This window comes from Pagrus major, chromosome 10, assembly GCF_040436345.1.
Source record: "Pagrus major chromosome 10, Pma_NU_1.0".
Classification (NCBI taxonomy): Eukaryota; Metazoa; Chordata; class Actinopteri; order Spariformes; family Sparidae; genus Pagrus; species Pagrus major.
In genome coordinates this window covers 6,113,879-6,225,125 of record NC_133224.1, presented here as the reverse complement: position 1 = coordinate 6,225,125, position 111,247 = coordinate 6,113,879, and the positions used below count along the sequence as shown (strand labels likewise).

At 38.8% G+C, this 111,247-nt stretch overlaps 6 protein-coding genes and 1 long non-coding RNA gene across 8 annotated transcripts; 3 read left to right on the top strand and 4 right to left on the bottom strand.

The window, feature by feature from the left end:
• Positions 1–23,598: 23,598 nt before the first annotated feature.
• Positions 23,599–26,806, bottom strand: mrpl48 (mitochondrial ribosomal protein L48). The gene is made up of 8 exons (XM_073475583.1): positions 26,652–26,806; positions 25,620–25,672; positions 25,042–25,073; positions 24,839–24,918; positions 24,546–24,715; positions 24,121–24,223; positions 23,945–24,034; positions 23,599–23,848 (listed from the first exon to the last, which is right to left on the bottom strand). Exons 1-8 carry the CDS (start codon positions 26,670–26,672, stop codon positions 23,774–23,776), a joined length of 624 nt encoding a protein of 207 aa, XP_073331684.1. The 5' UTR covers positions 26,673–26,806; the 3' UTR covers positions 23,599–23,773.
• Positions 26,807–27,221: 415 nt separating this feature from the next.
• LOC141003898 (E3 ubiquitin/ISG15 ligase TRIM25) lies at positions 27,222–34,430 on the bottom strand. 2 transcript variants are annotated; one of them, XM_073475377.1, is made up of 8 exons: positions 34,143–34,430; positions 32,157–32,958; positions 31,865–31,973; positions 30,516–30,611; positions 30,112–30,345; positions 29,867–29,889; positions 29,514–29,662; positions 27,222–28,854 (listed from the first exon to the last, which is right to left on the bottom strand). In XM_073475377.1, exons 2-8 carry the CDS (start codon positions 32,798–32,800, stop codon positions 28,562–28,564), a joined length of 1,548 nt encoding a protein of 515 aa, XP_073331478.1. In that variant the 5' UTR covers positions 32,801–32,958; positions 34,143–34,430; the 3' UTR covers positions 27,222–28,561. The 2 variants fall into 2 exon arrangements, with proteins under 2 accessions (XP_073331478.1, XP_073331479.1); XM_073475378.1 differs by lacking the exon at positions 34,143–34,430 and having other exon boundaries at positions 28,463–28,842; positions 32,157–32,900.
• A 16,439-nt stretch (positions 34,431–50,869) lies between these two features.
• On the bottom strand, positions 50,870–67,394 carry LOC141004085 (uncharacterized). The gene is made up of 18 exons (XM_073475582.1): positions 67,355–67,394; positions 65,854–66,231; positions 65,273–65,611; positions 64,728–64,781; positions 61,004–61,042; positions 59,902–60,184; positions 59,583–59,734; positions 58,578–58,860; positions 57,258–57,409; positions 56,433–56,700; positions 56,180–56,325; positions 55,006–55,231; positions 54,247–54,422; positions 53,528–53,911; positions 52,828–53,163; positions 52,033–52,115; positions 51,807–51,890; positions 50,870–51,080 (listed from the first exon to the last, which is right to left on the bottom strand). Exons 1-18 carry the CDS (start codon positions 67,392–67,394, stop codon positions 51,075–51,077), a joined length of 3,429 nt encoding a protein of 1,142 aa, XP_073331683.1. The 3' UTR covers positions 50,870–51,074.
• A 1,247-nt stretch (positions 67,395–68,641) lies between these two features.
• On the top strand, positions 68,642–88,877 carry LOC141004084 (uncharacterized). Its single transcript, XM_073475581.1, has 8 exons — positions 68,642–68,778; positions 69,091–69,685; positions 75,728–75,764; positions 78,394–79,581; positions 83,194–83,448; positions 83,740–83,967; positions 86,589–86,694; positions 87,007–88,877. Exons 1-8 carry the CDS (start codon positions 68,736–68,738, stop codon positions 88,326–88,328), a joined length of 3,774 nt encoding a protein of 1,257 aa, XP_073331682.1. The 5' UTR covers positions 68,642–68,735; the 3' UTR covers positions 88,329–88,877.
• Positions 88,878–89,141: 264 nt separating this feature from the next.
• LOC141003222 (uncharacterized) lies at positions 89,142–89,691 on the bottom strand. Its single transcript, XR_012179697.1, has 3 exons — positions 89,463–89,691; positions 89,311–89,347; positions 89,142–89,181 (listed from the first exon to the last, which is right to left on the bottom strand). It is a non-coding gene; the product is annotated as an uncharacterized lncRNA (long non-coding RNA).
• Positions 89,692–95,238: 5,547 nt separating this feature from the next.
• On the top strand, positions 95,239–98,086 carry LOC141003156 (uncharacterized). The gene is made up of 2 exons (XM_073474436.1): positions 95,239–95,361; positions 95,674–98,086. Exons 1-2 carry the CDS (start codon positions 95,319–95,321, stop codon positions 97,458–97,460), a joined length of 1,830 nt encoding a protein of 609 aa, XP_073330537.1. The 5' UTR covers positions 95,239–95,318; the 3' UTR covers positions 97,461–98,086.
• A 2,480-nt stretch (positions 98,087–100,566) lies between these two features.
• On the top strand, positions 100,567–104,584 carry LOC141004083 (GTPase IMAP family member 4-like). The gene is made up of 3 exons (XM_073475580.1): positions 100,567–100,598; positions 101,234–102,069; positions 104,567–104,584. Exons 1-3 carry the CDS (start codon positions 100,583–100,585, stop codon positions 104,582–104,584), a joined length of 870 nt encoding a protein of 289 aa, XP_073331681.1. The 5' UTR covers positions 100,567–100,582.
• Positions 104,585–111,247: the final 6,663 nt, after the last annotated feature.

The following is a 111,247-nucleotide window of genomic DNA, read 5'->3' as shown; positions in this document are numbered from 1 at the left end:
GTGGGTTTTACCTTCAGCGTCCAGACTAGCCCTCGCTAGGCCTGACCCCAAGTGAAGCGGTAGCTGCCCTCCTTTAGCTTGAGCCTGGTGAACACAAAGTGGGACCACTGTATTTGTCACAGAGCTGAATCGAGAGCATTTCTTTAAGGCAAATGGAGGTAGTTGTACTTACTGCTATGACCTGTGGGAAACGGTCTTTCCTAGTGTTAAACTGGATGTGATTATTGGCTGTAAATGTTTGATTGCCACTCAGCATTTTCAGTGAAGAGCTCTGGTGATTTTTCAAACCAAAAGGCCGTTTTTTTCTTTCCAGATCTAAGCATGTGTTTCCATTATTGTACAAAATATCAGCAAGGGAGGTTTCGGGCCATTGTGTTTTAATTTTTATTTTTCCTTCTCGTTTTATTTGAAGTGCTTTTGGAATAGCAACTTGTGAATTTAGATGTATGTGACCAAGTGACTTTTCTTTTTTTTTTCTTGCTCTCAGAATTTCAGTAGGCAATGGATTTATGTTAGCAAACGTGTGGTAGTTTGTCAGTAGTTTGTCCATGCAATATCCGTAAACATCAAAAAAGAAAAAAATCCAATTATGTGATGCTATAGATGCTCCCGCAGCAGTTCCTGTTAGAAGTTCAGTCACTGGAGTGTTAAAATCTCTGTCAGTGTCGAAATGTGGCTGTGCCGCAACATTCCCAATTTTTTTTTTTTTCTTTATGTTTTCACACCCACTTCCTGTTCCTACTCATCAAGAGTCAAACACCATTCATGTCATCATGGTTAGCGTGGCACAGCCTTCCTGAGTTCATCACCAGGCAGATTATGTTTGGCATTGCTTAGCTTTCTCCATCGGTAGCCAATCGGCACATAATATATCAACATATCAGTCACAAATGATGTCAGATTTGGTTTTTCCATGTACCAAGTACATATCAACTTAAAGTAAATGCTGCAAAAGTATAAACCTACTAAAGTATATTTGTATGTATAACCAATACATGAGTATAAATGAAGTAGGGAAAAAAAGAGGCTGATATTGTGAGAAGGTATTCAGCATGTATTGCTAACAGTCAATTAAAAATCAAACAAGAGTATCACTTTCCCTTAAGGATAAGACGGTATTTTGGTTTTTTTTGTTGTTGTTTTTTTCATTTTATTAGGTTGTAAATATGTATTTTGAAAATGTATCACTGTGTTTGTTTTGAAATTGATTAATTTATTTAATGCCTATATATTGTTGTTTTTATGTATCCGGGTTTTGTTTTACTAACTGGAAACAAATCAAGGGGATGAAAACGTGTTGCGTATCTAATGTTAAGCAGACCATGCATCAAAACTTTTTCTAATTCATGTTATTCTCTTCATTTATGTTTTGCTGTTTCAGCTTTGGGTGATGATTTTATGGGGGAAAAAAAGTGATATTCATTTCATTGTATTTACTGATATGTAACATATTATGTTTTACTGTGTTGTATTTGATCAGATGTGTCGTGGTCACTGCTTGTAAAATGATTTTCATTCAGAGAGTTTCCAAATCATGACAAAAGACAAAAGCAGTCACAAAGTCATAATCTGCCATTTTGTTCGTATGAGACATGTTGTCACTTGCGCATTGCACCAAGAGCGGGAAATTTAAAAAAGTATGGCATCTTAAAATGTTGGGCTAGGTGCATGTAGAAAGTTAAAGAAACGTTGACGACTGATTTGTAGATTGTAGTTTCACAACAATAATTGAAGAAAAAAAAAAGGTTTAGTTTCATTTCATTTCAGTTTTTTTGTAGTTCCACCGGTGTTTTCATAGAAATTATTTTCTCATTTTATTCATGAAAGAAGAAAAAAGATAATCCATTTAGTCGCTAATAAAACAGGCATTTGACGACCCTCATCTGAACAATGAGCAGTCACTCTAGTTTTGTATGGTTTTGTAATGGTGTTCAATATTAAATAAATAAGTAATTATGAATTAGCTACATTAATAAATTGTGTAAAATATTCCATTGAACAACTACCTAACTGGCTAAATGTGGTAGCAGTTGTTGAGCTTGCTATCTTAAGAAATATAAATGAGCTCATTGTTGATATCAAGATTGATGAAGTTACATGCAATAATCATGAAGTTGTGTAAAAAAATCAATAGAAAAATTGTTGTTAAGCAAATAAGCTCAACAACTGCTACCAGATTTAGTTAGCCCAGTACAAAAACACTGTAAATAACTTTTATTTAGCTTAACAAGGCTGCGAATGCTTCTGCCAGCTAACTAGCTAGAAGAGTGGGTACTCACTCTGTTTATTTACAGCAACGGTTCTTCTAGTTAGTTGAATCAGAATTACCGCTGCAATGCTTTTGTTCACGCTAACACAAGCTAACTGGCTAAATGTGGTAGCAGCTGTTGAGCTTGCTCGATTAACAGATAGACATAAACTTGTTAATGTGACAAAAAGATTGATGAAATAAGATTTAATCATGAAGTTGTGTAAAATAATTAGTTGCTTCACAACAATTGAACATTTGTTGTTAAGCAAATAAGCTTGCGCTAGAAGAGTGGTCAGTCTAGCCAGCAGGTGCTAGCTATTACTGCTAAACGACTCAGCATAGTTAGTTAGCCAACTAGCTTAGTAGACTGTGTGGCCTTGTTAAGCTAACCAAACAGAGAGTTAGTTACTGTTTACTTTGTTTATTTACAGCTACAGCTTTTAGTAAGTTGCTGTATTTCTTTTTGTTCTAGCTAACACAAGCTAACTGGCTAAATGTGGTAGCAGTTGTCAAGCTTGCTATCTTAGGAGGCATGTGATCATGAAAGAGAAATGGACTAATAGAAGAAAGAAGCTAATATTTATATAATAATCATGAAGTTAAGTTAAATTCCTCATGATTTATTGGTTCATTTTATATATTTTATACAATGTAGGCCTGTTCTTTAACAGGATTTATTTAATAATGTAGGCCTACTGTTTATCTATTTAATACTGAACACTTCAGGCTCCATAGTTTTATTTGCTAGTTTCATTTTTAAAGTAAGGTATTGGCGAATGGTTAAAGGGCCCATGGATGAAGTGATATCAGTGCTGGGTAGACTAGTGTAAGTAGTAAGGAATAGTTTTGGGGGTTGTAGCTGTTAAAGATAAGACGTAGAGGTGTGAGCAGAGAGAAATAAGTTGGAAAACATCTCTGACGAGTCCTGAAAAGATGTCGCACCTCTGCATCAAGATCGTGTCCTTTTGAATGTGGCAGGTATTGCACAAGAATGCTGTACAATGGTGTGATGTAATTAATGGTGATTAAGGTGTGTTTATGTGAGGAATGCTGAGTGTCTGGTCGGTGACGGTGGATGAAGTTGTTTTATTGTTTCCTTTGCACCTTTCAGCTGTCACAAGAGGAGTGTGTCACATTAAGTTCCTGAATAAATGTGCGCAAGCTTTTTAACCACACCTACTTACAAACATACAAAAGTTTTTTATTTTTTTATTTTGATGAATTAAGTTTACATTTGATGCACACAACAAAAGCAAGCTTTCACATTGTAGGTAAAAAGTGCCAACTTGATTCGGTTGCAAGCTGCTGGGGTGGATGGACTTGAAATCGTGCTTGACATTTACGATGTTTCTTGATGTTAGTGAACAATCTTTAATTTTTAAATGGTCACATTAATGTTTGTGGCTTGATCAGAGATTTTCTGAAGTGTGTGCATTGTGCAGTAGAGGACAATAGAGGATATTTTGAGGCGTTGTGTTTTCAATACTAATCCGATCATTATAACTGGAGGTTTAACTATAGGCTGAAAACATTCCTGAGGTGTGGTTTAGGTTTTATAGGCAATTATCTAACAATGTGACTCATCATGAAGGAGTTGTAGGTTAGAGGAGGTTAGCAAGGACTTGAAAAGTCTTCATTTTCAGCTGCAAACCTGACATTGACAGTTCCATTAGTGCAGATGTGCAGCATTCAGAACAAGCTTGCAGAACATCCGCAAACGTCAACATTTAACTACGAGCTTCAACATTTTTATTTAAGCGACATTGACGAGTTTTATTCGTAAGCACTGAGAGTTACCTTGTGTGTTACTGCCTTGAGAGTGAGACGGTGGGATGTGATTTTGTAATGTGCTTTATTATGGTGTCGCAAGTGACAGGTGTGTTTGTTTTCACAGAGTCAATCCAGTCTCTCATATTACTCAAGACTTATTGCTCTTAAAAATGTGATTATTAGTTAATGTGCACACAGTTGAATTTGGTTTGAGATAAAGAAATAATCCAGCTCTCTCACAGTGACAATAAAACTGACATGGTTTTGGAGGGTGTGACACTGTGCTTAACAATGAAGAGAAGAGTGTCATCAATCCATCTTTACATTATCGCGTACAGCTCTTAACACAACCCTGTTGGATCCAATGGGCTCAATGCTGTTAGAAACTTTTGCTAAGGTTTTCCTCTCATGGGGCAAGAAGTACTTCAGGATTTATTTTGCAATGACTGCAACAAAATATGATATGAGGTATTATTCAAACAAATATGAAGGTGTGGCTTTTTGTCATGATTTAAATGAGACTGAACTGAAATTATGCCATTTTGTCATTGTGCTAAAATGAATATAAATATTATATATTAAAATATATTTGCTAACCTAGACTGTGTTTCCTGGTGTTGCTTTCTTCCGGAGATGCAAACGTACCTAAGTGCCTTTACTCGAGTACTGTATTGACAAATTTTAGATACATGTACTTCACCTGAGAATTTTCTTTTGCAGAGGGAAATATTTTACTTAATATTACACTGCAATTTCTTATTACATTATTACGACGTTTACTCGACAGACTCTATGGTCCAATAAGTGCCTGAACATTTTCCGAATTAACGGGAGATCCTGAGATAGCAGATTTTTAATGACAGCTCATTTGAGCAGATATGACCTCCGTGCCCACCCTAGAGCCTACAACAACCAATGACTGAGTAACACTAAGTGTTAATTGTTCATTTTCAGTGATATTGTTATTTCATTTGAACTTGGACCATGTAATAATAAATAACATGGACCCATTATGTTTTGCAGCTAACAGGGGCAGTTACAGGTCATTTGCGGGCTTATTTTTGCAGTAAAAAATTTAGGAAAATCAGCTCAATCTTCTTCAAAATTTGCTTCAGGTGGTGTGCAGACATCCATTGAGAGATTTTAGCCAGACTCTCCCTCTCTGTCAGACAGGCAGAATAAGTTGTGTGTCATCTGCATACATGTGGTAGGAAAAAGCTATATGAGCGCATAACAGAGCCAAGTGATTTTGTGTAAAGAGAAAAGAGGATGGGACCCAGAACAGAACCCTGAGGGACCCCTCAGGACACAGATTCTCTCTAATGTCCTTATGAGTGCGGTGTTTTGGGAAGATATAATAGAAGCTAGAAGGGTCTTTAATTCTTTGCATCAACGGGGTTGAATGTCGAGTTGGGTAAAGGACAGGTGGTGTCAGCAGGTGGGTAGGGACATGAGGTGAGCGTGTCATCTATCGTTTTCACAGCAGTGGTTAAAGTCGTGTGGTAGAAGGGAGGAAGGGAGGTGGCGGTGGGGCATCAAGGAAGGTAGAGAAAGTAGAAAAGAAGGTAAGAGGTCTAAGGGTCTTTTTTACTGCACATTTCCTCCATTACAGTTAGATACATTTATTAAGAGATGTTTTCAATGCAAGACTTTTACTTGAAATGGAGTGTTTTCACAATGAAGATCTAAATATTTCCTCTGTCAAACTGTTGACACAATAACTCACATGTCCGTTTATCCAACTGTCACTCAAGCATCTACACAAAGTCATGCATCAACAACAGAGATTTAATCAAACTCTGGTGAAACCTGACAAACAGGTTTTAGGTAACCACACATCAGTCAAGGCTGACGTGATCATTTAGATTTATGGCTGAGATAATGAACTGATGTGGTTTTGGAGGGTGTAACACTGTTCTGAACAATGCAGCAGGGAGGAATGAGGAGGAAATGTCTCGTTCGGTTTCGTCGTTCGGATAAAACGAAACCTAAAATGAGCTCACCCACTTTGTTTTGTTGGAAATCATTGCATTTCCAGTAAAACAAAACTACTGCAAGTGAAAAAAGGCCGATACTTTCCCTCCATTTTATCACTCTAAAGGCCAAATCAATCAATTTTCAACTACTCTGATTTTGATGATCCTGTAGTACAAGTATTGACATATGCATTCCCCCTTCCCCCAAAAGTACTATTACTTTTCAAAAACAACAACTCAAGTTAAAGTAAAAATAGTGACCATCACTAAAACAAATGTTTTGACATTGAATAAACAATAATCAAGTGCAAATAATAATTTTATTTAAATTTAATGACAACTTGCTAATGTTGAACCATCGTTTTTAAGTATCAAATTCTGTTTCCACTGTATCCAGAAGTCGTTCTATAGTATATAATTATCTTTTTATCATTCCTCTTATCGTACATACAGTATATAAACCATCTTGTTATTGAATGTATCAAGACACGATCGTGGTGTTCTGTAGATACAACTATTATATTCTTTGTTTTCTCCGTATCTATTTCTATAGTAACACACTCCATTATATTGTCTATTGTTATTGACATTTTTCCTACAATTTTACATTTAAGTTCATTATTCACAGATACGGCACCACCTCCATTTTTGTTTTAAAAAATAAGAATAAAAAAAATATCAGTATAAAAAAGAAGAAGCAGTTAAATGTAATAAAAAGAGATGTGTCTTAGTTTTCGCATTTATTAACACAGTTCAGCATTGGTTTGGAGTCACTGGTTCACATGACGTGGAAGCTATAAATAACACATTAGCAATCAAAATAAGTGTGCTACATGAAATCAGTTTAATTATATTTTTTATCATAATTTTCACTGATATCATCTAGTCAGCATGAAAAAACATTGTTTTTGTGTAAATCAATCAAACAATAGGGTAATTTTTTGAGGTCCCTAAGTCAGCCTCCAGAGCAGCGCGAGGTCCTGGGAGGCGAGGTAACCATCCTCCTGCAGCCAGACTGAGTGAGTTGTTGTTATAGGGAGTGTAACTCCAGCACAGATTCTTGTTTTAACATGTTTCACGTCATCCATTAGCTCCACGTACCGGTTTTGTTTGTTTGGCGAGTTTGTTGTTAAGCAAATAAGCTCAACAGCTGCTACCAGATTTAGTTAGCCCAGTACAAAAACACTGTAAATAACTTTTATTTAGCTTAATAAGGCTGCGAATGCTTCTGCCAGCTAACTAGCTAGAAGAGTGGGTACTCACTCTGTTTATTTACAGCAACGGTTCTTCTAGTTAGTTGAATCAGAATTACCGCTGCAATGCTTTTGTTCACGCTAACACAAGCTAACTGGCTAAATGTGGTAGCAGCTGTTGAGCTTGCTCGATTAACAGATAGACATAAACTTGTTAATGTGACAAAAAGATTGATGAAATAAGATTTAATTATGAAGTTGTGTAAAATAATTAGTTGCTTCACAACAATTGAACATTTGTTGTTAAGCAAACAAGCTTGCGCTAGAAGAGTGGTCAGTCTAGCCAGCAGGTGCTAGCTATTACTGCTAAACGACTCAGCATAGTTAGTTAGCCAACTAGCTTAGTAGACTGTGTGGCCTTGTTAAGCTAACCAAACAGAGAGTTAGTTACTGTTTACTTTGTTTATTTACAGCTACAGCTTTTAGTAAGTTGCTATCTTAGGAGGCATGTGATCATGAAAGAGAAATGGACTAATAGAAGAAAGAAGCTAATATTTATATAATAATCATGAAGTTAAGTTAAATTCCTCGTGATTTATTGGTTCATTTTATATATTTTATACAATGTAGGCCTGTTCTTTAACAGGATTTATTTAATAATGTAGGCCTACTGTTTATCTATTTAATACTGAACACTTCAGGCTCCATAGTTTTATTTGCTAGTTTCATTTTTAAAGTAAGGTATTGGCGAATGGTTAAAGGGCCCATGGATGAAGTGATATCAGTGCTGGGTAGACTAGTGTAAGTAGTAAGGAATAGTTTTGGGGGTTGTAGCTGTTAAAGATAAGACGTTGAGGTGTGAGCAGAGAGAAATAAGTTGGAAAACATCTCTGACGAGTCCTGAAAAGATGTCGCACCTCTGTATCAAGATCGTGTCCTTTTGAATGTGGCAGGTATTGCACAAGAATGCTGTACAATGGTGTGATGTAATTAATGGTGATTAAGGTGTGTTTATGTGAGGAATATGTGAGTGTCTGGACAGTGACGGTGGATGAAGTTGTTTTATTGTTTCCTTTGCACCTTTCAGCTGTCACAAGAGGAGTGTGTCACATTAAGTTCCTGAATAAATGTGCGCAAGCTTTTTAACCACACCTACTTACAAACATACAAAAGTTTTTTATTTTTTTATTTTGATGAATTAAGTTTACATTTGATGCACACAACAAAAGCAAGCTTTCACATTGTAGGTAAAAAGTGCCAACTTGATTCGGTTGCAAGCTGCTGGGGTGGATGGACTTGAAATCGTGCTTGACATTTATGATGTTTCTTGATGTTAGTGAACAATCTTTAATTTTTAAATGGTCACATTAATGTTTGTGGCTTGATCAGAGATTTTCTGAAGTGTGTGCATTGTGCAGCAGAGGACAATAGAGGATATTTTGAGGCGTTGTGTTTTCAATACTAATCCGATCATTATAACTGGAGGTTTAACTATAGGCTGAAAACATTCCTGAGGTGTGGTTTAGGTTTTATAGGCAATTATCTAACAATGTGACTCATCATGAAGGAGTTGTAGGTTAGAGGAGGTTAGCAAGGACTTGAAAAGTCTTCATTTTCAGCTGCAAACCTGACATTGACAGTTCCATTAGTGCAGATGTGCAGCATTCAGAACAAGCTTGCAGAACATCCGCAAACGTCAACATTTAACTACGAGTTTCAACATTTTTATTTAAGCGACATTGCCGAGTTTTATTCGTAAGCACTGAGAGTTACCTTGTGTGTCACTGCCTTGAGAGTGAGACGGTGGGATGTGATTTTGTAATGTGCTTTATTATGGTGTCGCAAGTGACAGGTGTGTTTGTTTTCACAGAGTCAATCCAGTCTCTCATATTACTCAAGACTTATTGCTCTTAAAAATGTGATTATTAGTTAATGTGCACACAGTTGAATTTGGTTTGAGATAAAGAAATAATCCAGCTCTCTCACAGTGACAATAAAACTGACATGGTTTTGGAGGGTGTGACACTGTGCTTAACAATGAAGAGAAGAGTGTCATCAATCCATCTTTACATTATCGCGTACAGCTCTTAACACAACCCTGTTGGATCCAATGGGCTCAATGCTGTTAGAAACTTTTGCTAAGGTTTTCCTCTCATGGGGCAAGAAGTACTTCAGGATTTATTTTGCAATGACTGCAACAAAATATGATATGAGGTATTATTCAAACAAATATGAAGGTGTGGCTTTTTGTCATGATTTAAATGAGACTGAACTGAAATTATGCCATTTTGTCATTGTGCTAAAATGAATATAAATATTATATATTAAAATATATTTGCTAACCTAGACTGTGTTTCCTGGTGTTGCTTTCTTCCGGATGCAAACGTACATAACGTAAGTGCCTTTACTCGAGTACTGTATTGACAAATTTTAGATACTTGTACTTCACCTGAGAATTTTCTTTTGCAGAGGGAAATATTTTACTTAATATTACACTGCAATTTCTTATTACATTATTACAACGTTTACTCGACAGACTCTATGGTCCAATAAGTGCCTGAACATTTTCCGAATTAACGGGAGATCCTGAGATAGCAGATTTTTAATGACAGCTCATTTGAGCAGATAGGACCTCCGTGCCCACCCTAGAGCCTACAACAACCAATGAGTGAGTAACACTAAGTGTTAATGGTTCATTTTCAGTGATATTGTTATTTCATTTGAACTTGGACCATGTAATAATAAATAACGTGGACCCATTATGTTTTGCAGCTAACAGGGGCAGTTACAGGTCATTTGCGGGCTTATTTTTGCAGTAAAAAATTTAGGAAGATCAGCTCAATCTTCTTCAAAATTTGCTTCAGGTGGTGTGCAGACATCCATTGAGAGATGTTAGCCAGACTCTCCCTCTCTGTCACACAGGCAGAATAAGTTGTGTGTCATCTGCATACATGTGGTAAGAAAAAGCTATATGAGCGCATAACAGAGCCAAGTGACTTTGTGTAAAGAGAAAAGAGGATGGGACCCAGAACAGAACCCTGAGGGACCCCTCAGGACACAGATTCTCTCTAATGTCCTTATGAGTGCGGTGTTTTGGGAAGATATAATAGAAGCTAGAAGGGTCTTTAATTCTTTGCATCAGTGGAGTTGAATGTCAAGTTGGGTAAAGGACAGGTGGTGTCAGCAGGTGGGTAGGGACATGAGGTGAGCATGTCATCTATTGTTTTCACAGCACTGGTTAAAGTCATGTGGTAGAAGGGAGGAAGGGAGGTGGCGGTGGGGCATCAAGGAAGGTAGACAAAGTAGAAAAGAGGGTAAGAGGTCTCAGGGGTCATTTTACTGCACATTTCCTCCATTACACTTAGATACATTTATTAAGAGATGTTTTCAATGCAAGACTTTTACTTGAAATGGAGTATTTTCACAATGAGGATCTAAATATTTCCTTTGTCAAACTGTTGACACAATAACTCATGTCCATTTATCCAACTGTCACTCAAGTATCTACACAAAGTCATGCATCAACAACAGAGATTTAATCCAACTCTGGTGAAACCTGACGAACAGGTTTTTAAGTAACCACATGAATCAACTCATAGCCCTTTATGTTGGAAAGGATTAAGGAAGAACAATTAGTTCATGGTTTGTTGTGGAAATGTTTGTTTCTTGTCATATCAAGAGGCATGTATGGTGTTTCACCCCATCATTTAATGGATGTCTTTGAAAGTATTTGCAGTAAAATGGTACTGTTGCGAGAAAATAACACAACAATACTAAATGCCCATTTTACCATTCTCAAGTCTGCAACATTTTTCTCATTTCTTCAGTCAATCTAGTGCATCACATCAGTCAAGGCTGACGTGATCATTGAGATTTAAGGCTGAGATAATGAAGTGATGTGGTTTTGGAGGGTGTGACACTGTTCTGAACAATGCAGCAGGGAGAGGAATGAGGAGGAAATGTCGTGTTAGGTTTCGTTGTGAGGATAAAACGAAACCTAAAATGTGCTCACCCCTTTGTTTTATTGGAAATCGTTGCGTTTACAGTAAAACAAAACTACTGCAAGTGAATAAAAGGCCGATACTTTCCCCCCATTTTATCACTGTTAAGGTCAAATCAATCAAATTTCAACTACTCAGATTTTGATGATCCTGTAGTATAAGTATTAACATATGCATTCCCCCTTCCCCCAAAAGTACTATTACTTTTCAAAAACAACAACTCAAGTTAAAGTAAAAATAGTGATCAAAATAAATATTTGAGTTAGAATACAAAAGTACGTACTGAAAAAGTTACTTGAGTAGTGACTAAGAAATAAGAATAAAAAAGTTAAGTAACCACACAAATCAACTCATAGCCCTTTATGTTTACTTGGAAAGGATTAAGGAAGAACAATTAGTTTATGGTTTGTTGTGGAAACGGGTTTGTTTGTTGTCATATCATGAGGAGTATTTGGTGGTTCACCCCATCATTTAATGGATGTCTTTGAAAGTATATGCAGTAAATGCTACTGTTGCAAGAAAATAACACAGCAATACTAAATGCCCATTTTACTATTCTCAAGTCTGCAACATTTTTCCAAAAAATCCAATTTATTCTCATATACTTTTTCTATTTCAAAATTATTTATCACTAAAACAAATGTTTTGACATTGAATAAACAATAATCAAGTGCAAATAATAATTTTATTTAAATTTAATGACAACTTGATAGTGTTGAACCATCGTTTTAAAGTATCTAATTCTGTTTCCACTGTATCAAGAAGTCGTTCTATAGTATATAATCATCTTTTTATCATTCCTCTTATCGCACATATATAAACCATCTTGTTATTGAATGTATCAAGACAAGATCGTGGTGTTCTGTAGATGCAACTTACTATTATATTCTTTGTTTTCTCCTTTTCTATTTCTATAGTAACACACTCCGTTATATTGTCTATTGTTATTGACATTTTTCCTACAATTTTACATTTAAGTTCATTATTCACAAATACGGCAACACGACCTCCGTTTTTGTTTTAAAAAATAAGAATAAAAAAAATATCAGTATAAAATAGAAGAAGCAGTAAAATGTTATAAAAAGAGATGTGTATTAGTTTTCGCATTTAGTAACACAGTTCAGCATTGGTTTGGAGTCACTGGTTCACATGACATGGAAGCTATAAATAACACATTAGCAATCAAAATAAGTGTGCTACATGAAATCAGTTTAATTATATTTTTATCATAATTTTTCCTGATATCATCTAGTCAGCATGAAGAAACATTGTTTTTGTGTAAATCAATCAAACAATAGGGTAATTTTTTGAGGTCCCTAAGTCAGCCTCCAGAGCAGCGCGAGGTCCTGGGAGGCGAGGTAACCATCCTCCTGCAGCCAGACTGAGTGAGTTGTTGTTATAGGGAGTGTAACTCCAGCACAGATTCTTGTTTTAACATGTTTCACGTCATCCATTAGCTCCACGTACCGGTTTTGTTTGTTTGGCAAGTTTGCTTATCTCCGCCGTCATAAAGCTCAGCGATTTTCTGATTCCCTCCCATTACACCTTCCATCGCGGTGCCGGTTTGTTTCCTTGGTGGCATTTTTCCCTTGTTACAGCATTTGATTTATTTTTATTTCGTAAGGTTTTTAAAAAAATCTTTTTTCTCCAGAGCAGATACTGACAGCTTTTCACAGCAGTCACGTCTCACATGAACTTCAGTGAGCAGACTATACTTACTAGTCATAATTATTTAATACCACATGTTCACAAAACTTCAGGGACCTCTGCATCCTATGGAAAAAGGTAAGACAAATTCCAAAATATTGTAAAGAAGTTTTACTGAAGTGTGTTGAAAATATACACAGACACACATAGACTGTACAAGATGAGACATTTAGTTTTGATGGTTAAGAGCAGGGGTTACAAGTGAAGCAATGCATTATGTCACTGAGTGTGCTCACAGCAGCAGCATTAGTCAGCAGAGTGGTCCCTTTCAGTTTTATATTACTGAATTGTTTTAACTGACTTATTAAAATCTAAGCAGCATTTACCTTAGGTTTTATAGCTGAGGTGAAGCTACTTTTACTGTTAGATCTTTCTTTTCCTTTCTTTTTATGCTCTTTTATTATATGTAAGCTACTGGATGTATACATTTCCCTCGGATCAATATTCCATCTATCTATCTAAACTAGTTGGAAACAGATTTGTTTCTAAGTTAAATCCAGCCTGTTCTCACTGCCAACATGTCAAATAAAGCAGCCCTGGTCCCAAGCCCTGTGCATCTAAGTTTGAGACTGTAGTTAACCCTCCAGTGTCACTTCTTGAAGCAGCGGTATAATATAAAACAATATCAAGATTGCCAGACGGCCTTGGGTGTACCCACAATACCTGATGAGCATCCGGAGAGCACAGAGTGCTATTGTGCACAAACAGCTACTCACAAATCAGCTGCTCAAAAGTAATTTAACCGGTTCACACTCAGGCTGGGTCATGTTCACACTGCTATAAGGTGAAATAAAACTGTATAAGGTAATGCAAGGTTACAACAATATGTGTGGTTAAATGCAAATGATTAATTTTGCTGCTACATCTAACCCTACCACAACCATTGAACAACATTTAACAGTCCAAAAGTCATATGTCATAAAATGTGATCTGTTTGTCAGCAAGCTTTTTTCTGCTCCTGATTTTCCTCACAATATTAGTGTAAATGTGACTAATGTTACGGCCAGTCAAGTGCAACAGCTTGATCTGAGATGCTGTGGTGTAGACAGGTCTCTGGCGTTCATGCTAGGCGAGCAATACTCATTGGATTGAATGGGCACCATCTTTGCATTCTGAACTGAGTTCTATGGGTAACTATGACGGACTTCACTGCTAGAAAGATGGCTCTTGCATACAACAGCTGTACAGCATGCATATAACCAGTGCTTAAGTTGTAAATCAGGAGGTCCTGGAATACAGACAGGGTGCTGTTCTGGTGGCTCAAGAGGCGCTAAAAGTCACAGAACATAACAAAAATCCCAAGGCGTTGGCGTGTCTGCATAACTGGTGGTGGTGAGTGGATTTTCAGCTGTACTTTCCCCTTTAAACACACCGACTCCTTCAGCTCAAGGCTGTGTCTCTGGGCTAAACAAAGCTGACAGGTGACCTACCAAAAGTCAGGTCTGCAGGGAGGGCCACCGCTCCATACAAAGCCAGCTTGAACGACTTGATTTCAGCAAGCCAGCATTTGCCCTTTAGACATCCAGACTGTCCGCTCTCTCTCACTCAGAGACTTCCCAGCAGCAATTAGCGGCTCCCGACCCAAAAAGACCAGCAGCCGGCTGTTCAGGAGGACTGCAACACCCAAAGTGTGCAGTGTGTCTATTGGGGAAACTGTTATTAGCACTGCTGTTAAGCACCGGGGAAGAAGCTTCCAAGTGGACCGCAGTCACATTTCTGGGGAGGTGCACGTTAGGCTATAGCGTCAATTCAATGCAGAACCATAAATCAAGCTTAAGAAAGCAAACTCAAAACTGTGTCTTCATCTGATCGATTACCTCCATTCCTATGAACCTCAGCACCTCAGTGGTGCATGAAGACAAAATATCTTGACTTTGCAGGTATAAAATTACGCAGATTTTTCATGTTGTGGGGCCATCCAGCATGAGCACTAGAGACTCTTGCCAACCAAGCTAGCTAACCTCAGGTTTAGCCCCCAAAAAACTTGAATAGAGATAAAATGATTTCATGGTGCAACCCTTCTAGACTTTCCAGATGTTATTGGACAAAATGGCTCAAAGTCTGATTGCAAAATTAGTCATTTCATGGGGGTTTGCGACATGTTTTACAGACGCTTCTTTCACAATATAAACTTCTGGGCCTATGTGCATCAAGTGATGATGTAATTACACGGTTCAGTCACTATGTCAAATTGGCTTCAAAGCCAGCTTGTCCTACAACCACACAATGACATGTTTTGGTGGATATTTGCTGGCAAAAAAATGTGGGTCTCTGGGTGCAGGCTCAATGGAGAGAAGTTTAACATTGGTAATTGTAATGTAATGTAATTGTAATGATACAAAGCTGCATGAAAATTGGCCAAAGTTCCTGTTTAAGGCCACTGACCGAGCTGCCATACTTGACAAGTTGGAAGTGAGAGCGTGTTGGTTAGATCATTATCTACAAAAATGTGGATAAAATCTGTGTTTACCATTGCCATTAGTTCAGTCCGAGCTAAAAAACTTTCAATTTTATTTTTCATTAAGGTACAGGAAACTGAAAGTGTGAGATGGCAAGTGGACCGGCCCTGTCCACAGCTAAAGGGGGGGAAATTTATGTGGGAAGTGAAATCAGAGATTCCCTCACTCTGTTGGATGTTCTCTATGCAAATCAGTTCGAAGGAAAATCTTTTGATCCAAGTCTTCTTGAGCAGACGGAAGAAAACTTCTACAGAGGGGCCCCACCCGAATGGTTAAACTTTTACATAAGTGAACAGTTAGAGTCAGACGGCACAGGAACTCCTTTTATCAAACGGGATGGATACAGTACACTTGTGGAACAAATTCAGGAGAAAAGGAGGAAACGCCCAGGAATATCCACGGTTAAACTGTACCACCAGACAGGATGTGGGGGAACCACACTGGCTATGCAGGTGTTGTGGGACTTGCGGAAAACCTTCAGGTGTGCTGTTTTAACAGGGTCATCCTCAGACATCACAAATGTCGCAAAGGAGGTAGTGCACCTTTTCACAGCTGCTGGTCGAGGCCACCAGAACACTGTGCTGCTGTTACTGAATGATGAACAGATTTTGGGAAACCTGCAAGACAACATTATGATGGAGATTGCTCAACAGAAGATAGTCACCTGTATGCCTGTGGTGATGTTGTTCAGCTGTGTTAGAAAGGATGCAGTTCTACAGAATGACCATGTCGTCCTAGAAGCAGCACTTTCTGACCCAGAGAAGCAAAAATTTGATGAGAAGAAGCAGGAGCTCAGCAGAAGGTTTGGCAGCAAATGCGGACAATTCCATGGCTTCAACATATTGCAAACTAATTTCTCTCAAGATTATGTCAAACAAGCATGCAAAGTATTCTGTACTGTCCCAATAGCAAATAGACCAATGAGGATCCAGCTTGCTGGCATCCTATCCCTGCTGAATGCCTATGTACCAGGCTCATATCTCCTGGAGAATCAGTGCCTGGACTTATTCAAACATAAAGACTACACATTTGGAGACATTTCACTGGAGGACAGAATGAAGCCCTTTAGTCATCTCATCATCACCTTCCAACAAGATACAAGATCCGAGAGAAGAGTCCGCATGGCTCACCCAATGATAGCACAGTGTTGTACTGAACTGATGGCTGAGGCAGGTGTGACCAGAAGTGACACAGCAAGAAACTTCTTGAACCATTTGTGCAGAGATGAGGTTCCTCCATTTTTGCTTGGTTTTATCAAAGACATGCTGACCAAAAGAGAAGTCAAAACGAAAGAGAACCCAATCAACAGTCCAGAGATCACAGAAGAACCAGAAAGATTTTCTAGACTGATTCTAGATATTCAAGAGATGCAGAAGAATGAGGAGAGTGCATCAGTATTAAAGCTGGCGTCAAAGAAATTTCATCAAAATCCCTTTTTTCCACAAGCACTTGCACGATTTTACTACATAGAACTTACAGACTACTTTCAGGCAGAATTGTGGGCAAAGATAGCGAAGCAAAGAGATCCCCAAAATTCATTCATTGCTGATACACTGGGCCAAGTCCATAAGAACCACTTGATGAACACAGAGTCTCATGTCAAACCGAGAGAAATTTTGCGACTAGCCACAAAGGCAATCAACGCTTTCAAAGATGAAGAACGACTTGCTGAAAACGAACGACAGACAGACATGAAAGAAGATGGCAAGACTAAAGTCTCTCGTATGTTTAACACCAGAGGGCAGTTTGGTTACCTGCAGGTTTGCAACCTCGTGTATGACCTACTTGTTAGTCAGAACAGAACCTGGAGAGGAGTTCTCACAAAGGCCGTGCCCATGGGCTCTGTCCTGGAAATACTCGGAGACAACAAACTCTTCAGATTTAATGATCTGATAAACAGCCTCAGAGATGAGGTTGAGAAAAAATGTGCTTTCTTCGATAAATATTTGACTTACTCAAAGCCAGACATGAAGAAAGCTGATGCCACATACATACCTGGAGACACCTCAGACTGTTACAGGAAGTATGTTGGAGACTCACCACCAAAACATATCAAAGAAAAAGGGGCTGAATTCATCCAGAAACTCAAACAAAACCTGGCTGGCACCTCTGCTGGAGTACTCTCATGTCTTGACAGAGAATACACCGAATCAGAGCTTAAAGAAATAACCACATGGTGGGAAGAAATCTCTGTATGCCAAGATTCGGTAACAGCTCTGGTCAACTACATCTTCTCTCATATCATCTTAATAAATATGGGAACAATGTTTCCCCAAAGTTTCCCCAAGTTTCTACGTGCATTTAGACAGAAAATGCCCCTGAGCCCCAACGAGGGGCCTGAGCTCCACATGTTAGCCCTCCTCTTGTACTGGCCTACTGACAGTGAAGGCAAATGTGACTTTGACGTTAGTGAATTAATTCGTCGTATGCACTGCTCTTATGAAAATGCATATAAGACATACTTTAGATCAAGGCACCTTCGTCCTCTGTTTTTCATTGGAAAAGGTGAAGACCTGAACAGAATTGTTCACAGAAAGGTTCTCGAGGGATTGTTTGAGAAAAATAAGGAACCAATGCAAAACTGGAGCAACGACTGGAGTAATGAGAAGATTTTCGAAGATCCCAGTGTCCAAGATCGCCTTCTCAAAATTGACGGGGTGGTACGAAACTACAGAGTCTACGCGACTTTTGGTGGCACAGCAATTCAGGTGGATGCGAATGTGCAAAACAGGCTGTGGAAACGACGGCAAGTTTCCTTTTACCTTGGATTTACCATCAGAGGTCCTGTGGCTTTTGGCATCCAGACAAAAACTGCAGAAAAAGGTAACATACTATAATCTAAGCATTGTTAAATACCTACCTGGCAGTAATGTCAAAAATGGATCCTAACATGTCTAATGAGCTTGATTCAGTAACGCTATTCTTTGTCTGATATTGTTCTGTTCTGTTCTGTTTTGTTCTGTTCGGCCCTGTTCTGGATCAAAACACAAAAGCAAAAATCTCAGAGACCTATACCTCTAAACCTGGGCAAATTAAACCAGAACTGTCTCCATGCACAGACTCACCTAGGGGTAAGTACAGTAAGAATGAAATGTTTTACATAATGTGGGTGTACCAGCCCTTTAAACTTACCAATGTGCTTTATCAAGGGCCCTCTGGTAGGTTGAAGCTTGGAGCATGTTATCTGGAAATGGTAAGTATTTGTTTGTTGGCTTGTTTTGTTATGTTTTGGGGTTTTGTTTCTGTTGTTTGCTTGTATTTTATATGGATTTTAAAAAATAGCTGATTCAATAATCACAACTGCTTGTTGATGAATGTTGTCTTCTGTGTCAGGAGTCCAGTGATTGGACCAAACTTGAACCTAAAGTCAACACAGTGGATGAGGTTCATAGCTACAGGTAAAGGTTACATCTTAAGTAAATAGAATGGCACTCAGTAGAGCGCATACCTCAGCCAAGGCCCAACAGTCCCCTTTTGTGCTCAGTCAGAGATACCAGCCACCCAAATATATAAAATATATAAATATATAATTAATATAAAAATATATAATAACTAAAGCGTTAACACATTAACTCGCAGTTCTAACGAAAGTGAAAAAAATGTCAGGATTCATCCAGTTATTTGGATCCACATCAAAAGTTAATTTATTCTGGGCCGAGACCCTCTATCCTCCAGCCAAGTTTTGTTTAAGACCATTCTGTAGGTTTTTGTATGATCCTGCTGACAAACCAACCAACAAACAGACAGACAGGGGTAAAAACATAACCTCCTTGGCGCAGGTAATTTACTTAATTGCACAGACATCAAATGGACTGAAACCTTTAATTTCTCTGCATTCACCTCAGTCTTTTACACTAGTCATGGTGCAGCTTGTGCCAATTAAAAACAAGACTTTTTGTGTTAGTTCAGAATTTACTCTTGAATGTTTCTTAATGCAGTCATTTGTTTCCACTGTCACAAAATAAGCTTCCAGTCTGAAGCAGGTCACTTTGAGTGCAGCGTCTCTTCCCTGCGCTGGGTTTGTAAGAAGAAGGTCAGCTTCAAATACCAGTTCAGCTCATGGGATGAACACAGGGAGAAGCCTTCATGCGTGAATTACATGCCAGCAGGACCACTACTGGACATCACAGTCACAAGTGGAAAGATGGAGGAAGTGCATCTGCCACACTGGATAGGTAAGTTCACATACAAGTATGATGAATATTGTAATTGATAAATTATAAATTCAATCCTTTCTTCTCACTAAATACTGTAAGATTCATTTGTTTTTGTTCGGTCTTTTTCTTCAGATCACGACTCTACAATGTCAGACATGTTTGCAGTCCTACATGTGGATACCTCTGGAGATTTTGTGGAACAAGCGTCTCAAGTGACATCATCCCACGTCAAGTTATGCCAGCCAACTTTCTCTCCAAGGGGGGTCATGTTCCGGGTGAAACTGGGCTTCCAAGTCAAGGTTTACTATGAGGTGTTAATATACAAGACGAAAAAGGAATTCCTCACATTGCATGTTTACCTGGTGCCACCCGATCCTGTTGTACAAGAGGTGTGTATTTAATGTCTTCACAATAATAAACAAAAAATGAATAAATTGATTAAAAAATTGTAAAAACACACACATCAAAACCATTATGGCTGCTATTGTGAGTTAACATTTTTTTTTCACAGAAAGTGGAGAAAAAGGAGACATCTTATGGATCAATAATAATCCCCAAATCACACCCAAAAAAGTCTCTTCAAATGCAGGATCATTTCTTCCTCACAGCAGACATGGACACTGCTGAAGTTACTCCAGAAGTAAGTATTTAATTTTTTAAAATAATATAATAATTAATAGTTTTAATTATAGGGCTCAGTGTTAAAAAGACCTTGGTATGTTTGACCATTTATATTCTAACTTTGAGAATGTAGAGGCATGGATTATTACAACTGTAAAGCCCTGCGCTTTAACACAATATATTCTCCACAGACATTGAAGCTCACATATGAGAGGAGGACACCAAATTACTTTGAGGTGTTTCTCAGAAATGCAGATGGCGACTTCATACTGAGACTTGAAAGTGAGCAAAAGAAAAATAGCGGAAGGGACACAGTCTGGAACTGCTCTATAAGAAAAGGTGAGTGTTTTCACACCAGTTTTCAATTATTAATGTGCACCCACCTTTTGTTGTTTTGTAAAAACTAGTTTCTTCATATTCTTTTGCTAAATTTAGTTTATTTTTATAATAAAAATAAAGATTATAAAATAATAAATAATATTAAAAAATCTTCCAAATTGCACATTTAAGCTAAATGTGTACTCTTTAGCAAGGCAGATGCCTTCTGCATAGAGAATTTAATGCCAAATATCCATAAGCTGTATCCATTAACTAATCAGCACTGTGACCTGTGTTTTACTTCAGGGGACTACAAAAATCAACACTCTGATCATGAACAAGGTAAGAAAAGAGATTCATTATGCAAAAATAAATAATAGGATGCTACTTTAACATACAACATGACAACTTCCTACAGTTTACTGTGTGTTTGCTCTGTTTTCATCTGTCACAACAGCCTCAGGTCAGCATTTCGTGGTTCGCCATCGGACAGCTCTGATCAACAGAGTGAGTGACACAGGAGCCATCCTGGATAAACTCTTGGACAGAGGGCTGATCTCAGATGAGATGTATGATAAAGTAACAGCTTTAACGACCACACAGGACCAGATGAGGGAAATTCTCAAGGTATTGACAAAGGTTGGCACACGAGGCAAAGACGCTCTCTATGAAATCCTTAAAAGCATGAGGAGTATGAGGCCTCTCCTCTCTGAGCTTGAGGGATCTGGATAACGGAGCAAACCATAAAAGTGAACAACTGTTGCTTTGAACACTACATGAACATTTGACACTGAGATGAGAGGACAGCAGGAAGCCCACTGTGTATATAACATGTTATTTTAACTGTAACTCTAAAAAGGCTCCGCTGAATATAAACAAATGTAGTCAAGTCACCACAGAAAGATGAGAACTGTAAGCAGCACACTGAGGAGAATCCAAGCTGACAACAACTGACTTTGACCTGAGTAAAAAGGTTTGGATTTGCACAAGAGATGCATGAATGTACTTTTTCTTCAGGATTTTTAGTTTGACTTTTTTAAAATATATTTTTTATTACTTTTATACTTTATTTTTTTATTATCTCGTCATTAAGAGTTGCAGCAGAAGATGCTGGACCCAGTAAATGTTAAGAATCCTTAATGTACTGCTCCAACAGCGAAGCACTTTTAGTGATGAACTTACTTCTATCAGCTGATCCGACATCAGCCGCCTCAAATGAAAAGAGTGACTTCTTGAAGGAAATGATTGATTGCAACATTTATAATTCAGGATTTTGTTTATGGATTTCTGAAGCGTCTGACAGTTCTTATTGTTTTCTTCCATGTATATATTCAGTTTTATATTGAGAGAGACGTGTCAATGAAATCATAAAGGACACACTTGAATACATTTGAAATTTTTTGTTTGAATGTTGTTTACATTGTATTGTGATTTATCTTCCTCATCTTGTCAGAACTGTCAGAGCTCCATTTAAGGTATGAAAGAATATCATAATATATAAGGAAGAACACATGACCTCGGATGTTTTACTGTCATATACTCCACTAAAAGCTTTGATATGTATGTTAGGGAGGTTACTTTTGAACTAGTTGCCCTGATAAAAATAATATGCAATATGTATGTAACTTTTACATTTGATTACTTTTTGAACTAATGTTTTAAACTGGGGCAACAAAGATTGTGTTTGCATATTATTACTATTTTTACTATTCTAAGTTTTTCTTTTTTTAGCACTCAATAAATGGCCACAGATTTGTATGATGAACATGGTTTTGAAATAAAATGGGTACATTTTGATCCTGTCTCAATAGTTTACATGAGCAATATTTCTTAAATCTGTTCGACATCATTCCGATTGAAGATTTGCATGAGATGAGATTATTCGGGTCTGGTGTTGATATGCAACAATGAATTTAACCAGAACATCGTGCTCTCCTCTTCCTCGTTGGATATTATATCTCTTTTGGCGTGTGTTTGTTCAGCTCCCTCTCCTGGAGATGGTTGTCTATCGTTATCTGTGTTTGTGTTATAAACAAACTCTCCGCAGTAGATGAGTTCGCCTGTGAAGCCGCCATCTTTGGTAGGTGGAGAAACACGGTGGTTTATTTTCATCAGTTTATGGAAAGTTTTAAACTCTACCCCTCTGCAGTGATTGATCCTTCAGTTAGTTTGGGCCTTTTTATTTTGCTTGAGGTGTTTGTATGGAGCATTTTTATTCTGACTAGGCTTTTAATCCGACTTTAATCTGAAAATTAGGCTCCTTATGAACACAGCTACTATTTTTCTTCCTTGTGACTCATTTTAAACTCATTTTTACAGCCATTACAGCCACTGTAAAAAATCATTTAAAAAAAATTTGTTCTGACTTTTTTCACACAATTCTTTTTCTCAGAATTTGATCATTTTTTTGCTCAGAATTCAGACTTTTTCCCCAGAGTTCTGGCTTCAATCTCAGAATTCAAACTTTTTCTCAAAATTCAAACTTATTTCTCAAAATTCAAACTTATTTCTCAAAATTCAAACCTTTGCCCCATAGTTTGATTTTTTTTTCTCAGAATTTGAATTTTCTCAAACTTTTTTCTCAGAATTTGATTTTTTTTTCTCAGAATTGATTTTTTTTTTTCAAAAATTCAAACTTTTCTCAAAATTTGACTTATTTTCTCAGAATTTGAATTTTCTCAAACTTTTTTTCTCAGAATTAGATTTTTTTTTCTCAGAATTTGAATTTTCTCAAACTTTTTTCTCAGAATTTGATTATTTTTTCTCAAAAATTCAAACTTATTTTCTCAGAATTTGAATTTTCTCGAACTTTTTTCTCAGAATTTTCCCCCCAGAATTCTGGCTTTAATCTCAGATTTCAAACTTTTTCTTAAAATTCAAACTTATTTATCAGAATTTCAATTTTTTTCCTCAGAATTCAAACTTTTTCTCAAAATTCAAACTTCATCAGAATTCTGACTTTATTCTCAAAGTTTGACATATATTCCTCAGAATTCAGAATTCAAACTCTTTCCCCAAAAATCAAACTTTTTCTCAGATTTCTGACTTAAATCTGAGAATTTGAATTCTAATGTACACATGATTTCTGTGCACAACATTTCCTTCAAAAAGGAACAGAACTGAAGCATTAAACATGACAGAACAGTTGGGAAAGAAAGGGGTTTTATTTGAGGTCACAAAAGAAAGTCAAGTATGAACATGTGCAGTTATTTCAATGCAAATGATCACCTTTTACAGCATTCAGTTAAGGAATGCCAGGGAATAAATATACACAATCAAAGAGATATTTCTTGCTGAGCTTCTTTCATTCACAGGTCCTATTATTTCATCTGAGCGAGGAGCCCCTCCATCTCTGGTCGGGCCTTGAAACGGGCATGGAAATCAGCCTCGGTGTGCTGAGGGGAAAACAAGGACAGGAGAGATTATTACTTTTAAAATAATCACAAGACTTGACCGTCTGCTGTTGTGAAGCTGTCGTTACGCTAACTCACCTCCGTCACACACAGTTGAACTCCCTCTGGTTGATTCTTAAGAAGAACTTCCATGAAAACGGGACACATCGCGGCGTTCAGAGCGCTCAACTAGACACACGGATAAATAACACGGATCAATAGTCAGGTCTGACAACTGCAATGAGTGACAGGGTTAAAAGCAGATTTATTTTTACCTGGACGACTCGCTCATGAGTCTTTAAGATGGCGTCGACGTACATCTTGGTGCCTTGCTCTTGCATCAACATGACCTCCATGCTCTTGGTTGGTAAAGCGTAGCTGCGTGTGAAAGAAGTGATAAAAAAGAATATACAGTATAAGTACAGATATTTTCTCATCTAAGAATCTCTTCTACTGTACTGAAGGCGTCACTCTGGGCTCTGGGAAACTGTGATGAGCATTTTATAGATTTTATTTGGTCTATTTTATAGACCAAATGACTAATCGTGAAATCAATCAGCAGTTCCAGCCCAACATCATATCCTGATAAGACTTTTTGGAGTGTAAGAACTTTGGAGTTTTTTTATCTTCTGACATCAACAACAACAACAACAACAACAACAACAACAACAACAACAACCACTGCACTGAACATCCTCACCATTCTGACACTTTGACGCCGAGCCGGTTGCAGAAGTTGTGGATGTACTGGGAGTAGTGCTCCACCACTGTCATGTCATAACCCGACACTTTCAGGTTCAGAGTCCCGTATGCTGTGTCCGTCGGTGCCATGATCTTTTTCATCTGCTGTTTGTCTTTCTTTTTCTTTGGCTAAAATAAATAAATTAAATTAAATTAAAAAATTATTAAAACCAGTCGACACACACCACATGATATCATTCCTTTTCCTCACGTATGACTTTTGGGCACTTTATACTGGTTTTAGAGTCTTACCGCTTCTCTCGGTAAAAGATGTCTCCACCTCCCGATCCCGTGTGTCGGCATGCATCTGTATTGTCTTTCATTTACAGACGCTGTGACAAGAGAAAAACATAAATTCTGTATCCGCCTGCCAAACAAAAATGATCTGACAGCAGTGATTCACAAATACAGCATTTTACACGCAATTTTATTCATAGTAGCGTTTAAATACTTACCACAAACAGGATGCTGGATGGTTGGTGTGGCCCTTTAAACACGACAGTAGAAGAAGAAAATAGAAACAGTATTATTAAAGACAGAATTCTCTTCAAAGACACTTAAAGAAAAAAAGATCATTTTGCATTCTTATGACCCAGAATTCACACATTTTTCCCAGAATTGTCTTTTTCCTCAGCATTCTAACTTTTTTCAAAAATTTCTGAATTTTTAGTAAAAAATTCAGATTTTTTTTCTAAAAATCCGATTTTTTTCCCAAAAATTCAGATTTTTTTCCTAAAAAATATGACTTTTTTAAAATCCAAATAAATTTTTTTTGGTCAAAATTCAGTTTTTTGGGTCAAAATTACGTTTTTTTCAGAATTGACTTTTTCTTGGAAAACTGTTTTTTTTTGTTTGTTTGTTTTTTTACAGTGGCCCTAATCCTTTTCGATACAAATTAGACCACAGACTCCCATTTTCTAAGATTTTATCCCAGGGAGCTCATCTGATAAGAATTTTTCCATCAGAAGTTTTATTACAGAAATTGTATGAAACATTTGACCAACACAACTCTTTAAGCAATGCAAAGTCTTACCGGCATAATGTGAGTGCTTGATTTAATGCCTGTTGTGTGACAGACACCTGCAACTGGACAAAATACAAAAACATCAGCTTCTATATTTACAGCACAAGTTATTCAATATTCTTATAACATACTACTAGTTTTGAATACAGCTAATCTAATCTGTAAATTATAATTTTTGCAGCCTTACAGAGTGAAATGGTGAGAAGTTTTACCCTGAACTACTTCCTGTCCAAGTGCACCTGCCAGTTGTCTACATCCAGGCGCTTCTTAGTCGGTTTAATTAATTTGGGGCTGCAAAATTAATCGAAATATCCCAATAACAGAAGCTGCATTTTTTTGATAAAGCTCAAATGTGTGGGGAAAAAAACAGCATTATAATTTTACAGCATTATCAATTGCACTGACAGGTCTCACTCTTGGTGAGAGGCAACTAAGAATAAATGGGTTTTGGGGTGTATTGTCCCTTTAGAGAGTATGATTCTGGAGCAGCTTCTTCTTCATGTGTCAGCTTTAAAAAACATATTGGAAGCTTTTAAGTTCCTCCTTATAAGCTCTTATGCAGTGTATACCTTTGTATTTCTGGGACTCTTATTTTGAAAACGGAAGTGACCTTTCCGCAAAGCGCTCCCACCAAAGTAGCCGACGCTAATGAAGGGAACCTTATATTTTACAGATTATATAATGTTTAATAAAACAACACGAAGGTGTCGTTGTCTGAACAAGTGCGACCAACTCTTTATTCCGCTCAAGTGTCGACTACAGCGCACAGAGGGGTCACTTCCGTTTTCAAAATAAGAGTCCCGGCTATACCAGTAAACACAGCACAAGAGCTTATATGAGGAACTTAAACGTACCCAGACCATTTCAGTAACGACTCACACAATAAATTAGCTGACAGTAACATCCGATAAACGCTCAAATAGCTCGGACTGATAGTATTGTAGCGGTAGCGGCGCAAACACCATCAGTGAAGCAGACATCGCTGCTGTTTGACCTCTGAGAAGAAACTAAACATTCAGCGGTCAGAAAAACAAAACTTACCTTCCTGAAGACGGGATTCATAGCTGTGTTTAACGGGAAACACACACTGGGTGTCTGCGGTGTGACTCGGCAAGTTAACTACATGTAACTAGAATAAAACACCATCAAACACGCATGAACTGACTGATGCTGCTAGTTCCGGAAGTGCTCGCCGGAAGCTGATCCGTTCACTTTTGTGTCCGTGGTTTGAGCGCGCAGAACAAAGGTTCCGCGACACATCATATATATATTTTGATGCAATGACAAATCTTTCTTAGATATTTAAAGCCATTACATTCGTGTACTGTCTTTTTTCTTCTTACCCTTATGTAACTGCAGTGTTTTCTTTAGTTTTTACATGTTTTTGATCATTAGGAATGTTTTATAATTATTATTGATTTATATTTCACTGGGACTTTCCTCACCTGGTTCCTGACATCTTCCTGAATCACTATTCAGCAATTCAGTCCGATTATAAGATCAAGTCTTTTCTAAACAAACCCTTCTCTTCGCCCTGCTCTAGACCCAATCTGACTGAAGATTAACCATGTACACATTTTCATATTTGCAAAGAAAAACAACACAACTGCACACATTTTAACAGGTATTATTATTATTATTATCATGGAATAAGTATTTCAGTTGACCCCTCATAAAATCACTTGTATCAAAAGAATATTCAACTTGTAACATTCACATATCTCAGGCCTAACGTAGCTTTTTTTTTTTAGTAAAGTGCAAAATTTATTATCACCTGAAACTGTTATTTTGAGAATAATGTATGAACTGTGCATTTAACATTTTTTAAACAATGCATTTCTACTTTTAAAATACAATTATGAAAAGCAAAGTCATCCTGTAGCTACAGTATGTAAACTGCTATTAACACATTGCATTTTTATTTTTTTTCTAACGTCATGCCAAGCAAACAAAACTTTCTTTGAAGTGTCAAATCAAAGCAAACGCGCATCCTCACTCTTTGGCTTGCAATGTTTTAACTCTAGCATGAATGAAACAATCACAGCAGTCCGTACACACAGGACCCATTGCAGTAGATTATTATCAGCCTTGTGTGTGTTCACTCCCCTTCAGGTCAAATATGTTGGCAAAATCTTGGCCTGTTTGCAAGGATACTGATCAAAAGGCTTTTTATGGTGAGGGAAAACTGGCAAACTCAAGGAATTCAAACTTATTTCTTAATATTCTTTGAACATTTAAGGAAAATTACCTCAGAAGCTCTCTCAGCTTTAGCACCTGTTGTATCAAAAGTTCAGGTGAACAGGTGAAAATTCTCCAAACAAATTAGATCAAATTGCTAAAATGTTTAGCATAGTGGTAGAAAATCTGGCATTACAGACATGCAGAGGTTTTGCCATATACATTTTGAAGTGTTTGAGTCCTTCCAGACACATTCTGTCACTAGACATTCACATTCCCGTGTGTACGTATACAGCAAACGTCTTCTCGTATAAAGCACCTTCTTTAAGTTTAGCAGTATGCAACACAGCAGGTTAAGCAGAAGATTCACATTGGCAGATTCTCAGTGCAGTAAGCTTTAAATCCAGCTGGATCAAAGCTCCGTTACGTCCCAGTGCGTCATCTGTCGGAGGGTTTGAGGCAAAATGCGGTAGCTGCTTGAGTCCTGAAAGGAAAAGTTCACCCAAAAATGAAAATTCAGTCATTATCTATTCACCTTCCTGTGGATGGAAAGTTGGATGCTTCACAGCAATTTCTATCAGCATGAGGGAGAGTAGATAATGACTGAATTTTCATTTTTGGGTGAACTGTTCCTTTATCTGTACATGGGACATTCAAAGAGAAGATGGGTGCAACACTAAAACAGACCTCAACATCTGTTTCATTCACCCGCAGATAAAGATCAAATCCAAAGTGCTTCAATAGGTATAAAAATAAACAAATCAAGTCCTCAGTTAAACTCCTCTCTCCTCCTCGTCCTCTTCTTCTCCATCCTCGTCCTCGTCGTCCTCTTCGTCTTCGCCCTCTTCCTCCTCCTCCTCCTCCTCCGGGCTGTAAAGATCGTCGGCCAGCTCGCTCTGGTCGTGCCCTTCGTCGTCGTCGTCCTCTTCGTCTTCCTCCTCCCCCTCGCTCCTCATTTCCTCCACGCTGCTGTCGTCCAGGTCGTCCTCGTCGTCGTCCTCCTCCTCCTCCACCGTCTCTTCCTCATTCTCCTCCTGCTCCTCTTCCTCGAGATCTGAAAGATGACCTGACGAAAGGACAGAATTAAAATCTCTTTTATATCAAACTGTTACTTTTCAACTAGCATGTGAACACAGTGGGGTTGGAAAACTGAACTTTTATTGATCAGATGGACAGAAACATGACCCAGAATTACTGCTAATGTTGCTCTGTGTCTGTTGGATGTGTAAATACATTTGCTAGGTGGCAACACATCAGTGTTGTTTTCAGTCGTTCTGCTGCCCCCAAGTGGCAAAAAATCTACTAATGCTGCTCCAAATACGACACTTCAACATTCAAGTTGGATCCGATGAGCTCAGTGATGAATATCAAGCAAAAAGTTCAAGCTCAGCAAAGTAAATACACTCACTGGCTAATTTATTAGCTAATACTAATGCAGTCTACAGTCCTGTATTCAAATAATCCCTTCATTAAGGTTATAATTAGGGATTCTTAGGCATTTTTCAGATTATCTGTATCAGTGGTTTTTTGTGCCTGATTGCCAATAACATTAATAAAAATGTGTCACTTTGGCTCTGACGGAGCGTCGTACATGTCACAAGTGATAGCATATCAACACTAAGGGGTTGCAGATAAGAGATGTCTCCCCCTTGAATATATTTAATATACATCGTGTAGCTGACAGTGTGACATCTGAAGTTGCTGTAATGGATGACAACTCCTTACACAGGGTACTGATGGCAGCCAGGATGTGACACGGCAGTTCCTCGTCAAGGAATTTTCTCATGTCTTCTTCCATCAACGCTCCAAGAACCTCCGTCTCCATGTCGACGTATTCGGGGTAGAAGAGGTTTTTTCTAAGCTGCCTACGGCACCTGGAAGAAAAACACAAACACCATGAATTTTCTGATCGGATCCAAAATTTAAAGAGGCCTTTTTCTTTTTTTTAACATAGAAATTATATAGAAAAAAATGGGGCAAAGACGATATGACAGTGAACTGAATATGTATGAGTTTTAGATGATGTGTTGATTAAAACCAGCAGTTGCAGGTTGAATAAATTTAAGAGCAGTACTTACTGTTTTCCTGTTGTCTTGTATGCCTGAAAAAGGTACAGAAACAGATGTTTGAATACAAAAAGAAGATTTACATGTAATTAATTTACTTGTGTATGACAAAAATATAGCCGCCATTGTTTTGTCGTTGTTCTAAAGCTGAAGACAAAAGCAAGTCGTGATGTCACTGATGGTTTTCTAAGGCACTGGTTCCCAACCTAGGGGTCCCGGCCCCCACTAGGGGTCACCAAAGATTCACGGGAGGTCACCTCGATGAAGCGGAAAGGGTCGTTCTCCTGCATGAGGCTTTCGATGCCGCAGCGGACCTCCTGGAGACGAGCCTGGTCCTGGCAGATCCTGGTGATGTTCTTCTGGATTGCCGGCCCGTTGTTGTCGCAGTGAGTGCGCGTGAATTCCCGCAATCTGGCGACGAAGCGAAGTACCCTGGCCTTCATCTCCTCGCCCAGCCTGGTCAGGCCCTGCTCGGAGTCGTCCATGAACTTCTAGATGAGGGGGAAAGAGATGGAGAACAGAATGTCATCAGGATAACACACTTGTTGTAGGAGATGTGCAGTATTTGTATCTTCTCTTACTCAGTAGGAACATCTCTAGTTAATGGTTTATGTTTATGAATCTGTTCGCCCTGTTGAACCTGAGCTGAGTGCCATGTTACCTTATTCTGCCTCTCCTTCTCCTTCTGCTCCTGGAGTTTCCTCTCTGCCATGCTGTACTTCCTTTCAACCCTGTACAGCTGCTTATCCAGCGTTCCCTGGTGAACATGAGGAGCACAATCATACTGGTGTCAAAAACAGTCCTGTGTCGTTTTTCATTGTATTTTATGACTTTTCCGGAGCAGCTAATCGTAGAGATGGAGCCAATACTGCTCCGTCTGATCAGGTTCCTGTTATTGAGTCACTTTAAAGAGTTGTGGTCACGACAAGGCACCACACAGTGTGAGACCTCCTCCAGATTGTTACATGGTCATATAAAGACAAGGGTGGGGGTAGAAAAGGTTCACCCAAAAAATAAGATGTAGTCATTATCTTCTCAGCCTCATGCTGATGGAAAGTCAGGTGAAGTTTTGTCCACAAAACATTTTTCGGAGCTTCACAGGAAAACATTGTTGCAGCATTCTTCTAAAGGATGGAACTAGACGGGTTTAACAACTTAAAACATACACTGACTCCATACAGCTCGGCCGAAATAATCCAAGTCAGATGAATTTGGGATCTCGCGGCGTCCGTAGTCTTGGATTCTCCGGACGAGCTTTATAGAGTCATTTATGTTTTTTGTTTATTTGTTTTAAGTCTCCATCTACTTTAGTTGTTTAGAAAACATTGTTGTGCTGTGAAGCTCCAGAAATGTTTTGTGGACTAAAAAACTTTCCATCAGCTTGAAGGTCAGTAAATATTGACAAAATTTTAATTTTGGGTGAACTTCTATCCTTTCACTTGTTGCTCCCTTTTCATCCTCAGTTGCTAAAATCTCAGTGTAATTAAAACAAATACTTATTGGTCAATTCTGTCCGAGACCACAGATACAACAGGTTGAATTCAACAGGTTTCTGGACTGAATAACCAGAGAAATGAACTGGAAAGCACAGGAAGTGGATCCAACTCTCCCATAGAAAGACCACACAGTCATGTGACTCACAGCCACACACACACACACACACACACACACACACACACACACACACACACTACAGCGACTGACAATGTTCATTCATAAGGATTCCAGACTCATCACAAGACTTTGTGTGAGCCAAACAATCAAAAGGTGGGTGAACAAAACTCCTGAATACAACGTTCTCACTGAAAGTGTCGTTAATTTAAACACAGGGACTTTCTTAGATCATTGATTAATGACATGTGGGATGTAGCTTTATAATCAGTAAGACAGGAAAATCATTAATTATCCTTTCTGAGCAAAACAGATAACGATGTGAGATTTCTTAATTATTTCTACAACTACTACTACTAATAACAATAATAACAATAATAATAATAATAATAATAATACCTTGAGGTCTTTCATTGTGTTTCTGAGGGTCTTGATCGTGTGTCCCAGGTGTCCTCCTTCTATGGTGCAGGCGTTGCAAACACACACCTTGTCATCCATGCAGTAATATCTGGAAAACAAATGAATGTTTATGTGAAAATAATAATCTGATTAATCGATAATGAAAATAACCGCCGCAGCCCCACAGAGAACAGATTTTAAATTTGTTTTTGAGGAATCTGAATCAATATGGAGAGAGAAAAAAAAATCATCATCAGCTGACCATCACGATATCAAAGCTACATTTGAGTACCTGTATATCTCATCGTGGTCCGGGCACTTCCTCTTCCAGAAGTCGTTCATCGGCTCCGTCAGCGGATGCTCGCGGAAAGCCGGCAGTTCCAGATGTGGCTTCACGTGCTCCTGGCACATCGACACCTCGCACTTCAGGCACGTCTTGACCGCGAACGACGACGACGCAGCAGCGGCAGAAGCGACATCCTGCTGGTCGCCGTCTTCCTGAGAAACAGAAGCAGCGGAGGACCCGTCCACGGCCGCACTGACGCCTGAAGCCTCGGCGGCGACTGACGGGCAGTAGTCACACGGAACGGCGAACACGCTCCTGGCTTGCTGCGATGTCAGAGACGACGACAGCAGTTCTCTGGATTTTAAAGCCGTGGCAGCTGCGGTGGTGGCTCTGCGCCGCTGACGGTAGTCATCAGAAATATTGGCTAGTTTGAAGTTTTTCTGAAAGCTGGTGCCACACCTGTGGCTGTCGCGGCACTCTGGGCAGCGGAAGCGGCCTCGATCCGCTTGCCGCTTGAGGCGGTCCAGGCAGGTCTTGCAGAAGTTGTGGCCGCAGGGGAGCAAGTAGGGGTCGCGGTACAAGTCCAGGCACACTGGGCAGGTGAGCTCCTCCTGCAGGACGCTGGACTGTTCGGACTGGGCCGAGGCCATGTCAGTATGTCAGCGGTGTGATGTGGAGGGAGATGAAAAAGTAGGAATAGGGAGTGAGGCAAGAAAGAGATGGAGGAATAAAAGAGACAGAGAGAGGAAGAAAGGGGTGGAGGGGGAGAAGCTGGTGTAGATCTTCACCCTTTATGGATGTCAGGCCGCTGAAACATAATCATTAGATAATAATCAGCATTTTCCTGTTATCGGTATCCGTGTTTTTGTGTACAGCTTCAGATAAAACAAATTAATTTAATCAGTATCCCGCTCACAACAATATCGGAGTAGTTACACGTTATGAGTAATACTCAATCAACATTTAATAATGAATATGCAAAGTAACTAAAGTTATTGAATAAATGTAGTTGTAGTTGAATTTGTCAAATGTTTGATAGCCGAATTTGAGGGATCATCGCAAAAAATGTGTTTTTATATGATGATATATTGATATTCCCTCACAACAGTATTGGTATTGACCCCAAAAATTGAGTATTGTTCAGTCTCACCCTTTAAATTTAATTTTCATACAGTCCAAAACACAAAGCTATTCAAATATGTTGTATTATGTGTTATGAAACAGAGAAAATCAGCAAATCTTCACCTTTGAGAAGCCGGAAACCTTATAAATAAATAACTGAAAGGACTGATTTAGGAATCTATCGTCTGTCAGTCGACTACTGGATTACTACTGGATTTTGAGAGATTATGAGTGACATTAATCACTGTTTTGGGGTTAGGGGTACACTGTTTGAAGCTAGAAAGGTGGCAGGGTCCGCCACATACAAACAAACCAGTATGAAACTGTGTTGTCCTTTAAGATCAGCTTGTTTATTCAGTTTATTCAGTCATGAAACCAAAGAGAGTTTGTTTATTTAGGCATAAAACAATCAGTCAATGAGGATCATACTCTTTTGATGAACATTTCTTCCCACAAATCTACATAATCCACCTTAAATAGGCAGAATAATTTATAGATTAAACAGGAAAAACACCTGCAAATTAGTCTGTTTTAAAGGCCACGACCTCAAGACAACCTGGAGACCTGCCAACCTGCTGCTGTTTACATGAGACAAAAAGGTGGTGTACCAGCTCGTCAGGCATTATATAACAACTAGGCTCGTAAATGCTGCCCTGAAAACCTTCATTCACACTCTCAGCCGTCTATTTATCGTGATTTTTTTCTTATAAACACGCTGACAGACGCTTAAAAAAAAAGGGGGTCAAGCAACAATTAGCAAACTTGCCTCCATGGTAACGTCAGCTAGCTTAATCTGTCCCCGAGTTTCTGGGAGTGATGAGCTAAAGCAGGACACGACAGACACACACACAGGCTGTGGACGCTCCTTACCTGTTAAATGTAGGTGTTTATAAGCTCGTAAAGAGATGAAACAGCGATGTCGAGAGCTTTTTTTTTTTAAAAAAGCACGATGAAGGCTCAGACTCCGCAGCCGCCGCAGTGCACCTGTCGTGCTAACATGTTAGCTCTGGTTGTGCTGCTCACACGGCGGCCACCGTCTCTGTCGTGAGTCCGGGGAAATATTCCAGTCATCCGGCGTTTAGTTTGTCATCTGGAGGCTTCGGTGCTTGACACAAAAGGACGAAATCGACCCCACAACACACGCACACACACCTGTGTGACAGACAAGCGGACGGTGCAAACTGACACCGAGCAGGTTGATGCAGAGGAAAATGACGCGTTCACGGTAACTCGGAAATCAAGAAGGTGTGGTGCGTTCAACCAGTGTCAGGATAATCGGAAATAAAGACTCAAATTACTATAGTCATTTTTTAAGGTATTTTTATGAGTATTTTTCAAGTCTATAATTTTACTTGTAGGCCTACTGAAAGTGATGGTTTCAGGTCTTCGGATGTGGGGTTGTATGAGGTACCGTGCAGCGCCGTCAGCAAGCTGGACATTGTTCTGTTGAAACCGTACCAGCAGCAAGACATTTTTCAGCCACCTAAAATAAGTCCTACTTAATATATATGCACTACAGTCCCTCAACTGTACAACATATGTATTTCTACACACAAGTGGACAGTAGTGCCAAAGGAAAAGGCTGTTTGACAGCAATGAAAAGCACCAAAAATGTTGAAAACATAGCGTATGCTTAAATGTATTATGTATTATTTTAGGTGGGTAAAATACATCATCTGACGGTCATCTACTGCAGGTAATACACTGACTAGGGATAAGTACAGAGATTATTAATATTGTTGTGCACCAATTAAACAAATCTTGCACCAATTAAACAAATCATGTCAAGTTCACATTATTTAAAGGTCAATAAATGGCTTTGAAAGGTTTCTCTCTTTTGATTACATGCTGTGTTTTGGATGATTTGTGTAAAACAGCAACTCGACAAATAAACATTCAAAAGACACAGGCGTAGCTCATCCTTCAATACACCATACTTTGAAACTCAAGAAAAACAGACTTTGCCTAACTTCGAATGTTATATTTCCAACAGGACATGAAGGCAACAGAAAAACTCCCAAAGAAAGTCAATAATCCCATTGCAAGTTTAATTTTATTTCCAAATCAACGCATTATTTGCAAACATTATTTTCAATGACATTTTCACAACATATTTCTCTGGAAAATAAAAACTCAAAAAGGTCATAAATCATACAATGTTACGAGTTATAATGTGCAGATTTCCATACATATAACATTTTTGAGACTAAAGCCACCATAAGATACTGTTAAATCAAAGCATCTTGGAAAAAAGAAAAGTTTTATCCAACTCTCCACCGTCTAAAAAATATGATAATGTAGAATAGTTAAATGGACAAAAGTTCGGAGGACATGTCACATCTGAATTGCAATAATTTTGGGGGTAATTAAATCTATGAAGTCTGGTGAAGTTTGCGCCACAAGCGGCCTCTCTATTTTGGATTTGGACAGCATTCAGCATTCACAGACTTCTCAGGAACTCGAGCGTCCGGACATTTGGATTCAGCCTTGTTCTGTTGGTCACTCAACCTCTTTGGTCCAGACAGAAATATCTCACCTCAACCTTGCAGACTTTGGTGATTCTCTGAGTTTTATATCTAGTATTTGAGTTTTACGTCTTTAATGTTTTCAAGCTAATGGCTGTTGCGTCTTCATCACAGTTCTGAAGGGTTCCTGGTTAATCACTGTTCAGAGGTAATCCCACTTTGAAGACGACAGGACCCTGAATGGTGAAGCCGAGATAGAAAAGCACTGGGCTCAGAACTGGAGCTTCTGGTTCACGCACAACTTTTGCCATTATTTTCTTCTCTCCAGCACAAACAAGCATGTTCTGCTCTTCATGCTCCTGTGGCATTGTGGGAGAGTGGCCTGGCTCTACCTGGACTGGGAGAAGGATATCTTGGATTTCTGGGACTCGCCACACTTCCCCAGTGATCCACATTTCATTGATCCATTTCTCCTTCATGCTTTCATCATCTTCATCAGCTAGCTCAGCATCCACCTTTCTCTCCACAATTGCATCCAACCTTGACTTGTGAATCCATTTGCTCAGTCCAGAGCCCTTTCCCAGAAAAAACAGAGGCAAAAGGTACCGGCCTCGAAGATACTTGGCATACTTAGCTCTCTCGTACGCTTTCTCCATGTATGTGACCTGCTGTTGCAAGTCAGGATCAAACATGAGCTCAAGAGACGGCTGTGCAGGCTCTTCTTCCTCATCCGTGTCCTTATCCTCCCAGGTTTTGTCCTCCGACCCGTCCTCCTCCGTGGCCAGTTGTTCCACCTCCTTATCATCCTCCTCCGGCTGTTCCTCAGGCCAAAACAACATCAGAGCCAAGAGGTAAAACTCGGGGCTTCTTCGCCCCACTTCTGTGCCCAAGAATCGGCGTATTATCTCTTGGAGTTCTTTCGCTGGGGTAAGCTGAGGAGAGTGAGGCATCTTGTTGCTCAAGATGATGTTGGAGAGGATGTACCTCTCACATGCTTGGACTTCACCAACATTTGCCTCGTAGGTGGTTTTCAAATCATCTCGGATGGCCTCTAAATCAGACACCGTTTTCTCGGCCTCCTCAAACTGGGCACGTCTTCCCTTTGACGTGAAAAAGCCGTGATTCAGACAATCTAGAAGGCCTGGGAAGCTGGTGGATTCAGCTGCTGTTTTTGTTGTGTAGTGTTCATAACAACGCACAACGTCCTTCCAGAAGAAATTTGGCTCTAAGTCTGTCATGCTGGGCTGGGAGTAGGTTAGGTACCATTCAAAAAAGTCAAACTTGACTCCAACTTCCATTTTTAAACGTTGGATGAATCTCCGTGACGGATAGGAGCTGGCCCTAATGAGTTTCTCAAAGGCTATCTTTGCCACTTGAATGAAGCCAAAGAGGCCTCTGTTGTTGAAGCTATCTGAAATGCTTACTGTTCCTGCAGTGTCCTCCATCTCTGGGCCCTCTTCTTTATCAGCTTTCTTCTCCACGTCTTTAAATGCTTCGAAGGCATCTTTTGCCCTGGCTAAAATCTCCTCCTGTTGCCATGCTTCCCTCAACAAACGGTTCTTATAAACCTGCCCAAGAGTGTCAGCCACATAAGAGTTTTTTGGAGCTCGTTTAATTGCTATCTTTGCCCATTCTTCAGCTTTTCTATAGTCAACAAAGCCTTTTACGATGTAATGGAGACGTGAAATGGTTTGGGGGAAAGTGGGGTTTTGTCTGAATTTATTTGATGCAGTTTTCAAGACAGAGACAGCGTGGTAGAACTTCTCTTGCAACAGTATATCTTCAATCAACCGAGAGAACTTCTCTTTACCCTCTTCTCCCTTTTCTCTCTTTGTCAGCAAATCTTTGATGAACTGGATTGTTTCTGGTTGCAGGTCATCGCCACAAAGCGAGAACATGAAGTTCTTCACTGTAACACTCCTGGAAATCCCCAAGTCAGCTAAGAGATCCACATCCATCTGTGCAAACACTTGGTGAATCATACATCCATGTTCAGGGCTTAGACTGGATGTGTTGATGAAGACCGTAAATGGCTCCATTCTCTCTTCAAAGGGGGGTCCTCCATGGATGGGATCAGGTGGTCCAAGGATCTTTTGACACTCAGACATCAGGAGGTAGGAATCAGGAACGTAGGTGTTCAGCAGCGCCAAAAAAGCAAACAGTTGCGTGTTGGTGGATGTTGGGTTTTGTTGCATGTACTGTGAAGCTCTTTTAACACGGCGGTGGTACATTTGAAGAAATGTCTCCTCTGTGAACTCCTGACCACCGAACACAATGGTTCGGTCTCTGCGGTCGGGGACGACAGGTACCATGATGGTAAGTTTGGACTTGATGGAAATGAAAGTTTTTTTCTCTTCGGTTCTGCTTCAAAAAGGTAGTCCAACAGTATTAAAATGCCTGAAGTGGGGATAACAAAAGAGCCCATGTGAATAATTTAGTTTTAAACATACAACACTTTATATTATTATTATTATTATTATTATTATTATTATTATTATTATTCTATATCATTGGGTACCAGTTTCTAATAGGGCACTCTCGGCTCTATGGATGGTAGTGACGTAGGGTTGGTTAGTCCAACATATCGGTCCAGACTGGATATCTCAACGACCATTAGATGGAATTTTTTTTTTTACAGATGTTGTCTGTAGTGCCACCATAAAGTTGACATGGCTGCATGGGTTACCACAAGACACTCATGGTGCCCAGAGGATGAATCCTAATGACTTTAAGTGTTTCACTGAGCGCCATCTTCAGTTTAAAATGTCAATCTTCCCAGTATTTTCGTTCATGACTGAAAAAATTCCCACCATCCTCAGCTGTGCTTTGTGTTTAGCGCTAATTGGAACATGCTAACATGCTAAACTAAGATGAAGAATGTGGTGAACATTTTACCTGCCAAACATCAGGATGCTAGCAATGTCACTGTGAGCGTGCTAGCATGACAAGAGCATTTAGCTCAAAGCACCATAGAGTGGCGTAGTAACGAGCCCTAAAACCCCTAAATCAGTAATCAATTTTGCACTTCCGGTTCCCTCGTCTCAAAGTTTATGAGTTTTTTGAATTGGTTTTCGGTTAAATTAACTTAATTAATAACTGATTTCTGGGTTTTAGGACTCATTTTCTACAGCGCTCTATTAGCAAAGTGGACTAGTTTATCTCTCTTTGCTAAGTCGTCTCTGGCAGTGAAAAACAATCCTATTGCATGATAACCTTATGGGATTGTAATGATTGTTCCAGCTACTGATCAAAACCTTGGACGTTGCAAGGGAAACTGAGTTATTGCTTGTGAGAAATTAAGATTTTCATCGCAAAATGCATGAAAATATAAATGAATGGTAGGCCTATTCATTTTCATTCTTTGGTAAGTGATTGTGGTACAAGCAGTTGTTCATAATCAGCTAACACCTTGTTGGTCATTATCCCTTTGGTATTATTGCAAACTTGCTGACTTATTAAAAAGTGATATGTACATTTAATAATTATTCGACTATTAGTGTCTACCCAAAAGGTGTTCTCATTAATGGCCTATAACTGATACAGATAAACAAAAAGCATTTCTAAACTATTTAATTAACATTTTTAAAGCTAGTAACAACTTAGAAACTGTTTTCTAACTGATGACTCATCAGTAAACACTTGTAATTTTTTAAAATCATAATTCAGTTATGTCAAAATGTTATTTTTAAAAGTTTCAGGAGCAGCTTGATCACAATGAATGCTCAAATCATGTTTGTACTGATCAGCATAAATAAAATAAAACTGGGTTTCCTTTGAGATAAAAAGTAATGAAAAAATTAATTATTCTTACCTGTTAGAGTTCCTGCAGGTGTGTGGGTGACTAAAGAGCCTGAGGATGTTATTTATAAGCTGTTTTAGGCCGCGCCTTCTGCATTCTGCACATACTTGTAACTTGGATTTGGCGTGTAACTCATTGTGTTGAGTGTCATTATGTCATGGTGATTCAGTGTGTTAATGCCAACAAATGTGCTGTCGTTTATGTGGGTAACAATAGATTACATAGCTCAGACTTGAAAGACAAGATGCCAATCAACTTGGCGTAACGTTTACACAGAAATGAAAATGAATTCCTTCAGCTCAGTCATTTCTTCTGCTTTCCTGTAAACGTCTTTCCTGTAAACGTCTTTCCTGTAAACGTCTTTCCTGTAAACGGCTTCGTACTTTGTCAGCCTGCACAGCCCAGTCACCAGAATATAATGTTGGCATTGTACATGTCTGCAAGTCACAGATACGTTAAATTTGTTCATTTCATACATATCAAATCAAAATTTCCCCAATAAATCACCAAATTATAATAAATAATAAATAATAGGCCTACCACCCAAGAGACCACTGCCCACTTCCAATCTTGACCAGTAAGTTAAGCCAGGTATTTCAAGGTATTTCAAGCCCGCAAAATCTTTTCCTAACCCTTACACCTAAAGAAAAGTAAAGTTGAAATATACAGTTTATATCTGTGGTTTGCAGAAACATACAACTCCAACATTTATTTTGGTGACGGCCTGCACTGCTTTTTGTTTGAACTCTCAATCAAAACCAAACAGCTTCGCCATCACCTGCAGTCACTCCGGATTCTGCTCTGATCCAGAGCTGTTGACCGACGGGAGGAGAGCTCAGATAAAGTGGATTTATCTTCACTCCTGTTTATCAACCTGACTGCAGCAGTAATCTGTGGTGGTGGAGGTGATGTTTTAAAATTCGATTCACCCTTTGTCATTAGCTGAGTTCACTTTCCCGGAAGTAGCGGCGGCTACCTAATGAGACACACCTTTAGCTTGAGAAAACTTCTGGATTTGTCTGGTTTGAAACATTTGGGATTATGTACGTACGCAACTCAACAAATTACATAACAAATGTGGTTGTTTGCAGACATTTTAATGCAGACTTAATACATATTATATCTTTATGATGTCAAGTTTATTATGTAATTATTTAAATCCAACACACAACATTTATCACCTAGTAGAATATAGCAATCAATGAAAATTACAAAGCCTTTTTTGATTATTAAGGCCTTCCATCAATCGTCGATACAGTGACGACTAGACAAACTATCAGCTGAGGAACGACGTAAGATGTGGTTGAAAGCCAAAAAAAGAAGCTAGTAAGTTGACCTTGAGTTAAGAGTCTAGAGTAGACTTGAATTTAATCAGAACAACGTGACTGTATTTGTCTTCAGTGAGAAGCTCCACAACATCCAAATCTTTGACGGCTTCTGCCTTCGACAACCTGCATTATACAAAGAATGATTCGATTCATGAGAAAGAGGGACATGAAAGGCATGAAGAAAAACTGGTTTCATGGATGTGTCGATGAAGTTCTCTGATAAACTTATGCACCTGTTTATTCGGTTCCATCGTCCTTTTCCTGTCTGAAGATTTGATTGTTTTTGTCAACACGCCAGCGGACTGTAACTTCCGTCCATCCCTGTTCCTCCAGCCTCGCCTGAATCTGAACAAGCAAGAGTTTCAAACTATTAATCCATTTTCCTTCACGCTGACACTGACTCTGTGAGTTTGTCTCTCTTCTTCTCTCACCTGCTTCAGCAGTGATTCCCTCTCATTTTCCACATTTACCCCAGAGCTGATTCTCACTCTCACCACAGTTGCCTTAGCTTTCTTTTCTAAAAACAAAGAGACTTATGTCACCTAAAGGAACAGTTCCACATTTTGGGAAATATAAGCTTATTTTGCTTCTTGATATTGAGCAACTCACGGCCTTGACAGAAAAAAGGATAGCTGACATCACAAGCGCTGTCATCCCACTGATGCTGGAGGGACTTTAGGATCACAACACAGTTCTGAGCACCTCCGTCATTATCAGGACTGGTTTCGTTCCAGTTCCTGAAAGAGGTTAGACTTCCGTCGGACCACGTCCAGTCCTCTCTGGTCAGCCCGATCCAGATGGTGTTGCCCATGGCCTTGTCAAAAATCTCTACATTCTGCTCCCTAGTCTTCACACTGACCAGGTCAGTGTGATGCTGTCTGCAGTAGCGCTGAGCGTCTCGCCAAGACATAGGTTGCTTATTTAGGAAGTAACTTTCTAGCCCATTGCTGTCACCTGGAAACAAACAATGGATTATTACAGATGAAATCCATCCAGCTGAGGATTGCTGAGGTCATAACTTTTATATTTTTTCTGGGAATTTGGGGGTTTTAGCATCAGAGCTGAGTTCACCATTTTTCTACCCATGGCAGCTAATTCCAGTACTTTCAGACTGAACATATTCAAATCCGATCACTTTTAGACCAACAAATCAATGAATATATCAGGACTCCATATTTTCAGCAGTGTGGAGAATGCTTTGAAAAGAGCTTTGGATGTCACATTTTACAGAAAATATGATTAAATAATTAGCTGAATTAAAAAAGATGGAAAAATCCAAGTTATTAAAACATTTTAGAGACTTCATTTTGGGGGAAAATTCTGGATACAGCCCTCGTAGCAGGACAAAAATATTGTAATGTTTTCAGTTAATCAGTTGCTCAGTCCATCTATCCAAAATCTATCCAAAATATCTCAATAACTCAACTACAACTTCTGCTCAGATTGGCCAGAAATTCGTTGTTGCGATTAATGCTCCCCTGAGGATGAACCCGGATCCCTTTTGGACACTTTTCTCACTCCTTTCTGCATGAAAGATGCTATGTTTAATTATCTAAGCAGATTTTAAGATAGCTATAGTAGGGGAAAATATTATTATGTCGAGATTATGTCAATAATCAGAAATTAAAAACCCAATTCTTGACAATGTGATCACCTGGCAATTTTGTATGACCGGGCTGTACCTTCATTATGGCTGAACCATTTGGATGGTGAATCATAATCTCTTTAAAGGGTAGCCCAGTTAAACAAGGTGTGTCATGCACAGGTTTGCGGCACTTGGAAATGCATTCAACCAAAAGTATGGATCAGAATTGAAATCAAATGAAAGTAAAATTGAAATGTAATAATCATGGATTTAATGAATTGTGTCACCAGATCATCCATCAAAGCATGTATGCTCATTTTTGTAACTTACATTCAAAGCACAGAAAAGCCTCCAGGTCGCTGCACTGGTTGGCGTACCATTTCCCGTCTGGTTTCATCAGCACACAGTCGCCATATTGTTTGCTTATTACCCAGCGGAAAACATCGACTTCCCCAATGCCCTCGGACCACACCCACCGCTCAGTCTCTGATCTCTCCAGGCCGATCCAGGTGCCGCTCACATTGGCATCGCCCATACTCTGAACCATCTGCATGTGCTCCCCCATGCTGTTTAGGGTCACCAGGCCGGCGTAGTTCTTTCTGCAGAAGTTCTGAGCGTCAGTCCACGTCTTGGGGGTGTTTATGAAGTGGAACAGGCGAGTTTCTGCAGAGGAAGTTGATGATCAGTGATGACTGCAGCATGTTTCAAGTTTTTCTGTTTTTGGTTGTAGAAACGTAGACAATCCACGTGAAAAAAAAGGCTTAATATATGTGGTTTCAGCTCAGAAATTGCTTTGATTACCACAAAGTGGTGCCATATCGACTCCTAGGATCTTGACAGCATCTGATATTTCATCACGTTCTCACTCCCAACTCGTCAAATACGGCAGCTTGGTCAGTGACCTGAAGCTTCAGACTATGACGCTCAACCTACACCTCTAACGTCAGATTTGCAAGTGAAGGGACTTTCAAAATAAAGCTTGCTGACAAACAATTCACATATTATGACATATAATGATTTTTGGAGTGTTACTTATGCTGTCAAGCGATCGTGGTTCGGTTAGTTTTAGGCACCAACTACTTGATAAGGATTAAGGGGAAAAAAATAATATTTTGGGTTAAAATAAATATATTCAGTCACTTATGTAAGGAAAGTTACATCATTTACGTACACTGACTTACTTAATTTTTTTTTTACTCTTAATTTTTACTTTTTTTTTTAGAATTATGACTTTTTTTATAAAAATTCTGACTTTTTTCTCAAAAATTTGACTTTTTTTCTCACAAATTAAAAAAAAAATCAGAATCCTGGGATTAATTCTGAGATTCTCTCCACATCAAAGACAAGCCCCCTCGTTCACTCACTTGAAAGAAGAAGTGTAGTGACTCTATAACAAAAACATGATAAAACAGACTATGATTGAACAGAGTGTTGTAGTGCATGCATACCCATACCTGTGATATTTGACTCTCCAGGAACAGCCATTAAAAGCATCAGGAAAACACCTGCAGTTTAAGGATTCATATTATATTAAATCCATTCAACACCAAATGCAGGTTTCATGATCTGGTAGATGTTTTAACTACGTCTACTCCATATGTAATGCATAACTTTTATGTATAATAATGAATTTAAGCAGACTGAGCTATTCAACTTATTCACATCAACTCAACTCTAGAAATAGTTTGTATTAAATGACTCTAATTAAACTTTACGTAGAGAGAAAGTATTTCATCTGTTTTTTTTTTTAAAAAATGAATAAAATAAAGACATTTTATGTGGAAAAAACAGAAAATTTAGTTTCACCTGTGAAAAAGACGGTTTTAGGTTCCATGGCTGCAGAAGTAGATGAAAGAGTTAAGGTACAGGAAAGTTTATCAGTTTGAACTATTTAGATTAATAAAGGATAAGCTTATTTTGTTAAAAGTTATAAAGTTACCTCATCTGATGTGTTGCCTGTGTCGTGCCTCGCTGCTCCAGTCCTCTACTTTATGTGGATGTGAGGCTTTAATAATTTATACTGTATGCAAACCCACCAGGGCATGTGAAGGTGCAATCAACATGTATTTGACTACAAGTGTAGCCTCTGGCGGGATTAAGGGGGATTTAGGTGGCATGGTCAGGTTAAGCTCTCGTATCTGTAGTCTAATGATTGAATATGAAAATGATTTAAGATTAAGTGTAACTTCTTCTTGTTGTTTTAACAACATCCAAATTTCTCCTCTGGGGGATCAATGAAGGATTATCTCGTCTCTTATCTAAACTTTCAACGAACAATTTAGGGTCAAAATACTAAGCAACCATATAAATACGTTAATATCATATCAAATCAGAGATTATCACAACAATGGATTCAGTAAAGGTCTCGTTTTTATCGTTTGCGTACTTTACATGAATATCAGAAATGTGGCATAGATATTTCTGCTTTAGTTTGCCTCTTTATTTATTTATCTTTGTATAAATTTAACTATTTATTTACTTTCCCACTTAATTTTCCTTTTTATTAATAATTTGCGTATTTATTTCTTTAATTATTTCTAATTTTGGCAGTTTCAGGCCTCCACACACTTCTGTAGATATTACAAAAACAAACAATTAAAAAATGCAGTGACTCTGGCACAAATGTTCACAGACACGGTCATGATTTAAAGTTTTATTCTGTTCAAACATTGTTGGAAAACATTTGGGATAATGTAAGTACACAACTCAACAAAGTATACAGAGGTCTAATTGTTTTTTGACATTTTAACGCAGAAATGTTACATACTATGTCTTTAATAGGTTAGTAAGTCAGTACAGTGAGTAAAATGTATTTATATAGCAGCTGGTATAAAGTACAGCGTGGATACAGATACAGAGAAATAAACTGCATGCATATAGAGAAATATACATTAAAAATAAATGTCACACAGAGAACAACTCAGTCAGAGTTAGGTACACAAAAACACACAGAAGTTATTATACAGTATTAAAGTGATCAATGTGGGCACCTCTGCTTCATAATTAGCATCCTGCAATGAGAAAAAAAAAAAGTTTTTAGATAATAACTCAGTAAAAAAAACTCTTATAAATTCATTAAATTAACCAAAATGCCAGAGAGAATATTTATAATACGGAAACCAAATATGAAAGTGAAAGTTCACTTGTTGTACATGTTTTATTTTACAACGATAGATTAGACAGAGACTATTTTTTTGGCTCTCAGCAGTATAGTCCAGGAAGTTGTTGCTCTATGACTCTTTGTTGTTTGCATGGATTAATCAAATGAGATTTAACATGTTAATCAGTGAGCTGCTGTGGTGGAAGAAGATCCTTAAGTTAAGTAAAAGTAGCAACACAACAGTGTAGAAATACTCCATCACATACAGAATTTTACTCAAGTAACAGTACGACAATATTATCATTTAATGTAAAGTCAAATAGTATAGTTAAAAGATGTATTTTAAGATTAGGAGGCTACACTCACCCGTCTTCTCAGCGACCTCCAACTGCTCACGACGTTGGAAGATGACTCCGTTTTTGTCGCTTCGCCAGCGGACATTGAAATCAGTCACAAACTGATCCTTCAGGCGCGTCTCCAACTGAGAAAACACAACCGTTTTTATTTTACTGTCACACTCACCAGTTATACCTGCAGCCAAAACCCTGTTAATGTATCTCTAAGTTATTATAAAGCTGAGTAGTTAAATCATCTTTTTTATGATCTTAAATAAACAAGAAGTGTCTGTTTTACTGTTAATTTAAAAGTTGTTACTAATGGTTAAGGTCAAATGCAGAGATTTATACATGAGCGTTACTAAATCGGTTATAAATTTTAATTTTTTTTACCTTTTTCAGGACTGCTTCACTGACAGCAGAGTCAGTGAGATCTGCATCCGAGCGCACCTTTATCCTTATTACCATCTTCTTCACTCTGAGACCTGCAGCATCCCAACAGAGTCATTCTGTTAATGATCCGCAACTTTTTTAAGCAAGGACTGAAAGTAAACATGATGTTAAACCTGTAATTGTCTAGTTTGTTTGGCCACATGGGGGCAGCAGAAACAAGCTGTAAACCATATATCAACAGGGACGTGTCTCCACTTTCTCCCAAATGAAGCCAAAACATTCTGTATCTGGCCAAATCTTACACATTGCTCCTTTTAATAACCATATAATCCGTGGTAATAATAAAAATATTGATAATACAGGACCGTCGTTGGGTTAGTGCACCAATATTGCTATATTACAAATGTATGAAGTTGGCATTTCAGTCACTCACCTCCCTGGCAGACAAATGGAGACTTGTTGTTGCAGTTAATATCAACCCAGCGTCCCTGCTGTGACACCGCAACAGAAGCACAGCTTCCACTATTCGGCTTGCCGCTGTGCCAGTACCTGAAGGAGTTTTGTGTCCCATCTGACCACACCCAGGCATCGCTGAACAGACCAAACCATGCTTTGTTGTTGAACCCGATAATGCCCGTCCATGATTTGACTAAATCTGCAATTTCTGAATTTTCCGTTGAGGTGCTCACATAGGCCAGGTCAGTGTGCTGACTTCTGCACAGCTCTTGACTGGCCACCCAGCTTTTTCCTTCTTTGTAATGCACATACTTGGGATTGCCATTCGACTGGCCTAAAGAGACAAACAGTGAGATGAAAACACGTGAATTTTAGGTGTTTCTTCTGCAAAGCAAGCAAGAGATTACAAGTAAGAAAAAAAAGGTTCCTTTAGATGGCTTTGAATTTAAATGCTGTCAAAGTAGAGGGACATGCAAAGAGGCTGTTCTCTTACATCATAGAGTAGCTTGCAGGAAGGTAAACTGTATGGAAATTTAAGGGAAATGTCCACTTTTGCATGATAACAAGTTGAAAGTCAATTTATTTTTAATTCCTTTTGAAGTTGATGATGTTGGTGTAATAAGGCTGATTTACGGTTACACGTGGGCTTTATGCAGAGTCAATGCCGTAACCTACGCAAGTGACCTACGTCGTAGAGAGCATTTAAACACACCGACTCTTTTCGGCTCACAGCTGTGTCTCTGGGCTATGAGTGGACAGGCTGCCTCTCCATACACATAAAACTTGAACGACTTTGGTAAGCCAGCATTTGCCACCGGGCTGCTTGTAGTGGAGCAGTCAGCCCTCAGCAGCAGCTGGACGGTCAGGAGGGACTGCAACAGCTAAGAGGTCGGTGTGTTTTCTTGGGGAAACTACAGGTCACAAAACATTGTATTTGCACCGCCGCAAAGCACCGCAGGAGAAACCAGACAATGTGATTCTGCTAAGTGGACCAATGGCAGCCACGATGCATGTCTCTGCAATGTGCAGTCAGATTTCTGGGGAGTTGCACATCAGGCAACGGCGTAGGGCATGAAGCTACGCAGAAGCTACGCCGCAGGTATGGCGTAGATTCAACGCAGAAGCATAAATCAAGCTTTAGTGAGCGATAATTCCCAATTCTCTTAAATGAATCGATATTCACTGGGGAGGAGCAAGTACACTTGTTATCTGTATCTTTTCAAGCAACTAGGTTATCTGTCTCTGTACTCGGAGCGGGTGGTGCTTAATCCTTAGGGCTGACCAGAAGCTGTTAATTTTAAAGACCGTAGCAGTTACATTTTGAGTTTAAGTGCAATGTTTTTAAAGCACATTTTCTTTCACTTTACATCTGCCACAAAAATCACAGAACATTGTCTTCTTTACTCACGTTCATAACACACAAAATCGTTTTCCTCTCCACACGGCAAGTCATTCCACCCCGTTGTCTGAGAGATCTCTCCACAACGTTCTCTGTTTGCGTCATTACTGGGTTGACCGTCATCCCACTTTGTGAAGTGCGCTGTGCCCCTGCCGTCAGACCACATCCACCTATGTGTCCCTCCTCTCAAAAGCCCGATCCAGCTGTACGTCGTACGACCACCCAGCGTTTTGTCCAGCTCATTCTTGCTATTCATGTCGTTCACGGTGGCCAGGTCGCTGTACTTTACTCTGCAGAAGCTCTGAGCCTCGTACCAGGTCAGGGAGTCAGTGATGAGGTGGTAACGCTGTGATGCTTGGGGCAGAAATTTGGAAGAAAAAAAAAATAGCAGAAACATTATAAATCACAAACATACATGCAACTTTAACAAAGAGAAGCAGGGGGGTCTTGAATAGTTGCATAACTGAAACACCTCTGTGATACAGTCTCATAGAAACTGCACACTGTGAGCTTTTTAAAAAAAAAAAATAAATAACGTTTAGAAACAAAAAAATCAATCAGTGATGGCATAAGTTGCTAATTCAACATTGGCAATATCAAAATAAATAATATTTTATTTCAATGGTAACTAAAACAGAGGGGTTAGGGGTGTTATTAATAAACTCTCTCAGGATCAAAAGTTATGAATATTACTATACGTTACTCAAACAGACATGTTTTTACAAAGCCTTCACATCTCTGTGTGTTTTGGAAAGCAGTAACCACACATTACTTACAAATCTGAGCAGTCTTCTGAAACAAAAGGAGTATCCCTGTGAAAAAATAGTACTGTGTTATTTTCATCCTTCAACAACCATCAATAGTATAAAAAACTATTGGTCCAGTAAGTAATTAATTGTCCTTACCAATGAAGGGGATGGTGCTTTGTAGCCACGCCATTTATCTGAGACCCAGAAGAATAAAAATGACATTTTATAAACAAAAACTCTCAGATGATTAAATAATCTTAGATTAATCACATCAATTACAACATAATTTGTGTTGCTCTGTACTCTACATTACGGGATAATTCAAATGACTGTACATTCTTAACGTAGACTTACCTCTCTTGATGTTGACACCTTGCAAAACCACCTCAGTTAAGGAGCTCAGGTTGTGCGTTGAGAACGTTCATGGAAATTTTTTGTCACTTTGTCATGTCATTTCATGCAAAAACCCGACCGGTAGCGAGGAAGAAACACGAGCAGATTTGGTTACCAGTGGTCCTTTGACATCAGAGGCTCGTTTGGTTGCCCACCTTTTTGTGTGTTTGCGTCGTTTGTCAGCAGATTTGCTTTGCATGCTCACCAAGCTTGTTCCTGAATTCTTAAATATCCCACTTACTGAAATAATTGATTATGCTACAAAAGATTCAAAAATCAGGGATTGTGTCTTGCTTTGGTGCTGTTAAGTGGAAGCACCTGACATTTCCGAGCACTTACAAAATCAGTGTTTCCAGTATGTGGCCTTGAACATAGAGAATATAGACTTTCTGCTGGTATATTTTGTTATTAAAGCAACATTACGTCATTTTTTTTACCTTAAAATAACAGCTTTGATGGTACAGTGTCTTGTAATAGGGTGAATGGTGTCTGTCTCAGCCACTCCGCCCCCTATCACTTGTTTCTGCACTGTGTAACTTCAGTCAGAGGGTAGGATCACAGCGTTACATACATGTTTGTGATTTATATTTCTGACAGTGGTGTTTCACTCAGAAACTGTCACACAAAATATACATTTTTACATATTGTTGCTTTGCATTTTACTAAAAATTGCTCGCGAGAGACCAATTTTAATCCACCAGTTGTACTGCAGTGCCAGCAGTGCTTTGTATGGATTGAACTTCCGACACACGAAAGACATCTCGAGACAAAAACTAAAACACAACATAGTGCACAGGATGACTAACTAGTGAGGTTTGAAATGTTTTCTTTTTATTCACAATCTGTTTTATGAATGTTTTCATGAACAAACGGATACAAATGTCAGACTTTGGATTGCATCTTTTCAGAAATATCGACACAGTTCGACTGAGCCAGGCAAGTAAGTAATCTTTTTATGTGCACATAATGCTGCTTCAATAACATCTGACCTAAAAGCTTAAAACACATTTAAAATCAGTTTTGATGTAGTGTATTTTTTCAGAAAGATTCATTAAAATGGCTTTGATAAGAAGTGAAATATAATATGCAGATGGCCAAACAACTAAAAGAAAGATCAAAGGCTCTCTTGTGGCAAAAAGGTTAAAAAGCCTTTATTCTGATGGCTAATTCATGCTGAAATTCACATGTTAAAATTAAGCCTTTAGCAACCCAGGCACAGCGGCACAATCTGTACATGACCACCAGATCCGTCCGTTCCACGCCACTGTCTACTCAAGCAGCCTGGTAGCAGAGGGTTGCGTTTCAAGAGACGGGGCCTCGTGTTGCCTGCTTCTCATTTGAAAAATCAGAAAACACTTAAAAAACTGAACATTGTCGATTTAAAATGAAGATTTCGCTGATATATTTTTGTAATATAGGAGCACTGCCATGTTGGGTTGTTTGAAATTCCTGGAGCAGACAGACCATCAGGGTGTAACACGCTCAGCACACAGTGTAGCCTGTAGTGTGAAGGCAGAAGATAACTGCAAACACCTGAGCAGTGAGCTAATGAACTCACAGGTGACAAGTACAAAGTCTGACCACTAGATGGCTGTGCAACATGTACAGAAAGAACAAAGAAGTTCAATAGAAACTTTGCATCCAGTTACATTGAGCAAATTGGAAATAAGAGGTAAAAATACTGAATTTGTGTGCAAAACTTTTTTCATTTTACTCTGTTTTCCCTGTTCGGTCCATCGAAAGACTCGTCCACATTTTTCAGCTTCAGTCCAGTCAGAGTAGCAGGAGTCATGTTTCACCTCACACCTGTTGGAGATAAGACAGCACACACACTCTGTAGTCTGACTCCCTCCACAGGTAAACATGTAGAACAGCGAGAAAGTAGAGTGGAGAAAACACATTGTTGGTCCAAGACTACTGATACTGTTGGTGGTTTGACAATGAAAGATGGTTGTATGATTATCAAATTAAAGGGGAACTATAATGGAATAATATTAAATATACATTGAGCATTTGTTTTCTACTTCCTACTTTCTTCTAACTGCCCTGATTACAGCCTTGTTGACCTTTACAAGTGGAGATGGTCTATTGAAAAAGTAGTTTAAGAAAGTAGAGCAACAGAAGTGAATATGAAAAGAGTTAAAATGTAGTTTTTACCATGTGCCCAAATGATGAACGACTGAAATTCAAATACATTTTACTAAGACATCAAATACATAAACTGGTATCAACTGTACATCAGCTTTGTTTTGACTTGTGTTTTTACTTCTAAAACTGTAAAATGTACTTGCCAAAAAGAAAAAAAGAAAAGTTTTTAATGTTGCTAGCTAATGCTCTGATGTTTTTTTTTCCAATAATGGGTAAAAAAAAGAAAAAAAAGAAGGGAAATTACACACAATAGCTGATGTATCAAAAATTTAATACTTGGAGTGGGGTATATTAGATAGGACTAAAACAACAATAATAAAAGTGAAATAGATGAAAAATAAGAAAAACTGTAACAAAAAGTGAGGAAACTTGACAAAGTCTTACCCTGCTGTTTTTCCCTAGTGTGTAACTCGTCCTCCAGCTGATCTTGAAATCACTGATGCCCTTGTTTTTCATCGCTGCCTCCAACTGAGAAGCATTAACAAGAATTGCTCTTAATATGTATCATACATTATTAGATTTACACATAGATGTAGCTCTTATAAACTTTTAAAACTACTCGTTTTATCACAGCTACTATCAATATCTCAGAAAAACTTCTCTTTCTCACCTGGCTCAAGATCTGTTGTTGGATGACTGGGTCACTCATGTTGTAGTCAGCTCTGATCCTCACCACAGATCTCTTCCTAAAGTCTGAAAAATGGTTTCTGATGTGAATGGCTGGCGTGTTATGAATGTTATGATTTAAAGAGTTGTACCATTTGTTTAGCATGTTTTGCCGACTGACTATGAATCGTAGCTTGAAATACAATCACCACTAACAGTTTGTTTAAAGTATTAAGTCACTTTTAAGGCAAATTTTCCATCCTCCAGACAGCTATTGTTTCAGGTTCATTTTAATATACTATTAAAATAAATTAACTTTGTACCTTCTTGACTAAGGTTACCAATTTCACTGAATATTGACATTGTTTTGTGTCAAAATAATGTTTTAATATTGTTTCCTGTGTGAGACAAAAAGCTGCCTTTTTTTTATATTTAAATTTGGAATATTTTAAGATAGAAAATCTGTTTCATTTAGCATTAAAGCTGGTGGCAACAACAAACCGGTATACAGAAAGTAAGAATGCTGTATGTAGATATATTATAACGTAACGTAGGGCTGCAACTAATCATCATTTTTATCAAATTATCAGTTCATCTCAAACATTGAGATATGATATATTTAAGTTCCTTTTTGTTGTTTTTTTGTTCAATCAACAGTCCAAATCTCAACAATATTTAGTTTCCGATTATATGAAACAGAGGAAAGCAGCAGATCATCATGTTTGAATCAGAATTTTTGCAAATCAATGAATCTATAATGCTGTAATATAAAGCTTACATTGACTTGTAAAACACTTACAATAGCAGAGAAACATAGATTTGGTGTCACAGGATCTCACGCTCCATTTCCTGTTGTAAATATAGACACAGTTCGGACCTTCTCCTAAGTTGTCCACCAGCCCCTGCCACTGGTATTTATACAAGGAGTTACTCCCATCGGACCATCTCCAGGACTCTCCGAACAGGCCGATCCAGGCCAGCTTTCCCACCGGCACCATGCTCTGGACTTCCTGGTTCTCAGTCAGGTTCTTCACGCTGAGCAGGTCTGTGTGGTGCTCCCTGCAGTAGTGCTGAGCGTCGGTCCACTTCATCTGTGTTTCCACGAGAATCTTTGTTTCTGGTGCACCATCTCTGCCTGTGACCACAGAAAAAACATGATGAACACATACTTTTTAATCCTCAAAGTAATGATCAGGCTTGTTTAGCTGAGAATATGGAAATTCAGTAAGAATGAAGGATCATTGACTATGTGTACATGCACACTAATATTCCACATTTTTTCTGAACAATATTCTGACTTTAATATGGGTCGTGTAAACAGCATATTCTATTTGGATATTCTGATTAGGCCTTATTCCAGGTGTGGCATTTTCTGATTAAGATGTTTACATCATTGATATGTGTAGATAGATTTCAAATGTTATTCCTTGCAGACTATATAGACCAGCTCATCAACTATATATGTGAAAGCACGTGAATCATATTTTCCATAATATTACCATCAAAGCACAAGAAGTAGTGAAGTAAGTCACAGTCCAGGTCTTTCCATTCACCCGTGTGTTGTATGCCAGCACAGTGCTGGATGCCACTCATTTTGTTGGGTTCGTCAACACCCCAGTTCCTGAACTCAGCTTCACCATCTCCATAGTAACCCTCATCTGGCAGAGACCACCTCCAGGTTACAGCATCCTCATACAGCCCAATCCAAAAATCATTGAATTTATTCTCCATTTTGTCAATGACCCTGTTCATGTCCTGAGGATTGTTGATGGTGGCCAGGTCAGTGTACGTGTTTCTGCAGTAGGCCTGTGCTTCAAACCACGTTTTTGGTTCACTGTGAATGACAATGTAGTCACGGCTACAGGACCTGGGAAGGCAGTAATCTGTTGGAAGAAGAAGGAAAATTCAAGAACGTGTGAGTGCATGATGTAGCTATGAAGTAGCTTAATCACTAAAAGATAGAAAGAAAACATTGAAGAACCATATCAATCTAACCAGAAAATTGTTCTGTTTTAAAAGAATTAAAGGCATTAAGAACAATTTTTAGAAGTAGAATCATCCATTACCACCTCATTAGCATTGGTTGTGAGCTTTACAAGCTAGGATGATTGTATTAACAAGTGATGTAAATGACAGTATCATCTGCAAATGTGATGATCCTTCCATTTCCAGTTGGAATTTTGAATTTTAAGGATTTAAAAACTGTGTATCCATTTACCATGGCGCGGGGGGCGCTGAGGGACTCTGTTTTGAGGACACACCCAAGTGCTGTAGACCTTGACCTCACACAGAGGCGGTGGTACATTAGGATGCATTACAGTCACATAGCGACCCACAACCCCACCACAATCCAGGGTCATCAGAAATTGTGAAGTCATGGAAATTACCTGGCAGCTGAAACAGAGAAAAAAAAACCAGACAAGGTGCATGTCTTTAAACTTGATTTATTTTATTATCCAGATTTTCTTAAAAATATTTACACTGTTGTAAGTGCTCTTGGAACTGCACTATCTACCAGAAAACCAGAGATGACTTAAATCAGATTCTCAAATGGGAAATCGTCTTCCTCCAGACTTAAAATATTTTAACATCAGAAAATTTGTTTGTGTAGTTAACTACTGAAACTACAAACAATTTTTCGACCATAAAATAAAAGGAATGAGGCTCACTGCTCAAACAGTCTAAAAAAGACGCAAGTTAATTTTTTTTTTCTTAAATGACAGAGACCACTGTTTGAGACCACCTCAGACGAAAAAACAGGCATTTTATCTAGCTGTTTTTGTGGGAACAAAACCAGATAATTTTGATGAGAACCAGAACTTAAGCAGTGTTGTCAAAACATAAAATTTAAAACTGAACATCAAGAAATGTACAGTTGCAACGTAAAGAAACGTAAAGTTTCAAAGTATCCATGGTTCGCAGCAAAGGACATTGCCATCATTTGCATTCATCCGACCTTTTACAACTGTATGTTTACCTTGTGTTGTCCACTCGGACGTCATCACTATAGTAGCTGTCCTTAGGGTAGGCAAGCTGGACCAAAGTCACAGTGTAGGGAACCAGTAGATCCACTGTCACCCATTGACCGGGTTTGTTTTCAGTTATGCTGCAGGTGGAATACCAACGGCCATCAATAACTCGGCTAGCTGAATTTTTCCATCTTAAAGAAGACTGAAAAGCCACTCCTCTCACAGCCACATTTTCTAGTGAGGAGAAAAGTATTAATAAATAATATTTGTTTGCCCAAAAAACATCTGCAAAATCATCCTTTACTTGCAGAAATCCAACAAATGCCATTTACAGGTGTGATAAAAGTCTAAAGAGCAATTGGTGTTATCTTGAAATGAAAGCAAGTAGACAATAAAAAAAAAAGATTCAATCATCAAAATCATTGAAAATTCTGAACAATGCAAACATTGATTTCAAGTTTTTATGACTGCTGAAGCAAACAATTCTAGATGGGAGGCAATATTCAACAATTCGCAATATTTTACGACCGGGGAATGGGACTCAATATTCAACGATCTTTTTCTAGAATTGTCCACTTCAGCTTTAAGCAAGCACAATACTTTCACCCAGAAGACTGGTGTTTGTGTTAGTAAGTTACGTCACATACATAAACATAATGTAAGAAACTGACAAAGTGTAGGTATATTTGTAACAAATTACAGAATAATGAAGTTATTGTAACTTAAACTACAAAGTTCTCCTCAACATAACCAAGTAGTTTTTCTACCTAAACCTAACCCAACTGTGATCGTACGATGAAGATCTGGTACGCCTGTCGTGGTACGCTGCAACAGTCATGTTGTTTGATATGACATTTTATCATAGAGTCGCTGCCAATTAACCTATTCAGCCAATTAGATATGAGGATGTGTTGTGGGAATTTTATCCAATTCCAGGCTTTCAGCAACATATGCAAAGTAAATAACATAATTTTTATCTTGTTTTGCACATGTGCATCACGTGTATATGTGTGGTAACATTTAAGAGTTTGTCTTTTTTCCTTAAGGAGTAACATTATTTTATTATACCACGATAAAATTCTGTGTTTTGCTTCCCCGTCCTGGTCAAAGGCTCGGCTCCAGGTGGCAGAACGCTTTATAGTAGAACTCTAATTAATTTCTCATTGTGTGTGTGGAGCTTACCAAGCACAGTACCATAAACCCGTACGTCACAAATAGTCAAATTCTTCTGTAGTCCAGGGAGAACAACATGGACAAAGCGACCATCCATTATTCCACACTGGTAGTTGTATTTGTGCTGTCCCTCTGCGAGAGAGATGACGGCACACCTGAAAGAAGGAGGCGGTATACTGTAAGTAAGAGTTAAAGAAGCTGGCAAGTACTACTAATAGTACTAGTAGTATAGTAAGTACTCTTTTGTTCCTGCTAATGTCACCTCTGGTTGCTGGTGTCGTTCTTGAGGCCTATTCGGACCTCAGCACCGTTCAGCTCTTTTGAGCAGCAGTCACTGACAACAGACACAGCAGTTATGCGGTAGATACTCCTCAGGTCCAGTCGCCACCAGGGGTTGTCTTGCAGTGGGACTGAGGCACAGGTTTCTTGAAAGTAATTCACTGGGTTTCGATCAATGGCCATATTTGGAGCAGTTGTACTAGAAGCTGGTTCTGCGGACTGTGTAGCTTTTCCTCTCAGTGCCACTTCAACTGGTGTCGTGAAGGCAGTTATGGACAAAATGGATAAAAAGGAACTAGTTACTGATGCATTTGGAAAGCAATGGTCTTATTAAGTACAGTTTAGCTGGACAACTATGCTGGCAGCTATTATTTTGCCTGTATTTTGTATTTAAAGGGGCTATGTGGAAGCTGTTGTGCTGGCAGCCGGTCATTCATTTATGTTAGCAGACTTCATTTCCAAACTAATGTTAGAATGAAGAAGAAGAAGTGATTCAAAAGTGATTCAAAGATTTTAATTTGGGAGAAAAATCTAGTTTCTGGGGTTCAAGGGAATAATAATAATAATAATAATTTTTGGTTGCATGTCTGTCTGTTTTGTGGCTGTACAAAATTTTTGTGGCAAGTTTTTATTGCCTGCAGCAATACTATTACGGATACTATTAATAACTGAGCAACAAATAGGTGCTACTAATTTAGTAGAAAGGTGAAGGAAACAATATTGTGTCAATGTCTCCTTTGAAATTTTCACACAGGCACCAACAAATAATTGAATCAACTATAGATGCGATTGCTGAGTGTTGTTTTACCTCCTGTAATGCGGGTAGTGGCGTACACTTTGACCTCACAAAACTGAAGTATCCGCTTTACTCCAGGGTGGAAAATGTTGACATAACGTCCTGTCATCTTGTTACAGCTGAAGGACATTGTTATGTCATTGGTCAAGGTGATGACTGCACATCTGAGGGGCACAGACAAATAGTACAGGAATAAAAACTATAAAACCTAAAATTAGGCTAATGTGCTGTTTTATACTATTGCTCAAGTAAAAAATATATGATGGTAACAGTTAATTTTACAAGTCCAGAAAAGATAATGGTAAGTGGGTGGTAATAACAACATATTTGAAAATCATTTGAAATAATCTTCTAATTACCACAATTGTTACCTCAACATTTATTTAAATTAAATTAAAAATTTAATTACCCCAATATTACTTAATAATGATATTCTGTTATTTTCCAACAATCAGTTTATAAAAAGCTGGTCATTTATTTAATAAAATTTCAGGAAACTTACAAATAGTTCATGTCTTACTTTACCTCAGCAGGTCACTAAATTCAAGTGAGTTACTGCATTTCAATTTCCAACTAGTTTCTGCCCAACTTCTGCAGGTCAGTTAAACATTTTTAACCACTTATATTTTCACCAATTTAACATGTCAGTAGGCCAGTCCAACTTTGGAACAATATTAACAAACTTCCCTAACTTGATTCTTGATTATGAGGTTGTATTTGTCTGTAATTAGCTATTTATGGTGCCTAACTATAAAAGAAATTGACATTAAGGAAAATTGTTTAATTTGCAAAAAGTCAATTTCTGTGATCAAGGAATATAACTTGAGTAGAACATTTGAAACACAAGTCTGTCATGACCTACACGGCAATGAAAAATTGCACACCCCCGCTCCTAATAGGAAAAACAACCTAGTTAATCTGAGCTTTGCTTACAGAATAAAGAATCAGCTAACGTCTGACTTTAATTTAGCTGTTTTAGCTTTTGTTTAACTGTCTACTTGTGGAACAATCCGGTCATCTCTCAACTTCAACTCCATTCTCAAGTTGCTAATCGTCATACTGTTAACAATGACCAGCATATGGCAGAGAAAGTCTTAGGCCCAGATATTTGTTTTGTTGGCTGGCTGCACCAGAAACCTCGAAACATTGGCCGTTGCCCCCAGTGAATAAATAGTCGTTAGACAATAGCTAATGATTTCAAAGATTGCAGAAGTGGTGACAACAGGAAAAACCTTTTCCAAACTGAAAACATCCAACATGGACACAATGTAATTATGAATAATGGGGTAAAAAAAAAAAGGCAATTCAGTCTCCTTTAACACATTACAGCACCTTGGATTGTTGTTGCCATTGTTCTCCAGCGAGTTACCGATGCGGATTTCAGCGCCGTTTAGATCATAAAAGTTACTATCTGATCTTCTGATGACTTCAATTGTTGAGATGATGTACGGACCCCGCATGTCCAGTCTCCACCAGGGGTTACTCTCCCACAGAGATGAAATGCAGCTCCCATGTAAATAGTTTGCATAAGGTTTGCCATCAATCACCATGTTTGATGGACGCGCGGGTTTCCAGAATGAGGACTGCACAGTCACTCCACCCAGGGCCACGTTAGCTGGAGAGTTAGCACAGTGACAACAATCAATGTTTGTGATGTGAAATATGTAAGATGGAGAAAAAAAAGGAGAAACTTCATTTATGCCAAAAAGACTACAAGTTTCACTAAGTGAATATTTGAAAACAGCATAGTTGGGGAACCTTGACACATCTCAGATGTCTACGAGGTGTTAACTGTTCCACCTGCCTCTCACTGCAAATTTCTAATTGCAAAGAAGCTTAAAAATAGTAACTGTTAGCTGTTAGCTAGTGGCCTTATAAGCTAACTACTGTCTGTCAGGAACTGGCAGACAGACAGAGGTCAGTTTGACAACAGAGGAAACAGTTTGGCATGTGGAGCTGTATATTTTCACAACTTACTCTTTGATTTGAAGGATTTATTTCGACCTAGCCAGAGGTGATTGTGGAAAGACAAACCAAGGCTGTTTTGGGGAGTTTTGTTTATTTTGTTTCTCTTAATCCTCTTATGCAAAAGGTGTAAGGTTGTATTTTTTAAACTACAGGGGCTATCGTTTATTGCCTGTTGAGTTACAAAGTGGTATTTAGAGAAGGGACAGGCCGGGGCTAGCTGGTTAGTAGTAGTAGTAGACATCTCTGCAATACAGTACATAAGAGCTGTCACACTCTGTTGACAATGTTAGTTCATTTTTGAATGTTTTAAACTGAAATTCAGGCCATAATTTAATCAACTATAGATGTCATTTATCAGTGTTGTTTTACCTCCTGTAATGCGGGTATTGGTGTACACTCTGACCTCACAGAGTTGAAGTCTCTTCCCTGCTCCAGGGACGACAATGTTGACATAACGTCCTGTCATCTGGCTGCAGCTGAAGCCCATTAAAACATCACCGATGACAGTGATGACGGCACATCTGAGGGGCAAAGAGCAATGCAGTACAGGAGGAAAAGGTATTGGTTAACACCAGGATGATTATTCCTACCTCAACAAAAAGCCAGTTAATGCAGATTTGTCGGCATGTGTCCGTTTTTTCTACATAATAACATGAAGAGGCAGAATATACAGTTACAGTTATAGCACCTGGGATTGTTGTTGCCATTGTTCTCCAGGGAGTTACCGATGCGGATTTCTGCTCCGTTTAGCTCATAAGCGCAGCAGTCAGATCTCCGGATGACTTCAATTGATGAGATGTTGTACTGAACCTGCAGGTCCAATCTCCACCAGGGGTTCACCTCAAAATGAGTGGAGAAGCAGCTCCTATAGTTATAGTGTGAATAGGATTTGCCATCAATCGCCACGTTTGATGGAATCAAGGGGTCCCACACTGAAGACTGATCTGTAACTCCACCCAGAGCCACGTTAGCTGGAGAGTCAGCACAGTGACAAAGATTATAGAATCAATAATCGATAAAGCACTTGATGAGCAGCTGGAATATGATTTAAATTAAAGGGCGAAAACACATTTGTTTTAAAAACTAAGAAAACAAATATATAAGTAGTTTACTGACTCTATCAACAAAAAAAAGTTGCTACCCTACAGTATGTTTTCAGATCTCACCGTTTGCAGATCTTTTTCTCTTCTTGTGAAAAACAATTTCCTTTCTCTTCTTTAGCAACCTTACCAGATCAGTGTCCTTATTTATCATTTTATCCAGTGTTGTAGAAGAACCTCAAAAGTCATACTTACTTTGGTAAAAGTGGAAGTCACAAAGATATTTAATGTACTTGAGTATCAAGAGTAACAGCAGAAACATTTTCTGAGTAAAATTTAGCTTTAAAAAATCTTCTAAAGCCTTTTTTGACTAATTTTAAACAATTCAAAGACCTGAATAACAGTTGAAGGCCTAGAGAGCTTAAATTACTTCACAAAAAAGAACATAAAAAGTCTAAAATACATTGTTCTTCTTTCCCGTATCTTCTCACAACCTGTCAGATTTATCTTGTGGACCTTTTGAACAAAGCCTGTTCAGTTGAGAACCAGGCTAACTTATTAAACTGTATAAAGAAGCTAAAACTAGCTCCACCTCAACCAGCTACAGCAGTAAAATGCATCTTACACATCAGGATTAACAATCTCATGTCATATGTGAACATGAACAAGTCCTTTTAGTTTTGATATTAGGTCAAACTTGCTCACATGTACTTTTACTTAAGTAATGTATCTTTTAAAATATGTTCTTACCTGCCTGGTGAGTGATCCTCAACCTGAGAAGGATGCACCCTGCAAATAAAAAACAAAATTAACAGTAATAAAAACTAATTCAACACACAATTAACACACACACAAGCGAGCATACAGACTCTGTAAGCTCTTACAGGTTTTTTGTCAATTTCATTGTGGCTTAAAAATACATTTTAGTTTCCAATTGAAGCCCACTGTAAGACAAAACAAAAATAAAATGTAGTCTTTGACTTCTAGGAGTTAATCTGTAAATGAGTCATAAGGAAGTAAGTAAGGTAACACTTACAATACAGTAACCATCATTAATACATGGCTCATTTATAGAAAATCAAACTTTAGGTAAGTTATTTCACTGTGTAAGAAATGCTTTGTAAAAGTATTTAACCATTTACAAACTATTATAGACATCAGTTCCAACTTTACAACAAAAAATGCTTAACAAATGTTTGTTAACAGTAAAATAAGTCTTAACTAAAGTTTAATCAACTGTAATTGTACCTTATTAACGACAGATTTAATAAAATGTTACAGAATCAAATGATCTCCCATCTTTTAAAAGATGTATTAGACCTTGAAAAGAGTGTTTTCAGTTTAAGTTCAAATAAAAATCCACAAATTCAAACACATGTACATTATTATGTGACTTACCCCAAAGAAAAAGGAATTTCCAACTCCACTCCATTAATCCTAAAACATGTGTTGATGATGTCCCGACACTTTAGCTCACAAAACAGCTCAAGTTGCTGACCTCAGGTGCTCCTAACCCTTCCTGATCCGTGCATTTGAATTGACTTTTATACAAATAAATGCAAACCACATTTACATCATAATATGCATGCGTGACTTTGATCAACCTGAAAATAAGGCAACATCTGACTGCTGTCTGAGATCGAGTGTGTTGTCATCGCACGGCTACTGGAGCCCCTTCAAAATAAAATGATTGTAGTGACTGGGGTGACTAACATTGATAACTTAAGTTACTAGTTACTTTGCAGATTGCATGCTACATCAGAGCAGTATTGCATTTTTTAATTAATTAATTTATTCGGCAACCAGGAAAAAATAAGTACTGATTCTGAAAATCAGGACGAAATGCTGAATATTGTGTCCGATATGAAGTATGACTTTTAGGTACTTTCACAACACTGGCATTGGGACACAGTTCACAGTCTTGTTAATTTATAAATCCATGTTTTAAATTGATATATTTATTATAAAAATGCCTCGGAGAAGTCCAATAATAATAATAATAATATTAATTTTTATTTATATAGTACCTTCCATACTTAAAATGCCCAAAGTGCTTCACACATACAAGAAACATAACATAAATAGAAAGGTACACAAAGTAAAGTAAGACATTCAAAGCCATTATTAGGGTTAAAAAGCAAGATATAACTATTAAAATGAGGATAGACTTTTAAAAGCCCAATGAACTTGACAAAAGTTAAAACAATAAAAGGATACAGCTGCTGAACCAGGATCAGGTCAGAGGCAGTTACAGCGATAACATAAATGAGAAGGCTATTATAAAAATGTGTGTTAGAGTCACATAAATACATCACGTTATATAACTGCACAGGGCAGGATTGGTGCTTTTCTTCTGTCAGTAATGATGAAATCGTTTGGCTTTCATAATTCAATCAAATTATTTATCAAATATTAATATTCTATCTACTTATTTCATGTCATTATTGTGTCTAAATGTACTTTCTGGTCTGTTCTTCTTAGGATATTAAAAATGTGTGTATTCAGCTTCAGTTGTCAAGACGTTTGAGTCTTGATTTAATCCTTGAGGAAGGAGGATTTTCTCAGCCGGATGTCCTTCATGTTGACTTTTATGCTCCGAGGCTCAGATTTGGTTTATTCATTTGATTAACCAAATGTGCACGTGAGCATTAAACCTCGACCTGTGAATATCTATGCAGAATGTAACTAAGTACATACATTCAAGTACTTGTTCTCAACTTGAATATTTCCATTGTATTAAATGTTTCTTCTCCTGTACATTTAGGAGGGAAATATTGTACTTTTTACTCCACTACATTTGTTTGACTGCTTTAGTTACAAGTTACTTTTCAGGTTACAATTTTCCATAGCCTTTCCTGTCAAGTTAAAACACGTATCTCCAAATTTGGAGACTTTGAATGTGATAGTTTGTGATGAACTGAATGATTACATGTTACTTTATGTGTTGAGAAAATTCTCCTACTTCTTAATCTGAATAAACTATTTAAAAAACCCTCTTGGATTAGCTGCAATGTCATTGCAGGTGATTAGGAATTAAACCTCCACATTGTGTGCTAACAGGGAAAATACAAAGCTGCTGTTAACATCACTTAGTCCTAGCTGAGGTTTTTCTTCATTCTCCACAAGCATCTGTTGGTAAAAGAAACAGCAGCTCAATCAGGATAAAAGTCAAACACTACAAAATGATAATTTGATTAGAATCTAATCAGTGATACATGTCAATATACCTGTTCAAATCTATTCAGAATAAAAGCATCAGTCACAAACTTCTCTTGCTACCTGTCTTTGTCGGTGGTGGCTCTGGTCTTAAAGTCCTCCAGATCAGCTTGATGTTAGTAAAACCCTGCAAGTGAAAAGCTGCTTCCAACTAAAAACAACAACAAAAAGAAGACATTGAACGCTGTTTTTCTGTGGTGGGAAAATAACGGCCCAAAATGAACACACTTGCTTTCAGTACCTGCTGTAAGATTTCACGTCCGATGGTTGAATCTTTGAGGTCAGAGCTGGTCTGCAGCCTCATCCTCACTGTAGTCCTTCTCAGCACAGCTGCAAAAAATGACATTATTTTCTTACTATGGGTTGGCAGTTTATCCAGATTTGCACCAAAAGTTAACGGGGTCTATTCTTGGCTGAGAACCATCCTTCATCCAGGTTTGGTAAAAAAAATCCATTCATTAGTTTTCGTGTATCCTGCTGACAATTAAAGCGACCGAGACCTGAGATACATATTGATTTGAAAAGATGTTCACACCCTTTTTTAAGCCGAAATCGTCACTGTAGCTGCGAAGCTAAAAATCTACTGCATGACAAGTGTAAATAACTTTTTTTTTTTTTTAATCAATTTGCGTTCTCAGGGCTTTCCCCGTTTACCCCAGACAAGCTAGACTGAGCCATTTAATCTATTTACTTATTTAAAAATCTATTTATCTTTCTATGTTTAGGAGAATGCTGGTGGTTGGTGAGCTTTTTAATTTTTTTATAATTTTTTTTTAGCTCATTATAGCGAGAGCTCAACGTTCTTTGATCCTGTTTTTATAGATCAATATACATTTTGAAAAGGTAAAAGATATTAACTTGACGGTCATCGTTCCTCTAAAATAATGAAACCATTTAAAAATCTCTTCACAGACTTTCTGTCTTTTATATAGGTTTGAGGAAACTACTTTAACTTGGACGTGCCTTGGATCTTTTTGCAGTGCAATGGTGGAATCTTACTTAACTTATCTTTACAAGTACAATGTTCAGGTACTTGTACTTTACTTGTTACTTTACACGTATGCATGTGGTTTTATAATCCAAACTGTAGCTTACATATTCATACATCTGTAATAAAAGCCTAGTTTAGAATGATAACACAATAACCAGGCCCACTCTTCCTACTTAATGAATGCTTTTCATACTTCTGTTTTTTTTTACTTAAATATCCTTCTTCCACCACTACTGCAGTGTTAAGAGGGCAGTTTGGATCATATACCTTGTCTGATGGTGGTTGGTTCAACAGGTGGAGCTGGAGTCACTTCAGTTATGTCTGTGGGAGAGAAAAGAGATGGAGAGAAGGGTTAATTGTTTGAGCTAAATGGCGCCTCCTTCAGGTATATGAGTGTTTTTCAAGACTGTCATTGTATTCAGTTTTATCTCACAGTCAGTGGTGGAAGTACATTTATTAAAGTATTTGAGGTACTTTTTTCTCCACTACTTATTTGACAGCTTTAGTGTTGTTGTCATGATTTTACCTAAAGAAAAATACGACAAACTTGCCACATTTCATTGGTCTTTAAGCTGTTAGCAACTCGACTAAATAGTGATCTCCACTTTAAACTTCTCACCTGGTCTCATGTAGGCAAAATTGTTCGATATGTCACATTACAAAGCTAAAAACACTCTTCTTTCTACCTTTTTTGTGGCAAGTGTTAAGTTAATGTTGTAATTTTTACTCCACGACAAAAACATGAATAAGAGCGGAAATATAGCCCTAACATAACTTTTAAAGAAGAATATGTGTGCAGCATTTGGGCTTACTTTGGCAGAGAATGCTGAATTCGGTGTCACATTTGAAGTTGTCCCAACTCCCTTTGTGCATAGTAGCACACGTCTGAGAGTTGTTTTCATTACTGGGCTGGTTCGGCCACCACTGTCTGAATAAGGAGCTGCTGCCATCCGACCACGTCCAGGAGTCTCTGTGCAGGCCGATCCAGGCCTCCTGCACAGCCTGGTTGGTCTGCAGTCTGCTCCTCAGCTCCTGGTTCTCAGCCGGACTCCTCACACTGACCAGATCTGTGTGGTGCTGCCTGCAGTAGCTCTGAGCCTCAAACCAACTCTTCTGCTCGGTTACCAGCACATACTGATCAGAGCTACCATCTACGTGGAGAAACAAACAGGGGAAAATTACAAATGACGTCTTCAAGGTAAATTCACAACCTGTAGATGAAGGTAGGTTAAGGTCATGGTTGAAAGAAAAACATTGGTAGGAACCTGAAATGAGTGACTGTGTCTCCTGTCAAGATGCTTTGTGGATATTGAATATTGATCAGCTTAAGACAAATGCTCTCATTTCATTGTTTGAGGATAGCTTCACATTTACGTTGTCAGATCAAGCTCACCTGCAAAACAAATGAGAGGCATTTTAACGAACGTGCAGCTGTTGTCCCTCCAAAAGCCATCTTCCATCATGGAGACGCAGTACTCGTCTGCTCCTACGTTGTCAGGTTGATCTTCCTGCCACTGCCTGTAGTCCTCCACGACTCCTGTGTAGTAATGTTCACCCATCAGAGACCATTTCCAGCTGTAGATGTCTTCATACAGACCGATCCAGAAGGGCTCCTCCCAGTCTTTAGCCATGTCAGCGATCCTGCTGTTGACCTGCACATTAGATATGGTGGCCAGGTCACCGTGCTGCTCTCTGCAGTAGCTTTGAGCTTCAGTCCAGCTCATCTTCGGGTGAGTGACGAGGATGTACTCATGGATGTAGTATGTGGAGCCTATGTGGAGAATAAGAAGGTAACAGGTTCTGTGCTGACCTCAAAGTAACTTTGGTTTAAACATCACATTTCAGGTCTTAAATGATGTGCAAGTTTAGCACTTTAAAGGGTAACTCCACCAATTTTCCACATTAAGGTGTGTCTACTTGGGGAGTACTTCAGCTTTAGAGTTCTAGATTCAGCAAAAGCTGTTTGAAAATGATTGACATGATTTTAGATTCTTGAACATTTATGGCCTATTTTCACAAATATAATGCTTTCTACTGTCAAAAGACTAATTAAAGGGGAATAGACAGAAAAACTTTATGGAACACATTTGATTGATTAAGAGATACCATTGTGTCATCAGTAGTTCACTTTGTAACTTACAGATTTAACTGTTTGTACCATTTATTGTTTTTATGTTTATCATAATTTCACGTATTAATGCTAAACAGTATGCTAAAAGATGTTTCTGAAGGGCAGGAGCCATAAGAGCTTTATACTCCTTTTTTTCACATATGCAGCAAAAAATGTTTTTCTGTTCTCCAAACTAGCAAAAAAGCCGGAGAACTATTTCCTACAATTTGGCAAAACTATTTAAAAGAACTACAAAAAGAAAAAAAACACATACACAATAAAATACACCTTGAACATCAGGAGCAAAGAGGCAGGTGCCCAAGCACCCGTAACTCCCCCCTCTGTACGTGCCTGCTGATCAGCTGCAATAGGGGAAGATCATGATCATGAACCAGACGTCGTTATCATATTGTTTCTATAGTGTGAAAACGGAGGCTGAAAAAACTATGATCACACTGTGAAACAAGGAAGTGCTGAGCAAATATGAACCACAATCCTGTTAATTGTTTACTGGTCCGGTGTGGCGCAGTGCATTCTTGTTTATGTAGTGTCTCTTTTGAGCAAAAGGGAAAAGCACAGCCCTGTTCCTCTGTTTACTCTTATCATGTAGCACCAATTTAAATAACATTTATGTCTGTCCACTGCAGAGACAGCCCAGTTTAATACAAGAGTTATCTTTCCAGCTGTGACATGATTCTTGTGACAGCACAATAAAAAGAGCCTTAACAGATACATGTGTATAGCTCAACCTTTCCATCTGTTTCCAAAAGAGGATGTGGTGTACCAGACAGGATGTTCTGTTGAGAACACCCATTTCCTGTCATCTCTTAGCTGAACGATAAATAAAGCCATGAAAAGGCCAATAAATACATTTAAAAAGGTATCAGCATTTTCATGACTGTGACTATGGTTGATGGTTCAGAGATGATTGTCAGCATCAAATTCAGAATACGCATATAAATCCAAAAACACATTGAAGTTGATGAGATTAAACATTAAATATATTGTCTTTGTACTTTTTTCAATTGACGTCAATGACTGTAGACTGTTCTAAGAGTAAAGCTGAGGTGGAAAAGCGAAACAGGTTACATCCTGGGACTGTGGGCTCTATTGTTTTTTTGCACAGTGCAGGCAAACACTAGACTAAAACACTGAGTAGTCCGACACATAGCAGAGTTCATGTTCAAGGTTTAAACTTGTTGAAATGTTCTGATCTCTTTCGCTCCTTTATTTTTTAACCATGAAAAAGAAATATTTAAATTCTAATAGATTTTCAAAATTGTGTTTTGTTCAACATTTGTGTCCGTTCACGGCTATTTTCTTTCTAAATTGACTTCAATTGGGCCAAAGACAGTTTTTGCTGTTAATGGTGTAATGAACAGTTCACTGACGCTGTGAAGGCAGCGAATAGATGATTCATAATAAACGCAGTAACCAATTAAAAGTTAAATCCAGATTTAAAAGAACACACCACTGAGTTGAGTTTCAGTAGCGATTAATTTGTATCCTAATTTATGAAACTTTTGTATATATTTTATTACATTTATTCAAATAATATTATTTATTCCATACAAAATAAGTTATGGATTTAATATTGGATGGTTTTTCGAAGGGTTAAAAATATCTAATCACTTAAAAAAAATGTTTGTTACCAAAAAATGGGATGGGGGAAGACTTCTACATCCTTTGTGGCTTACATTAAAATATATGAAGAGTCCTATCTCAGCAAAAATATACATGACATTTGTAAATGCTTGAAAGCATTGTGTTAAATATGTTAAATGAATACATGAAATCATTGCAGCTTAAAAGCTGTTGAGCACCCTAAAAAAACATATACATCTAAACTTGGATGCATTAAATCGTGCTGTTCTGTTTTCATTTGACAGGGAAGCAGCCTGTAGTATTATGTAAGGTTGAAAAGAAGTGTGGCCATTTCTTGTAAATGGTGGAGGGAGGGGTGAGCAGAGTTACCTCAAACAGGGTTCAGTGGGTTCAGAACTTACATAAAGTTTCAGTTTCATCTTGATGTCAGACCAGTGTAGCTGTTACTGGGTGTGGTTTGGTGCACGTTTAAAAGCATCTGCAGTTTCTGACTGCAGACATTCAGAACTCAGCGTCTTCGTTTAAACTGCAGAATCTACTCTGTGCTCTTTGACCCAAACATGGCCAGCGAGTCTTACAACCCAAACATGACCAACAACTTGGGTAAGTCATGTCCATGTTTTAAAGTGCAATAATTTTAGGGCGATTTAATGGTTGAATAAGATTTTTTGGACTTATAATGTACAGCTCCTGTAGAGTAATACTTTTATAGACAGGGTCCTAAATGAGCACTCTAAAAATCTGCTTTGGGGAATACAATCATGGTTTATTTGTTTAAAATGTTTCCCAATGATTTTGCCTCTCCCAATGCAGCGAACAGATGTATCTACTTTTTCCATCTTTGTATACGTCGCATGAAGTACAATGTCTGTACAACCTGATGTCTGATTCAGTGTCACACATTGTTCTACACAGGACAGATCAAAACAAATAACAAGGAGCTGAGGATAGTGATGGTGGGGAAGACTGGAGCTGGGAAGAGTGCTACTGGAAACACCATCCTGGGACGGAAGGACTTTGTATCAAAGTGCACTTCTAAGTCTGTGACTGTGGACTGTTCCAAGCATGAATGTGTGATAGATGGGCAACAGATTGCTGTCATTGACACTCCGGGCCTGTTTCACAACAGGTTTGACGACATTAAAACAGTCAGAGATGTGAGCCGGTGCGTTCGTTTGGCTGCTCCTGGACCCCATGTGTTTCTGGTGGTCATTCGTGTGGGCAGATTCACTGAAGAGGAAAAGCAGTCGGTGCAAAAGATTCAAGAAATATTTGGCCAGGATGCAGACAGATACAGCATGGTTCTCTTTACTCGTGGTGATGATCTTGACGACACGATCGAGAAATTCTTGGATGGCGACACCGACCTTCAAGACCTTGTGGTCAGATGTAACAACCAGTACCACGTCTTCAACAATAAGCTGGAGGATCGCTCACAGGTCAATGAGCTGGTGCAGAAGATCAGAAATGTAGCGAAGAGGAACGGAGGAAGCCACTACACCAACGAGATGTTCCAAAAGGCCGAGAGGGAAATCGAAGAGGAGAAACAACGCATCCTGAAAGAGAACGAAGAAAAAATACGAAAAGAGAAAGAGGAGCTGAAGAAGGAACTTCAGGGAGAACATGAAAAAGACATGAAGAAAATTCAAGAGCAACTCGAGGCTGAGAGAGAGAGGGTGAGGAAAGAGAGAGAGGAGGAGAGGCAGAGGGAGAAGCAGGAGATGGAGGAGCAGAGGCAGAGGGAGAAGGAGGAGAGAGAAGCAGAGAGAATCAGAGTGAGCAACGAGAGGGAGAGGCAGAGAAAGGAGATGAATGAGGAGAAACGGAGGGAGATGGAGGAGAGAGAAGCAGAGAGACAGAGAGAGAGAGAAGAGATGGAGAGGCAGAGAAAGGAGATGAATGAGGAGAAACGGAGGGAGATGGAGGAGAGAGAAGCAGAGAGACAGAGAGACAGAGAAGAGATTGAGAGGCAGAGAAAGGAGATGTATGAGCAGAGACTGTGGGAGATTAAGGAAAACGAAGAGAGAAGAGAGAGAGGGGGGACAGAGAGGGAGAGGGAGTTTAAAAACGAAAGGGATGAAATGATCAAACAGCATGAAAAGATGTTGAAACGGAGAGAAGACGAGTTGAAGTACAATCAAGAAATGGAGGCTAGAATGAAGGCTGCGTTTTCTCATAATCTTCCCCCGACCAAAAGCGATTGCTGTATTAGTTAATGGAGTTGTAGATGTTGCAAAGGCAGCTCTCAGGACCCCATGATGGATTTTTTAAGGGCCAGTCAAAGTGGAGGTTGGTGAGTTATTTTAGAAAACCAAAAAAGCTTGAGAGAGACGGCAGAATATTTTGTTTCAGCTGAAAAATATTTTTCGTCTTGTAATGAAATGAAATGTAATAAATTGTTTGCGCGCTGCAACTGTACTTTTGATGTCTCTATGTGCACGACACGAAAATAAAAACTAGATCAATCATTCAAGCATTATCATAACTCAAGATAGATTTTACGTTAAATGATTTTATTATATTAAGTTTTCTTGTTTTGATTGTAATTTACTTTTGTTAATTAAAAATCTGTTCTCATATCCTCACTCTGATCTGCTCAGTTTACTTGAATGCATATTATCACTGTTTGTGAATCTTACATTATATTTTTATTTTATTTTTCTGTTGGTGAAAGTTTGTCATTAATTTCAGGGGCTATGTCATTATATTCTTTTATAGTGTACTCTTGTACTTTTAATTCCTGATGAATAAAGTTCATTGACAATACTTTGTGCATTTATTTGAGAGACTTTGAATACAAGACTTTTACTTGTTATGGAGAACTGTATTAATGTTGCTTTAACTTAAGTAAAACATTTCAATGCTTCCTCCACCACGAGTAGCAGTTGTTGCAGAGTGAAGCTCCTGTCCCCATATTACTCGTTTAATCTTTGATATTTTGAAGATCAGCCAACAGCATGTTTAAATAATTTCCAACACTGCTCGATAATCTGAAGTTAAATTCAAGACATGTTTTCTTACCTGTCTGGTGTGTGACCTCCAAAATGATCAAAAATGTCCCTGTGAATCAGAATAAAACCCACCGTGAAACTAAAAACACACATGGGCAAGAATACAATTGTGTGCATATTATGAATAAATCATTTGTATTCAGTTTTGATCAGAGTTGATGAGAGAGAAGTACGAACCAAAGAGAAGCAGCTTCTTCAAACTTTCCTCCATGATCTGCAGCAATGAGAGAAATTCTCCACATTTGTGAATCAATAATGAAAAATTCATCTGTAAATAACAAACACAAGTGCACAAAATGGTTTGTTACTTATTGCAAATGCCGTCTTACCTCCTGTCTTTGTCTCCAACGTCTCCTCTCCTCGTGGAGTTTGGATACTAAATGGTTCGTGACCACAAGTAAGTGGTTGTGTGTTTTTGTTGTTTGTGCATTTCCATCTTAGAGAGAACCATTGTGGAGTTTAGACATTTGAAGCGCAGATGTTTGTGCAAAGTGAGCATATTTTTACAGAGGCTCAACACACTGGAACTTAAGACAACACATGCAAATAAACAAAACACAAGCAAATTAAGAAAACATCTTCACCAACTTGACAACACATGTGGCAGCATTTACAAAACACGACCAAACACAGAAATGTGCTGCAAAGAGAGAAAACAGAGCCAAACACATAAAAACTGCAAAAAGCACAGACGACAACAGAAACTGTTTCCAGAGGAAAAATTAAAAGTGATGAACACTGCTGGGACGCACCTGTTGTCGTCGTGGTTCGTGACTCATGAAGTCATGAAGTCAGCTGTGTAACTGTAAATTTGACACAAATACACAACATTTACAAAAAATCCGACTAAACCAAAATAAGGTTGCGTTGCAAATACAGAAAACAAAAGAAATATGGAAAACACAAAAAAATACACAAACTCTGCAAATATCACAAATGACAGCAGAAACTGTTTCCAGAGGACACTAACAAGATATGAACACAGCTGGGACACGATTGTTAACCTACTAAAACAGCTTTACCAGTTTTCCCACTTACAGAGCAGACTTTGATGCCTTCATGACTCACAAACCATGGCAACATCAGCTGTGTTCATCACTTTTTAGCGTCCCCTGGAAACAGTGTCTGTCGGTCGTCTGTGTGTTTCTGCGTATTTTCTGTACTTAGTTGTGTTTTGTAAATACTGCACATGTATTGTCAAGTTAGTGTGCAGGTGTTTTCTTTTCATTTATTTTCTTGTGTTTTGTCTATTGGCGTGTTTTTCTTCTGTCACAGTGCGTTGAGCTCTCAGGGCCAGCGTACATTGTGTGTGTGTGTGTGTGTGTGTGTGTGTGTGTGTGTGTGCGTGTGTGCAGTAGACCACTTCAATGTGTACATGTTGTCTGGACAGGGGACATTTGGTTACTGTCGGTTAATGTTTGTCTGAGTGTCTGGGACTTTGTTTTGAAAAGACCAGGTGAGCGGTTTGTTTGTCTTGTCTGACAGCTTCCTCCCTTTTCACAGTTAATGAGAGAATTAAATAAGTAAAGAAAGGCTGATGCTACCTACATTAAACTTTCTTCTTTTGAAAAAACAAAGGGTTAGTCAGTTATTACAGCTAAAGTTAGCATCAGCAGCTAAACAACTGTTGAACGTACATTGCTAATGTTAGCTAACACACTACAGGACTAGTAACCCCACATAGAGGCTGTTTCCTGTAATGCTGTAATGTGTTCACGCCATATGAGTTATAACACTAATTTAATGTCAACTCAAGCAACTAAACCTGCATGTTTTATTGTAAAAGAGCTGGAAGAAACACCTACTGTACCTCAAACAAAGATGGCCGCAATGCTGACATCTTGTGGCGCAGTTTATTTTTTCCGAGGTGCGTTCAACTAAACTCGGACATTTAAGATGTCAGACGAAAAACCTAAATATATCAGACTACATTTTAAATATATATATATACATAACATATTATATACACTCATGATTGGCTTAATTTGTGTAGCCTCCAGTTTAGCTCATAGGAAACCGTTTCATGGCTGCAGTTGTATCTTTGAATGCTGTATGCATGGTTAAGGTTCGTTTCAAAGCTGGGATGTCCCACTACCTGTGAATGCACACTCACATTAGTCCAACCTGCTGTTAACAGCTCTGGGTCAGTGTATTTATTGAGGTTAAGGTGAGAGGGACCACTAAAACTCTAGTTCATCACTCAAATTATGTTATTTCCAGTCGCCTAGTAAATTAATATGTTCATTACAATACTGTATGAAAAATGTGGGACGTTTGTTCCTAACAATAATACCTACACTGTATGAAAGATTTGGAAGATTTTGACATTTGAAGGTAGATGAAGCATAATAATTTGATTTGTGAACATTGTCCAATACATCATTTATTTTATCATTATATTTCTTAGTATTAGTTTTAGTATTAGTATATCAGCTATCTTATATTTAGAGACAAACTATCAAACAACTACATGGACCATGTAAGTACGGTCTGCATTAAGTAAGTAAGTTGAATTCAGTAAGTCAGTAAGTTTAATTCATGAAGCCCATGAATGAAAAATCATTGTCATCAGTCATTGTTTGGAAAGTCAGGTGAAGTTCAGTAGTCCTGCAGCATTCTCCTAAACAGCTGAGGTAGTTGGGGACTTCTTTTAAAACATAAAAAACAACCAAAATAAAAGATAAAATGGCTCAATACAGCTCATCATTTGTAACCAATATTTAATTTGAAAAAACATTATATACAGCTTAGACATGCAGGTGTTTGTGCAACCCTTTCAGATACCACATCTGAAATGTGCTAATATTTTTAGCTCAGCAGTCAAAGTGATGATTTTGGCTTTTCAAAGGCCGATCCAGGCCTCCTGCACAGCCTGGTCGGTCTGCAGTCTGCTCCTCAGCTCCTGGTTCTCAGCCGGACTCCTCACACTGACCAGATCTGTGTGGTGCTGCCTGCAGTAGCTCTGAGCCTCAAACCAACTCTTCTGCTCGGTTACCAGCACATACTGATCAGAGCTACCATCTACGTGGAGAAACAAACAGGGGGAAAATTACAAATGACATCTTCAAGGTAAATTCACAACCTGTAGATGAAGGTAGGTTAAGGTCATGGTTGAAAGAAAAACATTGGCAGGAACCTGAAATGAGTGACCGTGTCTCCTGTCAAGATGCTTTGTGGATATTGAATATTGATCAGCTTAAGACAAATGCTCTCATTTCATTGTTTGAGGATAGCTTCACATTTACGTTGTCAGATCAAGCTCATCTGCAAAACAAATGAGAGGCATTTTAACGAACATGCATCTTCCTGCCACTGCCTGTAGTCCTCCACGACTCCTGTGTAGTAATGTTCACCCATCAGAGACCATTTCCAGCTGTAGATGTCTTCATACAGACCGATCCAGAAGGGCTCCTCCCAGTCTTTAGCCATGTCAGCGATCCTGCTGTTGACCTGCACATTAGATATGGTGGCCAGCTCACCGTGCTGCTCTCTGCAGTAGCTTTGAGCTTCAGTCCAGCTCATCTTCGGGTGAGTGACGAGGATGTACTCATGGATGTAGTATGTGGAGCCTATGTGGAGAATAAGAAGGTAACAGGTTCTGTGCTGACCTCAAAGTAACTTTGGTTTAAACATCACATTTCAGGTCTTAAATGATGTGCAAGTTTAGCACTTTAAAGGGTAACTCCACCAATTTTCCACATTAATGTGTGTCTACTTGGGGAGTACTTCAGCTTTAGAGTTCTAGATTCAGCAAAAGCTGTTTGAAAATGATTGACATGATTTTAGATTCTTGAACATTTATGGCCTATTTTCACAAATATAATGCTTTCTACTGTCAAAATACTAATTAAAGGGGAATAGACAGAAAAACTTTATGGAGCACATTTGATTGATTAAGAGATACCATTGTGTCATCAGTAGTTCACTTTGTAACTTACAGATTTAACTGTTTGTACCATTTATTGTTTTTATGTTTATCATAATTTCACGTATTAATGCTAAACAGTATGCTAAAAGATGTTTCTGAAGGGCAGGAGCCATAAGAGCTTTATACTCCTTTTTTTCACATATGCAGCAAAAAATGTTTTTCTGTTCTCCAAACTAGCAAAAAAGCCGGAGAACTATTTCCTACAATTTGGCAAAACTATTTAAAAGAACTACAAAAAGAAAAAACACATACACAATAAAATACACCTTGAACATCAGGAGCAAAGAGGCAGGTGCCCAAGCACCCGTAGCTCCCCCCTCTGTACGTGCCTGCTGATCAGCTGCAATAGGGGAAGATCATGATCATGAACCAGACGTCGTTATCATATTGTTTCTATAGTGTGAAAACGGAGGCTGAAAAAACTACGATCACACTGTGAAACAAGGAAGTGCTGATCAAATATGAACCACAATTGATAAGGATAAAATATATCATGCTTGTTTATGCCATGTATATGCTCATTAAGTGTGCCAGTATCATGTGCTATGTTTATTAATATCTTATGCTGTACTTTCCCTGCGCTTAAGAAACACCTCGCACCCTGTTCTTTTAGGAAGTGTCTCACTCAAGGCTCGAGAGTAAAACAGGAAGTGAGGAGGCGAGACGCTCTAACTGTAGTATCTGTGACAAGAGGAAAGTTAAAAGTTGAGATAAAGGTCAGGAAGTTGTTTTTGTCTGATAAGAGGATATAGACACTTGACCTTAACTGCCCCCTGAAAGAGGAACAGCGCTCCCATGTAAGCTTGAACTTTAGCTGATCTCTGAAAGAGGAACAGCGCTCTGTGTAAAAGTTAACACCCATTTTGCTTAATAAAAAGAGAGGAGAGGGAAGGGACGAGCAGAGCGTTTTGGGGATATGTAACTCTGCACGTCTCCTGCCGCTCTCCTTGCATGCAAGAAATTGAACGCCTTGTCTGACTCTCTTTGTGTGTGTTTTCAATAATGTTTCAGGTGATTAAACCTGACAACAATCCTGTTAATTGTCTATTTATCTCCTTAAATGTTTTTTTTAAAACCCATCATTAGGAGTATTTACTGGTCCAGTGCGGCGCAGTGCAATCTTGTTCATGTAGGTTATTTCTTTTGAGCAAAAGGGAAAAGCACAGCCCTGTCTCTCTGTTTTCTCTTATCATGGAGCACCAATTTAAATAACATTTATGTCTGTCCACTGCAGAGACAGCCCAGTTTAATACAAGAGTTATCTTTCTAAGTGATTCTTGTGACAGCACAATAAAAAGAGCCTTAACAGATACATGTGTATAGCTCAACTTTTCTATTTGTTTCTGTATGAGGATGCGGTGTACCAGACAGGATGTTCTGTTGAGAACATCCTGTTTTTTCAACCGTTTTTGCCATTTCTTGTAAACGGTGGAGGGAGGGGTGAGTAGGGTTATTAATGTGGAGTTATCGGAGCAGCTCCTCGTGCTCAAGTAGCTCAGGCGGTAGAGCACGTGCCCCATGTACAGAGGCTCCTCACTGCAGCGGCCCAGGGCTCGAGTCCGACCTGCAGCCCTGTGCTGCGTGTCACCCCCCCTCTCATCCCCATTTCCTGTTATCTCTTAGCTGAACTATAAATAAAGCCATGAAAAGGCCAATAAATACATTGAAAAAGGTATCAGCATTTTCATGACTATGACTATGGTTGATAGTTCAGAGATGGTCAGAGATGATTGTCAGCATCAAATTCAGAATGAGCATATAAATCCAAAAACACATTGAAGTTGATGAGATGAAACATTAGATATATTGTCTTTGTACTTTTTTCAATTGACGTCAATGACTGTAGACTGTTCTAAGAGTAAAGCTGAGGTGGAAAAGCGAAACAGGTTACATCCTGGGACTGTGGGCTCTATTGTTTTTTTGCACAGTGCAGGCAAACACTAGACTAAAACACTGAGTAGTCCGACACATAGCAGAGTTCATGTTCAAGGTTTAAACTTGTTGAAATGTTCTGATCTCTTTCGCTCCTTTATTTTTTAACCATGAAAAAGAAATATTTAAATTCTAATAGATTTTCAAAATTGTGTTTTGTTCAACATTTGTGTCCGTTCACGGCTATTTTCTTTCTAAATTGACTTCAATTGGGCCAAAGACAGTTTTTGCTGTTAATGGTGTAATGAACAGTTCACTGACGCTGTGAAAGCAGCGAATAGATGATTCATAATAAGCGCAGTAACATATTAAAAGTTAAATCCAGATTTAAAAGAACACACCACTGAGTTGAGTTTCAGTAGCGATTAATTTGTATCCTAATTTATGAAACTTTTGTATATATTTTATTACATTTATTCAAATAATATTATTTATTCCATACAAAATAAGTTATGGATTTAATATTGGATGGTTTTTCGAAGGGTTAAAAATATCTAATCACTTAAAAAAAACGTTTGTTACCAAAAAATGGGATGGGGGAAGACTTCTACATCCTTTGTGGCTTACATTAAAATATATGAAGAGTCCTATCTCAGCAAAAATATACATGACATTTGTAAATGCTTGAAAGCATTGTGTTAAATATGTTAAATGAATACATGAAATCATTGCAGCTTAAAAGCTGTTGAGTACCCTAAAAAAACATATACATCTAAACTAAGGTTGAAAAGAAGTGTGGCCATTTCTTGTAAATGGTGGAGGGAGGGGTGAGCAGTTACCTCAAACAGGGTTCAGTGGGTTCAGAACTTACATAAAGTTTCAGTTTCATCTTGATGTCAGACCAGTGTAGCTGTAACTGGGTGTGGTTTGGTGCACGTTTAAAAGCATCTGCAGTTTCTGACTGCAGACATTCAGAACTCAGCGTCTTCGTTTAAACTGCAGAATCTACTCTGTGCTCTTTGACCCAAACATGGCCAGCGAGTCTTACAACCCAAACATGACCGACAACTTGGGTAAGTCATGTCCATGTTTTAAAGTGCAATAATTTTAGGGCGATTTAATGGTTGAATAAGATTTTTTGGACTTATAATGTACAGCTCCTGTAGAGTAATACTTTTATAGACAGGGTCCTAAATGAGCACTCTAAAAATCTCTTTGGGGAATACAATCATGGTTTATTTGTTTAAAATGTTTCCCAATGATGTTGCCTCTCCCAATGCAGCAAACAGATGTATCTACTTTTTCCATCTTTGTATACGTTGCATGAAGTACAATGTCTGTACAACCTGATGTCTGATTCAGTGTCGCACATTGTTCTACACAGGACAGGTCATAACAAATAACAAGGAGCTGAGGATAGTGATGGTGGGGAAGACTGGAGTTGGGAAGAGTGCTACTGGAAACACCATCCTGGGACGAAAGGACTTTGAATCAAAGTGCACTTCTAAGTCTGTGACTGTGGACTGTTTCAAGCATGAATGTGTGATAGATGGGCAGATTGCTGTCATTGACACTCCGGGCCTGTTTGACAACAGGTATGACAAGACTAAAACAGTCAGAGATGTGAGCCAGTGCGTTCGTTTGGCTGCTCCTGGACCCCATGTGTTTCTGGTGGTCATTCGTGTGGGCAGATTCACTGAAGAGGAAAAGCAGTCGGTGCAAAAGATTCAAGAAATATTTGGCCAGGATGCAGACAGATACAGCATGGTTCTCTTTACTCGTGGTGATGATCTTGACGACACGATCGAGAAATTCTTGGATGGCGACACCGACCTGAAAGACCTTGTGGCCAGATGTAACAACCAGTACCACGTCTTCAACAATAAGCTGGAGGATCGCTCACAGGTCAATGAGCTGCTCCAGAAGATCAGAAATGTAGTGCAGAAGAACGGAGGAAGCCACTACACCAACGAGATGTTCCAAAAGGCCGAGAGGGAAATCGAAGAGGAGAAACAACGCATCCTGAAAGAGAAAAAGGAAAAAATACGAAAAGAGAAAGAGGAGCTGAAGAAGGAACTTCAGGGAGAACATGAAAAAGACATGAAGAAAATTCAAGAGCAACTCGAGGCTGACAGAGAGAGGGCAAGGAAAGAGAGAGAGGAGGAGATAAGGAGGATGAAGCAGGAGATGGAGGAGCAGAGGCAGAGGGAGAAGGAGGAGAGAGAAGCAGAGAGAATCAGAGTGAGCAACGAGATGGAGAGGCAGAGAAAGGAGATGAATGAGGAGAGGAGGAGGGAGATGGAGAGGATAGAAGCAGAGAGACAGAGACACAGAGAAGAGATTGAGAGGCAGAGAAAGGAGATGTTTGAGGAGAGACTGAAGGAGATGAAGGAAAACGAAGAGAGAAGAGAGAGAGAGAGAGAGAGAGAGAGAGAGAGGGAGTATAAAAACAAAATGGAGGAAATGATCAGAGAGCATGAAAAGACGTTGAAACGGAGAGAAGACGAGTTGAAGTACAATCAAGAAATGGAGGCTAGAATGATGGCTGCGATTTCTCATAATTATCCCCCGCCCAAAAGCGATTGCTGTATTAGTTAATGGAGTTGTAGATGTTGCAAAGGCAGCTCTCAGGACCCCATGATGGATTTTTTAAGGGCCAGTCAAAGTGGAGGTTGGTGAGTTATTTTAGAAAACCAAAAAAGCTTGAGAGAGACGGCAGAATATTTTGTTTCAGCTGAAAAATATTTTTCGTCTTGTAATGAAATGAAATGTAATAAATTGTTTGCGCGCTGCAACTGTACTTTTGGTGTCTCTATGTGCACGACACGAAAATAAAAACTTGATCAATCATTCAAGCATTATCATAACTCAAGGTAGATTTTACGTTAAATGATTTTTATTATATTAAGTTTTCTTGTTTTGATTGTCATTTACTTTTTTAAAATCAAAATCTGTTCTCATATCCTCACTCTGATCTGCTCAGTTTACTTGAATGCATATTATGACTGTTTGTGAATCTTACATTATTTTTTCATTTTGTTTTTGTGTTGGTGAAAGTTTGTCATTAATTTCAGGGGCTATGTCATTATATTATTTTATAGTGTACTCTATTACTTTTAATTCCTGATGAATAAAGTTTATTGACAATACTTTGTGCATTTATTTGAGAGACTTTGAATACAAGACTTTTACTCGTTATGGAGAACTGTATTAATGTTGCTTTAACTTAAGTGAAACATTTCAATGCTTCCTCCACCACGAGTAGCAGTTGTTGCAGAGTGAAGCTCCTGTCCCCATATTACTCGTTTAATCTTTGATATTTTGAAGATCAGCCAACAGCATGTTCAAATAATTTCCAACACTGCTCGATAATCTGAAGTTAAATTCAAGACAAAAATGAACACATATTTTCTTACCTGTCTGGTGTGTGACCTCCAAAATGATCAAAAATGTCCCTGTGAATCAGAATAAAACCCACCGTGAAACTAAAAACACACATGGGCAAGAATACAATTGTGTGCATATTATGAATAAATCATTTGTATTCAGTTTTGATCAGAGTTGATGAGAGAGAAGTACGAACCAAAGAGAAGCAGCTTCTTCAAACTTTCCTCCATGATCTGCAGCAATGAGAGAAATTCTCCACATTTGTGAATCAATAATGAAAAATTAATCTGTAAATAACAAACACAAGTGCACAAAATGGTTTGTTACTTATTGCAGATGCCGTCTTACCTCCTGTCTTTGTCTCCAACGTCTCCTCTCCTCGTGGAGTTTGGATACTAAATGGTTCGTGACCACAAGTAAGTGGTTGTGTGTTTTTGTTGTTTGTGCATTTCCATCTTAGTGAGAACCATTGTGGAGTTTAGACATTTGAAGCGCAGATGTTTGTGCAAAGTGAGCATATTTTTACAGAGGCTCAACACACTGGAACTTAAGACAACACATGCAAATAAACAAAACACAAGCAAATTAAGAAAACATCTTCACCAACTTGACAACACATGTGGCAGCATTTACAAAACACAACCAAACACAGAAATGTGCTGCAAAGAGAGAAAACAGAGCCAAACACATAAAAACTGCAAAAAGCACAGACGACAACAGAAACTGTTTCCAGAGGAAAAATTAAAAGTGATGAACACTGCTGGGACGCACCTGTTGTCGTCGTGGTTCGTGACTCATGAAGTCATGAAGTCAGCTGTGTAACTGTAAATTTGACACAAATACACAACATTTACAAAAAATCCGACTAAACCAAAATTAGGTTGCGTTGCAAATACAGAAAACAAAAGAAATATGGAAAACACAAAAAAATACACAAACTCTGCAAATATCACAAATGACAGCAGAAACTGTTTCCAGGGGACACTAACAAGATATGAACACAGCTGGGACACGATTGTTAACCTACTAAAACAGCTTTACCACTTTTTCCACTTACAGAACAGACTTTGATGCCTTCATGAGTCAAAAACCATGGCAACATCAGCTGTGTTCATCACTTTTTAGCGTCCCCTGGAAACAGTGTCTGTCGCCGTCTGTGTTTCTGCGTATTTTCTGTGCTTAGTTGTGTTTTGTAAATACTGCACATGTATTGTCAAGTTAGTGTGCAGGTGTTTTCTTTTCATTTATTTTCTTGTGTTTTGTCTATTGGCGTGTTTTTCTTCAGTCACAGTGCGTTGAGCTCATTGTTTGTGTGTGTGTGTGTGTGTGTGTGTGTGTGTGTGTGTGTGCGTGTGTGCAGTAGACCACTTCAATGTGTACATGTTGTCTGGACAGGGGACATTTGGTTACTGTCGGTTAATGTTTGTCTGAGTGTCTGGGACTTTGTTTTGAAAAGACCAGGTGAGCGGTTTGTTTGTCTTGTCTGACAGCTTCCTCCCTTTTCACAGTTAATGAGAGAATTAAATAATTAAAGAAAGGCTGATGCTACCTACATTAAACTTTCTTCTTTTGAACAAAACAAAGGGTTAGTCAGTAATTACAGCTAAAGTTAGCATCAGCAGCTAAACAACTGTTGAACGTACATTGCTAATGTTAGCTAACACACTACAGGACTAGTAACCCCACATAGAGGCTGTTTCCTGTAATGCTGTAATGTGTTCACGCCATATGAGTTATAACACTAATTTAATGTCAACTCAAGCAACTAAACCTGCATGTTTTATTGTAAAAGAGCTGGAAGAAACACCTACTGTACCTCAAACAAAGATGGCCGCAATGCTGACATCTTGTGGCGCAGTTTATTTTTTCCGAGGTGCGTTCAACTAAACTCGGACATTTAAGGTTTCAGACGAAAAACCTAAATATATAAGACTACATTTTAAATATATATATATATACATAACATATTATATACACTCATGATTGGCTTATTTTGTGTAGCCTCCAGTTTAGTTTATAGGAAACCGTTTCATGGCTGCAGTTGTATCTTTGAATGCTGTATGCATGGTTAAGGTTCGTTTAAAAGCTGGGATGTCCTACTACCTGTGAATGCACACTCACATTAGTCCAACCTGCTGTTAACAGCTCTGGGTCAGTTTATTTATTGAGGTTAAGGTGAGAGGGACCACTAAAACTCTAGTTCATCACTCAAATTATGTTATTTCCAGTCGCCTAGTAAATTAATATGTTCATTACAATACTGTATGAAAAATGTGGGACGTTTGTTCCTAACAATAATACCTACACTGTATGAAAGATTTGGAAGATTTTGACATTTCAAGGTAGATGATGCTTAATAATTTGATTTGTGAACATTGTCCAATACATCATTTATTTTATCATTATATTTCTTAGTATTAGTTTTAGTATTAGTATATCAGCTATCTTATATTTAGAGACAAACTATCAAACAACTACATGGACCATGTAAGTACGGTCTGCATTAAGTAAGTAAGTTGAATTCAGTAAGTCAGTAAGTTTAATTCATGAAGCCCATGAATGAAAAATCATTGTCATCAGTCATTGTTTGGAAAGTCAGGTGAAGTTCAGTAGTCCTGCAGCATTCTCCTAAACAGCTGAGGTAGCTGGGGACTTCTTTTAAAACATAAAAAACAACCAAAATAAAAGATAAAATGGCTCAATACAGCTCATCATTTGTAACCAATATTTAATTTGAAAAAACATTATTTACAGCTTAGACATGTAGGTGTTTGTGCAACCCTTTCAGATACCACATCTGAAATGTGCTAATATTTTTAGCTCAGCAGTCAAAGTGATGATTTTGGCTTTTCAAAGGCCGATCCAGGCCTCCTGCACAGCCTGGTCGGTCTGCAGTCTGCTCCTCAGCTCCTGGTTCTCAGCCGGACTCCTCACACTGACCAGATCTGTGTGGTGCTGCCTGCAGTAGCTCTGAGCCTCAAACCAACTCTTCTGCTCGGTTACCAGCACATACTGATCAGAGCTACCATCTACGTGGAGAAACAAACGGGAAAAATTACAAATGACGTCTTCAAGGTAAATTCACAACCTGCAGATGAAGGTAGGTTAAGGTCATGGTTGAAAGAAAAACATTGGCAGGAACCTGAAATGAGTGACTGTGTCTCCTGTCAAGATGCTTTGTGGATATTGAATATTGATCAGCTTAAGACAAATGCTCTCATTTCATTGTTTGAGGATAGCTTCACATTTACGTTGTCAGATCAAGCTCACCTGCAAAACAAATGAGAGGCATTTTAACGAACATGCATCTTCCTGCCACTGCCTGTAGTCCTCCACGACTCCTGTGTAGTAATGTTCACCCATCAGAGACCATTTCCAGCTGTAGATGTCTTCATACAGACCGATCCAGAAGGGCTCCTCCCAGTCTTTAGCCATGTCAGCGATCCTGCTGTTGACCTGCACATTAGATATGGTGGCCAGCTCACCGTGCTGCTCTCTGCAGTAGCTTTGAGCTTCAGTCCAGCTCATCTTCGGGTGAGTGACGAGGACGTACTCATGGATGTAGTATGTGGAGCCTATGTGGAGAATAAGAAGGTAACAGGTTCTGTGCTGACCTCAAAGTAACTTTGGTTTAAACATCACATTTCAGGTCTTAAATGATGTGCAAGTTTAGCACTTTAAAGGGTAACTCCAACAATTTTCCACATTAATGTGTGTCTACTTGGGGAGTACTTCAGATTTAGAGTTCTAGATTCAGCAAAAGCTGTTTGAAAATGATTGACATGATTTTAGATTCTTGAACATTTATGGCCTATTTTCACAAATATAATGCTTTCTACTGTCAAAATACTAATTAAAGGGGAATAGACAGAAAAACTTTATGGAGCACATTTGATTGATTAAGAGATACCATTGTGTCATCAGTAGTTCACTTTGTAACTTACAGATTTAACTGTTTGTACCATTTATTGTTTTTATGTTTATCATAATTTCACGTATTAATGCTAAACAGTATGCTAAAAGATGTTTCTGAAGGGCAGGAGCCATAAGAGCTTTATACTCCTTTTTTTCACATATGCAGCAAAAAATGTTTTTCTGTTCTCCAAACTACCAAAAAAGCCGGAGAACTATTTCCTACAATTTGGCAAAACTATTTAAAAGAACTACAAAAAGAAAAAACACATACACAATAAAATACACCTTGATCATCAGGAGCAAAGAGGCAGGTGCCCAAGCACCCGTAGCTCCCCCCTCTGTACGTGCCTGCTGATCAGCTGCAATAGGGGAAGATCATGATCATGAACCAGGCGTCGTAAGCATATTGTTTCTATAGTGTGAAAACGGAGGCTGAAAAAACTACAATCACACTGTGAAACAAGGAAGTGCTGAGCAAATATGAACCACAATCCTGTTAATTGTTTACTGGTCCGGTGTGGCGCAGTGCATTCTTGTTTATGTAGTGTCTCTTTTGAGCAAAAGGGAAAAGCACAGCCCTGTTCCTCTGTTTACTCTTATCATGTAGCACCAATTTAAATAACATTTATGTCTTTCCACTGCAGAGACAGCCCAGTTTAATACAAGAGTTATCTTTCCAGCAGTGAAGTGATTCTTGTGACAGCACAATAAAAAGAGCCTTAACAGATACATGTGTATAGCTCAACCTTTCCATTTGTTTCCATGTAAGGGTACCATAAACAGGATGTTCTTTTTATATGGCCACAGGACATTCCAACCATTTCCTGTAAACGGTGGAGGGAGGGGTGAGTAGGATTATTAATGTGGAGTTATCGGAGCAGCTCCTCGTGCTCAAGTAGCTCAGGTGGTAGAGCACGTGCCCCATGTACAGAGGCTCCTCACTGCAGCGGCCCAGGGCTCGAGTCCGACCTGCGGCCCTGTGCTGCGTGTCATCCCCCCTCTCATCCCCATTTCCTGTTATCTCTAAGCTGAACTATAAATAAAGCCATGAAAAGGCCAATAAATACATTTAAAAAGGTATCAGCATTTTCATGACTATGACTATGGTTGATAGTTCAGAGATGGTCAGAGATGATTGTCAGCATCAAATTCAGAATACGCATATAAATCCAAAAACACATTGAAGTTGATGAGATTAAACATTAAATATATTGTCTTTGTACTTTTTTCAATTGACGTCAATGACTGTAGACTGTTCTAAGAGTAAAGCTGAGGTGGAAAAGCGAAACAGGTTACATCCTGGGACTGTGGGCTCTATTGTTTTTTTGCACAATGCAGGCAAACACTAGACTAAAACACTGAGTAGTCCGACACATAGCAGAGTTCATGTTCAAGGTTTAAACTTTGAAATGTTCTGATCTCTTTCGCTCCTTTATTTTTTAACCATGAAAAAGAAATATTTAAATTCTAATAGATTTTCAAAATTGTGTTTTGTTCAACATTTGTGTCCGTTCACGGCTATTTTCTTTCTAAATTGACTTCAATTGGGCCAAAAACAGTTTTTGCTGTTAATGGTGTAATGAACAGTTCACTGACGCTGTGAAAGCAGCGAATAGATGATTCATAATAAACGCAGTAACCAATTAAAAGTTAAATCCAGATTAAAAAGAACACACCACTGAGTTGAGTTTCAGTAGCGATTAATTTGTATCCTAATTTATGAAACTTTTGTATATATTTTATTACATTTATTCAAATAATATTATTTATTCCATACAAATTAAGTTATGGATTTAATATTGGATGGTTTTTCGAAGGGTTAAAAATATCTAATCACTTAAAAAAAACTTTTGTTACCAAAAAATGGGATGGGGGAAGACTTCTACATCCTTTGTGGCTTACATTAAAATATATGAAGAGTCCTATCTCAGTAAAAATATACATGACATTTGTAAATGCTTGAAAGCATTGTGTTAAATATGTTAAATGAATACATGAAATCATTGCATTGCATTGAGTACCCTAAAAAAACATATACATCTAAACCTGGATACATTGAATCGTGCTGTTCTGTTTTCATTTGACAGGGAAGCAGCCTGTAGTATTATGTAAGGTTGAAAAGAAGTGTGGCCATTTCTTGTAAATGGTGGAGGGAGGGGTGAGCAGAGTTACCTCAAACAGGGTTCAGTGGGTTCAGAACTTACATAAAGTTTCAGTTTCATCTTGATGTCAGACCAGTGTAGCTGTAACTGGGTGTGGTTTGGTGCACGTTTAAAAGCATCTGCAGTTTCTGACTGCAGACATTCAGAACTCAGCGTCTTCGTTTAAACTGCAGAATCTACTCTGTGCTCTTTGACCCAAACATGGCCAGCGAGTCTTACAACCCAAACATGACCGACAACTTGGGTAAGTCATGTCCATGTTTTAAAGTGCAATAATTTTAGGGCGATTTAATGGTTGAATAAGATTTTTTGGACTTATAATGTACAGCTCCTGTAGAGTAATACTTTTATAGACAGGGTCCTGAATGAGCTCTCTAAAAATCTGCTTTGGGGAATACAATCATGGTTTATTTGTTTAAAATGTTTCCCAATGATTTTGCCTCTCCCAATGCAGCGAACAGATGTATCTACTTTTTCCATCTTTGTATACGTCGCATGAAGTACAATGTCTGTACAACCTGATGTCTGATTCAGTGTCACACATTGTTCTACACAGGACAGGTCATAACAAATAACAAGGAGCTGAGGATAGTGATGGTGGGGAAGACTGGAGCTGGGAAGAGTGCTGCTGGAAACACCATCCTGGGACGAAAGGGCTTTGAATCAAAGTGCACTTCTAAGTCTGTGACTGTGGACTGTTCCAAGCATGAATGTGTGATAGATGGGCAACAGATTGCTGTCATTGACACTCCGGGCCTGTTTGACAACAGGTTTGACGACATTAAAACAGTCAGAGATGTGAGCCAGTGCGTTCGTTTGGCTGCTCCTGGACCCCATGTGTTTCTGGTGGTCATTCATGTGGGCAGATTCACTAAAGAGGAAAAGCAGACGGTGCAAAAGATTCAAGAAATATTTGGCCAGGATGCAGACAGATACAGCATGGTTCTCTTTACTCGTGGTGATGATCTTCGAGAAACGACCATTGAGAAATTCTTGGATGACGACACCGACCTTCAAGACCTTGTGGCCAAATGTAACAACCAGTACCACGTCTTCAACAATTGGCTGGAGGATCGCTCACAGGTCAATAAGCTGGTCCAGAAGATCAGAAATGTAGTGAAGAGGAACGGAAGAAGCCACTACACCAACGAGATGTTCCAAAAGGCCGAGAGGGAAATCGAAGAGGAGAAACAACGCATCCTGAAAGAGAAAGAAGAAAAAATACGAAAAGAGAAAGAGGAGCTGAAGAAGGAGCTTCAGGAACAACATGAAAAAGACATGAAGAAAATTCAAGAGCAACTCGAGGCTGAGAGAGAGAGGGAGAGGAAAGATAGAGAGGAGGAGAGGCAGAGGGAGAAGCAGGAGAGAGAAGCAGAGAGAATCAGAGTTAGCGAGGAGATGGAGAGGCAGAGAAAGGAGATGAATGAGGAGAGAGAAGCAGAGAGACAGAGAGAGAGAGAAGAGAGGGAGAGGCAGAGAAAGAAGATGAATAAGGAGAAACGGAGGGAGATGGAGGAGAGAGATGCAGAGAGACAGAGAGAGAGAGAAGAGAGGGAGAGGGAGAGAAAGGAGATGTATGAGGAGAGACTGAAGGAGATGAAGGAAAGTGAAGAGAAAAGAGAGAGAGAGAGAGCAGAGAGGGAGGAAGAGTTTGAAAACAAAATGAATGAAATGAACAAACAGCATGAAAAGAGACAGAAAGAGAAAGAAGATGAGTTGCAGTCCAAGCATGAAGAGGAGGCTAGAAAGAAGGCTGAGGCGACAAATCCAGTAGATCATGTGATCAATGCAGGTGGAAAATTAGTTGGTGGAGTTGTAGATGTTGGAAAGGCAGTTGGCAGCGTCCCAGAATGGATAGTTTCTTTTTTTTTAAAATAGGAGTAATTTCGTTCAGGGCCAGTTAAAGCGAAGGTTGGTGAGTTGTTTTAGAAAAATCCCTTCCGACAGCAATCAATAAATCAAATGCTCTGACCAAAAAAGCTTGAGAGAGACGGCAGAATATTTTGTTTCAGCTGAAAAATAATTTTTAATCTTGTAATGAAATGAAATGTAATAAATTGTTTGAGCGCTGCAACTGTACTTTTGTTGTCTCTATGTGCACGACACGAAAATAAAAACTAGATCAATCATTCAATCATTATCATAACTCAAGATAGATTTTACATTAAATGATTTTATTCTATTAAGTTTTCTTGTTTTGATTGTCATTTACTTTTGTTAATTAAAAATCTGTTCTCATATCCTCACTCTGATCTGCTCAGTTTACTTGAATGCATATTATCACTGTTTGTGAATCTTACATTATATTTTTATTTTGTTTTTCTGTTGGTGAAAGTTTGTCATTAATTTCAGGGGCTATGTCATTATATTATTTTATAGTGTACTCTTGTACTTTTAATTCCTGATGAATAAAGTTTATTGACAATACTTTGTGCATTTATTTGAGAGACTTTGAATACAAGACTTTTACTTGTTATGGAGAACTGTATTAATGTTGCTTTAACTTAAGTAAAACATTTCAATGCTTCCTCCACCACGAGTAGCAGTTGTTGCAGAGTGAAGCTCCTGTCCCCATATTACTCGTTTAATCTTTGATATTTTGAAGATCAGCCAACAGCATGTTTAAATAATTTCCAACACTGCTCGATAATCTGAAGTTAAATTCAAGACAAAAATGAACATATTTTCTTACCTGTCTGGTGTGTGACCTCCAAAATGATCAAAAATGTCCCTGTGAATCAGAATAAAACCCACCGTGAAACTAAAAAACACACATGGGCAAGAATACAATTGTGTGCATATTATGAATAAATCACTTGTATTCAGTTTTGATCAGAGTTGATGAGAGAGAAGTACGAACCAAAGAGAAGCAGCTTCTTCAAACTTTCCTCCATGATCTGCAGCAATGAGAGAAATTCTCCACATTTGTGAATCAATAATGAAAAATTCATCTGTAAATAACAAACACAAGTGCACAAAATGGTTTGTTACTTATTGCAAATGCCGTCTTACCTCCTGTCTTTGTCTCCAACGTCTCCTCTCCTCGTGGAGTTTGGATACTAAATGGTTCGTGACCACAAGTAAGTGGTTGTGTGTTTTTGTTGTTTGTGCATTTCCATCTTAGTGAGAACCATTGTGGAGTTTAGACATTTGAAGCGCAGATGTTTGTGCAAAGTGAGCATATTTTTACAGAGGCTCAACACACTGGAACTTAAGACAACACATGCAAATAAACAAAACACAAGCAAATTAAGAAAACATCTTCACCAACTTGACAACACATGTGGCAGCATTTACAAAACACGACCAAACACCGAAATGTGCTGCAAAGAAAGAAAACAGAGCCAAACACAGAAACAGAAACTGTTTCCAGAGGAAAAATTAAAAGTGATGAACACTGCTGGGACGCACCTGTTGTTGTCGTGGTTCGTGACTCATGAAGTCAGCTGTGTAACTGTAAATTTGACACAAATACACAACATTTACAAAAAATCCGACTAAACCAAAATTAGGTTGTGTTGCAAATACAGAAAACACAAGAAATACACAAACTCTGCAAATATCACAAATGACAGCAGAAACTGTTTCCAGGGGACACTAACAAGATATGAACACAGCTGGGACACGATTGTTAACCTACTAAAACAGCTTTACCACTTTTTCCACTTACAGAGCAGATTTTGATGCCTTCATGACTCACAAACCATGGCAACATCAGCTGTGCATCACTTTTTAGCGTCCCCTGGAAACAGTGTCTGTCGGTCGTCTGTGTGTTTCTGCGTATTTTCTGTGCTTAGTTGTGTTTTGTAAATACTGCACATGTATTGTCAAGTTAGTGTGCAGGTGTTTTCTTTTCATTTATTTTCTTGTGTTTTGTCTATTGGCGTGTTTTTCTTCAGTCACAGTGCGTTGAGCTCATTGTTTGTGTGTGTGTGTGTGTGTGTGTGTGTGAGTGAGTGTGTGTGTGTGTGTGTGTGTGTGTGTGAGTGAGTGAGTGTGTGCAGTAGACCACTTCAATGTGTACATGTTGTCTGGACAGGGGACATTTGGTTACTGTCGGTTAATGTTTGTCTGAGTGTCTGGGACTTTGTTTTGAAAAGACCAGGTGAGCGGTTTGTTTGTCTTGTCTGACAGCTTCCTGCCTTTTCACAGTTAATGAGAGAATTAAATAATTAAAGAAAGGCTGATGCTACCTACATTAAACTTTCTTCTTTTGAACAAAACAAAGGGTTAGTCAGTAATTACAGCTAAAGTTAGCATCAGCAGCTAAACAACTGTTGAACGTACATTGCTAATGTTAGCTAACACACTACAGGACTAGTAACCCCACATAGAGGCTGTTTCCTGTAATGTGTTCACGCCATATGAGTTATAACACTAATTTAATGTCAACTCAAGCAACTTAACCTGCATGTTTTATTGTAAAAGAGCTGGAAGAAACACCTACTGTACCTCAAACAAAGATGGCCGCAATGCTGACATCTTGTGGCGCAGTTTATTTTTTCCGAGGTGCGTTCAACTAAACTCGGACATTTAAGGTTTCAGACGAAAAACCTAAATATATAAGACTACATTTTAAATATATATATATATACATAACATATTATATACACTCATGATTGGCTTAATTTGTGTAGCCTCCAGTTTAGCTCATAGGAAACCGTTTCATGGCTGCAGTTGTATCTTTGAATGCTGTATGCATGGTTAAGGTTCGTTTCAAAGCTGGGATGTCCTACTACCTGTGAATGCACACTCACATTAGTCCAACCTGCTGTTAACAGCTCTGGGTCAGTTTATTTATTGAGGTTAAGGTGAGAGGGACCACTAAAACTCTAGTTCATCACTCAAATTATGTTATTTCCAGTCGCCTAGTAAATTAATATGTTCATTACAATACTGTATGAAAAATGTGGGACGTTTGTTCCTAACAATAATACCTACACTGTATGAAAGATTTGGAAGATTTTGACATTTGAAGGTAGACGATGCATAATAATTTGATTTATGAACATTGTCCAATACATCATTTATTTTATCATTATATTTCTTAGTATTAGTTTTAGTATTAGTATATCAGCTATCTTATATTTAGAGACAAACTATCAAACAACTACATGGACCATGTAAGTACGGTCTGCATTAAGTAAGTAAGTTGAATTCAGTAAGTCAGTAAGTTTAATTCATGAAGCCCATGAATGAAAAATCATTGTCATCAGTCATTGTTTGGAAAGTCAGGTGAAGTTCAGTAGTCCTGCAGCATTCTCCTAAACAGCTGAGGTAGTTGGGGACTTCTTTTAAAACATAAAAAACAACCAAAATAAAAGATAAAATGGCTCAATACAGCTCATCATTTGTAACCAATATTTAATTTGAAAAAACATTATTTACAGCTTAGACATGCAGGTGTTTGTGCAACCCTTTCAGATACCACATCTGAAATGTGCTAATATTTTTAGCTCAGCAGTCAAAGTGATGATTTTGGCTTTTCAAAGGCCGATCCAGGCCTCCTGCACAGCCTGGTCGGTCTGCAGTCTGCTCCTCAGCTCCTGGTTCTCAGCCGGACTCCTCACACTGACCAGATCTGTGTGGTGCTGCCTGCAGTAGCTCTGAGCCTCAAACCAACTCTTCTGCTCGGTTACCAGCACATACTGATCAGAGCTACCATCTACGTGGAGAAACAAACGGGAAAAATTACAAATGACGTCTTCAAGGTAAATTCACAACCTGTAGATGAAGGTAGGTTAAGGTCATGGTTGAAAGAAAAACATTGGTAGGAACCTGAAAATGAGTGACTGTGTCTCCTGTCAAGATGCTTTGTGGATATTGAATATTGATCAGCTTAAGACAAATGCTCTCATTTCATTGTTTGAGGATAGCTTCACATTTACGTTGTCAGATCAAGCTCACCTGCAAAACAAATGAGAGGCATTTTAACGAACATGCATCTTCCTGCCACTGCCTGTAGTCCTCCACGACTCCTGTGTAGTAATGTTCACCCATCAGAGACCATTTCCAGCTGTAGATGTCTTCATACAGACCGATCCAGAAGGGCTCCTCCCAGTCTTTAGCCATGTCAGCGATCCTGCTGTTGACCTGCACATTAGATATGGTGGCCAGGTCACCGTGCTGCTCTCTGCAGTAGCTTTGAGCTTCAGTCCAGCTCATCTTCGGGTGAGCGACGAGGATGTACTCATGGATGTAGTATGTGGAGCCTATGTGGAGAATAAGAAGGTAACAGGTTCTGTGCTGACCTCAAAGTAACTTTGGTTTAAACATCACATTTCAGGTCTTAAATGATGTGCAAGTTTAGCACTTTAAAGGGTAACTCCACCAATTTTCCACATTAATGTGTGTCTACTTGGGGAGTACTTCAGCTTTAGAGTTCTAGATTCAGCAAAAGCTGTTTGAAAATGATTGACATGATTTTAGATTCTTGAACATTTATGGCCTATTTTCACAAATATAATGCTTTCTACTGTCAAAATACTAATTAAAGGGGAATAGACAGAAAAACTTTATGGAGCACATTTGATTGATTAAGAGATACCATTGTGTCATCAGTAGTTCACTTTGTAACTTACAGATTTAACTGTTTGTACCATTTATTGTTTTTATGTTTATCATAATTTCACGTATTAATGCTAAACAGTATGCTAAAAGATGTTTCTGAAGGGCAGGAGCCATAAGAGCTTTATACTCCTTTTTTTCACATATGCAGCAAAAAATGTTTTTCTGTTCTCCAAACTAGCAAAAAAGCCGGAGAACTATTTCCTACAATTTGGCAAAACTATTTAAAAGAACTACAAAAAGAAAAAACACATACACAATAAAATACACCTTGATCATCAGGAGCAAAGAGGCAGGTGCCCAAGCACCCGTAGCTCCCCCCTCTGTACGTGCCTGCTGATCAGCTGCAATAGGGGAAGATCATGATCATGAACCAGGCGTCGTTATCATATTGTTTCTATAGTGTGAAAACGGAGGCTGAAAAAACTACAATCACACTGTGAAACAAGGAAGTGCTGAGCAAATATGAACCACAATCCTGTTAATTGTTTACTGGTCCGGTGTGGCGCAGTGCATTCTTGTTTATGTAGTGTCTCTTTTGAGCAAAAGGGAAAAGCACAGCCCTGTTCCTCTGTTTACTCTTATCATGTAGCACCAATTTAAATAACATTTATGTCTTTCCACTGCAGAGACAGCCCAGTTTAATACAAGAGTTATCTTTCCAGCAGTGAAGTGATTCTTGTGACAGCACAATAAAAAGAGCCTTAACAGATACATGTGTATAGCTCAACCTTTCCATTTGTTTCCATGTAAGGGTACCATAAACAGGATGTTCTTTTTATATGGCCACAGGACATTCCAACCATTTCCTGTAAACGGTGGAGGGAGGGGTGAGTAGGATTATTAATGTGGAGTTATCGGAGCAGCTCCTCGTGCTCAAGTAGCTCAGGTGGTAGAGCACGTGCCCCATGTACAGAGGCTCCTCACTGCAGCGGCCCAGGGCTCGAGTCCGACCTGCGGCCCTGTGCTGCGTGTCATCCCCCCTCTCATCCCCATTTCCTGTTATCTCTAAGCTGAACTATAAATAAAGCCATGAAAAGGCCAATAAATACATTTAAAAAGGTATCAGCATTTTCATGACTATGACTATGGTTGATAGTTCAGAGATGGTCAGAGATGATTGTCAGCATCAAATTCAGAATACGCATATAAATCCAAAAACACATTGAAGTTGATGAGATGAAACATTAGATATATTGTCTTTGTACTTTTTTCAATTGACGTCAATGACTGTAGACTGTTCTAAGAGTAAAGCTGAGGTGGAAAAGGGAAACAGGTTACATCCTGGGACTGTGGGCTCTATTGTTTTTTTGCACAGTGCAGGCAAACACTAGACTAAAACACTGAGTAGTCCGACACATAGCAGAGTTCATGTTCAAGGTTTAAACTTGTTGAAATGTTCTGATCTCTTTCGCTCCTTTATTTTTTATTTTTTAACCATGAAAAAGAAATATTTAAATTCTAATAGATTTTCAAAATTGTGTTTTGTTCAACATTTGTGTCCGTTCATGGCTATTTTCTTTCTAAATTGACTTCAATTGGGCCAAAGACAGTTTTTGCTGTTAATGGTGTAATGAACAGTTCACTGACGCTGTGAAAGCAGCGAATAGATGATTCATAATAAACGCAGTAACATATTAAAAGTTAAATCCAGATTTAAAAGAACACACCACTGAGTTGAGTTTCAGTAGCGATTAATTTGTATCCTAATTTATGAAACTTTTGTATATATTTTATTACATTTATTCAAATAATATTATTTATTCCATACAAAATAAGTTATGGATTTAATATTGGATGGTTTTTCGAAGGGTTAAAAATATCTAATCACTTAAAAAAAACGTTTGTTACCAAAAAATGGGATGGGGGAAGACTTCTACATCCTTTGTGGCTTACATTAAAATATATGAAGAGTCCTATCTCAGCAAAAATATACATGACATTTGTAAATGCTTGAAAGCATTGTGTTAAATATGTTAAATGAATACATGAAATCATTGCAGCTTAAAAGCTGTTGAGTACCCTAAAAAAACATATACATCTAAACTAAGGTTGAAAAGAAGTGTGGCCATTTCTTGTAAATGGTGGAGGGAGGGGTGAGCAGAGTTATCTCAAACAGGGTTCAGTGGGTTCAGAACTTACATAAAGTTTCAGTTTCATCTTGATATGAGACCAGTGTAGCTGTAACTGGGTGTGGTTTGGTGCACGTTTAAAAGCATCTGCAGTTTCTGACTGCAGACATTCAGAACTCAGCGTCTTCGTTTAAACTGCAGAATCTACTCTGTGCTCTTTGACCCAAACATGGCCAGCGAGTCTTACAACCCAAACATGACCAACAACTTGGGTAAGTCATGTCCATGTTTTAAAGTGCAATAATTTTAGGATGATTTAATGGTTGAAAAAGATTTTTTGGACTTATAATGTACAGCTCCTGTAGAGTAATACTTTTATAGACAGGGTCCTGAATGAGCTCTCTAAAAATCTGCTTTGGGGAATACAATCATGGTTTATTTGTTTAAAATGTTTCCCAATGATTTTGCCTCTCCCAATGCAGCGAACAGATGTATCTACTTTTTCCATCTTTGTATACGTCGCATGAAGTACAATGTCTGTACAACCTGATGTCTGATTCAGTGTCACACATTGTTCTACACAGGACAGATCAAAACAAATAACAAGGAGCTGAGGATAGTGATGGTGGGGAAGACTGGAGCTGGGAAGAGTGCTGCTGGAAACACCATCCTGGGACGAAAGGGCTTTGAATCAAAGTGCACTTCTAAGTCTGTGACTGTGGACTGTTCCAAGCATGAATGTGTGATAGATGGGCAACAGATTGCTGTCATTGACACTCCGGGCCTGTTTGACAACAGGTTTGACGACATTAAAACAGTCAGAGATGTGAGCCAGTGCGTTCGTTTGGCTGCTCCTGGACCCCATGTGTTTCTGGTGGTCATTCGTGTGGGCAGATTCACTGACGAGGAAAAGCAGACGGTGCAAAAGATTCAAGAAATATTTGGCCAGGATGCAGACAGATACAGCATGGTTCTCTTCTCTCATGGTGACATGCTTCGAGAAACGACCATTGAGAAATTCTTGGATGACGACACCGACCTTCAAGACCTTGTGGCCAAATGTAACAACCAGTACCACGTCTTCAACAATTGGCTGGAGGATCGCTCACAGGTCAATAAGCTGGTCCAGAAGATCAGAAATGTAGCGAAGAGGAACGGAAGAAGCCACTACACCAACGAGATGTTCCAAAAGGCCGAGAGGGAAATCGAAGAGGAGAAACAACGCATCCTGAAAGAGAAAGAAGATAAAATACGGAAAGAGAAAGAGGAGCTGAAGAAGGAGCTTCAGGGAGAACATGAAAAAGACATGAAGAAAATTCAAGAGCAACTCGAGGCTGAGAGAGAGAGGATGAGGAAAGAGAGAGAGGAGGAGAGGCAGAGGGAGAAGCAGGAGAGGGAGGAGCAGAGGCAGAGGGAGAAGGAGGAGATGGAGGAGCAGAGGCAGAGGGAGAAGCAGGAGATGGAGGAGCAGAGGCAGAGGGAGAAGCAGGAGATGGAGGAGCAGAGGCAGAGGGAGAAGCAGGAGATGGAGGGGCAGAGGCAGAGGGAGAAGGAGGAGAGGGAGGAGCAGAGGCAGAGGGAGAAGCAGGAGATGGAGGAGCAGAGGCAGAGGGAGAAGCAGGAGATGGAGGGGCAGAGGCAGAGGGAGAAGCAGGAGATGGAGGGGCAGAGGCAGAGGGATAAGCAGGAGATGGAGGAGCAGAAGCAGAGGGAGAAGCAGGAGATGGAGGAGCAGAAGCAGAGGGAGAAGCAGGAGATGGAGGAGCAGAGGCAGAGGGAGAAGCAGGAGAGAGAAGTAGAGAGACAGAGAGAGAGAGACGAGAGGGAGAGGGAGAAGCAGGAGATGGAGGAGCAGAAGCAGAGGGAGAAGCAGGAGATGGAGGAGCAGAAGCAGAGGGAGAAGCAGGAGATGGAGGAGCAGAGGCAGAGGGAGAAGCAGGAGAGAGAAGTAGAGAGACAGAGAGAGAGAGAAGAGAGGGAGAGGGAGAAAAAGGAGATGAATGAGGAGAGACGGAGGGAGATAGAGAGGATAGAGGCAGAGAGACAGAGAGAGAGAGAGGAGAGGGAGAAAAAGGAGATGAATGAGGAGAGACGGAGGGAGATAGAGAGGATAGAGGCAGAGAGACAGAGAGAGAGAGAGGAGAGGGAGAAAAAGGAGATGATTGAGGAAAAACAGAGGGAGAAGGAGAGGATAGAAGCAGAGAGAAGAGAGAGAGAGAGAGAGAGGGCAGAGTGGGAAAAGGAGAATAAAAAAGATAGGGATGAAATGGAAAGAAGGTATGAAAAGAGACTGACAGAGACTGAAGACAAGCTGAAGCAGACTCAAGAGGATTTAAGAGCTGAGCAGAACAAAGGTTGCTGTATTAGTTAATGGAGTTGTAGATGTTGCAAAGGCAGCTCTCAGCGCCCCAGGATGGATTGTTTAAGGGACAGTCAAAGTGAAGGTTGGTGAGTTGTTTTAGAAAAATCCCTTAATGCTCTGACCAAAAAAGCTTGAGAGAGACGGCAGAATATTTTGTTTCAGGTGGCTGTGGCTCAGGGGTAGAGCCAGCGTCTTGTTATCAGAAGGTTGCTGGTTCGATTACCCTGGTCTGCATGTGGAAATGTCCTTGGGCAAGATACTGAACCCCAAAACTGCTCCTGATGTGCTGGTTGGCAATGTAAGAAAAGTTGCTTTGGACAAAAGTGTCTGCTAAATATAATTTTTAATCTTGTAATGAAATGTAATAAATTGTTTAGCGCAGCAACTGTACTTTTGTTGTCTCTATGTGCACGACACGAAAATAAAAACTGAATCAATCATTCAATCATTATCATAACTCAAGATAGATTTTACATTAAAAAATGTTTATTGTAATTTACTTTTGTTAATTCAAAATCTGTTCTCATATCCTCACTCTGATCTGCTCAGTTTACTTGAATGCATATTATCACTGTTTGTGAATCTTACATTATATTTTTATTTTATTTTTCTGTTGGTGAAAGTTTGTCATTAATTTCAGGGGCTATGTCATTATATTCTTTTATAGTGTACTCTATTACTTTTAATTCCTGATGAATTAAGTTTATTGACAATACTGTGCATTTATTTGAGAGACTTTGAATACAAGACTTTTACTCGTTACGGAGAACTGTATTAATGTTGCTTTAACTTAAGTAAAACATTTCGATGCTTCCTCCACCACGAGTAGCAGTTGTTGCAGTGTGTCCCCATATTACTCGTTACTCGGGGGGACGAGTCAAAACTACAACTTTGTTTTGAAAAGACCAGGTCAGCTGTTTGTTTGTCTTGTCTGACAGCTTCCTCCCTTTTCACAGTTCATGAGAGAATTAAATAATTAAAGAAAGGCTGATGCTACCTACATTAAACTTTCTTCTTTTGAACAAAACAAAGGGTTAGTCAGTAATTACAGCTAAAGTTAGCATCAGCAGCTAAACAACTGTTGAACGTACATTGCTAATGTTAGCTAACACACTACAGGACTAGTAACCCCACATAGAGGCTGTTTCCTGTAATGTGTTCACGCCATATGAGTTATAACACTAATTTAATGTCAACTCAAGCAACTAAACCTGCATGTTTTATTGTAAAAGAGCTGGAAGAAACACCTACTGTACCTCAAACAAAGATGGCCGCAATGCTGACATCTTGTGGCGCAGTTTATTTTTTCCGAGGTGCGTTCAACTTAACTCGGACATTTAAGGTTTCAGACGAAAAACCTAAATATATAAGACTACATTTTAAAAATATATATATAATATATTACATATTATATACACTCATGATTGGCTTAATTTGTGTAGCCTCCAGTTTAGTTTATAGGAAACCGTTTCATGGCTGCAGTTGTATCTTTGAATGCTGTATGCATGGTTAAGGTTCGTTTCAAAGCTTGGATGTCCCACTACCTGTGAATGCACACTCACATTAGTCCAACCTGCTGTTAACAGCTCTGGGTCAGTGTATTTATTGAGGTTAAGGTGAGAGGGACCACTAAAACTCTAGTTCATCACTCAAATTATGTTATTTCCAGTCGCCTAGTAAATTAATATGTTCATTATAATACTGTATGAAAAATGTGGGACGTTTTTTCCTAACAATAATACCTACACTGTATGAAAGATTTGGAAGATTTTGACATTTGAAGGTAGACGATGCATAATAATTTCATTTAAGAACAATGTATTATACATTATTTATTTTATCATTATATTTCTTAGTATTAGTATTAATTTTAGTATTATTATATCAGCTATCTTATATTTAGAGACAAACTATCAAACAACTACAAGGACCATGTAAGTACTGTCTGCATGAATATGTACAAATCAATAATCGACACCAGCACCAAACCAGCATGGACCAGCATGGAAATCATGCTGGGTTTTTTTTCCAGCAGGGTCGTTCGTCAAGATTAAAGGTAGTGTACTTTTAAAGGGTAAGTTCACCCATGAATGAAAAATCATTGTCATCAGTCATCAGTCATTGTTTGGAAAGTCAGGTGAAGTTCAGTGCTCCTGCAGCACTCTCCTAAACTGCCTCCAGTGATGTCACTCAGGGGCTCAGCTGCATTGTGGGTGATGTAGGCGTCAGGTTTAGAAAAACAGTCCACTGATCTGGCATTTGCACTCCTATAACACTGTTGGACTCATTATGGACAGTTTGAAAACAAAGAGATATGAAGAGATATAACATGTTGTTATTCTACACATTCTTCTATGGTTGTATGGTCGGAGTCTTGAATCGAATCAGGGTCGTCTCACACAACTCCAGTCAAACTAGGCGGTGCTGATAAACTATAAACCCAGATTCTGCTACTACACTGCATATTTCTCACCTACAAGAACTGCTGCTGTTTCTTGTAAATGGTGGAGGGAGGGGTGAGCAGTGGATGACGTGTGCAGTTATCAAAGCAGGCTCATCATTTTTAATCATTTACTAGTAATCTCCAAGAAGTTCAATAGAAGGATTGTGTAATTTGGTAGTATGTATGTATCTTGTATCTACTTACTTTTATATTTCCATACAACACGAAATGTTGGTGGCTGAGACTGGGAATGAGAAGAGTGACATTGGAAACAAAATTCTGTCACAAAAGTGCTTTGATTTAAAGTTCAGTGCTACATCTACGACTGTAGACTGTTGTAAGGGCAAAGCTGAGGTTTGACATGAGCTGTACAGTTTGAAAGAACAGATGCCGTTTCTTGTAAAGGGTGGAGGAAGAGGTGAGCAGGGTTTATAGTGTGGAGCTGTCAGAGTCACCCCTCGTAAATTCTTATTATCAGGCATCAACATTGTCAAACCTTGGTCAGTGGGTTCAGAGATTACATAAAGCTTTAGATTCACTATGGTGTGAGACAGGTGCGTTTATTTCTGGGTGTGGTTTGGTGCACATTTAAAGGATTGGCAGATTCTGCACACATTCACAACTCTGCGTCTTCACTTAAGCTGCAGTATCTGACCCAAACATGGCCAGCAAGCCTTACAACCCAAGCATGACCGACAACTCTGGTAAGTCATATCCATGTTTTAAAATACAATTATTTTACTTTAATTTCACAGTGAGTATGGTTGAATTTTGTAATAATTTTATAGTCAGTGTCCTACATTAGAAATTCTTTGTGCATAAAATCAATGAGGTTATATTCTGTTATCAGATGTGGTCATTTACAAGACAAGAGATTAGAAATGTGACAGGCAGTGTTGCTTTAGCTTAGGCTAAAATGTCTTTGGGACTTCTATGATTTTTGACATGACAAAACAAGGCCTGTCAACCACAGAAATGCTGTTCACGGCTGTTTTCTTTCTAATTCAACTTCAGATGGGCCAAAAATAAAAACAATGGAAACTGCTCAATGTATAGAGTCAAACCTTTGACCAGACAGGTTTTCACCATGCAGTTCAATCTCAGCTGACAGTTTAAAAAAACTGCTGCCTTTTCCTTTTAATGGTGTAATAAACAGTCTCCTGAGACCACAGAGAAGTGCACAGCTCAATTAATTTGTTTACATTGTTTCAAAATGATGTTGCCTCTCCCAATGCAGCGAACAGATGTTTCTACTTTTTCCATCTTTGTATACGTCGCATGAAGTACAATGTCTTTGCAACCTGATGTCTGATTCAGTGTCACACATTGTTCTACACAGGACAGATCATAACAAATAACGAGGAGCTGAGGATAGTGATGGTGGGGAAGACTGGAGCTGGGAAGAGTGCTACTGGAAACACCATCCTGGGACGAAAGGACTTTGAATCAAAGTGCACTTCTAAGTCTGTGACTGTGGACTGTTCCAAGCATGAATGTGTGATAGATGGGCAACAGATTGCTGTCATTGACACTCCGGGCCTGTTTGACAACAGGTTTGACGACATTAAAACAGTAAGAGATGTGAGCCAGTGCGTTCGTTTGGCTGCTCCTGGACCCCATGTGTTTCTGGTGGTCATTCGTGTGGGCAGATTCACTGAAGAGGAAAAGCAGACGGTGCAACAGATTCAAGAAATATTTGGCAAGGATGCAGACAGATACAGCATGGTTCTCTTCACTCATGGTGACATGCTTGACGACACGATCGTGAAATTCTTGGATGACGACACCGACCTTAAAGACTTTGTGGCCAAATGTAACAACCAGTACCACGTCTTCAACAATAAGCTGGAGGATCGCTCACAGGTCAGTGAGCTGCTCCAGAAGATCAGAAATGTAGCGAAGAGGAACGGAGGAAGCCACTACACCAACGAGATGTTCCAAAAGGCCGAGAGGGAAATCGAAGAGGAGAAACAACGCATCCTGAAAGAGAAAGAAGAAAAAATACGGAAAGAGAAAGAGGAGCTGAAGAAGGAGCTTCAGGAAGAACATGAAAAAGACATGAAGAAAATTCAAGAGCAACTCGAGGCTGAGAGAGAGAGGGTGAGGAAAGAGAGAGAGGAGGAGAGGCAGAGGGTGCAGCAGGAGAGGGAGGAGCGAAAAGCAGAGACAATCAGAGTGAGAGACGAGATGGAGAGGCAGAGACAGAAGTTGAATGAGGAGAGACGGAGGGATATGGAGAGGATGCAAGCAGAGAGACAGAAAGAGAGAGACGAGAGGCAGAGGGAGAGAAAGGAGATGAATGAGGAGAGACGGAGGGAGATGGAGAGGATAGAGGCAGAGAGACAGAGAGAGAGAGAGGAGAGGGAGAAAAAGGAGATGAATGAGGAAAGACGGAGGGAGATGGAGAGAATAGAAGCAGAGAGACAGAGAGAGAGAGAGGAGAGGGAGAAAAAGGAGATGATTGTGGAGATAATGAGGGAGAAGGAGCGGATAGAAGCAGAGAGACAGAGAGAGAGAGACGAAGCAGAGAGGGAGAGACAGGAGATGATTGAGGAGAGACTGAAGGAGATGAAGGAAAGCGAAGAGAGAAGAGAGAGAGAGAGGGCAGAGAGGGAGAGGGAGAATAAAAAAGATAGGGATGAAATGGAAAGAAGGTATGAAAAGAGACTGATAAAGACTGAAGACAAGCTGAAGCAGACTCAAGAGGTTTTAAGAGCTCAGCAGAACAAAGAAGGTTGCTGTATTAGTTAATGGAGTTGTAGATGTTGCAAAGGCAGCTCTCAGCGCCCCAGGATGGATTGTTTAAGGGCCAGTCAAAGTGAAGGTTGGTGAGTTATTTTAGAAAAATCCCTTAATGCTCTGACCAAAAAAGCTTGAGAGAGACGGCAGAATATTTTGTTTCAGGTGGCTGTGGCTCAGGGGTAGAGCCAGCGTCTTGTTATCAGAAGGTTGCTGGTTCGATTACCCTGGTCTGCATGTGGAAATGTCCTTGGGCAAAATACTGAACCCCAAAACTGCTCCTGATGTGCTGGTTGGCACCTTGCATGGCAGTCATTCCAGCAATGTAAGAAAAGTGTCTGCTAAATGTAAAATATAATTTTTAATCTTGTAATGAAATGTAATAAATTGTTTAGCGCAGCAACTGTACTTTTGTTGTCTCTATGTGCACGACACGAAAATAAAAACTGAATCAATTATTCAATCATTATCATAACTCAAGATAGATTTTACATTAAAAAATGTTTATTGTAATTTACTTTTGTTAATTAAAAATCTGTTCTCATATCCTCACTCTGATCTGCTCCGTTTACTTGAATGCATATTATCACTGTTTGTGAATCTTACATTATATTTTTATTTTATTTTTCTGTTGGTGAAAGTTTGTCATTAATTTCAGGGGCTATGTCATTATATTATTTTATAGTGTACTCTATTACTTTTAATTCCTGATGAATAAAGTTTATTGACAATACTTTGTGCATTTATTTGAGAGACTTTGAATACAAGACTTTTACTTGTTATGTATGAAGGTAGATTTGTGTCTTTATTATTCAATCAAAAAAAAAGGTTGCTTCAATCAAAAAATATATTTTCAATCAAAAAAACCCGTTTCAATCAAAGAAAAAAAGTGTTTGAATGCAAAAATATATTTGAGACTCAAAAAAATGCATTTGAACACTATTTTTTTTTGCTTGAAAATTTTTTTTTGATAGAAGTGAAGGTTTTTTTGTTTGAAGCAACTTGTTGCTGTATGCATGGTTAAGGTTCGTTTCAAAGCTGGGATGTCCCACTACCTGTGAATGCACACTCACATTAGTCCAACCTGCTGTTAACAGCTCTGGGTCAGTTTATTTATTGAGGTTAAGGTGAGAGGGACCACTAAAACTCTAGTTCATCACTCAAATTATGTTATTTCCAGTCGCCTAGTAAATTAATATTACCACACAGCGTAGCAAATATGAATGAATAACACCAAAAAGTGAGAATAAACATCATTTTATATTTTATTATTCACAGTTCTTTTGAATCTTAAATTAACTTACAAGACATTCAGTTTTTTTGCAGTAAAGAAAGTCCTCAATCAGCTCATCCTATAGTTGCATTGATGCTACTCAGCTTACTGGACAAGAAAAGCAGACGTCAGAGTTATCATTTATTATTGTGTTTATTACATATTTCTTTTTCTGACATTAACATTATAAGGCCTTTAAGGATGCGGTTAACCAAACTGTCTGGGTCTGCCGTTGTTGGAGTAGTCTCTCTCTGAAATTTTGCGATAAGTGAGTTGTTGCAGGATGACGATGGTGAAAAGAGCCCACAATCTCTGTGGGAATCATTTCCATAATGTTAATAGGAAAAACAACTTTTAGAGGAAGTAACTTGTTACAACAGTTGCCCCAACATTACAGCCGTGTCGCAGCTGCCAGCTGGAGTGATCTACTGGACCGATTCCAAATCTTTAGCCAAGTATTAATCAATTATACACCAAAACATGTAAGTATAGATCAGAGATTTAAAAATCCCAGAATTCCCCTTTAAGCTGTTGATTGGATACTTGCATGGTGCTACATACATCATTTTAAATGTAAAAATTAAGTAATTACATTTGTAGACATGTCTTAGCGTAGGGTTTCCGAACTCTGTTGTTGTTTTTGTTGTTGTTCCTCTCCAGCAGGCAGCTTCAGCATAAAAAACACAGGAGTCCATCCATTAAGAGTTGAAAGTTGGTGAGAAACAGAACATTCACATAAACTGTGAGATACTCATCAGTGGACTCCCCGGAGTTTGCTGAGCCGATCATAAAGCACTGAAGAACAAAAGTGGGGTCAAAGACAAATAAGAACGCGAACATGGCCACAAACACAATCGGTTTCTTACAAGCAGCAGCAGCAGCAGCAGCAGCAGCAGCAGCAGACACAGTTGACACTGTACATTTTACAATGATGGCCAGAGCCAGTCCAAACACAATCACCCCCAGCATGAACAACACAATCTGGCTGAAGAATACAGGATACAGGACAACGACCCTAAGCAACAGAACCACTATTGTGACAACACCTCCATTGTGACCTCCACAATACATAAAAAGAGGTCATTTAAAATGTGTCCATTTTCTTTCAAAGAGTGAGAATGGTCAAAACAACAACATGATTAACACAAATGAGCTCACACAGGTCGACCTTTTTAATTAAATCAAGCCAGATCAATCTTTACTGGCACAAGAGGGCAACTCTTTTCACCAGTTAAACATTTTACAAAATGAGTTCAAGCGGTAAAAAAAATACATGCAGGCAATAACAGCTGCTGGAATAATAGACGGAAGAAAGCACTCCAGGTCATCATTTCATTGTTTTATGAAGGTCAACTTAGATATCAATTGAAATTGTACTGGAATTTGAATTTCACTGTGTGGTGAGTGTGACAGTCTGCTGACACACTGACAGGAAACTAGACTTATATTTTGTTAAAACTTAACCTGACCTGTATTTGACCCTTCTGTCATAAAGTCACTACACAAGACTCATTTTAGTTTTAAAACAGACTTTGACACCTGAATGCTCTCTGTGCTACAAGTCAGATTTTTTTGTTATATAACTGTCATATGTGGGTGAAGGATTTTTACATGTATAAGAAACCTAAAATTAATTAATCTAATCACAACAGGGATAGAGGTGAAAAAAGATGAAAGGGGAAAAAAGGAGAATTCAACATGCTGAGCTAAATGCTATACAGGCACCTACCAGCGCCCCTGTTTGTTTAATATGTACAAAAACCAAAGTATAAAAACAGCATTATTATGAATGACATGGCAGTTCTCATAAGACCTTGGTTGCGTTCTCTATGGTGGACTCAAACCGTCACACAGTAGCCCTGGTAATGTCTGTAGTTTGCAGGTAAACACACCGACCTCTTCGGCCTCTCTCCCGTCTCGGGGTCACTCATCCTCCGGAGCCGTTCTTCACTACAAGTGTCTCTGGGCTCATTAGGCAGAGCAGAGTTGTTAACTGTCAAGCAAATAGGGCTTGATGTAATTGTTGTGTGGTCAGAGCTGAACAGAATAAATCCAAAAGCTCCAGTTCAAAATCCTTCAGAACTTCAACTTGTCCCTTCTCTTTATCTCTTCATTGGCACTTCATTTACACATCTCCGTGTCAGTACGTTGCTTGCTCATTATTTCACCAGTCTCTTCAAGCCCACCTTGATGCTCGAAGGAAGTCCCATTTCAATCAGAAATTTGTGAAACTGACAAAGCACAAAGAATTTAATTTAGTTCTCTCGGTGGCATCAAGGAAAAGGTCATCTTTATAGTTTTTTCTCACAGAATGTTTGAATTATGAATGAAGTGTCTTGGACGTGTATCTCACCTGCACTAACACCAGCTCTCTGATGTCGTCTTCACTCAGTTGTCTGTTAGAGTTGAGTTTCACTCGCAGGTGAATCACATGTTCTGCTAAGAACAAACAACATTAACTGCACTGAAGCTTAGAAAAACACACATTAGTAGACCTAAGCAATGAGATGAGGCATCCCACAAAGATTTCTGAAGGGCTGCTATGGAGCCTGGTATTGGCTTCACTTTAGGCACAACCTTTGCAAAATAGCTTCAAAATTAATGTGGTTGCAGGCGGTTCAGGCTGCTCAGAGCTGGTGACCTCTGTACTGACACGACCAGTGTTTGAATCAATATCAGTGGTGGTTCTTTGCTTATTTGATGATTTGTGGTAAGTTTTGTAAACAAAATGGAGATGTGGACAAATGACACATTTTTCACATACAGTGTCTGTTGTCTCTCACCAGGAATGGATGTTGTTCGATCCACCACTGTGGTTGAAGGCGGTTCAGGAGAAGTAATCTCTGTACTGGGTGAGTCTCCCTCGATGGTGGATATTTTGTTTGGTGTCACTGTGGTGGTTGTAGTTGTGGACAAAAGCAGCTGGTTTGGAGTTTTATCTGTAAAATGGAGACATGGTATTCGCTGGGTGTAACATCATCGTAAATAAAAATATAAAATTTTACTCACTGGTAATTGGTCTTGTTTGGTACACATCTGGGGTTGAAGGCTGCTCAGATCTGGCAACCTCTGTACTGACACGACCAGTGTTTGATTCAATATCAGTGGTGGTTCTTTGGTTATTTGGGATCACTGTGGTGATGGTGGAATGAGCTGATTTGTGGTTAGTTACATAATAAAAATGGAGACATGGATAATTATATATGTATGCATTTTAAAGTTACATGCTTCTATCGATCTGATGTCTCTCACCAGGAATGGATGTAGTTCGATCCACCACTGTGGTTGAAGGCTGCTCAGGAGAAGTAATCTCTGTTCTGGGTGAGTCTCCCTCAATGGTGGATATTTTGTTTGGTCTCACTGTGGTGGTTGTTGTGGTGGACGAAAGCAGCTGGTTTGGAGTTTCATCTACAAAATGGACACATGGTATTCACTGGGTGTAACATTATCATCGTCAATGAAACTATAAATAATTGTACTCACTGGTAATGGGTCTTGTTTGGTACACATCTGGGGTTGAAGCCTGCTCAGATCTGGTAACCTCTGTACTGACTCGACCAGTGTTTGATTTGATATCAGCAGTTGTTCTTTGGTTATTTGGGATCACTGTGGTGATGGTGGAATGAGATGATTTGTGGTAAGTTTGATAATAAAAATGAAAACACGGATAATTATATATGTACGCATTTTAAAGTTACATGCTTCTATTGATCTGATGTCTCTCACCAGGAATGGATGTTGTTCGATCCACCACTGTGGTTAAACGCTGCTCAGGAGAAGTAATCTCTGTACTGGGTGAGTTTCCCTCAATGGTGGATATTTTGTTTGGTGTCACTGTGGTGGTTGTAGTGGTGGACAAAAGCAGCTGGTCTGGAGTTTTATCTGCAAAATGGAGACATGGTATTGACGGAGTGTAACATTACCTTTCGTAATTTTGAAATAAAAAAAAAGATAAATAATTTTACAGACTGGTAATAGGTCTTGTTTGGTCCACATCTGTGGTTGAAGCCTGCTCAGCTTTGGTGACCTCTGTGCTGACATGACCAATGGTGGATTTGATATCAGTGGTGGTTCTTTGGTTATTTGGGATCACTGTGGTGATGTTGGAGGTTTTGTCAGCAAAATGGAGACATGGTCAAATAACATAATTTGCAGATACAGTATAATAACGATCACATTTTCCTAATTTAATAATAAGATGGGAGTCAGCACCTCTCAAAGTCTTCGACATTAGACAAATAATGGACTGGTTAGGAACAAGTTGGCCCAATTTATATGTGGTTTTCCCCTGGGGTCACTACTCGGGCCATTTTCATTTCAACTAACATACTTCCTTTGGTCCACGTGCTGTGATGTTTTTCACCGTTACGTCCATTTGCATTAAGTCTTAGAGGTGTCTGCTCTCCCCCACTTTAAACTGACATGCTTCCATTTATTACACTGATGTCTCTCACCAGGAATGGATGTAGTTCGATCCACCACTGTGGTTGAAGGCTGCTCAGGAGAAGTAATTTCTGTACTGGATGAGTCTCCCTCAATGGTGGATATTTTGTTTGGTGTCACTGTGGTGGTTGTAGTGGTGGACAAAAGCAGCTGGTTTGGAGTTTCATCTACAAAATGGACACATGGTATTCACTGGGTGTAACATTATCATCATCAATGAAACTATAAATAATTGTACTCACTGGTAATGGGTCTTGTTTGGTACACATCTGGGGTTGAAGCCTGCTCAGATCTGGTAACCTCTGTACTGACTCGACCAGTGTTTGATTTGATATCAGCAGTTGTTCTTTGGTTATTTGGGATCACTGAGGTGATGGTGGAATGAGATGATTTGTGGCAAGTTTGATAATAAAAATGAAAACATGGATAATTATATATGTAAGCATTTTAAAGTTACATGCTTCTATTGATCTGATGTCTCTCACCAGGAGTGGATGTAGTTCGATCTACCACTGTGGTTGAAGGCTGCTCAGGAGAAGTAATCTCTGTACTGGGTGAGTCTCCATCAATGGTGGATAATTTGTTTGGTGTCACTGTGGTGGTTGTAGTGGTGGACAAAAGCAGCTGGTTTGGAGTTTTATCTGCAAAATGGAGACATGGTATTGATGGGGTACAACATTACCATTCGTAATTTTAAAATAAAAAAAAGATAAATAATTTTACACACTGGTAATAGGTCTTGTTTGGTCCACATCTGTGGTTGAAGCCTGCTCAGCTTTGGTGACCTCTGTACTGACATGACCAATGGTGGATTTGATATCAGTGGTGGTTCTTTGATTATTTGGGATCACTGTGGTGATAGTGGAGGTTTTGTCAGCAAAATGGAGACATGGTCAAATGACATATTTTGAAGATACAATATAATAACGATCACATTTTCCTAATTTAAAAATGAGATAGGAGTCAGCACCTCTCAAAGTCTTCGACATTAGACAAATAATGGACTGGTTAGGAACAAGTTGGCCCAATTTATATGTGGTTTTCCCCTGGGGTCACTACTCGGGCCATTTTCATTTCAACTAACATACTTCCTTTGGTCCACATGCTGTGATGTTTTTCACCGTTACGTCCATTTGCATTAAGTCTTAGAGGTGTCTGCTCTCCCCCACTTTAAACTGACATGCTTCCATTTATTATACTGATGTCTCTCACCAGGAATGGATGTAGTTCGATCTACCACTGTGGTTAAACGCTGCTCAGGAGAAGTAATCTCTGTACTGGATGAGTCTCCCTCGATGGTGGATATTTTGTTTGGTGTCACTGTGGTGGTTGTAGTGGTGGACAAAAGCAGCTGGTTTGGAGTTTCATCTACAAAATGGACACATGGTATTCACTGGGTGTAACATTATCATCGTCAATGAAACTATAAATAATTGTACTCACTGGTAATGGGTCTTGTTTGGTACACATCTGGGGTTGAAGCCTGCTCAGATCTGGTAACCTCTGTACTGACTTGACCAGTGTTTGATTTGATATCAGCAGTTGTTCTTTGGTTATTTGGGATCACTGAGGTGATGGTGGAATGAGATGATTTGTGGCAAGTTTGATAATAAAAATGAAAACATGGATAATTATATATGTAAGCATTTTAAAGTTACATGCTTCTATTGATCTGATGTCTCTCACCAGGAGTGGATGTAGTTCGATCTACCACTGTGGTTGAAGGCTGCTCAGGAGAAGTAATTTCTGTACTGGGTGAGTCTCCATCAATGGTGGATAATTTGTTTGGTGTCACTGTGGTGGTTGTTGTGGTGGACAAAAGCAGCTGGTTTGGAGTTTTATCTGCAAAATGGAGACATGGTATTGATGGGGTACAACATTACCATTCGTAATTTTAAAATAAAAAAAAGATAAATAATTTTACACACTGGTAATAGGTCTTGTTTGGTCCACATCTGTGGTTGAAGCCTGCTCAGCTTTGGTGACCTCTGTACTGACATGACCAATGGTGGATTTGATATCAGTGGTGGTTCTTTGATTATTTGGGATCACTGTGGTGATAGTGGAGGTTTTGTCAGCAAAATGGAGACATGGTCAAATGACATATTTTGAAGATACAATATAATAACGATCACATTTTCCTAATTTAAAAATGAGATAGGAGTCAGCACCTCTCAAAGTCTTCGACATTAGACAAATAATGGACTGGTTAGGAACAAGTTGGCCCAATTTATATGTGGTTTTCCCCTGGGGTCACTACTCGGGCCATTTTCATTTCAACTAACATACTTCCTTTGGTCCACATGCTGTGATGTTTTTCACCGTTACGTCCATTTGCATTAAGTCTTAGAGGTGTCTGCTCTCCCCCACTTTAAACTGACATGCTTCCATTTATTATACTGATGTCTCTCACCAGGAATGGATGTAGTTCGATCTACCACTGTGGTTAAACGCTGCTCAGGAGAAGTAATCTCTGTACTGGATGAGTCTCCCTCGATGGTGGATATTTTGTTTGGTGTCACTGTGGTGGTTGTAGTGGTGGACAAAAGCAGCTGGTTTGGAGTTTCATCTACAAAATGGACACATGGTATTCACTGGGTGTAACAGTATCATCGTCAATGAAACTATAAATAATTGTACTCACTGGTAATGGGTCTTGTTTGGTACACATCTGGGGTTGAAGCCTGCTCAGATCTGGTAACCTCTGTACTGACTTGACCAGTGTTTGATTTGATATCAGCAGTTGTTCTTTGGTTATTTGGGATCACTGAGGTGATGGTGGAATGAGATGATTTGTGGCAAGTTTGATAATAAAAATGAAAACATGGATAATTATATATGTACGCATTTTAAAGTTACATGATTCTATTGATCTGATGTCTCTCACCAGGAATGGAT

Coding starts and splice junctions, on each gene's coding strand:
- mrpl48 (XM_073475583.1), bottom strand. CDS start 26,672: ATGAATCCCGTCTTCAGGAAG. Junction 25,673..26,651: donor TGAATCCCGTCTTCAGGAAG/GTAAGTTTTGTT, acceptor TATTTTGTCCAG/TTGCAGGTGTCTGTCACACA. Junction 23,849..23,944: donor TTCAACTGTGTGTGACGGAG/GTGAGTTAGCGT, acceptor TTTTCCCCTCAG/CACACCGAGGCTGATTTCCA.
- LOC141003898 (XM_073475377.1), bottom strand. CDS start 32,800: ATGGCCTCGGCCCAGTCCGAACAGTCCAGCGTCCTGCAGGAGGAGCTC. Junction 30,346..30,515: donor AGAAGGAGAGGCAGAATAAG/GTAACATGGCAC, acceptor CCCCTCATCTAG/AAGTTCATGGACGACTCCGA. Junction 29,890..30,111: donor ACCCTTTCCGCTTCATCGAG/GTGACCTCCCGT, acceptor TACCTTTTTCAG/GCATACAAGACAACAGGAAA.
- LOC141004085 (XM_073475582.1), bottom strand. CDS start 67,394: ATGACAGGAAATGGGTGTTCTCAACAGAACATCCTGTCTG. Junction 59,735..59,901: donor AATGGCAACAACAATCCCAG/GTGCTATAACTG, acceptor TTTGCCCCTCAG/ATGTGCCGTCATCACTGTCA. Junction 53,912..54,246: donor TCAGCGCCCCCCGCGCCATG/GTAAATGGATAC, acceptor TTCTTCCAACAG/ATTACTGCCTTCCCAGGTCC.
- LOC141004084 (XM_073475581.1), top strand. CDS start 68,736: ATGGCCAGCGAGTCTTACAACCCAAACATGACCAACAACTTGG. Junction 69,686..75,727: donor AGCCACTACACCAACGAGAT/GTTCCAAAAGGC, acceptor CTGTTCTTTTAG/GAAGTGTCTCACTCAAGGCT. Junction 83,449..83,739: donor TTACAAATGACGTCTTCAAG/GTAAATTCACAA, acceptor TTCACCCATCAG/AGACCATTTCCAGCTGTAGA.
- LOC141003156 (XM_073474436.1), top strand. CDS start 95,319: ATGGCCAGCGAGTCTTACAACCCAAACATGACCAACAACTTGG. Junction 95,362..95,673: donor AAACATGACCAACAACTTGG/GTAAGTCATGTC, acceptor TGTTCTACACAG/GACAGATCAAAACAAATAAC.